The following is a 144,179-nucleotide window of genomic DNA, read 5'->3' as shown; positions in this document are numbered from 1 at the left end:
GCCGCCCCTTCTTACCAGACGCCACTGTTCTATCTTGCCGGTACATCGTATAACCAGTCAGCTGTATATTGATATTGCCATCGTTCGGCCACGATTCCGTGAAGCATTAGATGTTACAGTTTTTAATGTCACGTTGGTAGCTTAATCTTCCCAGTAACTCGTCCATTTTATTGTCCAAAGATTGCATGTTTGCTAGCAGAATTGAGGGAAGTAGGGGTTTATTCGATAGCCTCTGACTTCTCAGAAGGCAGCCTGCTCTCCAGCCTCTCTTTCTCCTCCTCCTCTTTACCCGGATCACTGGGGTCATGGCCTGTTCCCGAGGGAGCCATATATCCTTCGCCTCGGGTTCGTCAGAGTCGTGAAAGAAGAAAAAGGGTTCTGCTACTCCGTGGTGAGTAATCACAGTCCTGATGTCTAGAAGTTATTTTCGGTCTGTTTGGGATAGGCGTGCCCCTTACGGGAGACTGGAGGGCATGCAATTCAAATAAATAATCATAAAATTATGGATATTCAACATTTAGGTACATATAAGTGTCTTATATCGGTTGAAAGCTTAAATTCTTGTTAATCTGACTGCACTGTACAATTTACAGTAGCTATTACAGCGAAAACATGCCATGCAATTGTTTGAGGGCGGCGCCCCAGATCAAAATATCTTTCCACCAGCACAGGTTTAATACAATCACAAATAACAATGAATTATTTATTTACTTTTTGAAAATCTTCCTCTGATTTGTCATCCAAAGGTCCCAACTATAACACGTAGTGTCATTTTGTTAGATAAAATCCTTCCTTATATCCCAAAAAGTCAGTTTAGTTGGCGCCATTGATTTGAGTAATCCACTTGTTCAACATGCAGAGAAAATAATCCAAACATCTACCCCTAAACTTTGTTTCAACAAGTCAAAATATTTTTCTATTTACTTCTCAGATGCCCTAAAATGTAATCAAACTATAACATTTCTTACTGAAAGAAGTTTGTTCAATAAGAAACCGATTTCAGCAGGTGTGTCCTGTCATCATGGCGCGCGCAAACACTAATTTCCAAGACTGTGTCCCTGTACTAAAAGTGATATTTCTTTTTAGTTTTTGAAGTTACAATCCTGAAACTTTTAACATAGACTGCTGAAACCCCGTGGAAGCCATAGGAATTGAATCCGGGGAGATAATTTCCAATTTGGCCTTTTACTTGCCATTCTAAGAGGATGGTCTCTCGAAAACAAAATTCTGGCTGGATTTTCTTTGGATTTTCTCCTACCATATCTATTGTGTTATATTCTCCTACATTATTTTAACATTTATACAACCTTCAGTGTTTTCTTACCAATTATATGCATATCCTGGCTTCAGGGCCTGAGCAACAGGCAGTTTACTTTGGGCACGTCATTCAGGCGTAAATTGAGAAAAAAAAGGGTTAAAGCGTTTCATCAGACCAGAGAATCTTGTTTCTCATGGTCTGAGAGTCTTTATGTGCCTTTTGGAAAACTCCAAGTGGGCTGTCATGTACCTTTTACTTGAGGAGTGACTTCTGTCTGGACACTACCATAAAGTAGACCTATGAGACGGTAGCGGCAAAATTATGTCCAAAAAAAGTTGTTTTTTAAAAGTTACAAACCACGCAGATAAACTAACAAAAAAAATAATCGGTTGGGGGCAAGTAAAATGTCTGCCTTCTGCTCCCGCGCCATCTTACAATTTGGACACATTACGAATCTCCCCACTCTACAGAATTATTAATGCAGCATGCTCCTACTTACTAAGATTCTCTATCAAATGCATTATTAATCGAGATCCCAAACATGTATGCACAGATAGTATTTAGTATTTTATTAGGATCCCCATTGGTGACTGCCAAAGCTGCAGCTACTCTTCCTGGGGTCCACACAAAACATAAAACATGACATATTACATACAGTGCCTTCAAAAAGTATTCATACCCCTTGACTTATTGAAATATTGAATAAAAAATGTATTAAATATATATTTTTCTACAACTTGATTGGAGACCACCTGTGGTAAATTCAATTGATTGGACATGATTTGGAAAGGCACACAATTGTCTATATAAGGTCCCACAGTTGATAGTGCATGTCAGAGCAAAAACCAAGCCATGGAGTTGAAGGAATTGTCCATAGAGCTCAGTGACAGGATTGTGTCGAGGCACAGATCGGGGGAAAGGGTACCAAACAAATGCTGCAGCATTGAAGATCCCCAAGAACACATTGGCCTCCATCATTCTAAAATGGATGAAGTTTGGAACCACCAAGACCCTAAAGCTAGCCACCCGGCCAAACATTTGGGGGAGAAGGGCCAATATCCCGATGGTCACTGACAGAGCTCTAGAGTTCCTCTGTGAAGATGGGAGAACCTTCCAGAAGGATAACCATCTCTGCAGCACTCCACCAATCAGGACTTTATGGTAGAGTGTCCAGACAGAAGCCACTCCTCAGTAAAAGGTACATGACAGCCCACTTGGAGTTTTCCAAAAGGCACATAAAGACTCTCAGACCATGAGAAACAAGATTTTCTGGTCTGATGAAACTCTTTAACCTGAATTCCAAGCGTCATGTTTGGAGGAATCCTGGCACCATCCCAACGGTGAAGCATGGTGGTGGCAGCATCATGCCGTGGGGATGTTTTTCAGCGATATCATTGGTGAAAACCTGCTCCAAAGTGCTCAGGACCTCAGACTGGGGCAAAGGTTCACCTTCCAACAGGACACCAACCCTAAGGACACAGCCAAGACAACACAGGAGTGGCTTCGGAACAAGTCTTGAAATATCCTTGAGTGGCCCAACCACAGCTCGGACTTGAACCAGATCGAACATCTCTGGAGAGACCTGAAAATAGCTGTTGCAGCAACGCTCCTCATCCAACCTGACAGAGCTTGAGAGGATCTGTAGAGAAGAATGGGAGAAATTCCCAAACACAGGTGTGCCAAGCTTGTAGCGTCATACCCAAGAAGACTCACGGCTGTGATCGCTCCCAAAGGTGCTTCAACAAAGTACTGAATAAAGGGTCTGAATACTTATGTAAATGCACTGCTGTACAGTCCTTAAGTAAAAAATACTTAAAAGTACTACTTAAGTCGATTTTTGAGTATCTGTACATTACTTCACTATGTATATTTTTTTGACAACTTTTGCTTCACTACATTCCTAATGTACATTCCATACATTTTCCCTGACTCCCAAAATTACTTTTATTGCTTAGCAGGACTGAAAAATGGTCAAATTCACACACTTATCAAGAGAACATCCCTGGTTACCTCTACTACCTCTGATCTGGCAGACTCACTAAACACAAACACTTTATTTGTAAATTATGTCTGAGTGTTGGAGTTTGCCACTGGCTATCCATAAATAAATTAAAACACAAGAATTGAGCCATCGGGTTGGCTTAATATAAGGATTAAGAAATGATTTGTACTTGTAATTTTGATACTTAAGTATATTTTAGCAATTACATTTACTGTGATACTTGAGTATATTTAAAACCAAATAATTTTAGACTTTTACTCAAGTAGTATTTTTCACTTTTACTTGAGTCATTTTCTATTAACACCATTCATATTGGATTTCTATTTGCCATATATTTTTTAAATGTGCTGTGATGTTTCACAACATTTCTGAACCTTTCTATTCTCATAGTTTGTACAGATTGTAAATGGTAGATAACATTTTTTGCACAAAAAATACAGTGCCTTCGGAAGTTATTCAGACCCTTTAACTTTTTCCACATTTTGTTACGTTATTCTAACATTTATTAAATTGTTTTTTTCCCCTTTCATTAATCTACACACAATACACCGTAATGACAAAGTTAAAACAGGTTATTTTGGGTAATTTATTTTAAAAAATACAAAATTGAAATATCACATTTACAGAGTGGTGGAAAAAGTACTCAATTGTCATACTTGAGTAAAAGTAAAGATACCTTGAGTGGAGCTGACGCGTGGGACTAATATCAACAAGATAACTATTGTAAAATATACTGTGTCCGTAAAATGTATATAGGTTCAGAACTTTTATGAAACAGCACAGTTAAAATATATGGCAAATAGAAATCAACCTGGATTGTCTTCAGAAATAGATGGGAGGGGTTGAGGCTACATACAGTACCAGTCCAAAGTTTGGACACACCTACTCATTCAAGGGTTTTTCTTTTTTTTAAACTATTTTCTACATTGTAGAATAGTTGTGAAGACATCAAAACTATGAAATAACACATATGGAATCATGTACAGTGGTTCCTCAATTAAATTATGCCGCGAGACTTAGAGGTGATTTGTGGTTTAGTACATTACCCTGCATAACTGCATAATTGCTCCAGATCACCACAAGGGGGAGTTAGACCACTGATTTATGCATTTGGGTTCCAAGGCCTAATGTGTCTCTACCTGACAATGAATGGGTGATATAAACCAATATGGTAATTGTGCACGACTTTAAAATTGAATTTCAATTAACTGAATGATGAGGATGAAGAAGGTGATTCAATTGAGAACGATAGTGTAAGAATAACTATTCCTTTGTCCTGAACTATTCCTCTGTCCTGCATGCACTCCCGAAAAAATACACTTCTTTTTTTTGTTTCTACTTGGTCAGTAGAATCTCTAACTAGACTGTAGCATATTGCTAACTATAACTGTAGTTGCGCTAAGGTTTTTATTCTAAGAGAAACGAAAATGTTAAATTATATTCCATGATATTCTTAAGATATATGAATTAAGATATACTGAATATAAGCAGCACGTGATGTCTGCTAAATAATCAAGTTGATGGCGCAGTCATATAGCCTCGGCACCTACATAAAGCTGAATGACTCATTCATTCATGGCTTTAGATCAAAATAATTAAGTACCAACATTCTTTCTGATAGTCTTTCATAAAGAAATGTTTTGGTTATCCTGACCTGGACGCCATGTATTATAGTCTCTAAAAGGAACAATATTACCAATGTCTCTTGCGCATGTCATTTTCCAGATTTGCCCTAACGAAAAATGCCCCTTAGATATTAATTTAGAATCCTCCCATCCTCTAAATGTAATTATGGGCGGAGATCCATATACATAGATTGCTAAATAATTGAGAAGAGATTTTCGATGAAAGCATTAAGAGTCAAATGCATTCTCTCCGTCACCCACACGCACTGGACCTCAGGAAGATTAGCTACCGTTACGGCGTTAGCTAATGGGGGTCCTAATAAAATTACTAAATTACTTTAAATATTTGGATAATAAAGCATTTAAAGATTGACATTGGTTGATTTTATGCATTCATGAATTAAATCACTTTAGCTGACGTGATGAAGGTGCACATGGGCCTATTTATATCATGAATATGAATTCGGAGGGCAGAAATGATTAAATATTCAAGCATTAGACCTCTCACTAAAGGCGTCAGTCATACAAAAGTTATTCTAAAATCCGAACTGGTTTTGCAGCAGGCAGATTCCAGATGGCCTTTCCCGATCGCTCATCTTCACCATCAGTGAACCATACTCTCGCTGGAAATGGAATACCAAGGTAGATGCTGTTTTTTTAGTTGGTTGCCAGGTGGCATTGGTAGAGAGTCAGGCGGAGAGCGAACTGTCTAAATTATATGAGAAAAAAATATTCAATTTAATTTGGAATGGCAAGCCAGACAAAATTAAAAGGGCCTATTGTCTCACCCAATGTTCAAAGACATATGGAATCATGTAGTAACCAAAAGTGTTTAATATATTTTATATTTAAGAATCTTCAAATAGCTACCCTTTGCCATGATGACAGCTTTGCACACTCTTGGCATTCTCTCAACCAGCTTCACCTGGAATGCTTTTCCAACAGTCTTGAAGGAGTTCCCACATATGCTGAGCACTAATTAGCTGCTTTCCTTAACTCTGCCGTCCGACCAATACCAAACCATCTCAATTTGGTTGAGGTCGGGGGATTGTGGAGGTCAGGTCATCTGATGCAGCCCTCCATCACTCTCCTTCTTGGTAAAATAGCCCTTGCACAGCCTGGAGGTGTGTTGGGTCATTGTCCTGTTGAAAAACAAATGATAGTCCCACTAAGCAAAAACCAGATGGGATGGTGTATCACTGAAGAATGCTGTGGTAGCCATGCTGGTTAAGTGTGCCTTGAATTCTAAACAAATCACAGACAGTGTTACCAGCAAAGCACCCCCACACCAACACACCTCCTCCTCCCTTCTTCACGGTGGGAACCACACATGCAGAGATCATCCATTCACCTACTCTGTAACTCACAAAGACACGGCGGTTGGAACCAGAAATCTCAAATTTGGTCTCATCAGACCAAAGGACAGATTTCCACCAGTCTAATGTCCATTGTTTCTTGGCCCAAGCAAGTCTCTTCTTATTATTGGTGTCCTTCAGTAGTGTTTTTTTGCAGCAATTTGACCAAGAAGGCCTTATTCACACAGTCTCCTCCGTTGACGTTGAGATGTGTTTGTTACTTGATGTCACGCCCCCTGACCTTAGAGAGCCTTTTATGTCTCTATTTGGTTTGGTCAGGGTTTGATTTGGGGTGGGCATTCTATGTTTTGTTATCTATGATTTTGTATTTCTATGTTTTGGCCGAGTATGGTTCTCAATCAGGGACAGCTGTCTATCGTTGTCTCTGATTGGGAACCATACTTAGGTAGCCCTTTTCCCTCCTTTCTTTGTGGGAAGTTGACTTTGTTTAGGGCACAAAGCCTTTAGCTTCACGGTTTGTTTTGTAGTGTTTATTGTTTTGTTCGGCGTCTTTTCAAATAAAGAGAAAATGTACGCTGACCACGCTGCACCTTGTTCCTCTTCTTTCAACAGCCGTGACACTTGAAGCACTTATTTGGGCTGCAATCTGAGGTGCAGTTAACTCTAATGAACTTATCATCAGAGGTAACTCTGGGTCTTCCTTTCCTGTGGAAGTCCTCACGAGAGCCAGTTTCATCATAGCGCTTGAAGTTTTTTGCGACTGCACTTGTAGAAACTTTAAAAGTTCTTGAATATTTTCTGCATTGACTGACCTTCATGTTTTAAAGTAATGAGGCACTGTCATTTGTCTTTGCTTATTTGAGCTGTTCTTGCCATAATATGGACTTGGACTTTTACCAAATAGGGCTATCTTCTGTATACCATTCCTACCTTGTCACAACACAACTGATTGTTTCAAATGCATTAAGAAGGAAAGAAATTGAACAAACTTTCAACAAGGCACACCTCATAAAGCTGGTTGAGAGAATGCCAAGTGTGTGTTTAACACTTCTTTTGTTACTAAATGATTCCATATGTGTTATTTCATAGTTTTGATGTCTTCGCTATTATTCTACAATGCAGAAAATAGTAAAAAATAAAGATAAACCCTTGAATAAGTAGGTGTGTCCAAACTTTTGACTGGTATCTTACATATAACCAATAGCCAAAAGCCAAAAGCAGTCTGAGACAGGTTTTCCTCTAGGATTTAGCCCATGCCTAGCTCCATTCCATTTATTTTTTATCCTGTAAAACCTCCCAATCCTTAATGATTACAAGCATACCCATAACATGATGCAACCACCACTGTGCTTGAAAATATAGAGGGTATTACTCAGTAATGTACTGTATTGGACTTGCCCCACACATACCACTTCATATTCAGGACAAAAAGTTAATTGGTTTGCCACATTTTTTGCATTACTTTAGTTCCTCGTTGCAATCAGGATGCATGTTTTGGAATATTTTTTATTCAGTACAGGCTTCCTTCTTTTCACTCTGTCAATTAGGTTAGTATTGTGGAGTAACTACAATGTTGTTGATCCATCCTCAGTTTTCTTCTATCACAGCCATTAAACTGTAGCTGTTTTAAAGTCACCATTGGCCTCATGGGGAAATCCCTGAGCGGTTTCCTTCCTCTCCTGTATCTTTGTAGTGACTGGGTGTATTGATACATAATCCAAAGTGTAATGAATAACTTCACCATAAGTGTGAAGATATAAATATCAAAGGGATATTCAGTGTCTGCTTTTTAAAATGTTAAATAGGTGCCCTTCTTTACAAGGCATTGGAAAACCTCCCTGGACTTTGTGGTTGAATCTGTGTTTGAAATGTACTACTCCACTGAGGGAACTTACAGATAATTGTATGTGTGGGGTACAGAAGTGATGTAGTCATTAAAAAATAATATTAACCACTATTATTGCACACAGAGTGAGTCCATCGAACTTATTATGTGACTTGTGAAGCAAATTTGTACTCTTGAACTTGTTTAGGCTTGCCATGACAAAGGGGTTGAATACTTACTGACTCAAGACATTTGAGCTTTACATCTTTAATGAATTTGTATAAGAACATTATGACATGACATTATGGGGTATTGTGTGTAGGCCAGTGACACAAAATCCAAGCTGTGACAGAAAAATTGTGGAAAAAGTCAAGGGGTGTGAACACTTTCTGAAGGTAACGTAGCATTAATAGACAATTACAGGTGAATGGTGACGATTGGCAGGGTCAACAAACCCAGCACATTGATCACAGTCAGTTTGGCATAGAGCTAGCTCCATTCCCCCAGCATAGAAGTGGATGGAATCCAATATGAATATATGCAAACTATTTCCATGTTCTGCTAATGTAAAACTACACTGCTGCGGCTCCTATAATGTCTTGCCTCGTGTTTCCCATAGGACGCTGTGGAGATACATTTGCAGAATCTAATTTCACGATGAAAAAAAGTCTATATATATTGTGCTGCACTACAAACATACGCAGTCGCTTACACACACACACACACACATACACTGTAAAAAAAAAAGTTTTTAAATTGTGTCAACTGGTTAGATGTAAATGAGTTAGGTTTTCAAGCAGTTAGATACATTTCCTGTTCATCAATATGTTAAGCTGGTTCCATAACATGACCTAATGACTCCAAACACTTTCTTTACATGATATTTTCACATTAACTGGTTACAATTTTGGGTCCCACTTTAAATGACTTGCAGCTTATAAAGGCTTCATAAAGCCTCCATTAAGACTTCAAAAACACTACATACATTGTTACAAATAATCTATAACCGTATGGCATGCTGTATAAAGGGTTCATAAAGGTGGCATAACTGTGTGACAACCACTAATGTCAAATGTGACATAACCCACTATGTCAAATATGACATAAACCTGTGCTTTATAAAGGGTGGCATAAGCATATGCCACCCTTAATAAATCATATTAAATTTAAATATTAAAATGAGGCTTCAGAAAGCATTTATAACGCTGCCATGCATCTTAGTAGAGCATTGCAAGGATGTTGGGTTAGTTTCCCGGGACCACCCATACGTAAAAATGTATTCACTTATAAGTCACTTTGGAAAAAAACATCTGCTAAATGTTATATATTATATTATGTTTGATTAAAACATTTCTAGGATGGCCCAAACTTTTTCGCTTTTGGGTGCATAGTCAATATTGAACCTGACCTCAACTTCCCCCAGAATGCTGTGCTACAGGATGACACACACTAAACCTTGGTATGGCCTTTTAAAATCCATTTACATTTCTTTGCCTACTTACTTTTTCCTAAATTTTGTACTTCCAAGTTTCGGATTTCCCCCATTTTTTCTGCTTTACCCCAGTTTTTTCACACATTCTAATAGAAAAACAAAAAAGATTTTCTCTGTCCACAACAACGCGTTAACAACATCAGGGCATGACTTTTGAGGTCTGGAAAAAAAAAATCGAAGAAACTTAGATTTTTGAGTGTAGTTTTTCTTTAATTCAGTGAGCATGCCCTGCACTGTTGTTCGGTTATTGTGGTTTCTGTAGTGCAGTAAGTGCACATGTGATGTGATTCAGCCGCCAATGGAAGGGTGTCAACCATTCAACCATGTGATGTCAACTCATCTTTTCCCATTGCATTCAATGCATTGACAAAAAAGTCAACCATGTGAAGCTTATATTTTCCCATAGGTTGCAATGTATTGTCAAAAACGTTAACCATCTGACACTCATCTTTCCCTATTGAATGCAATGCATTGACAAAAATATCAACACACAATTGTTTCCCCATTGAATGCAATGTATTGACATTATCCTTTTTGCAAAAATGTGACAGAATTAAGTTTTCATATGATATCAAGTTGGCATTCGCATTGCATAGCGGTGGGTGCAATGTAGCGGCAGCAGTCTATCAGAAGAGTTGGAGGTGTGGCATATTGGGGTTGTGGTTTTCAGTTGGTTCTTTTTGGCCACCTGTGAGAGTGAATGGCACTCCAGGTATTGTGTTCTATTTTTGGGGGGATTATTATATGTTCACTGCCAGCACTGAATATTAAAGGATATCTGTGTAAGGGACAGGATGAGACTTTGAGGCTCTTACTGGGCTGTGAATGCCCATGAGGTGTTGGAAGCAATTTAGAAACTAGCATTACATTTAAAAATCACATTTATCTTTCAAGTTCGTTATTTGATTTCAGACAAATTTTATAGAATTGGTTGAACGATCTAAAGCGTAGTTTTAATCATACCAATCAGAAAAAGCACTTCAGATGAACAGCAGTGCCGTCCCACTTTTTACAAGGTACACTTGCAGGCAACACACACACACACACACACACACGCACACACACACGCACACACACACACACACACACACACACACACGCACGCACGCACGCACGCACGCACGCACACACGCATGTGTGGAATCAATCAAGGAAATGCAACCATTCTGACAGGAGAAAAACTTTGAGGTAAGAGTTTCTCTTCATCCCTTCAGGGCACAAGTCACATTGACTTCTATTAAACATTAGCTGTTTAATTTCAGCCAGGTCCCAGTCAACTGGAAGAGAATTGCTGTTTATTTCTGCTGGTACTCTATGCTGTGACAGAGTAGAGAGAGAAGCATCAGGTCAGCACTACACTACAGTACACTGCTGTCGAACAGATAGACATAGATAGATGAAGGGCTGAATAATGCACTCTCACAGCACAGCACATCCCTATGTGCAATCTAAGCTGCCTGCCACGAGAAAATGGACTCAAAAGATGATGGACAAATGATATCAGAGCAATCTTCCACAATATCCCCCTTGTCATATTTTCTCCATTATTTTTTGTTTGTGGGCTGAAAATGGGAAACAATGGAAATGCGTACAGGCTTTTTTGAATGTCAGACTGCCAGACAGACTGTCCTGGCTGGCACCTACCAAACTGTGAACGTGAGAATGGGCAGGCAACCATATGTTAAGTGACAGACTTTTCACACGGACATGCACACAGACATGTGCAGACGCAGACGCACACACACACACACACACACACACACACACACACACACACACACACACACACACACACACACACACACACACACACACACACACACACACACACACACACACACAAGCGCGTGCAGACACACCCACCGAAAAGTTGGCTTTTAATGTCATCTTGAATTGTCAACTTTAACTTGAATCCTTGAATCCTTGTTCCTTTGTGTTAAAGAGACATTCTACATAAATAATCTCTTAGCAATTCCATATTCTAACAAAGATTGAAAAGAGAGGACAGAGTCTTGAGAGAATGAAGGAGCCATTTCATGTAGAAAGGCGACGTGCCATTTTCCTCTACTAGGAAATGTTCCAGTATATGGAGCCAAGTGTAACAATTCTTATATTCACTATTCTCATGTCATTCACCGCAGAAATCGGTGAACAGTTCAAGGTCCATAAATCACTTTAACCACAATATCAAGCATGGTCCAGCTCAATGCACAGTTTCAAGCCGTAAGTGATTGTACAGATGTAAAGCAGCTATAACCTACACTTCATAGTGTTCAGATGTGTTGGTTACGTGTACAGAGGTTCTGTGCTGTATGATAGATTGCTTGACACCCGCTGTCAATAAGTGCATTCCTTTGAAGTGTATTATCTGCTCTCAGATCAGTTCTACTCCAACAGTAATGAGAAGAGGAATCTGTGATAGACAAGCCTCATCATGCTCAAGCACACAGCTAATTTGGGAGATTTACCTGATAGGACGAAACAGGATGTTTTGGTGTGAGGGTTGCCATTGTATCAGCATATTAAAATGTGAAGCACCGGAGTCGATTTATGGAGCTAATGTACTTTGAAGGACCTTGTTCTCTATTATAATTTCCTCTTGACTAGAGAGGCTTGAGATTAGCTGGGGATGGAATGTGACCCCTGTCAATCATTCTTCCCCCAACTGATGTCCCTAACTGATGTTCCTAACCTTAGTTTTAGCTCCTGTCCTGATAGCGTGAGTCTCAACTTTGAGTCCCAGATGACCGTGAGCTGGCGGTATGGAAGGTCAGAGAGCGTTCCTGGCAGCGGCGGCACCGGCTGCAGAGCTATATGAGGACAAACGGAAATTAACGCGTTAGGAAGATATTTATTTGATGCGGTGCCATCGACTGAAAATGTAGAGGATTCTTCCGAGGAACAAATTGCCACCGCTACTTAAATTGCCCAATCTCCCTTAACAATAAAAACTGTAAACAAAAATAATGTTTTTATTATGAAAACATATTTATACTTTATGGATGTATAATTATTCAGGATTTTTTTAAATTTGGTTGCATGTAAACCTCCGTTCAATTGAAGATGAATCCATTCATTTGGAATCACTTCCAAATGGTCAGAATCTGTGGCCTCAGTCATCATCACAGAGCCAGTGTTGTTCATTATCAGAAGTATGAAGGTAAAACAAAAAACATCACGTGGTTGTACGAGTCTATGTCCTGAAGCAAGTAGTGGATTCAGAACAGGGATTATTGGAGCCATTGTCAGCTTCCCGGCAGAAGCGGGATGCGTGCCAGCCAGTCTCTGCACAGTGGCATCAGAGTTCATTAGGATACTGTGGGATGGCTGGAGAGATGGGCATGATTAAAAAAAAACTGAACATGATGATCAACGGTGCAGAGTGAATAGGACACTGTGCGTGTTGGAGGGGAGGGGACAGACAGACAGGAAAAGTTTTGAAACAAAATGTTCATTTGGTATTGTTGGTGGTGTTGAAGTATACTAGCTATCCAATTAATTTAGGTAATTTAGGTACTTTATTTATTTCGCTAATGATGTTTGTCAAGACTTGTGTGGAGGTCCAGAATGACATGCCATGGTCTGATACTGTTGTGGTATGTCTACTTGCACAGGAATGGTCATATTGACTGATGACCACACGTGGCTTTGATAAATGCATGTCCTCTACTTAACAAATCCAAGATTGGCAATTTGTATAGTTGTGCCTATAATCTGGTATATGTCAAACTTTTTTTAGACGCTTTAAGCATCATCTACAGTGTCAAAAAAAAGAACAGCTATGGTAGACTGCTTGCATGCAATTATCTCATCTGAAAAACACACCAACAAACATGTTGCATCCTTTCACAGAGGTCAAGTACAGTAGTGAAATGAATCCATCTGTCAGAACATTAGGGGATAGCCCTCGTTGCACCACTGTAATCTCCGTGACAAGTTAACAACTATCCCTTCTGTGTCATATTCGTGGGGCAATCTGTCTACTTACGTAATTACAACATTACATGTCTTATTCCCCGCCCCGCCAGCGGGAGCTAGAAACCCATCTATGTGGAGAGAGAGAGAGAGAGAGAGAGAGAGAGAGAGAGAGAGAGAGAGAGAGAGAGAGAGATGGGGGGGGGGATCTCTGACACCCACACTAGCCAAGTACTGTCATTAGATTCTGAGTGAAGGCAAAGTTCAGGAAATCAGCTCTGTTTTTAGGCATAATGGTTTTTAATAGGGATGAGAGGGAGAATGAGGGAGAGAGAGAGAGAGAGAGAGAGAGGGACAGATATAGATATAGAGAGATGTGGAGGAGAGGGGCAGTAATGAAATGGAGGCTGTTAACAAAGCCGCAAGGGTTTCCAACGTGCTTGAGAATGTCAAAGCTGTAAAAAAAAAAAATACAAATCACATCAGCTGACACGTCACCCTTTTCATCTCTAATTGATTTGATTCTATGATTCTGAGCTCAAACTCATTATGTAACCACTCTGAATCCCCTCTAGTGGTGCACCGAGCCACAACACTACTGTCATTACAGGCTACTCAGTTCAACAACGCTACTGCCATTGTGGTTATTAATCTACAGTAGGCTACAGTAGTCCATTTAATCTATTGTCTTTGTTGAAATGCGACAATCTCTATGACAATGTGTGTGTGTGTGTGTGTGTACTTGCATATATACTGTGCATGAAGGGGTGGGTGCAGCTGATATGCTCTGAACACGTCTGGGTCAGTTCCGCGCTCGGATTAAAAGCAACTCACTTCCCTTCAATCTTTTCATGTTAAATTAAAGGGCCGCTCAGGAATGCGTGGCAACTGTACCCGGCTCCAATTATTAACCCCAATTTTCCGGGAGCAATGTCCTGGCATAGCTTCCCTCTACCCCTCCCACACCCCTCCAGTTCCTGAGCTGGAGGATCAGGCCAGGCCTCTGAACTATTCGGTTTGTCTTTACAGAAGTGCTTTTCCGCAATGCCCCAGATACATCATCGCATGGCCATTGAGCAGCATTGTGCTCGTCCATTAAGTGTAAATATGGTGCAAGCTCACAAAGGGGCAGCTTGAAGAGGGTCAGTCAGTAGTGCGTGGGCCCCCACCACCATAAATCTAGTTCAGGCCAACACTGAACCTCCCTTGTGCTCAGCTAATGGCGCTGTAATCGCTCGTACCACTTCGTGGGTGGGACAGGAGGGTGTGGAAAGCATTACTCAATTGTTTCCAAGCCCAGAGTCCAATGGGCCTGAACTAATCACCTCCAATTTTTGTCTTTTCCTATCTGAAAGTGTTTCAGTCAGATAGAACAGGAGCAGAAATTGGCCAACCATTTTAACTAAAGACATTTCGCTTGTCAAGATATTGACATTAATCTATGTCCATATTCCACCCACTGCAGCCCAGTGATAATATCCATATGAATAATATATACATACCCACACAGGTCTGTGAGGGATGGTCATCCCTGCCTCTGCCTGCTCCGGGGGTGCATACGAAATGGAACATCGGGCTCTGGTCAAAAGTAGTGCACTATATAGAGGATAGGGTGCCATTTTGGACACAGTCCCTGGCTGGATTGGAATGGATCTCATTGTTTCTTATTGTCTAACAGCTGGAGCTTTAGCAGCAGCCCAGAGACCTGCAATACTAATACCTCTATAAAGCAGAGATGATCTCCCTGGCAGTAAATTCATATTCATATTTTGTTACCGGGGATGTGCTGGACCTGGGAAGTCCTCCTAGTCATTATAGGCTAGTAAGTGGTTCCTGTATGATTATTGGAAACCTGGTGTTTTACAGCATGTATTAAACCTACAGAAACATGTTGAAGACATGGACCTAACGTCTCTAGGGAGTGCACGGCACATGCACTAATTGTTTTCTACATGCAATACCCCTTAAAAACGTTATTATTTTACTATCTTGTGATTGTATAAAATAAAAAAAACTGAAATATCACATTTACATAAGTATTCAGACGCTTTACTCAGTACTTTGTTGAAGCACCTTTGGCAGCGATCACAGCCTCGAGGTATCTTGGGTATGACACTACAAGCTTGGTACACCTGTATTTGGGGAGTTTCTCCCATTCTTCTCTGCAGATCCTCTCAAGCTCTGTCAGGTTGGATGCAGAGCATCTCTGCACAGCTTTTTTCAGGTCTCTCCAGAGATGTTTCAATTCTTGGTTCTAGCTGGGCCACTCAAGGACATTCAGAGACTTGTCTCAAAGACACTCATGCGTTGTCTTGGCTGTGTGCTTAGGGTCGGAACAGGTTTGCATCAAGGATCTCGCTGTACTTTACTCCGTTCATCTTTCCCTCGATCCTGACTAATCTCCCAGTCGATGCCAGCATAATGCTGCCACCACCTTGCTTCACCATAAGGATGGTGCCAGGATTCCTCCAGACGTGACTCTTGGCATTCAGGCCAAAGAGTTCAATCTTGGTATCATTAGACAAGAGACTCTTGTTTCCCATGGTCTGAGAGTCTTTAGGTGCCTTTTGTCAAACTCCAAGCAGGCTGACGTTCCTTTTACTGAGGAGTGGCTTCCGTCTGGCCCCTCTACAATAACGCCTGATTGGTGGAGTGCTGCAGAGATGGTTGTCCTTCTGGAAGGTTCTCCCATCTCCACAGAGGAACTCTAGAGCTCTGTCAGAGTGACCATCGGGTTCTTGGTCACCTCCCTGACCAAGGCCCTTCTACCCCGATTGCTCAGTTTGGCCAGGCAGCAAGCTCTAGGAAGAGTCTTGGTGGTTCTAAACTTCTTCCATTTAAGAATGATGGAGGCCACTGTGTTCTTGGGGACCTTCAATGTTGCAGAACTTGTTTGGTACCCTTCCCCAGATTTGGGGAATCCTGTGTCAATCCTGGGACCTTTTATAGACAGGTGTGTGCCTTTCCTAATCATATCCAATTAGTTGAATTTATCACAGGTGGACTCCAATCAAGTTGTAGAAACATCTCATGGATGATCAATGGAAACAGGATTTCTATTATTTTTATTTTTATTATTTTGCCAAAAAATCTAAACCTGTTTTAGCCATTATTGGGTATTGTGTGTAGATTGATGAGGATTTATTTTTTAAATGTATTTTTAGAATGAGGCTGTAACAAAATGTGGAAAAAGTCAAGGGGTCTGAATACTTTCTGAATGCACTGTATGTACTCCAATGTAGCAGATGCCATACATTTTACACTTATAGGCCTATATATCATAACCACATTTGGCAAGTGTAGTGTCATTCTGCCATAGTAATAAAGGGGTACCACGCAGGATGGTAATTATTGTGATTTAACTGCACATGTCTGGCAATGTGAGAAGACACAGGGTCATCAATCATTATTAATGCACATGTCCAAAGGATCAATCCCCATCACAATGAAGTAGACAAAACACCAAACATTAGAGATAAACCCCTGCTTTGAGCTCCCTGCTTGGGTAATTACATGTTTCCCATTGAATATCCAGCGAGGCTGCCTTTTGACATATTGTTTACAGTTGAAATGTTTGATGTCTCTAAACCAGTGGGACCTTTGTATGTGGAGACATTTCCCTTGCAGCATTGCCATGCAGGTACGTGTGTCCCACTAATATGCCTGCCGGGGCCATCGGGATGGCCAATTGCCCAGTGCTTTGCGATATGGCCTGAATTACTGCAAGGGGCTATGCATAGAATGCCTAATCCGAGCCAATTAAATCACATAGCATCTCTCCCCTGCCTGCAGATTTCTCCCTCACACACAACCCTGTTAAGCTGAATGGTGGGCAACTCCAGTTCACTCAGACCCTCTCCCAACGGAGTTACCAACAGAGTCTCCAAACAGAATTACTGCTCCCTACAACCATCGGCTGACCCACTGAATCATATAAGCTGTCACTCCCACTGGTTGGTGGTTGGTTCCCAATACACAGCCAAAACAACAGGTCTAAAGAAAATAATGATTTATGCCATGTAGCCCTGACATGTGTACCTATGAAACGTTTAGAAAAAATCCTTCAAGAACAAATGATCTCTGATCTCTCATCCCTATTAGACTTAAACCAATTGACCTACCATGCCTCCAAGGTGTTTATGATGCGCTACTGGTCATGCTGAACAATATCTACCAACATTTAGAAAATGCAAATAGCCTAGAGAAAATTGTATTCATTGACTTCAGTAGCGTGTTTAACACCATCCAACCCCACCTACTGGTGGATAAGCTGGTGACTTTGGGTGTCAACTCTCTACTGACCAAGTGAATTAATAGTGTCCTTGTGAATCGTACTCCACAAGTGAAGTTCAACTCCACCACCTCTACATCTAGAACGGTGAATACGGGAGCCCCTCTAGGTTGCATAACGGATACTGTACACACTGTACATAAACGATTGTCAGGCCTCCGACTCAGCTCACAGATTTTTTTTAAATATGCAGATGACACCACTGTTGTGGGTTTCCTCCACCCTGACCAAGCCTCTCCAAGGTTTTGACCACAAAATTCATCCATTGGTGTGCAGATAACTTTCTTGCAATAAACGTTAAGAAAACCAAAGAGATAGAAATTGATTTCAGAAGAAACAAAACTCCACTACGCCATACGAAGATCAATGGGAAATCAGTCGATAGAGTGACCACATATAATTACCCGGGAATCGAAATAGACAATCAACTGAAATTCAATGACTGTGCTTTTGCAAAGATAAAGAAATTGCAACGGAGAATGTTTTTTTTTTACGCAAACTGAACCATTTGAATGTCGACCTCCATAAATCTGTCCTGCAGAGTGTGCTGTCCTTTGGTCTGATATGCGTGTTTGGAAACATGCGAGTGCAAGACCTAGTCAAGCTTCAGCGCTTGAATAAGACAACGGGAAGGATAATTGGTATAGATCAAGAATCAGTCACACAACCTGTACACAAACTCATCCTCCGAAAACTTGAAAGTATTTTACAGGACAGTACTCATCCCCTTCACTCAACATTTTGTCACAACAGCAGCTGGACAAGAGGAAAGAGACTTCTTCAAAATGACATTTAAACAGATAGATATGGGGACTCTTTAATTCCAACAGCCATTAGGCTGTATAATAGATAGTCTGTTGGTCCCTCGAGTATACAGCATATTACACGTTCATTTTAAATGTGTAGATTTAGCACTTTGAATAAATTATATTGTGTAGTTCCTGTGTTTTCATGTTTTATGTACTGTCTTTTTAAGAACATGTCCAAGTTCATTTCCCCCTTGAGGGATAATGAATCTGCATCTCTCTGGAGCCCCATGATTCCTGGCCAGTGACAATGCCAACTAGACCACAACGAGGAGTGTTTACTGTAGTATATCTCGCTGCGTTGGTATGGTTGATACCATACCAACTGAGACTCCACTGAGACCGGACCAAGTCAAGTGTTTATGAGCCATCTACTCATCCTGCCAAATAATGAAACACACAGTTTTAGATTGTAATGGATAGAGAGACGCCAAGTTAAATCAAAACACTATCCTTTATGCAACTGTTTTATGACTATATAATGATTCCCCATTGATATAATTTAAGAAGGCAGTATAAGTACCTGACAGATACTTATACATTCAGTATCTATAATAATAATAATTCACATAATGTGTAAACATGGACACCAATGATGATAAATGTCTTAGGATCCACCCTGATATTCAACACTCATCTTGTATCCAACTTACTGCTCTTTATTCAGTGCTATATTCATTCTGCTCACACAGTCTCTCTCTCTACCCAGTCTGCTGGCAACATTAGGACTAACAGTCAATATAGTTACACCACAACACATACACCTTTATTGACGTTGTATTTGTTTGGTAGGATCTAATTATCATCTGAAAAAGACAGATGGATTGATAATGGTGTATACAAGTATTTATTTTGTATCTCGATTTGCCTACAAAATTATCTTTGATTATTACTGTGTTGATTCCTCTCTCATCATACCAACAACACTAAACATATGTTCCTTCCACCTGCCTCCGGGTACAGTAAACCAAGTTATTATTGCATAAACGACAGAGCCTTTTCCAAGAAAAAGAGAAATTTCATTAATTTCAACCGTCTTCATTTTAATTAGACTTTATTAACAACAAGAGGCCTTTGTGTTTGTCACGACTTCCACAGAAGTTGGTCCCTCTCCTTGTTCGGGCGGCGTTCGGCGGTCGAAGTCACCGACTTTCTAGCCATCGCTGATCCTCTTTTCATTTTCCTTTGGTTTTGTCTTGTCTTGATTCACACCTGGTTTCAATCCCATCAATTACATGTTGTGTATTTAACCCTCTGTTCCCCCTCATGTGTTTGTCTGTGATTGTTATTTGTAAGTGTTTGTGCACGTTTGTCCTGGAGTGCGTAGGGTATTGTAACAATTTGTTATGTTTGTGAGTTTTTCCCCCAGTTTTCTCTCCTGCGTCTGACTTCTCTGCCGCCAGTACGCACCCCCTTACAGTGTTGGACCTTATTTCTTCCTATTTAAGGAATAAGAGGTAGCCCTCCCTGTTTGACAGATGAAATTAGGCTACAAACTGCAATATCCATAGATTTGTCAGTCAATTCCTCCACCCACTATGCACTCTTTAAATAGCCTACCTCCATGTCAGTGAAGGGCCGTTAAGTTAAAACCAACACTCAAATTGAGGGGTTGTAAGAGAGTATGCCATAGGCCTAACTTTTATTAAAGAAAGTGGCAAAAAGCACAGGCCTACCCCTTGTTAGCTTAACCTGTTTAGGATAGGGGGCAGCATTTTCACGTTTGGATGAAAAGCGTATCCAGAGTAAACTACTACTACTCAGGCCCAGTTCCTAATATATGCATATTATTAGTAGATTCGGATAGAAAATACTCTGAAGTTTCTAAAACTGTGAGTATAACAGAACTCATATGGCAGGAGAAAACCTGTGAAAAATCCAACCAGGAAGTGGGAAATCTGAGGTTTATAGTTTTTCAACTCATTTCCTATCAAATTTACAGTGTCTATGGGGTCAAATTGCACTTCCTAAGGCTTCCACTAGATGTCAACAGTGTTTAGAACCTTGTTTGATGGTTCTACTGTGAAGGAGGGGGGAATGGGAGCTGAATGAGTGGTCTGTCAGAGTGGCATGAGCTGGTCACGCGTGTTCACGTGAGAGTTAGCTTGCATTCCATTCCATTGCATTTCTGAAGACAAAGGAATTCTCCGGTTGGAACATTATTAAAGATTTATGATAAAAACATCCTAAAGATTGATTCTATACACCGTTTGACATGTTTCTACGAACTGTAATATGGCTTTTCTTCTGAATTTTATCCTAGACCTGCCCGTGCATTGTGAATTTGGATTTGTGAACTGAACGCGCTAACAAAAGGAGGTATTTGGACATAAATGATGGACTTTATCGAACAAATCAAACATTTATTGTGGAACTGGGATTCCTGGGAGTGCATTCTGATGAAGATTATCAAAGGTAAGTGAATATTTATAACGCTATTTCTGACTTCTGTTGACTCCAACATGTCGGATATCTGTATGGCTTGATTTATTGTCTGAGCACCGTACTCAGATTATTGCATGGTTTGCTTTTTCCGTAAGTTTTTTAAAATCTGACAAAGCGGTTGCATTAAGGAGAAGTATATCTCTAATTCTGTGCATAACACTTGTATCTTATATTAAAGTTTATGATGACTATTTCTGTCAATTGAAATTGCTCTCTGTAAAATCACCGGATGTTTTGGATGCAAAACACTACTGAACGTAATGCGCCAATGTAAATTTTTGGATATAAATATGCACTTTATCGAACAATACATATATGTATTGTGTAACATGAAGTCCTATGAGTGTCATCTGATGAAGATCATCAAAGGTTAGTGATTCATTTTATCTCTATTTCTGCTTTTTATGACTCCTCTCTTTGGCTGGAAAATGGATGTATGTGTTTTTGTGACTAGGCTCTGACCTAACATAATCATATGTTGTGCATTCGCTGTAAAGCCTTTTTGAAATCGGACACGATGGGTAGGTTAACAAGAAGTTTATCTTTCTTTTGCTGAAGAAGTTAAGCTTTAATTTGGTGTATTGCACTTGTGAATGTATGAAAGTTACATATTACAAAAAAATATTTTTGAATTTCGCTGTTGCCTTTTCAGCAGAATGTTGTCGAGGGGTTCCGATAGAAGTTTTAAGAGTTTGTAGAAAATAAAACGGATCCAATCATCTAAAGTGATCTATATCAGCGCTTTGGTCCCCAATACAATGACAGATTCATGCAATCTTTTACTCTAAAGATCTTTCCAACCACACTGTTGTTCACGGTGGTCTTCGAACCCATATCATTCTGGCCTGCAGCCCTGTGTGCTATCAAAATTCCTGTGTTGGCATGTAATGCGAACAGGATGAAGAACCGTTTCTAAAACTGCATATCTAAGGCTCTGGTCTGTCCAATAAGTTATGGTCAATGGTAGACACTTTGTTATCCACTTTGTTTTAATTATTATTTGGGGTATAGGTTGGGGTATATGTATTGTTTTTTTATGTAAAATATTTTTGGAAGGCCATCCAATTTCATTTCGGAGAGGTCCAGGAACCCTTCTTACATACAGTTGAAGTCAGAAGTTTACATACACCTTAGCCAAATACATTTAAACTCAGTTTTTCACAATTCCTGACATTTAATCCTAGTAACAAATCCATGTCTTAGGTCGGTTAGGATCACCACTTTATTTTAAGAATGTGAAATGTCAGAATAATAGTAGAGAGAATGATTTATTTCAGCTTTTATTTCTTTCGTCACATTCCCAGTGGGTCAGAAGTTTACATACACTCAATTAGTATTTGGTAGCATTGCCTTTAAATTGTTTAACTTGGCTTAAACATTTCAGGTAGCCTTCCACAAGCTTCCCACAACAAGTTGGGTGAATTTTAGCCCATTGCTCCTGACAGAGCTGATGTAACTGAGTCAGGTTTGTAGGCCTCCTTACTCACACACGCTTTTTCAGTTCTTCCCACAAAGTTTCTATAGGATTGAGGTCAGGGCTTTGTGATGGCCACTCCATTACCTTGACTTTGTTGTCCTTAGGCCATTTTGCCACATCTTTGGAAGTATGCTTGGGGTCATTGTCCATTTAGAATACCCATTTGCAACCAAGCTTTAACTTCCTGGCTGATGTCTTGAAGTGTTGTTTCAATATATCCACATAATTGTCCTTCATCGTGATACCATCTATTTTGTGAAGTGCGCCAATCCCTCCTGCAGTAAATCACACCCAAAACATGATGCTGCCACCACCGTGCTTCACGGTTGGGATGGTGTTCTTCGGCTTGCAAGCCTCCCCCTTTTTCCTCCAAACATAACAATGGTCATTATGGCTTATTTTGTTTCATCAGAAGAGTGAACATTTCCCCAAAAAGTAAGATATTTGTCCCCATGTGCAGTTGCAAACTGTAGTCAGGCTTTTTTATGGCGGTTTTGGAGCAGTGGCTTCTCCTTGCTGAGTGGCCTTTCAGGTTATGTCGATATAGGACTCGTTTTACTGTGGATATAGATACTTTTGTACCTGTTTCCTCCAGCATCTTCACAAGGTCCTTTGCTGTTGTTCTGGGATTGATTTGCAATTTTCGCACCAAAGTACGTGCATCTCTAGGAGAAAGAATGTGTCTCCTTCCTGAGCGGTATGATGGCTGCGTGGTGCCATGGTGTTTATACTTGCATACTATTGTTTGTCCAGATGAACATGGTACCTTCAAGCATTTGGAAATTGCTCCCAATGATGAACCAGACTTGTGGATGTCTACAATTGTTTGCCTGAGGTCTTGGCTGATTTCTTTTGATTTTCCCATGATGTCAAGCAAAGAGGCACTAAGCTTTAAAAACTTCTTATGGCTGCAGGGACAGTATTAAGTAGCTTGGATGAATAAGAAACCCAGAAGTGCCCAGAGTAAACGGCCTGCTCCTCAGTCCCAGTTGCTAATATATGCATATTATTAGTACATTTGGATAGAAAACACTCTGAAGTTTCTAACACTGTGAATGATGACTGTGAGTATAACAGAACTCATATGGCAGGCAAAAACCTGAGAAAAATTCCAAACGGGAGGAGGGAAATCTGAGGTTTGTAGTTTTTGAACTCAGCCCCATCGAATACACAGTGGGATATTGGTTATGTTGCACTTCCTAGGGCTTCCACTATATGTCACCCGTCTTTAGAAACTTGAATGAGGCTTCTACTGTGATGTGGGGCTGGATGAGGGCTCTTTGAGAGCTCAGAGAGCCAGATCAGGGTCACATACATTTCACATGAGAGCGAACTGCGTTCCATGGCTTTTCTACAGACAATGGAATTCTCCGTTTGGAACGTTATTGAAGATTTATGATAAAAACATCCTCAAGATTGATTCTATACTTAGTTTGAAATGTTTCTACGACCTGTAATATAACTTTTGGAAGTTTTCGTCCGACGTTCGGCTGGACCTGCACGAGTGTTTGGATTTGTATACTAAACGCCCTAACAAAAGTAGCTACTTGGACATAAATAATGGACATTAACGAACAAATCAAACATTTATTGTGGAACTAGGTTTCCTGGGAGTGCATTCTGATGAAGATCGTCAAAGGTAAGGGAAGATTTATACTGTTATTTCTGATTTCTGTTGACTCCAATATGGCGGATACATTTTTCTTTCTGAGCGCCGATCTCAGATTATTGCATGGTTTGATTTTTCCGTAAAGTTTTTTTGAAATCGGACACAGCGGTTGCATTAAGGAGAGGTATATCTATAATTCCATGTGTAACACTTGTATTTTCATCAACATTGTAAAATTGATGTGGCTCTGCAAAATCACTGGATGTTTTTGGAACTAGTGAACGTAACGCGCCAAATTAAACTCAGATTTTTTTTAATATGAACTTTATCAAACAAAACATACATGTCTTGTGTAACATGACGTCCTATGAGTGTCACCTGATGAAGATCATCAAAGGTTAGTGATACATTCTTATCTCTATTTGTGCTTTTTGTGACTCCTATCTTTGGCTGGAAAAATGGCTGTGTTTTTCTGTGGCTTGGTGGTGACCTAACATAATCGTTTGTGGTGCTTTTGCTGTAAAGCCTATTTGAAAGCGGACACTGTGGTTGGATTAACAACAAGTTTACCTTTAAAATGGTATAAGATACATGTATGTTTGAGGAATTTTAATGATGAGATATCTGTTGTTTTGAATTTTCCGCCCTGCACTTTCACTGGCTGTTGTCATATCGATCCCGTTAATGGGATTGCAGCCCTAAGAAGTTTTAGGGTAGGCCTTTAAATACATTCACAGGTACACCTCCAATTGACTAAAATTATGTCAATTAGCCTAAGCTTCTAAAGCCATGACATCATTTTCTGGAAGTTTCCAAGCTGTTTAAAGGCACAGTCAACTTATTGTATGGAAACTTGTGATACAGTGAATTATACATGAAATAAAGAAGAAACTATAGTTTGTTAACAAGAAATTTGTGGAGTGGTTGAAAAATGAGTTTTACAACAGCCAGGTCAGCACTAGCCTCTAGCTATCTGTCGGATAGCGATATGAGGTGACTATTATTACTATCTAACAGCTGTTGTTTCAATGGGCATATTTTGTAGCCTTTGTTTAGTCCCATTTCAACAGAAGTAAATGAACTTGGTGTGCTTTTTTGATGTACACTTAGAGAGAGAGAGAGCTGGCCAAAAGTGGCAAATTTTAGCTATTATTTTTGCCTCAGTCACCCTTGACCTGAATTAAACGATGAAACCATCGGCCAAATGATTGAAGATCAATATTGTGATGTTTTTTCAGTGCAGTGCAGTGCAAAGCATTTATAGCGGCTAAGAAATGCATTGCCATTAATTGGAAGGTTGGTTATCCTCCCACAATGTCAAGTCATGTATCACTAGCTTTGATTTATTACCAAATTAAGGGTATGCTGGGTAACTTTAATAAGGTCTGGATGCCTTATACTGTATGGACTACAGTACTTCTAAAGGAGTCTGTATTGAAAACATGTCCACATCAGGGGAGATACCTATTTAGGCAAGCCCTAGCTACTGGGATGCTGAGTCCTGGCCCTGGGGGTCTACTCTCGGAGAGAGTTGCAACGTCTGCTTCCAACTCACACTCTCAAACACCTAGATCCCCTGAACGCAGCTCACTCTCCAGATCACAATCACCTTTATTCTAATCACATGTTCACACACCTGTATGTCATTATCACACACTATTTACTTCAGGTCTTTGCACCCCATCACTGGGAGGTATTGTTTGTTTTGTGACACATGTCTTTCAGAGCGCTGGGTTCATGTGAGTTACTCCTCCCGTGTATGGTAGTTTTTGCCTATTTCCTGCCTGTACTCTAGCCTATAGGATTTCCTGTTATCTACATATTGCCTGATCTCCTGGACTGCGTTACTAGCCTTTTCCCTGCCTGTATTGTTGCCCTTTTGTACCCCCTGTGTATGATCTTCTGCCTGGACCCAGCTACCTATCTCCTCCTGTGGTCTTTTGCAATAAACACATTCTGCGCCCTGCGCTTGAAACCAGCTCTCTGTCTCCCCTCGTGTTCATTACAAAAGTTGAGTTATTGACTAGACTGGTGGGGTTCGGGCGTGCAGGCGCCTCTGAAATTTGATATAGGGCATATCTTAATAAAGACAAAAGTCTTTGTATTTTTTCAAGAGTTGTTCATTGGTTAAGGTTGCAAAACAATGTGTATTATTGAATACCTTTGATATACACTCTACTCTCTTTAACATGTGTAATAATGATATCTTACCTAGCTTGATGACTGTGGACATTTTTGCCTACTTTTTGTTCTAAATAGAGATGGCATATCCTGGGGTAGAACCCCAGACCCCCTGCCAGGTTATGCCCCCCCCACACACACACACACTTCTAAAACCAAAGTGGCGCCCCTGGCTACAGGAATGACTATGTCTCATTTGACACCAGTGGCCAATGTATTGAATTTGATTTGACATGGGCCTCACCGCTGACACAAAACGTCTGACGTGGTGTGACATGTAGCTGCTCTGTGACTGAGTAGTCCAATGACTGGCTGGTAACTGTCTGAAAATGACACCAGCATCACCATAATGAGCCAGTGTGGAATGAGAAGCTGAAGAAACAGGAACACGGTCCATCATTTGCACCCAAACCCACAACTATATAACAAAACGAATCAAGTGTCAAGAAGTAGATAACAGAAACCGAATGGGAGAGATGAAGGGAGAGTGAGACATATATAAAGATAGGAGAGACAGGGGTTCGTGTCTCTCATTGTAAGGTGAGATTAGTTAGGCTACAATTAGGCAATCGTGCCAATTGTGGCGTTGAATTAGTATCAAGGAACATCATGGTTAACAAGCCTGAGCCATCATCGTCACCACCACCACCATGGCTGTTATGTGGCTCTACACCTCGTGGGCTCCAGTGTGGGCTTCAGTCCTGCTCTATCCTCGAACAAATTTCTACTTACACAGAAATTGATAGTTGTAGGCTATGCATCCACCTGAAAGCCATCACCACCCATTAAATGGGGAATTCTATAATGTGAATGGATGTTGTCTATTTAGGATTTGCTTGTAATTAATTACAAGTCATTAAAACTTCATAACATATGTCAGTTTACATCATATCACATGTTTAGATATATCTACTATTGATCTTGAGGTAAATGTGTATTTTTAAAGCTGTGTATTTTGTTGGTTCCATCATCAACAGCACTGTGTATTAATGATAGCGCTATATGTCCTGATTATGTCGCCAATGGTCAGTAATAGATCTCAAGCTGTGTCGTGTAATATCAAATATATTATTGATCCCTTGGCATCGCGTGCGGTTGATGTCTCAGTCACAGGGTTGCCTCGTTATTGACGTGTTTTTATTGAGGCCTTTAAAACACCTCGGTAGCCAAAATACAATATGGGAAACATCATGCAATTATAAACATACACATCATACAGCACCGGTCAAATTTTTGGACACACCTACTCATTCAAAGATTTTCCATTATTTTTTATTAGTTTCTACATTGTAGAATAATAGTGAAGACATCAAAACTATGAAATAAAACATATGGAATCATGTAGTAACAAAAAAGTGTTAAACAAATCAAAAGATAGCCACCCTTTGCCTTGATGAAACCTTTGCACACTCTTGACATTCTCTCAACCGACTTCACCTGGAATGATTTTCCAACAGTCTTGAAGGAGTTCCCACATATGCTGAGCACTTGTTGGCTGCTTTTCCTTCACTCTGCGGTCCAACTCATCCCAAACCATCTCAATTGGATTGAGGTCGGGTGATTGTGGAGGCCAGGTCATCTGATGCAGCACTCCATCACTCTCCTTCTTGGTATGTTGGGTCGTTGTCCTGTTGAAAAACAAATGATTGTCCCACTAAGCACAAACCAGATGGGATGGCGCATCGCTGCAGAATGCTGTTATGTGTGCCTTGGATTCCAAATAAATCACTGACAGTGTCACCAGCAAAGCACCCCCACACCATCACACCTCCTCCATGCTTCACGGTGGGAACCACACATGCAGAGAAAATCCGTTCACCTACTCTGCATATTACAAAGACACGGTTGGAACCAAAAATTTCAAATTTGGACTCATCAGACCAAAGGACAGATTTCTACCGGTCTAACGTCCATTGCTCATGTTTCTTGGCCCAAGCAAAACTCGTCTTATTATTGTTGTCCGTTAGTAGGGGTTTCTTTGCAGCAATTCGACCATGAAGGCCTGATTCACTCTGTCTCCTCTGAACAGTTCATGTTGAGATGTGTCTGTTACTTGAACTCTGTGAAGCATTTATTTGAACTCTAATGAGCATTTACTTGAACTCTAATGAACTTATCCTCTGCAGCAGAGGAAACTCTGGGCCTTCCTTTCCTGTTGCGTTCCTCATGAGAGCCAGTTTCGTCATAGTGCTTGATGGTTTTTGTGACTGCACTTGAAGAACCTTTCAAAGTTCTCAAAACTTTCGGATTGACCTTCATCAAATCAAATCAAATCAAATCAAATGTATTTATATAGCCCTTCGTACATCAGCTGATATCTCAAAGTGCTGTACAGAAACCCAGCCTAAAACCCCAAACAGCAAGCAATGCAGGTGTAAAAGCACGGTGGCTAGGAAAAACTCCCTAGAAAGGCCAAAACCTAGGAAGAAACCTAGAGAGGAACCAGGCTATGTGGGGTGGCCAGTCCTCTTCTGGCTGTGCCGGGTAGAGATTATAACAGAACATGGCCAAGATGTTCAAATGTTCATAAATGACCAGCATGGTCGAATAATAATAAGGCAGAACAGTTGAAACTGGAGCAGCAGCACAGTCAGGTGGACTGGGGACAGCAAGGAGTCATCATGTCAGGTAGTCCTGGGGCACGGTCCTAGGGCTCAGGTCCTCCGAGAGAGAGAAAGAAAGAGAGAATTAGAGAGAGCATATGTGGGGTGGCCAGTCCTCTTCTGGCTGTGCCGGGTAGAGATTATAACAGAACATGGCCAAGATGTTCAAATGTTCATAAATGACCAGCATGGTCGAATAATAGTAAGCCCCCGTCCCCGTCCCCGTCCCAGCCCCCGTCCCAGCCCCCGTCCCTGTCCCAGCCCCGTCCCAGCCCCGTCCCTGTCCCAGCCCCCGTCCCAGCCCCAGCCCCCGTCCCAGCCCCCATCCCGTCCCAGCCCCAGCCCCCGTCCCCCGTCCCGTCCCCGCCTGAGGCCTTTTGCCTTTTGGTTGGCCGTCATTGAAAATAAGAATTTGTTGTTAATTGACTTGCCTAGTTAAATAAAGGTTAAATAAATAAAAATAAATAAAAAATTGAGCTGTTCTTGCCATAATATGGATCTTGGTCTTTTACCAAATAGGGCTGTCTTCTGTATACCGCCCCTACCTTGTCGCAACACAACTGATTGGCTCAAACGCATGAAGAAGGAAAGACAATTCACAAGTTATCTTTTAACAAGGCACATCTGTTAATTGAAATGCATTCCAAGTGACTACCTCATGAAACTTGTTGAGAGAATGTCAAGAGTGTGCAAAGCTGTCATCAATGCAAAAGATGGCTACTTTGAATATCTAAGATCTAAAATATATTTCGATTTGTTTGACTGACCCAGCAGACAAAGACTAGCTCCACAATGCCATCTCCTCCCAAGTAGCCACCATTGGAAGGCACGAGGAGTTGCTTCAAGGGTTCCAGACCTTGGCTGAACGCCATGACCAAGCGTTGAACACGTTGCTGGAGCAATTCCACGGGTTGTCTGTTAGGCAGCCTACCACGACGATAACCTCCCGGCCCCTCAGTAACACGGCTTTTAGCAGCACCACTTCCCCGGGCACCCCAGTATCCCGGGAACCCCGCTTACCTCCCCCAGAACGCTTCAATGGAGAGGCGGGCATCTGTTGGGCATTTCTCGCTCAATATTTCCTCCTCATCATGCTGCAGCCCTCCTCCTTCCCCCTCTAACCGCTCTAAGATAGCATACCTCATCACGCTGATGTCCGGTAGGGCTCTCGCCTGGGTTACCGCAGTATGGGAACAACAGGCAGCCATATGCTTCAGCCTGGAGGAGTTTATGAGGTAAAGAAAGTTTTCTATGCTCCATTGTTGGGCGAGAGGCTGCCCGGAAGTTACTCCAGCTTCGGCAAGACTCCCGCAGTGTGGCACACTATGTGGTGGATTTCCTCACGTTGGCAGCTGAGAGTGCCGCGAACATGGAAGCGCTGTTCAACATGTTCCTGCATGACTATCAGAGGAAGTAAAGGACGAGTTTGTAGCCCGGGAACTACCAATGTATCTCGACTCGCTCATCACCTTGACCATTCAGATCGATGGGCGACTACGGGAACAAAGAATAGATTTGATTTCACTTGCCCGTCCAAGGATTCCACCTCACCTCTGAGGCATCAGAGTACCCAACGGCTCCGTTGCCGAGAGAACCGGAGGCTTCTCAACTTCCCCTGAAAGTCTCCAAAGACTGCAGATTCACCTCTTCCCGGGCCTATGCAACTAGGCAGAGCTAGGATATCTCCAGCTGAACGGCTATACAAGCTTAATACTTAGAGTTGCCTGTATTGTGGGACTACTGGTCTTTTCGTCTCCATCTGTCCACTAAAAGACAAGGCTCACCGGTAGGAGCGAATGGAATACCACAAACTCTCTCCCCGGTTATCGTCTCTTTCCGCATCTCCAAGGTCATTAGCCCTTCTGCTGTTCATCTTCTGTTGCCCTGTACACTCCGTATACATCTGTATACATATTTAGAGAATTAAACCCATGTCTCACAGACCTTTGTCTCCAGTTTATTTTTTTAAACTTTTGCACCCTATTTGGATTACTGACCTCTGCCTACCCTTGACCTGTCGTTTTGCCTGCCCCTGTAATAGTAATATACTTTTGTTACTTTGACACTGTCTGCATCTGGGTCTTACCTGAAACGTGATAAGTACATAACTTTAAAACATTAAGCTTAACTTTATTGTAGATTTAATTCAAAATATAAGTATTTTTTTCAAGCACAAATTGAGTCATTTAGCAGACATTCTTATCCAGAGCGACTAGGGTTAAGTGTCTTGGTCAAGGACAAGTCAACATATTTCTCACCTTGTCGGCTCAGGGAGTCGGTTATTGGCCAAACGCTCTAACCACTAGGCTACAAATGAATCAGTAAGTAGTTCATTTAAATAAATTATATTGCTGGAGTAGTTAAGGCTTCTACACTATAAACAAAAGTATGTGGACACCATTTCAAATAAGTGGATTCAACTATTTAAGCCACACCCATTGCTGACAGGTATATAAAATCGAGCACACAGCCAAGCAAACTCGATTGACAAATATTGGCAGTAGAATGGCCTTACTGAGAGCTCAGTTACTTTCAACATTGCACCGTCATAGAATGCCACTTTTCCAACAAGTCAGTACATCAAATTTCTGCCCTGCTAGAGCTGTCCTGGTCAACTGTAAGTGCTATTATTGTGAAGTGGAAATATCTAGAAGAAACAACAGCTCAGTCGCGAAGTGTTATGCAACACAAGCTCACAGAACGGGACCTCCGAGCGCTGATGCGTGTAAAAATCGCCTGTCCTTGGTTGCAACACTCACTACCGAGTTTCAAACGGCCTCTGGAAGCAACGTTAGCAAGCGTCATAAAATGGGTTTCCATGACCGAGCAGCCGTACACAAGTCTAAGATCACTATGCGCAATGCCAAGCATCGGCTGGAGTGGTGTAAAGCTCGCTGGCATTGGACTCTGGAGCAGTGGAATCATGTTCTCTGGAGTGATGAGTCACTTCACCATCTGGCAGTCTGAGGAATAATGGTCTGGGCTGTTTTTCATCGTTCGGGTTAGTGCAGGGAAATCTTAATGTTACAGCATACATTGATATTCTAGATGATTCTGTGCTTCCAACTTTGTGGCAACAGTTTGGGGAAGGCCCTTTCCTGGTTCTGCATGACAATGTCCCCGTGCACAATGCGACGTCCATACAGAAATGGTTTGTCGAGATCAGTGTTAAAGACCTTAACTGGCCTGCACAGAGCCCTGACCTGAACCCCATCGAACACCTTTGGGACGAATTTAAACGCCGACTGCGAGTCAGGCCTAATTGGCCAACGTCAGTGCCTGACCTTGCTAATGCTCTTGTGGCTGAATGGAAGCAAGTCCCCACAGCAATGTTCCAATATCTAGTGGAAAGCCTTCCCAGAAGACTGGAGGCTGTTATAGCAGCACAGTGGGTACCAACTCCATATTAATGCCCATGATTTTGGAATGATATGTTCGACAAGCAGGTGTCCACATACTAATGGTCATGTAGTGTATCTTCTTTGTATGGAGGTCCAGAGAGGACACATTCATTTTTTTAAATTCCCTCATTATGTCGAGGTCATAACTTAATTATCTCATGATCGCTCCATAACAAAAGTTATTTTGTCTAGATTGTGAGATAAACTCTATAAATAGGAGTGGACAGATTGACAGTACGGCTGAAACGCCAGAGCCCGCAGTGGATCAGCACATATGTTTTTATTGATTGCTACACTAAAGGATGGTAACTTTCATACTAACATCATGCTTTCATTCGTGTTTGGAGCTCATCAGTTTAGAAATTAGTATTGTTAGCAAGCTAAATGTCCCTTACCTTGAGCTAACAGCTCTTGGGGCATTTATGCCCTTCGTGGGGGGCATTTAAGCCCTGAACGATGCCACCCCGAAGACCACAGCCAATCACATGCAAGCAACAACGTAGCTAAATTGGCTAGTCTTGTGAACAAGAGAGTAAGCTGGATAGCTAGGTAGTCTTGTTAGCTAGCTAGCTAGCTAGCTAGCCTGTTATCTGTGCGGGTTGTTAGCTTGCGTAACTGATATGTGTATAATTGTAAAATCATGTTTTACGGATAATATTTACATTTACAGTATGAGATTCAGGCCGATCAGATTCAATTTCAGCCTCAGAGGCTGATAAATCAGGATTGTGCCTTGTAGGCTGTTTTATAGGTTTAGCTCCTTTCAGGCAGATTAGCAGTCAGTGCATTATGATTATGATTATTATTATAATTATTATAAGAGTGGGTGCGCTCTATTCCTGGCAGGCTGATCCATTTCAATTGCAGCCTCAGAGGCAAATAAGTCAGGATGTTGCCTGTAGGCTGTCTGCAAGAAGCTTTATATATGAAACAGCCTACAAGGCATCATCCTGACTTATCAGCCTCTGAGGCTGAAATTGAATCTGATCAGCCTGTCAGGAATGGATACTGTAAATTTAAATATTATCCATAAAACATGAAGTGTCCCTTATAATTATACACATATCAGTTATGGAAGCTAACAACCAGCACAGATAACAAGCTAGCTAGCTAGCTAACAAGACTACCTAGCTAACTAGTTAGCTCACAAGACTGGCCAAGTTGCATTGTTCCTTGCATGCGATTGGCTGTGGTCTTGGGGGCGATACGCAGCCTGAGAGACAAGCCGCTTGTCAGGTAGCGTTCAAGGCTTAAATGCCCCATGAAAGCATTGCAATCAATGCAGCAGCAGCCACAGGGCTCTTTGAGGTGGTTCATCTGAACAAATGAATGGATGATGCGTGGTACTTTTGATTATCTCGTGATCACGGCAATATTATCTTGTGATCTCGACAAAACAACTTTAAATATGTAGCGATCACGACATAATAAGGGAGATTTATTTATTTATTAAGAAATAATGCAAATGAACCAAGCTCCAGTGCACCCCCCTACTGAAATGCCCCCTTAAACAAGTCACATTTTTTATTCATTTAACTTTCAACTTCAAAAGAACATGGCTTGTAAAGTTCCAGCTGCAGAGAGTGTTGTCGACACTTGCAAAGAGCTACGCATTTGAAGCTGATCTGCACTTAGAATTGAGGAATTAAAAACTATGGCCTAGAGAAAGATTAGTCCGCCGAGAGTGAAAACTAATTTAACATCATCCAGCCACAGTGGAAATCTGTTTTTACACCTCATGATCACCGGGGCAACATCAGATCAGCATGAAATGCACGTTTTAGTGGTTTATTGAGTCAGGCCACTGTCTGTCCATCTTGGCACAGCCTCACTAATTGCCTGTTCCATTATATACAGCGGTTGATGTCAATTCAGTTTATACTTTGGAGCTGAGTTTGACCACTCAACTAAAGCATTTATCCTACAACTATAACATTATATGTATTGAAAGAAAAGTATGAAACACAACTTGTAATGAACACCCACAAATCAATGTAGTCATCTGGTATTACACCCATAATCTGGTTTGTTATGCTGCTTCAATATGCACCACAATGTCTATTCTCTATGATACTACACATTCAAAGCATGACCATGGTTGAATGGTATTGGAATGTGGTGTTGAATTATGCTCCTGTGTGGCTGTCAGCGTGTCACTCTACCACACAGCGATCCATACGAATGGCTGGCTACAATAGATCCAACAGACAGGAAGCCTACCCAGTGGCCTCTTTTCTCTCCATAGCTAGAGACAATAATACAAGAGTCCCATTGTATAATCAGCAGCACATTGATCCATGGCCGTCTAGCCTGTAGCAAATGTATTAGCCTCCCAACAACGTCACACACTTGACAGGACAAGATTATAATGAACACTTTGAAAAATACTTTTCTCATCGAGACAGAGAGAGATTTTTCTTCAGCCATTGTATGGATGTAGCCAGAAGGAAATAAAACCTTAATGATGCAATGTTGATGGAATGTCAAGTGTTTATTAACTGTTTCATTGCACATATAAATCCACACTGCGTAACCATGTAGTGCAGAACATACTGTAGACACAACACTTCCATGATTGCATAGGAAAACAAACAGTTGGGTCATAATGGTCATATTTCACATGATTGTTCATTCAATACTGTTACTGTTACTTGGCCATCTTGTCCTTTTTAGGCCACAAACAGGACGAAAGCCTGTTTTTTTAACTTTATATTTTCCTGAAAAAATAAGAACTTTAAGCAAGAGGGTCATAAAAAAGACCTGATCCACTGTCTGCGTGTTATCCTCCATGCATGCATGTATGTGTGTATGTCTGTGTCCTATGATTACATGTCCTATTTGAAACATGTCGACCGTTCATGCGAAAATACCCACAGCAGGGATGAGAAATACTCCTCGCCGGTCTTGGCAGAAAGTGACATTGAATGAATGTTCAAATAGCTACACACAAGCCCCAAAATCACATGCTCAGGCTGATATGCATCTTATGAAAGAAATATCGTTCATCATTTTCATCTCAGTGCACCCCCTTCCGCGACCACGGTGACACTGTGCGCTGAATAATAATATTACTGGGGATGGGACCTGATAAATGAGAGCTGATAAATCAACAACATAGCAGGCACAGGGAGAGAGGCGGAACAGCTCTGTTGGAACAGAAGAGAGGGCAGGCCATTCTGTTGCTGTTCTGTACTTATCTGTGTGGAGACAATCGAGGTTGTAGATTGTAGATCAAGGATGGCTGTTGTTTGTTTGATCATTGTTCTATCGTCTTTGACTTTAATGGAACAGGTCTCTTTCTCTCTCTGGGGATAATTATTATACTCCGTGGGGTTAGCACTCACAGCTATTGGTCCTGCAGCATGACTCGGCGGTAGCAAACCAATAGGTACACACAAATGAACGCATTTGTCTATCTTCTTATTTGTATTCTCTCTCTCTCTATTATTCCATTGGGCCTAGCATCCTCGGCTGTTTTCACACAGCTACCAGTCTTCTGACGACTCATACAGAATTAACAATTAAACATCTATGGCTATGGGATTGACACCTCATAAACGAATGGGTCGATACAGAGACAAATTAAAGAATGTACATGTATCTCACCCTCCATGTTAGCTCTGAACAGTGAACTATAACACACTTGCTTATTCATTTTATGGCGTCCGCAGGGCGTGGGATGTGTAAGAAATTTGCTCTCTGCTTGTGGGGCCTGGATTTTATGTCAATAGTTCTGGAAGCATCCATCTTCCCGGGTCCACCAAAGGTCACAGGCTGCATAGTTTAGCAGCTGGTTTGCATCTGATTCCCCATGCTAAGGCTGGGACCCACAACACTGTGACTATGGCTGCAACACTTGTTCAGCCATCCAGACAGACAGGGAGCCAAAGCTAGAGCCAGGGTAGCTCTCTCTCTCTGTCTCTCCCTATCTCTATGATGGTCTTTGGAGAGTACGGAGAATGAGTGCATGCAGTATTTCCCTGTGTATTTGGAGCTAGTGCTTGTCCCAAATAACAGAACTTATACATAAATCCCTTGGCATGTAACAATGTAGATATTGTATCTAATATGCAAAGACAACACAGTGAATAGTGCTGGCAGATCTTCTCTGTCACATTCATAAATGAAAAATAGCTATTATTTACATGAAGCCAGGTTTAGTCAGGATTTAACTACAGCTCGAAATAGCAGCGAATAAACAACTATATATTTATAGTGTTGTGCATCTTTAATTTGTCCTTTTCATGTCTGCACAACATGTCAGATGTTCAAGACATCAGTGGCATCCCACTTAACGTTAATTGTTCTTGCAAATAATGATCTACAGAGGTATGTGCATTTAACGATATTGCTATTTTCATCCATTTAATGTCAGCTACGATGTGCAAATGAAATATTCCTTCATATACAATTAATTTGCATGTCAGAAAATAAACAAATGCCGAACTTACATTACCCATTGCTGCTTCTTAAACTGCATTGCCAAAACATTACCCATAACTATTCCCCATTTCTGAAAATTAGATTTCCCCTCAAACAAATCCCTACTACCGAACTCTTACATTAGGTGTCACTAACCCCGTTTACAACTGGTGCTGACACACATCCCTTGTCCTGATCTTGTCCACAATTTGATTGTGCCCACATTTTTAAGACAGGTACATACACGATTTAAAAAAAACGCATCGTTGTCTGATCGTAATCAGATCATCCTGACCACCTCCGGAGGTAGTCAGCGACCCATTGCATCTGGATTTAATTCAAGTGTAAACAGATCTGGATGGTCAAGCCATTTAAGTAATCATTACACTGGTCTCTAAAATCATTGACAGGTAGCACCATTGACTTAAATGGCAACAATAATTGTCTTAAAATAAATAAATAAATATTATTTTGAAAGAATATCTGTAAAAACATCTGCATACAGGGAGGCACCGGGAAATCTGGTCACAATGTGGGCACAATGGATGGATAAGAGACACATTTTAGCACCATGTGTAGACGTGACAAGCCTCAATTAGATAGTGATTGGATCATATTGATCAAATCACAAAACCCACATGTTAGCACAAGGTGTAACCAGGCTACTCCCTCAATATCATCACATACAAAATAACCCGAGTAATATCCTATTTGTTGCGTGGTCAATTGGATTTAGCTTGACTGCAAGGCGTGGCCCAGTTGTAATGCTCCCATGGCTGTACCAGTATAGTATGATGGAGGGAGTGCCTGTGGAAGCAGTGAAGGAGCAGCCTTCACATGTCTCAGGCTTCTCTGGTTGAGATTGCCCTGCATTCCTCTGGGGATAATCCATGTTATGAAATTGAAGTGCAGCATCAGAACATAAATGATCCCCCCCCCCTCCCGTGGGGGTTAAACAGTGAACACAATTTGTACATCAAGACGATGGGCGGAAGAGGAGGTGTGCCTGTAAATGAGAGGAGCGATGGAGAAGACGTCCTCAACGGTTTCCTGTACTGGTACATTTACAGCACAGCGGTTAAAAGGTGAGAGGGGTGGGGGGTTGTACCATGTACCTATACTGGAACATATGGAACAGAACACTATGTACCTTCACTAATGGCATGAGAGGAGGATGTGAACTATCAACTCAGATCAAGCTGATTTTAAGCAGAAAGCTTATATCATATCAACAGCGACTAGCTAGCCGAAGTGTGTCAGTCTGCTTTTGGCATCAGCCTCCATTGTTTGATAAAGCCCTGGGCATTAGAAAACTCTTTCCATTAGCCCAGTGAGTCACCATCAACCACATCCACTCCTGCAGGGGCCAGACCATTCTTAGCACAGCGGTGGGGAAAGGAGCTCTGAGCTGGCATAAATTAGAGGTTAAATCTGAATGTTAACACAAAAAAAGGAACCACATGAAAACCCCAACCTGTCTGAAAACCTCAATGTTAAAGGAAGTGACCTACTGTATGGTGAACCAAATCTGACTCAGCTCTAGCTAAGAACTTTACTCCTACTTCCTAGGGAATAGAAAATAACCCCCTGGTCAAACCACATCATTTCAATGTGGATCATTGGGTAGTATTCGGTTGAGACTTTGATCAACCTATATTCACCCACTCAAAAGGACAGCCAAAAGCTAGTTGAATTCCCAATGTGTTATCAAAATGCTTTCAACCATCTAAAAGCCTAACCAAATTCCCATGACAAAACATTGTCTGATTTTTGGTTGAGTTGTCGCCCTAATGTGTATCTCTGTGATATCAACCATTTAAAAGTACAGTAAAGGACAAATGGGAATACAATGTCAGATATTTTATTTATTTCTACAACAGATTAATGTGTTACTTATCGCTGTCTTTCATCTCATTGAGATGACATTAAAAGTACATGGAGTACATGAAAGTGATCAATGCCAATTGAGATTCTGCGCAGATCTCTACAGACCTGCGATGACTTATGTATGCTATCTAGAACATGCACACGTTATAATGATTACATAATATCAATGTATAGTAACAGTAACCTCAAAATGTAGCCATGTTACTGTTTTTAAGGTTGAATCTGAGCAAACCCATTTGTTAGAAAAATAATGACGTGAATCCAACATATTATTTGTTATCTTGTCGACAACTTCATAGGTTATTTATTGTATTTCAAAAGTGATACTCAATTGTGTTTAGTTGTCAACGTAACCAAATATCAACATTTGAAGGGGCTTTATCTTCTGATTGGATAGTTCCTTCCATCTGTTCCACTGTCTGACACTAATTCCAGTTTGTCTACAAATTAATAATTAATATGTTGGATTCAAGTCTCCATCTCAACCAAAAATCTAAGTAGGACGAAATCAAATCAAATCAAACTTTAAATCCACTTCAAGTAAAGTTTAATTTGATTTAGTCCTATAATTTTTAGTTAGATTTTTGGTTGAACTGGAGACTTGATCCAAAATATAAATTATTAATTTGAAAACAAACTGGAATTAAAGCCAGACTAAGTCAGTGGCACAGATGGAACAGTCTAAGCAGGAGATACATCTCCTTCAAATCTTGATATTTGGTTGGGTTGACAACCAAACACAATTCAATATCAGTAAATATCATGACATTTTGAAATCAACCAGAGCTTGAAGCTCTAGGCCTATTGTTTTGTCTATTTCTTGTTGAATCCTGGGTTGAATTTAAGATAGTTGTTGATGATTATATAGTCCTAACTAGTATCATTGATGATATATGAAAGATAAATTATGGTCACATTTAATTTGCTCTGTTAAACCTACCCTTTGGAATGACTTCGATAGCAACATTGAATCTAATAAAGCAATACTTTGAGATTTTGGCAATGAGGCTCTTTATCTACTTCCCCAGAGTCAGATGAACTCGTGGATACCATTTTATATCTCTGCTTGGAGTTTGAAGGAAGTTACTAACTAGTGTTTAGCGCAATTGCTAACTGACTGGAAGTCTATGCTTACGCTACTGGACACAGAGGCATACAAATGGGTCCATGAGTTCATCTGACTCTGGGGAAGTAAATATAGGCCTCATTGCCAAAATCCCTTTTAGTGGAGATTCCCAAACAATCATTTTCACCATAGAACATTGGTTACAGTCAGTGACAAATATCAAAGCTGGGCTTGTTTAAAACCCTGGATGGGAGAACAAAAGGTAGCTGTAGATAAATCAATTCTCCACTAGGAGGTGCTGCCCAGACAATTGTTTTCTTCATTCTGATTGTGGATACAATGTTGAAGATCTAACACGGTTTTAAATGTACAAAGTCAACATATTTTATACAAGGTTTGTCTAGAAAAACATTGATTTAACGAGTTGGCACCCATTGGGAACTTACTCCAATGAAATGTGGGAGTACAAGAGTCCATTACTGAACATGTGATATGTGCACCATGCAGTTTAGAAATAACAATAAACTGAGTCGGTTCATGTGGAGTTAGCTAGTGACATTAGAAAACCTGTGTCATAGAGGAACAATACAGTTGTAGCAAGTAATACAGTATATCTGATATAAGACATGCAATAAGCAAACACAGAGCAGTTGATTACCAGTTAAAAGCCAGGGAATAATTACCTCTGCTGAATAACAAAAGCCAACTAAGGTTCAAAAGACCACCAATTATGATATTATTTCATTGTATTCCATAGCAAGTCTTCCAAACCAACTACAGTCTTATTACGCTGAAGTAATGAGGCATGTCCAGTCCACCTCTGATTGGCTGAGCAAATAATCCACTCCCTGAACTACAAGTCCCAGTGGAGCAAAGCAGATGGGAGAGAGCAAGGGTAGTATTGAGAGGAAGGCTAGATGATTGACTGACATTTCAGAACAGTAGTTAATATGACAACCTTCCGTCTCTCCTTCTCTCTATCTCTTTTTTCTCTCACCCCATTTCCCACAGTCCCAGGAGACCAGCATAGATGCACATCCCCTGAGGGGAGAGAGAGCCCTGCTCGGCTGAGTGTCCTTCCTAACACTAAGTCAGAGAGCTTGATCCTCTCTGGACTGTTGTGAATTCCAGAACCAGGCAGAAAACAGCTGGGAGTAGCTGATCGATATGGCCTTGATGACCTCGAAAAAGCTCCAAAGACATAGGAGGAAATAGACTGAATATCTGTTTTATGCCCTCTGACTATTGCACCTACAGTATATACTGTATACGTATTTAAATATACACTCAGGGGCAAGTTAATTAGGTACACCAGTCCGTTCACGAAAATGGAATGCTCCAACAGACAGTGAGTCACGTGGCTCACTATATAAAGCTGGCAGACAGTCATCGAGGCATTCAGTTACTGTTCGATTGAACATTAGAATGGGGAAAACAATTGACCTAAGCAACATTGAGCATAGTATGATCGTCGGTACAAAGCGAGCCGGATCCAGTATCTCAGTATTTCCGTCCTGGGCTTTTCAGACATAACCTTGTCTAGGGTTTATTGAGAATTATGTGACAAACAAAAAGCATCCAGCCAGTGGCAGCCCTGTGGGTGAAAACAGCTCGATGATGAGAGAGGTCGAAGGAGAATGGCAACAATCGTGCAAGCTAACAGGCGGGCCACGAACAGACAAATAACGACTCACTACAACAGTAGTGTGCAGAACGACATCTCGGAACGCACAACTCGTCGATCCTTGTCATAGATGGGCTATTGCAGCAGACGACCACACCGGGTTCCACTCCTATCAGCTAAAAACAAGAAGTGGTTCCAGTGTGCACGCGATCACCAACATCGGATATTTGAGGAATGGAAAATCATTGCCTGGTCCGACGAATCCCAGTTCCTGTTGCGTCGTTCTGATGGCAGAGCCAAGACTTGGCGAAAGCCGCATGAGACCAATCCTGCCTGATGTCAACCGTACAGGTTGGGAAATGTTTTCCTGGCACACATTAGGTCTCTGGATACTAAATGAGCAACGATTGAACGCCACAGCATATCTGAACATTGTTGCTGACCAAACCTAATTGAGCATCTTTGGAATGAGATGAAATGGGATGTGGTCGCAGCATGAATGTTTTGCCAGTCAATCTGCAGCATCGGTCAATAATCGCATCAGCATGGACCAACATCCCTGTGCAACGTTTCCGACACCTTGGAAAATCCCTGCCCCAGAGAATTCGGGCTGTTTTGGAGGCAAAGGGGGGTCCGTCCCGGTACTAGATGGGAGTAACTAATAATCTGGCCAGTGAGTGCATATTGGCTATTCTAGACATTGCATCTCTATATTTCAAACGGAAAACTCAAGTTCACTCAAGTACACTCATGCATGGCTACTCGTATTTACTGTAAACAAACATTTATGAATGAATAAAGAGACAGTCGTTAGCTCAAAAATTGGCATTTTATTCGGATGGTTGGTGGGTCAGAGATGTATAATTTGTTTTCCAGTACATACGATTATCCACAAAGCTTCAGACAAAAACCTTTTCTAGTCTTAAAGCTGATTCAGTAATTAGTGCCAATGGTGCCACAACATCCCACCCACCCCCTTTTTGGTACAAATTCAAACAGTTGTGCTGACAAGATTGCAATTTTTTTATTATTATTTTTTGCTGTTTTCTTTTATACAAAAGACTTCACTTCTACACATTTAATGTCACACGGTTTTAATTGTTTTGCTTTGTAAATACATTTTGGAAATAACTTTTTTCATAATTTTTGTCGTGAAAAGATAAAAACATGCAAAAACATTAATTTGTAGTCCAAATGATACATTTACAAGTTCAGAACTTTTTGCACTTCTTCATAGACTACAGAAGAAGAAAAAAATATATGTACACACATTTTCTTTACCGTGAAGTAAAAGTTGAACGTACCAGATGATGACTAAGGCAAATGAAGTGTACACGGATTAGAACAAAATAAACAGTTGTTGTTTTTATAAAATACTACACCACTTCAGAAATAAAGGAAAACAAACATAGTCTGCTACAAAAGTATTACTTACGACTCCCTTTATTTGCAACCAGCTGAATAAGTTTAATTTTTTTGTGAAAACATTCTACATTTCTAGAGTACTGTACAGTGCTGTTCTCAGTTGATTCTCCCCATCCAAGCTAATAAGGATCCTTCATCATCTAAGTTATTCATCTTTGTAATTCACTTAAATAATCCTTGTTCAACAAACAGCCGTATTGTGTAACCAAAAAAAGCATGTAGAAGCATACCATAGTTTAACATACTTTCTTATGTTTTGAAATCACTCCAAAAGTCAGTACCATTAAAGCCTTGAACATAAAACTAATCATTCAGATCCCCAAAAATGTACAAAAAGGCACATTATATCCCAGTGCTTCTGTACTGTGAAATTCAAGTGTAACTGAGCGCGCTCAATATCAACGATCCAAACAGTGACAGTTCACCAATGTTCCCTCCCCTTCTCCAAAACTGGACTGCACTTCAGCGTATGCCTAAGCCTTCAACAAGCATATGTATGCGTAGACTACAACAATAAGCCTAGATTGGTTGTTTTTTGAAAATATTTCTGAATTAAGTTTACATTTTTTTGAACTTTTCTGTCATTGTTCCTGTCACCACTCTTTCAGGGGAATTTCGGTAATCGGAAGCTGTCCACATCCATTGAGAGGAAAACAAAATATATTTTCTCTTTTCCTGGGTTCACCATTCTTTGTCATCTTGTTTTTTTTACGTCTTGCACATCCTGTGTCCTAGTCGTCGCTCCCTCCGTACATGTCTGCGAGTTTTCTGAAGCGAGGGCCCCAATCGTTGAGGTAATCGTAGTCCTGGTCCCCTCCGCTGCTGGAGGAGTTGAGAGAGCTTAGGGAGCCGGCTGTGGAGCCACTGCCTTCATAGTCGAACACCAGCAGGGAGTCGTAGGGCGGGGCTGTGGGGTCGTTGTCTGCTGCCTTAAGTCCCTGGATGGATGGGAGGAAATAAAAAACAGTTAGATGAGTGAGGAGATTAAGGCCAGCCAGTCCAACATGACCAAACCCTGTCTGACAATAGCTACCAGACACCATTCACATTCACAGACATGTTATTATCCCATACTGCCACCTAAATAGGCTAATATTAAGAGGCTAGCATTTCCTAATGTTTTCCTCCCTTCTACATGTTTGGGAAATCAGGTCCTTTTCATGGATTAAGACCGGCTCTAATTTCCCACTGAGTGTCCATCTGCAGCGAAGCGTTTTGGCTTTGATTCTCCCTGATATTTTTGGCATGCAGGATTATCCAGGACTTTATCAAAAGCTGAGATTTAGCATGACCGCCTGACCAAATGCCTCAGCTCACTGATGACTTAGCCTGGCCCTCCCTCTCCTCAAACCTCCATCACTCCAATGTCCACGGGCGCTGCCTGAGGGGCTTGGAGGGCTGAGAGGAGGAGATTGCTGTAGTGGCACTGACAATATGCCAGCTTTCACCACCACACTCTGGTCCCTGGTACAGTACTACATGCCCACTCCATTTCGTGTGTTCAAGTATTGCTCCCCAAAACTAGGAATGAGCCCTGGGGTGTGTGTGTGTGTGTATATATGTTCCATTAGTGTGTGTGTTTCAGAGTGTAGGGTGCAATGGTGGGGGTTTCCATTTTGAAGATTGTGCTTAACATTCCCATAAGCTCTCGTAGCAGTGTGAGAGGTCCTTATGGATTGCTATTGATTTCCAAACCCATTCTTTAACGGTACTCTAGAGACTTGATGGATTGCTAATCTAGCACAGGAGATGTGCTTTGGCCATGAAGAGCATTGGGCCCAGTCCCGAATTCAACATCTTCTCATTGCGAGTGAGAACATCTAACAAATGAGAACTGAATGAAAAGAAACAGAGCACAACACGAAGAAACAAACGAGCCACTAGGCTCATTGGAAACATGTCAGAGATATATTTGAACTCCATTTTGTAGTTTCTCTCTCTCTCTCTCTCAAAAAAAGGATAGATTGAAACAAAGTGCCCAGATGCTTAGTGATTATTTTCCACTTCTTAGCCTTTGTTAAATGTTTGCTCAGGGCTGTGGCGCTGATAATTTGGTGGGAAATATGACAGATGGATTGTTCATTACAATTACAGCCATCACTGCTCTGATGGATAGAGCCCCATCCGGCACAACCACCACTCCACTGGGAGTGTGACAAGGTTAGCCAATCACAGAGCTTCGCCCTCCTAAAAACATTGTGCTGCCCTGTCCTCCCCTGACTTCACCCTCTGATCCACTGCTCACAAAACAGGTCTCGTAATTGAATTTAATAACATCCTATTCAGAGATTTGCGGGGTAAGTTTCTCTGTTTATTTCCCCTGATTAGAAACAAACTGTAGTATTGTCACTGTGAATATGGGGGTTCAGAGTGTAACAAAATGTGGAAATGTTGACTTGAAAAACTTTTTGCCCTAGTAACACTTTATTTGAATCTTTAATCTGTGTGAACTTTTTGTCCAGCATCTGTGGCCAACAAAAGTTTATGTAAGATTTCCCAAACATTACCTCCCGGAGTGGGGACAGACTAAAAGCTGGATAATAGGCTATTGTTTGGCCACTCTGGGAGGCTAAATTCTTGGGTAGATTTGCTTACCTGCCCATTTTTGTATTAACTGCCAAAGGCTCTGTGGGCATGGGGTTGTGTGTGCACTCCAGACTTTGAGCCCAGACACATCACCCCAGCCCCACCCCTTCTCCCTGAGCAACCAGGTCAGATTCCAACCCCAATGAAGACAAGGCATAAACCAGCTCCCGGCAGGGGGCAGTAGATAGAATCTACGGGGACCACCTGTGTGTGTTTGTGTGTGTGGATGAGTGTGAGTGTGCGTGTGCATGTGCATGTGATGGGAAACAGGCTGACATGTACTGCCTGCAATGTGGATGTCTGGGTCAGGATGCTCTGGCCCACAACATCCTGCTGTCCTTGTACAGAAATAATACGTAAAACAGCAGACCTGTCTCTGCTCCAATAAGTATTGCAGTTTTTTTACGCACTGGACAAAACACTCAAACTCACTCAATATAAACTGAGCGGACAAGAGCATTAAGTGTTTTCAGGAATTTTTCTGAGAGAGCGAGGGAGGGGGAGTGGGAGAGAAATAGCCCGAGTAGGGGAGTTCTAATCTAAAAACATGGGAATAGGCCAACAACTGGGGGAGAGAGAGAAAGAGAGAACTCCATTTTGGATACAGTGAAAGTCTTGTCTGTTGGAGCTGGTGAAAAATACATGACCGTTCTTTTCATTTTACATCCACCCTTCAACACTGGAGTCAATGGTGCCCTGAGGCAAGCGAGGCCATGAAGGAACAGAACAGGGCACCTCTATGGAAAAGGCAATGTCTCATCCCACTAGATCTCTACAGAGAGACGTCTAAAACTATTACCCCATCCGATTCTTCTGCACAGCTAAGAGAAACACAATTATCTCCAAGTGAATAATATTATAACTAAATTGGACACATTATAAATACTGTATTTTTGTCAGAAAACCAAAAAAGTGATTATCTCCTATTCGTGGACAATTTCCATAAGGGACAGATACAAATTTACTTGGGGGGAGGGGCTTGTCCAACTCAAGGTGTCATAAAATAAAACGCACCCCCCTCCCCAACGTAACAAATATGTTCACAAGACCCTCCCCTTGTATTGTAAAATAAATTGAACAACCCCCCCCCCCCATAGAACTAACTCAAAATTATCTTTTTTGGACCACAAATAACAATAACTGTAGCGACCCTGTGTTTATAAACGTGGATATAGACTTTGCCACTTAAGCATGTTTTTGTGGCACAGTCGATGCCACACAGAGCTATGGGCCAGAAGGTTGAGGGTTCGCCACGATCAGAGCCGGCTGCAGACATTGATCAGCTAGGGCAAAGTCAGACTTTGAACATTTTGATGCCATATTTATAATTATATAAAATATATGCAACCAATTTTCCACCAACAGGTTTCTGTGCCAATGCACCACACAACCAATAGACAAAGCATACCGACATCAGGCACTTCAATATAATGGTTGCATTGTCAACATCACAATTAATAGACTATGTCAATCTTGACGAACAGAAAAGTATCGAAGTCTTGACAATCTCCGAATGTCATGAAACTTTGTGTTTTGTAACAGATGTCTTTTTCCATTCATCACAGTTTGGTTGATTGATTTTATTTGTCAGTGAAAAACATACATACAGTTGAAGTGGGAAGTTTACATCCACTTAGGTTGGAGTCATTAAAACTAGTTTTTCAACCACTCCACACATTTCTTGTTAACAAACTATCGTTTTGGCAAGTCGGTTAGGACATCTACTTTGTGCATGACACAACCTGAAAGGCCGCTCAGCAAGGAAGAAGCCACTGCTCCAAAACCGCCATAAAAAAGCCAGACTACGGTTTGCAAATGCACACGGGGACAGAGATCGTACTTCTTGGAGAAATGTCCTCTGGTCTGATTGAAATAAAAATAGAACTGTTTCACCATAATGACCATTGTTATGTTTGGAGGAAAAAGGGGGAGGCTTGCAAGCCGAAGAACACCATCCCAACCGTGAAGCACAGGGGTGGCAGCATCATGTTGTGGGGATGCTTTGCTGCAGAAGGGAATGGTGCACTTCACAAAATAGATGGCATCATGATGTAGGAAAATTATGTGGATATATTGAAGCAACATCTCAAGACATGAATCAGGAAGTTAAAGCTTGGTCACAAATGTGTCTTCCAAATGGACAATGACCCCTTGCATACAAAATGGTTTACGGACATTAAAGTCAAGGTATTTAAGTGGTCATCACAACGCCCTGACCTCAATCCCATAGAAAATGTGTGGGCAGACCTGAAAAAACATGTGCGAGCAAGGAGTACTACAAACCTGACTCAGTTACACCAGCTCTGTCAGGAGGAATGGGCCAAAATTCACCCAACTTATTGTGGGAAGCTTGTGGAAGGCTACCTGAAACGTTTGACCCAAGTTAAACAATTTAAAGGCAATGCTACCAAATACTAATTGAGTGTATGTGAACTTCTGACCCACTGGGAATGTGATGAAAGAAATAGAAGCTGAAATAAATAATTCTCTCTATTATTCTGACATTTCACATTCTTAAAATAAAGTGGTGATCCTAACTGACCTAAGACAGGGATTTTTTTACTACGATTAAATGTCAGGAATTTGCGAAAAACTGAGTTGAAATGTTTTTGGCTAAGGTGTATGTAAACTTCCGACATCCGACTGTGTAGTCAAAGACTTTTAAAGTGACCAGGATTGCACCATAAAATTGGGGAATTATTTCCATTGTGGTCACTTTTTTTTTACATAAATACATTTACAATTACATTCACTGGACTAGTGCACTTGAGTCTTTAGGGTGTATATAGCTAAGTTCCATCCAATCGGTGACAGACTTTCATGCAAATATTCTAATATCCCCATAAAAACAATATGGCATTTCATAGTTTCCATTTGGAGAATTTGGTGCTGGACAACATACAGGGACATTTGAGAAGTTTTATGGACATCCATATGTATTCAGATCCAACCTAGTACAGCCAGCGACATAAATAAACACTGTCTGTGATTTATTTAGAATTCAAGGCACACTGAACCAGTATGGCTGCCACAGCGTTCTGCAGCGATACGCCATCCCATCTGGTTTGCACTTAGTGGGACTATCGTTTGTTTATCAACAATGACTCAACACACTTCCAGGCTGTGAAAGGGCTATTTGACCAACAAGGAGAGTGATGGAGTGCTGCATCAGATGACCTGGCCTCCAAAATCACCCAACCTCAAACCAATTGAGATGGTTTGGTTTGGGATGAGTTGGACCGCAGAGTGAAGAAAAAGCAGCCAACAAGTGCTCAGCATATGTGGGAACTCCTTCAAGACTGTTGGAAAAGCATTCCAGGTGAAGCTAGTTGAGATAATGCCAAGAGTGTGCAAAGCTGTCATCAAGGCAAAGGGTGGCTACATTGAAAAATCTAAAATATATTTAGATTTTTTTAAATACTTTTGTGGTTACTACATGATTCCATATGTGTTATTTCATAGTTTTGATGCCTTTAATATTATCCTACATTGCAGAAAATAGTAAAAATAAAGAAAAACTCTTGAATGAGTAGGTGTTCTAAAACTTATAATTTTTATATACGTTTTCAATTTTCTATCATAATATTTTGTATAAAGATACGCATTATATTGTTAGATTATAGGAGTAACTTTGGTAGGCAGTCTTCCTCACCTCATGTTCAACTGTGGGAGTCAGTTGGAGCGCCGGGGCACACTGCCTTCATATCATAGGCCTGCAGCAGCTAAAGCTTAATAATAGCCACACCATACCAAACCTTCACAAACGTTTCTAAACTTTATTAGGGTAATATCAAAAGTAAGTAAAGCCATTGTTCATAGGGAAAATACAAGCAGAACAGCGAATGTAAATCAGGGAAAAAAACGCACTACCCTCCCCTGTGTCCAATAAAAAACACACAAAAGCACAAAAAAAGAAAAGAAAAAAAGAAAAAAAAGAAGAACATTTCGATCTGTCCCTAAGGAAACACTATACAGGCAGTTGTAAATACAAAAGGGAAAATTAATTCATAAATGTAATTTCCCATTAACCTTTCATGTCTGTGTGCGTCTGTTCTGTTTCAATCAATACTTGCATGAGTACAGGGAGAGATTAGCTAAATAAACCTTCAAATGTGAAGCCTGCATCATCTCCTTCAGCTGCTTTCCTTTATTTTGAAGTATTCACTTCATTAAATTAAATATTTATACCTCTACCCCTAACCATGAGTGTTTATGAAATCATTCTCTAAATATTCCTGATTTAGAGAATGATGAAGCCATCTCCTGTGACATTATTCTAGATTCAGATGTTTAACCGTGAAAAGATTAGTGTGTTTGTTTATTGTTTATTCATTTACCTCGTTGATGAAGTCTCCGATGTCCCCGGGGTGCGGGGCTGCTGACCTTATGGGGTACTGGGGCTCAGGGTGCAGCGGCCTCTCGTCCATACGCCGGATCCCCACGGGCTTGATGGTGTCCGGCTCTATCGTGTCGGGCTGCTGAAGCTGGCTCAGGTCATAATCCTGGAGGGGAGAGGGACAGATGGGAGTCAGCAAGAAGCCAGAGACAAGTGGAGATCCACACAGAGCAGAGCCCCCACCAAGACCTAGACCCTGATCCATACACACATGGGCAGACCTCCCTACCTAGACTAATAAACACATGGGCAGAGCTCCCTATCTAGACCAATACACACATGGGCAGAGCTCCCTACCTAGACTAATACACACATGGGCAGAGCTCCCTATCTAGACCAATACACACACGGGCAGAACTCCCTACCTAGACAAATACACACATGGGCAGAACTCCCTACCTAGACCAATACACACACGGGCAGAACTCCCTATCTAGACCAATACACACACGGGCAGAACTCCCTACCTAGACCAATACACACACGGGCAGAACTCCCTACCTAGACAAATACACACACGGGCAGAACTTCCTACCTAGACCAATACACACACGGGCAGAACTTCCTACCTAGACCAATACACACACGGGCAGAACTTCCTACCTAGACCAATACACACACGGGCAGAACTCCCTACCTAGACCAATACACACACGGGCAGAACTTCCTACCTAGACCAATACACACACGGGCAGAACTCCCTACCTAGACCAATACACACACGGGCAGAACTCCCTACCTAGACCAATACACACACGGGCAGAACTCCCTACCTAGACAAATACACACACGGGCAGAACTTCCTACCTAGACCAATACACACACGGGCAGAACTTCCTACCTAGACCAATACACACATGGCCAGAACAGAATACGATCCAGCTAGACTAATCACACATGGACTGAATTCCCTACCTACGCTGATACACACATGGGCAGATCTCTCTACCTAAACCAATACACACACATAGGCCACATGATCTAGCCGAGACTGGGACACACTGAAATAAAAAGGGCCAAATCATGAAATTCTAGAAAAAGAATATGCAGAGCTAAAATATATATATATATATATGAGGGGGGTGGCAGTGTCTACATATTTGTATATTGTTGTTACTGTTACTACCCTGTATCATCAGAGCTACAAATCCTATCAATGGGTGGACTTTAGACTGTTGGTTGAAGTACTACCACTTGGACAGTTAGCTGCATTTAACAATATCCAGCTTCGGGGTCAAGGCTAAGGAACCGAGCATCAGTCTTCAACTCACTTGCAATAGAGCAGTGTTCTTCTGGAAGAGTGTGCAGGGAACTGTTCTGCTCTAATCAGGCCCCAGACACGGAATGGCGGATATGCATAAGCCATTACTAATCCTATTAACATTGCCAAGGCAACCTGACTGGCTCGCCGTTTGGTTTGTGTCACAGGAGGAGAGAGAAGGAGTGGACAGAGCTGCAGAGAGAAATTGAGAGAGAGAGAGAAATGGAGAGAGAGAGAAATGGAGAGAGAGAGAAACAGAGAGATGGAGAGAACAAGACCGAAAATGAGAGAGAAAGAGATTTGGAGAGCCGTGGTGCGTTGTGATGTGGATGAGAAGACAGCAGCGAGGAGGTGGACTGATATGCTATCAGAGAGGATATGATGGAGGGAATGCCATGGGAGAATAGTTGTGTGCTTAATAAGCGTGAATGATGGAGTGTCCCTCTTTAGCAGATTTTCAGTAATCCATCCATCTCTAATATCCCCCTTCAATATTGTCCCTGCTCGCTTGCACATATAACTATGCATGTAACTAAGCTCACACATACTCGCGGACACACAAATCCTGAGTGTGTATGCATGTCTAAAGATGGACAAATGAATACATACTGTAGATGACTAAAATACAAACATATGAATCGAAACACAAACACAGACACAACTACACATGTCGACACTCCAGTCCAGACACTCCAGTCCAGACACTCCAGTCCAGACACTCCAGTCCAGACACCCCAGTCCAGACACTACAGTCCAGACACTACAGTCCAGACACTACAGTCCAGACACTCCCTACTCCTAAAAAATGATGGTGTTCATATGAACACATGTATCTTACTTAGGCCTTTCTATTCCTTGTGGAACATAGGCCTACACATGTATCATGTTAATCTGGGAAATAAACAAATGGATCATCTAAACAGACAGATTGACAGTAAAAATAATATCCCCATGTCCCCTCCGGTTGACTGAAAGGGTCTGTCTGGAAGGTGACAATGGCCGTCATACATCCCAGAGCAGGATGCCATGTGTCCCCTCCAGCCTACCTCCCTCCTCCCAGCCCACCACCCAGTGACCCTCCTAGGACCTACCGCGGGGTCATCCCAGAGGTCAGAGCTCAGTGACAGGGAACTGCAGCATATCATTACAGTCACGTAGCCACAACTGGATAATGACGACACTCTAAGCACTCAAGGGCACCATTCTTCACACATTACAGCTCCAAGCACCAACACACTGACATATCATTTCCCCTGCCACGCCCGGACAACACATTGAATCACCCACATTGTGGATGGACATTCCAAAGCAAAAGCCTCCACTTGATCCTACAACGGGTAAAGCTGGACAGTAAACAATATCAGATACACAAACTCCTCACGTAAGGGGAGGAATTTGTTTGGCCATATTTCCACTTCAAATATCTATTTAATATTCTGCTTGAAGCAAAAGATTGACTGACGATGGCCCTGGTCTGCACCTATTGACTGACTCTGTGCCCTTCCTCCTGGAGTGAGACTTTAACAAGAGGTTGTTTTTCCACTCTTTCCACTCTTTTTTTATTTTCACAACTGAATGAGGAATTAGGACACCTGCTGCGGTTGCATACACAGGTTTGTTCTGTCAAGACAAAATAGTCTGTTGGTAATTTAATGAAAGGAAGTATCTTTAAGCTATTTTGTTTGTGTGGCCTTGAAAAATAAGCATTTCCATCTGTATTTGGAAAAACGATATCATACACAGCTTTCCTCTGTGGCCCTTTGAAAAACGTGGCAAAGACGTGCTTCAGTTTGCGACTGCATTGATGAACAGGCAGGGCTAGAAAACACTCAGTACAATGGAGATTCTCCATCAAGTTACAAAACTTTAACTTCCACAGAAGTTTCTGGAATTGGATATTCTTTCCACACCACATTATTCTTCACTTCCCACACAGCCAGTGAGAAGGGGGCTGATCAGCTGTCTCCTCTTGGTAGAATGAGTGCCCCACGGACTAATAAAAACCCAGGCAATGGCAGTCAGAAACTAAAATAAAATACTCTGAGAGCACAGAGTGGCCAATGGTCTGACACTTCAATTTCCTCCACAGCGGGAGAGATAGGGAGAACAGAGGTGAGGCATTATATAGTCCACATCACAGGGACAGTCAGGTTCATTTTTTACCCAACACACACCACCGACTGACTGACTTCCAGATTCCAAAGACAAGACCATTTCCTTCTGACGTCCAGCCCTCCTCCTCCACTCAGCTCAAAATGGAAGTATGTATTCCTTCGATAAATCTGAATTCAGTTACCCCCCCCGCTTCTACAGTCTTTGAGGAGCGTTATATCACAGTGTCTTCAGAAATCACTGTGCATGTGTGTGTGTGTGTGTCTCCCTCCTGCCCAATCTCTGGCAGATGTGTAATGGCTTCCCAGTCATATCGTTACCTTTAGATGGAGCTTAATTACTACACAGTAGCAGATGTATGTCTCCAAATTACATTATCCCTGCAATTACTAGCCTCAGAAGCCAATTTAGGACTGAAGACTGCTACTACCCCACACTCATCTCTAGTCTACACTACCTAGGCCAGTGTGTGGAGTACCTCACAGAATGGGCCCGTGGCTTGAACACACTCCATTTGTGGAAGATATTAACAGACATTTACAAAATGATTCCCTTGTATTAACTGAAGTTCATTATACAGTATTACAGTATTACAGTATTATTACAGTATATCTGAGGATGTCTCGTGTGTGTCTGTGTGTGTCTGTGTGTATGTGAGTGTGTGTTTCAACGTGTATGTGTGTGTGTCTGTCTGCGCATGTGTGTTACTCCACCTGGTCCTCCTCTCCACCTCCCTCCTCATCGTACTTCAGGATGTTGTCTCTGACGTCGTCCTCCGGGTCAATGAGAAGCTGCTTGGCCTGACGCTCCTTATCACGACGCTTCATCCACACCACAAACAACAACACCAGAACTACAGAAGGAGGGAGGGAGGAAGGGAAAGTGTGAGAGAGAGAGATCCCATATTACAAAACATAATAACTGACATATTTTGCATACACATGTAATCCAATCCAGAATTTAGAGCTTGCCTCGAGCCTGATCAGGGATATCTTTTGGGTAATCCTGAAATAATCTACTGGTGTCTCTTGGGCATGACGTTTAGCTCCCTCCATAATTCCTGTGGCAGTGTTTGGGGATGGCAAGGGATGGCATTGATCTTGTTTGGGTGTGGCGGGTGGGACACTGGTGTGTGTGTGTGTGACTGTGAGAGTGTGTGCACGCGTGAGCATGCGAGAGGGCAGGGCTGCACTCACTGAGGAGGATGATGATGCAGAGCAGGATGGCGATGATGGCGCCCGTGCCCAGCCCTGCGGCGATGATGTGCTGCTGGTCGGTGCAGTCCCCGTTGTGGTCACACTGGCACACCTTGACCCGCAGGTAGGATGTGTTGGACATGGGCAGGTTGCCAGAGTCAGTGATGATGATGGGGATCTCGTAGATGCCGCTTTCCAGGAAGCCAATCTTCAGGTTCAACTGGGCATAATCACCTGGGAGACGGGGGAGAAGGAAAGAGGGGGGAGAGGGAGGGAGGGAAAGAGATGTAAAGGAAGGGAAAGTGAAGGAAGAAAGATAAATAAGCAACTCAGTTACTAATCCCTAAATAAAACAAAACAACACTCTACTTAAAATGTTCCAGAGTGTAACTACTGGGAAAATAAATACACTACCTGGCCAATAGTATGTGGACACCTGCATGTCGAACATTTCGTTCCAAAATCATGGGCATTAATATGGAGCTAGTCCATATGCCTCCACTCTTCTGCGAAGGATTTCTAATAGATGTTGGAACATTTCTGTGGGGACTTGCTTCCATTCAGCCACAAGCGCAATAGTGATGTTGGGCACTAATGCTGGCCGATTAGGCCTGGCTTGCAGTCGGCATTCCAATTTGTCCCAAAGGTGTTCAATGGGGTTCAGGTCAGGGCTCTGCGCAGGCTAGTCAAGTTCTTCCACACCGATCTCTACATACCATTTCTGTATGGACCTCGCTTTGTGCACGGGCGCATTTTCATACTGAAACAGGATAGAGCCTTCCCCAAACTGTTGCCACAAAGTTGGAAGCACAGAATCATCTAGAATGTCATTGTATCCTGTAGCGTTAAGATTCCCTTCACTGGAACTAAGGGGCCACCAAACATTACAGTTGGCACTATGCATTCGGGCAGGTAGCGTTCTCTTGGAATCCTCCAAACCTAGATTTGTCTGTCGGACTGCCAGATGGTGAAGCAGGATTCATCACTACAGAGAACGCATTTCCACTGTTCCAGAGTCCAATGGTGGTGAGCATTATACCACTCCAGCCGACACTTGTCATTCTGCATGATTATCTTAGGTTTGTGTGTGGCTGCTCAGCCATGAAAACAGATTTCATGAAGCTCCCGAGGAACAGTTCTTGTGCTGACGTTGCTTCCAGTTGCAGTTTGGAACTTCTAAGTGAGTGTTGCAACCAAGGACAGACGATTTTTACGCGCTACACGCTTCATCACTTAGAGGTCCCTTTCTATGAGTTTGTGTGGCCTACCACTTTGCGGCTGAGCCGTTGTTGCTCCTAGACGTTTCCACTTCACAATAAAAGCACTTACAGTTGACAGGGGCAGCTGTAGCAGTGCAGACATTTGACAAACTGACTTGTTGGAAAAGTGGCATCCTATGACGGTGACACGTTGAAAGTCACTGAGCTCCTCAGTACGGGCCATTCTACTGCCAATGTTTGTCTATAGAGATTGCATGGCTGTGTGCTCGATTTTATACACCTGTCAGCAATAGGTGTGTCGCTGAAATAGCCGAATCCACGAATTTGAAGGAGTGTCCACATACTTTTGAACAGCATGAATTCCAATACCTGGAAATTGTGTCAGCTTATCTAATCTAAAATATGGTCAGGATTTAGATTTTGAGCTTATAAACCCACTGAAGACCTTTTTGATAATGCCGCTTAGGCTAAACCCCCCAGATTCTATAATCCATATGGCTGTTATCCTATTAAGAGAGTTATTCATTTACTGCGGTTTACACTCGCATCGATTCGCTATCAACGCACAACAAATGAGTCATTCCGCCAATACGTTGTTTGTACAATTAGCATAATCAATTAGTGAGCTGTTACTAATCTCTTTTATAATATAGTGTCTTAACATAGGCCTCGTGAGGCACGCACACTGAGAGCATCGTCTACTGTCATACGCTCGTAGAAAAAAAGGGTTCCAAAATGGTTCTTTGGCTGTCCCCATAGGATAACCCTTTTTGGTTCCAGGTAAAAACCCTCTGTGGAAAGAACCTTTTTAGGTTCTAGATAGGACCTTTTTTCTAAAGAGTGTCGGTCACTGCTCTTGGACCTATGGAGAGCCAGAAACCTCATGGACATGATGCCCATACTGTACTGCCCCGAAGCCAGTGCCAAACCTATAGTGTTATTTATCACCATCCAAATGACCAGGTGGTTTTCGTTCTCACTGGCGGTTGTAAAAACACTGGAAGTTGATTGATGAATGTCAGCTATTGGCCAGAATGGTCACCTGGTGACCCAGGTCTAAATCAGTCTCTGATTACATTGGAAGAATGAAAACCAGCAGTATTGCCGACCTAGAGGCCCCGATAGATATATTGAATAGCCCTGATCTACAGTGTTTTTGTTTGTTTGATTGTTTGCTATTGTTGTTGTTGTTGTGTCTTACCACTGAGCCGTGTGATGGTCCAGTTTCTTCTGACATCTGAGGGCCTGTTGGCCAGCTCGAACGCGAAGGGTCCGGCGTTGGGGTTGAGGTCTCCATCCAGCGCTGTGATGTTGATGCCGTTAGGCTCGGGCTTCTTGCACATCTCAGTCTCCTGGGGGTAGACGTGGGGCGCGTTGTCGTTGATGTCCAGCAGGAAGATCTGCAGGGTGCCTGTACCGCTCGCTGGTGGGACGCCTGGACGGGACAACACACACAGACCGGGACGGATGCACACACAATGTCACACGCACAAATGTCTTAGAATACAGATTTGACATAACACATAATAACGATAAGGGGAAGTATACCATTGAAGTGATCCTCATGCATGATGTCTCGCTGCATGTTTGCTAATACATAACGGTTGTTATCCTGAACCTGGTTCTTGGTGTAAAAGTAAGGCAGAGAGGAGCAGCAGCAGCCAGTCTGCAGGGACAGGACCCCTCCAGACTGCATACTGATCTGAGGAGCAGAGATCCTTTCTCTCCACGGGTGAGGGTGGGGGATATAGCGCAACGTTTGGGGAATGGAGGGAGGCGCAGAGAGGCTGTGCATGTGTGTGTGTTATCTAAAGAGAGTGTGTATTCCTGACGAAGGGGGGAGGCCACAGGGTGAGAATACTAAACCAGACAGACAGAGAAGAGCACACTGTCGCTGCCTTAGCCCGGGAGACCCAGAGCCTCAGCCCCTCTATGTATTCATGGGGCTAAGAGGCTTTTTTGCCATTCAGGCCACGCTCAAATGAGCCACTCATCTAATCCTGACCTATTAATGCTGAGAAACCTCTTTATTGAGAGAGTTTCTAAGCCTATTGGCCTACGCTGTGCTCTGTGGAACAGGCTAAACCTGAACAGAGGTAAATCCAGTCAGGGAAGGAGAGAGGAAAGAGGTGAATACGTCCACAGTGTGGCTGCTAGGTCTGTGCTCGCTCTGAAACGTTAACTTTCAACAGGGTGGCGGTTGCTACATTGGTGTCTGGCACAATTTTAACCTTGAAAAAGGCAGCTGTGTGTGAGATTTTTGCCTTCTAAAAACAATATTCCTCTAGTCTACTTGGCTATACAGATGGAAGCAGATATTAGCGCCCGGCGACTAGGCTAAGTACCATTGTCAGAGGCCAAGAAGGTGGCGCTGTACATGTTGTCCTTCACGTAGGGCGACTCGCGGTCCAGGACGGCGATGGTTGTGATGCGCCCGGTGTTAGCATCAATTCTCAGCCAGTTGGCTGGGTCTGAGAGCCTGGTGTATCTGAGAACAAAGAGGACGAAGATTGAAAGAAGATACATAAAGACGCTCATTCAAACCTTACAAGCTAGGTTTTTTTAATCATTATTTAATTTTATGCAGACTCATACATTCAAGGCTAAAGGTGGTGAATGTTCAACAAAATATACATATCTTACTGAGAATGGGAGTGTTTTTATTGACAATCAGTGATTGAAGAAACTGCATGAAAAGCTCTGTATGAATACAGCTATTTAGTATCATTTTTACCTAATGCTTTGCTGCATGAATCTATCAGGGTCTTGTGCTGTGAAGGTGGTCAGTGTGGATTCTGCTAACATCCCCTCCTCCAGTTTGATGAGTTTGGGGTTGGGGTCGAAGTAGGGGCTCTCGTTGACGTCAATGACCCTGATGGAGACCGTGGCGGTGGACTGGCGAGGGGAGTGGATGCCCCGAGCGAGAGACACCTCGTTCACCGCTACCACCGTCAACATGTACGTCCTGCTGATCTCATAATCGATTGGCTGGAGGGAGGAAACGCAAAAGTACGTAAGTATGCTCCATGGATGGTAAGGGATCGATAAAGTATATATTCTGGGTTTTTTTGTCAATAAAGTACTATTCTTCTTCTAATGCAATGAGGCAAAGATCCCAGAAAAAGTCAACTCGGGGCTACTTTAGTTAGTTGTACTACTACTGCTGAGCTGTCTTAGCCAGTCACAGTCTGTTAAAGGTCGCCAAAGCACACACACATCCCTGGGTCGCTCCTCTTTTCATTTCGCTGCAACTAGCGACCGGAACGAGCTGCAAAAAACACTCAAACAGGACCGTTTTCTCTCCATCTCTTCATACAAAGACTCAATCATGGACACTCTTACTGACAGTTGTGGCTGCTTTGCGTGATGTATTGTTGTCTCTAGCTTTTTGCTGTTGTCTGTGCCCAATAATGTTTGTACCAGATTTTGTGCTGCAACCATGTTGTGTTGCTACCATGCTGTGTGTTCATGTGTTGCTGCTATGCTGTGTTGTTGTCTTGGGTCTCTCTTTATGTAGTGTTGTGGTGCCTCTCTTGTCGTGATGTGTGTTTTGTCCTATATTTTTATTTTATTTTTAATCCCAGCCCCTGTCCCCGCAGGAGGCCTTTTAGTAGTCCTTCATTGTAAATAAGAATTTGTTCTTTAACTGGCTTGCCTAGTTAAATAAAAGTTAAATAAATAAAATAATAAAATAGAATTAGCTATTAAAATAAGTGGCTCCCCTGGGAGATACGGGAGTGGAGGGAAGGGGATTGGGGTAATGGATTAAGTCTGAGGGTGTTTGCAGTCTTCCTCACCTTGACGACGGTTACCAGGCCCTCGTTAGTGGTGGGGTCGGTTGGCACGGAGAACCTGCCAGTGGGGTCACCTCCAGTGATCTTGTAGACGGCCTTCCACGCTAGCGTGTTGGGCTGGTCTTTGTCCGTCACCGTCAGGTTGGCCACGATGACATTCACCCGGTTCTCAGGCACCTCTCCAAAGAACTAAATGAATAAAAGATGGAGGATGGGACAGAGAGCAGTTACACATACTGCTGCGCCAGCGGAAAAACACAGGCTCCGTGCTCCAGCTCTACACACCCAACACCCAATTTCAAGTAAATAAATGTCCACGGCAATTTATCATGTTATCATCGCCATCTCGGCCTGATAGCAAAACAATACCATTACATTACACAAGGGCCAATATATCGGAAACAAATACATCAAGCACCTGTCTATGCTCTGCTCTCTCTTGCCTGCCTGATGTACTCACAGTGTCAGTACTTAGATGTGGGTTGTTCTATTTTATATCAATCACTTTTTGGGATGCACCCCTTTTGATTTGAACAAACCTTTCTTTACATATTTGCCCATAGTAGAAGTGGTCAGAAAGTAACTTTTTGGAACTGAATGCCAAAACATTTAGGCAATAGATGTGCTGAAAATTGAACGGGTTTGCATATCCCACCCTATCATGAGACATCCAGTCCTTCGTCACTGGAAAAGATAAACGGTTGAGTTTGATATCATTTTAAAAAACGTATACACAGGGTTGTACAACTATTTTATAATTTCTCGGGACAAAGAATTGGGAATAAAAAGGATGTAAATTTAACGTAAATGATCTAAAACATTGTAAACTGCGATGTATTTATTTATTTTGCACATGCTGTAGCGAGACCCTGTTTTACATCATCTGAGTTGTACGTTGTTGTGCCCGTCATCGGTTGAGACACAACATGGCTCTGCTTGGGTCTTTACAGTGCTATGACTGGCAACTGAGTGAATCACACAGTGTGGTGTAATGCATAGATGTGAAGCTTGGTTCTTTCTTACCGTCTCGGCAGTGAACTCTGGTGGGTTGTCGTTGATGTCGGTCACCCTGATAACGGCCGTGGCAGTGTTGGACAGGCCGTACATGGGGTTGCCCTCCATGTCTGTGGCCTGGATGATCAACGTGTACTGAGGCACTTTCTGCATGAAAAAAAAAGAAGTTGAAAAAGAATCCACTCTCTATATCATGGACAACATGAGGCCCATTTCTAGTTTGCCTTGTCTATCAAAAGTGTTGGAAAAACTTGTCAATAATCAACTGACTGGCTTTCTTGATGTCTATAGTATTCTCTCTGGTATGCAATCTGATTTCAGCTCATGTTATGGATGTGTCACTGCAACCTTATAGGACTTAGCCAAACCTTTCGATATGGTAGAACATTCCATTATTGTGGGCCCGCTAAGGAGTATTGGTGTCTCTGAGGGTGTCTTTGGCCACGTTTACTAACTACCTCTCTCAAAGAGTGCAGTGTATAAAGTCAGAACATCTGCTGTCTCGGCCACTGCCTGTCGTCAAGGGAGTACCCCAAGGCTCGATCCTAGGCCCCACGCTCTTCTCAATTTACATCAACAACATGGCTCAGGCAGTAGGACACTCTCTCATCCATTTATATGCATATGACACAGTCTTATACTTTCTTAGTGTCCAACAAGCTTCCTCTGGCCTTAACCTTGTTCTGAACACCTCCAAAACAAATGGCATGTGGTTTGGTAAGAATAATGCTCCTCTCCCCACCAGTGTGATTACTACCTCTGAGGGTTTAGAGCTTGAGGTAGTCACCTTATACAATACTTTGGAGTATGGCTAGATGGTACACTGTCCTTCTCTCAGCACATATCAAAGCTGCAAGCTAAGGTTAAATCTAGATTTAGTTTCCTCGATTGGAATCACTCCTCTTTTACCCCAGCTGCCAAACTATCCATCCTACCCATACTAGATTACGGAGACGTAATTTCTAGATTGGCAGGTAAGGGTGCTCTCGAGTGGCTAGATGTTCTTTACCATTCGGCCATCAGATTTGCCACCAAATGCTCCTTATAGGACACATCGCTGTACTTTATACTTCTCTGTAAACAGGTCATCTCTGTATATCCGTCGCAAGACACACTAGCTGATGCTTATTTATAAAACCCTCTTAGGCCTCACCCCCCACCGCCCCCCTATCGGAGATACCTACTGCAGCCCTCCGCCTCCACATACAACACGTAGGAGGCCTTTTGCATTTCGGTTGGCCGTCATTGTAAATAAGAATTTGTTCTTAACTGACTTGCCTAGTTAAATAAAAGGTAAAGCCTTGAGCCGTGTGTTCAGTAGAAACGGGGGTCTTACATAAACCCCAACGAGGAATCTGAGTTATTCTCACAATGATCAAGTCTACATCAATTCCCTGTGGAGAGAGAAAGGAACTCTAGAAGTCGGCTTGCTGTGGGAGTGCAACGCTTCCACTCTGTGTAGCAGTATGGTGCACGATGGGTAATCCCACTGTAACAAATGACTCCCTTCACATTAAAAGCTACTCAGGCGACGGACCAGTTGCTAGGTAATGAGAATCGGGGAAATTACTTTCAGGGTGGCAAATGCCGTATATATAACAGCAGCCCTGGGGCAAACTTGATTGAGTGGGCCAACTATCCAGATTGCCCTGGCCAGAATTACAGCAATTGGCTTTGTTTTTCCTTTGACTTTTTATATTTATTCCGTTATTTTTTCCTCTCCTTCCTTCCAGTAAAAGCAAGTCCATGGCCATGCAATTAAATAGGAGTGTTAACAGCAACGAGGAGAAAAACATTTAGCTGCTCAATGATGCATATTGCCTCCATGTTAGAGTAAATAATTCCCGAAGAGTGTGATGAGTCAATTTCTGGTCTTCGTTGGGAAAATGGTAATGGGGCATACTTAGCTAACTTCATTAGTTTTGAGACACACTAAAGATTATCAGCAGCAAAAACAACTCAAAACTGTTCGTCTGCTATCTACAGCTCACTTAGGTAAACAAAGGAAAAGATACCTTGATGTAAATGAGTTAGAGGAATGCCGAGCAGCGAAGGAGGAGCACATATACGAATGAATGTGATGATGGGACTGTTACTGCTACTGCAACGGGGTTTAATAAGAGAGCGCGCACACAAACTGTTGTATTGCGTACCTCTCTGTCCAGGCCAGCCGCGACGGTAATGATGTCTCCTGTCTTGTTGTTAATGGTGAACATGTTGGATGTCGGGCTCTCGGGATTCTGGGATCCGATCTTGTAGCGCAGCATCCCATTGGCTGTTTTGGGGTCGTCTTTGTCAACAGACGTTACCGTCATAACGAAGGTCCCTGATGAATGACAAGAGAGACAGAAGATGCAAATAGGGGATTTAACTTTTAAAAAGGTAGAACCTTGTTTTATTTCAATACTGCTTTGAATCGACCTAAGACAGTCATTACACTGACGTTACTTCCATACTATGAGGATCCGTTGACTAACATGGAGCACAGTCGAAACATAGCCCAAATAAAAGCTTTGGCTTCGTCTGAAATGTTGACAAAGCACTTCCACAAGAGAATACTTGCTATTGGCAGAGATCTTATCCATATCGAACCACAGCCAAATGAACAAAATGACTACCCTGTGTGATTCATCAATGCCGTTTGATGTCCTAATAGTCTAGTGGCACAGTGGGCCAGAGGCTGGGAAGGTTAGTCTGGGCTCCTACCTGGTTTGGAGCCCTCAGGGACGGAGCCGTTCCAGATCTGATGAATGAACTCTGGCCGGTTGTCGTTCATGTCAATCACATTGATCACAATGTCGATGGGGCTCTCTACCTGGTTACCGTTCAGATCCACAGCATGAGCTCTCAGCTGTAGGTGAGACACCAGGGAGAGCACTCAGCTGGTTGTGGTGTACACACATATATACGTATGCACACATGCACGCACACACTTATTCATCCAGGCATACACATAACCAGAAAACAGAAAATATACAAAAGTCAAAGCAATGTAGGACCCACACGATAAACATACAGCTGACACACTCCACTTTGCCTAAGCAGAACCTTGGCATTGTGATGACTCTCTCCCTTACCTATTTCCATTTCTCTCAGACAAAAATAATGAGCCCGGGAATGTGCCTTTCAATACTGTTAATGTTTGTTTCTTCACCGTGCAGCGCTTCCAGCGATGCCCTCCCCATTGTACCTTTCATTACAAACATGTCATTTACTGATTTTACTGTCTGCCCCCAGTCTAATACATGTCTCACCCTGAATCAAATCAATAGCATTGGTTGCTAGACATATCACAACTCCCAAACAATGACCACTGCCATTTAATTCATAGATATGAGTGGGTCATGTATCGCTAGAAGTTAGAGTTTTTCTTTTCTTTTTTTTACAAATTCATTGACTCTTTCAAATTCTCAGACGGATAAGTCAGTTCCGGAATGCCTCCCAAACCCCCCCACCCATCTCCAGTGTACACTATTGAGGAGTGTTTGACTACCAAGGGACCTTGAGCACATGCCAGCCAGCCTCCTGGAATGTACAGACTGCATGTATAAGCCAAAGAGGACATACTGTACATCTCGATAAAGATTAATACTTGGTACTTTCACTGTAAACGTTTGGAATATCTGCTTCGTTGCTCTTATTCACTGTACCGGTTGCAAGGCCAAGGTGCTTTCTCCATCATGGAGAAAAGTCAATACAGTCAAACTCGCATCACTTCAGGTCAAGCTGGGCCAAGGAAGGCTTGAGATAAATAGGACCTGCACACACTATTACTCCACCATACCTTTATTTGGCTAGAAAAGAACAATGTTTCGAACCAAAGTGGATCTTGACATTGCCAGTGCGCGTGGTCCTAGTCATCTGCTCTCTATCACGTAGGCCTGTGTGTGTGTGTGTGTGTGTGTGTGTGTGTGTGTGTGTGTGTGTGTGTGTGTGTGTGTGTGTGTGTGTGTGTGTGTGTGTGTGTGTGAGAGAGAGAGACTTACGTGGAAGTTGGATATGTGTTCCCTGTCCAGGGGTTTCATGACAGACAGCTCTCCAGAGATGGGGTGAATTATGAAGATGCCGGTGGGTGGCTGGTCAGCTCCGGGTCCGGTCACACTGTACCTCAGGGATCGGTTCTTGTCATTGTCCGACCGGATCTGTTTCAGAACACAAAGGTAGGTTGGTTAAATGATGATCAATACTCAATTGTAGGTATATATATACGGTTGAAGTCGGAAGTTTACATACACTTAGGTTGGAGTCATTAAAACTCGTTTTCAATCACTTATAATTCGCTGTATCACAAATCCAGTGGGTCAGAAGTTTACATACACTAAGTTGACTGTGCTTTAAAAAGCTTGGAAAATTCCAGAAAATGATGTCATGGCTTTAGAAGCTTCTGATAGGCTAATTAACATAATTTGAGTCAATTGGACGTGTACCTGTGGATGTATTTCAAGGCCAACCTTCAAATTCTGTGCCTCTTTGCTTGACATCATGGGAAAATCAAAAGAAATCAGCCAAGACCTCAGGAAAAAAAAGTTGTAGAGCTCGACAAGTCTGGTTCATCCTTGGGAGCAATTTCCAAATGCCTGAAGGTACCACGTTCATCTGTACAAACAATAGTACGCAAGTATAAACACCATGAGACCAAAAAGCCGTCATACCGCTCAGGAAGGAGATGCATTCTGTCTCCTAGAGATGAATGTACTTTAGTGCGAAAAGTGCAAATCAATCCCAGAACAACAGCAAAGGACCTTGTGAAGATGCTGGAGGAAACAGGTACAAAAGTATATCTACAGTAAAATGAGTCCTATACTGACTCAGCAAGAAAGAAGCCATAAAACCACCATAAAAAAACGCCATAAAAAAGCCAGACTACGGTTTGCAACAGCACATGGGGACAAAGATCATACTTTTTGGAGAAATGGTCTGGTCTGATGAAACAAAAATAGAACTGTTTGGCCATAATGACCATTGTTATGTTTGGAGGAAAAAGGGGGATGCTTGCAAGCCGAGGAACACCATTCCAACCGTGAAGCACGGGGGTGGCAGCATCATGTTGTGGGGGTGCTTTGCTGCAGGAGGGACTGGTGCACTCACAAACTAGATGGCATCATGAGGAAGAAAAAATGATGTGGATATATTGAAGCAACATCTCAAGACATCAGTCAGGAAGTTAAAGCTTGATCGCAAATGGGTCTTCCAAATGGAAAATGACCCCTGGCATACTTCCAAAATTGTGGCAAAATGGCTTAAGGACAACAAGGTCAAGGTATTGGAGTCATCACAAAGCCCTGACCTCAATCCTATCAAAAATTTGTGGGCAGAACTGAAAAAGCTTGCACGAGCAAGGTAGCCTACAAACCTGACTCAGTTACACCATCTCAGGAGGAATGGGCCAAAATTCACCCAACTTATTGTGGGAAGCTTGTGGAAGGCGACCGAAACAATTTAAAGGCAATGCTACCAAATACTAATTGAGTGTCTGTAAACTTCTGACCCACTGGGAATGTGATGAAAGAAATAAAAGCTGAAAGAAATCATTCTCTCTACTCTTATTCTGACATTTCACATTCTTAAAATAAAGTGGTGATCCTAACTGACCTAAGACAGGGAATTTTTACTTTGTTTAAATGTCAGGAATTGTGAAAAACTGAGTTTAAATGTAGTTGGCTAAGGTGTATGTAATGTTCAGAATTGTACTTAAAAATAATAATGTGGTGGTGGGGGTATGTATAGGTGCGTGTGTTGCCCCGCCCTGGAGTCCCATTGGTGAGTGGTACAAACAGATCTTCCTCCCTTGTGTGTGTGTGCGCGTGTGTGTGTGCCTGTGTGTGCAGGTGTGTGTGCGCGTGTGTGTGTGCGGGTGTGTGTGCGTGTGTGCATGCGTGTGTGCGCGCGTGTGTGCGTGCGCGTGCGTTTGTGCGTGCGTGTGTACTGGTGATGGGGGGAAAATGTATATAGTTACATATATGAATATTATATATCGTATCGTATAATTCTGACAATATCACAATATTGTTTTTTGACGACTAAGTATACCTCTGTCCCCATACAGACAACTCAGTTAAGTATTGAATTTCAAGCACAGATTCAACAACAAAGACCAGGGAGCTTTTCAAAAACCTCTTAAAGAAAGACAGTGATTAGGAGATGGGTAACAATATAAAATCAGACATTGTATATCTCTTTAAGCGTGATCAAGTTAATAATTATGCTGTGGATTATATATTAAACCACCCAGACACATTAAAGACACAGTCATCTTTCTGAACTGAGCTGCAAGACAGAAATTAAACTGCTAAGGGATGTAACCTTGAGGCCATTGGTGATATTGAAACAGTTCAATGTCTGTGATGGTAGAACACTGAGGATGGATTAACAACTTCACAATAATGACCTAAATGACATAATTAAAAATATATACAAATATACCGCAAAAACACAGCAAAGGAATATACTTTTTGTCCTAAATGTAAAGCCTTATGTTTGAGGCAAATCCAACACAACATATCACTGAGTAACTGCCTCCTTATTTTCATGCATGGTGGTGGCTGCATCATGTTATAGGTGTGCTTGACATCGGCAAATGCTGGGGAGTTTTTCAGGATAAAAAGAAATGGGATAGAGCTAAGCAAAGGCGAAGGGAGGGAATCTGAGGGAGGAATTCACCTTTCAGCAGGTCAATAACCAGGCCAATTGTAAGCTGGAGTTGCTTGCCAAGAAGGAAGTGCATGTTCCTGAGTGGCCAAGTTACAGTTTTGACTTAAATCTGCTTTTTTTAAATCGATGGGAATACTTCAAAACTGCTGTCTAGCCATGATCCTCAACATCTTGACAGAGCTTGAAGACTTTTAAAATAATAAAGGGCAAATATTGCACAATCCAGGTGTGCAAAGCTCTTATAGACTTACCCAAGAAGACTCACATCTGTAATTGATGCCAAATGTGTTTCTAACATGTATTGACTCAAGGAGATGAAAACTATGCAACAACTATGCTTTAGTTATTCAATATCTATTCACCTTTAAAAAAAAATGGAATTTTTCGACATTACAGAATATGTTGTGTACATTGAATATGTTGTGTACATTGAATATGTTGTGTACATTGTTGACAAAAAATGACAAGTAAATACATTTCAATCCCACTTTGTAACACAATAAAAGGTGAAGAAATACTTTTGCAAGGCTATGCGAGTGTGATATCTTTGAGTCTCCGTGTCTTCACTGGTCTATCTATCTCTACCCATAATCCTGGGTATCCATAGTGTGTCTGCATGGTGCCTGGTGCCACACCCTTATGTCATTGATTCAACTCAGTAAAATCCCCACCCCTAATGCCCTTGGATTAAATATAATACATACAGATGACGTATATTGGACTTAGCACTCAGTCAGGAACCAGAAAGCTTACATTGAGAAAGGATCTACTTCTTAACTGACATGAGAAAGATTGCCAGTCCTTCATTCACATCCACACATCCACTGCTATGGAGTGTGTGTGTGTGTGTGTGTGTGTGTGTGTGTGTGTGTGTGTGTGTGTGTGTGTGTGTGTGTGTGTGTGTGTGTGTGTAGGCGTGTGTGTAGGTGTGTGTGTGTGTGTGTGTGTGTGTGTGTGTGTGTGTGTGTGTGTGTGTGTGTGTGTGTGTGTGTAAGGTAAATGGATGGGCTGGGAGTGTCCTTGAGCCCATGATAAAGCGAAGATAGTATATCAACAGGGAAACAGGCCAATGGAGGGCTCTTTTGTAAAATTCACTGTGTTCTCTAACGCTACATCATACCAGGTTACATTCATATCGATGACCTGCCTGACTGGGAGAGGGAAATCAGATATAATAGCACAGGCACCTGACCTTTCGGGACATGTAGTAAATATGGCGGTGGATTGAGTGTTGTGGTAATGGTGGTAGAATGGGAATGGCCGGTCCAAAATCTGCTGCTGCTTCATAGAACCATGAAGCTCACATCAGAGCAATACCGTTTCCTTTGAGATTGTGGATATCTGTGTGTGTGTGTGTGTGTATGTGTGTGTGTGCGCGCAACATCTTACCCGGACCAGGTCCTGGGGGAACTCTCCTCTGGAGTTCTCGGGAACGTTGATTGGGGGGATGACCCAGTCTCTCTTCATGCGTTTGAGCTGGCCGATGGAGCTGCTGTCTGTCTGCCGTGATGGGAACCATATCTCCTGGAGACCCTGGGACCGAGCTGGGGGAGCTTGGATGTCCTGGGCCTGAAGGAGAGAAATAACATCAGGTTACTAACTTGACACATCTAAAAAAAACAATGGAAACTTCAGATAGACATTGAAAACAACTAAAGCGGACACATCTAGAAACTAATGATTTGAGGTAGACTGTTTATACAGTAGCCACAAGACCAATTGTCTTTAACTACCAATGATGTGATGGAAGGAATTCAAGAGAATGTACATTCCTGCCTGACCTAAAACTGTTTTCCCAATATCATTCAATTATACCCACTAGATGACCAAATGTGGGAGCTTGTAGGAGGCTTTTTGATGTGGCCACGTTATATTTTAGGATCCATTTTGACTTTGAGAATTCAGTGAAGGATAACATAGCCTCCATATATGCGATGTGTTTGAACAGCCTCTCTTTCCAGGCTTTCAGTGAGAAACAAGGCTGGGAATGAGAGTAGTGTTTGAGGTGCTTTGTCGGGGATAGTACTGCAGCCCCCAGTTAGCTTTAAATCACAGACCTCCTCTCATGTCCTGATAAAAGCACGCACACGCACACACACACACACACACACACACACACACACACACACACACACACACACACACACACACACACACACACACACACACACACACACACACACACAAAGGCTTTTAAAAATGATGTGCCATCCTCCCATGGCTGTAATGAATGTGATTTGAAACAAAGGAGGATGGTACCTGCAAGCCAGACTCTAAATACCCAGATGGCTCCAATTGCCTATGCTGTTCCACAGAGAGAGACTGTTGGGAGAGATGCTGAAGCAGCGCCAGAAAAGTCACAATAACCTTGAACGCGCCATGGTAAAAATGAAAACAAGGCGCCGGCAAACTTACGTAGTCAAAGTCAGTGAATGACAGATGCAATTTCCCTGCTGCAGAACAGTCATGCCTCAGAAAGTGCTTTATTTACTCTCTCCTCCGTCTGTAATTACTGATCGCCAATTCGTTGCACAGTATCCCAAGTACTGAAACTAGCAGAAAGTTCTCTGTGCAAACAACAAAATTAATGACTGTTTTGCCTTACAAAACGAGCCCCATCTTATGCCGCCTCGGCACGCATGCCACCCCTCCTGACGATCTACGGAGCTGTTGGAGCGCCTCCACTAATCATGTTTGAAATCCGATTATGCTGCTTTCACACATTTGAAATGCAGAGAGGCAAGCGGACAGATAGCGGGGAACATGCTTCAGAAATATCTATTACCCTATTAAACTGGAGGAGAAAGTGAGAGCGGTAATTATTTGTGACCTGGCGTCTGGAATGATGAATGGTGTGGAGGGTTTGCTTAGAAGCCTTAGCCCCAACACACATCTATCTATCTCTGGAGTGTACGGCATGTCTCTCTGCACCTTGTTGTGGAGTCTACCTCCATCCTCTGACTGTGTGTGTGTGTGTATGTGTGTTTGTGTTGTTATAGACAAGTACAAAATCACCCTCTCTAAGGCCTAGACTCTTTTGTTGATGTGGATGGCCTTAGCAGGGGAGGTCACTTTGATGTTGACGAGCCAATTGATTAACACTAGGACCAGCAAAGCAGTCATTTTGACAGCTCATGACTTTATTCATTTTATTACTCTGATGGGGGCATGATTTTTAAAGTCATGCCCCCATCCGTCCTCGACCCTTCCTAAAATAAGTCTATTTAACCCACTGCCGCTGTTAGAATCGAAATAACACAAACAGAACTGGAGTCATAGACGTTTTTAGCAGGGCATGTCCTAATTGGAATGTTTTTCCCATTTCCCCTCCTTCTCTCACCAGTAGGACCTGCGCTGCTCATTCATCCGACATGGAAGTTGCAGAGGCCAGTTGATAATCACCCCGATAATTGCTTCTAAAACGGAACCTAAACTAAACCAAAATGACATTAAATAAAGTATGATGGGGTCGGAAGGGGGAGCATGGGTGAGTTGCAGAGTGAGGGGAAGCGGATCATGCATAATAACGTATTCTGAATGAATAACAGGGTGGGCCATTCTATTCCATTGGTATATTATAATTATAATCTCAAAATCTTGGGGAAGAAATCAAATCATGACATCTCTATTATTCTTCTGATTCGGAACCTCAGCTAAACAATGAACCATAATCCCAACCTTGTGTGAATCTGCAGGTAGCTAACCAAAGGTCCAATGTTAGCTGTTATCTTTATTTTAACTAGGCAAGTCAGTTAAGAACAAATTCTTATTTACAATGGAGGCCTACATGTAGCTAGCTAGACTCCCTTACCCGTATATATGGATAGACGCTTCTCCCTCTCTGTCACAAATGCCATGGTTGCCCTTAGTTTGAAGATGTAATATACAACAGCCTTGTGTGTTCCCTTTTCGACTCTGTCTGCATATTTGCAATCAAACAGCAGAATTTTTTAAAATTATTATACTCTAATTCCACTGATTTTATAAACTCGGTCCTCCAGAAAGTGGGGAGCAACACTTCTGCAGTTCTACGATCTGATATATATTATTATTATATCTACGATCTGATATATATATATATTTAAAAAAAGGCAGCATTAGAATGGATTACCTACACATAATGACCAGCTCATATTATAGACGGAAGGTGCTACATGGCAGACCAATCTGAACTCATCTCTCGGCATGTCCAGCCCACTCATTATCTCAGCCAATCATGGCTAGCGGGAAGGTTACTGTCATTTTTCTTGGCTAAACAAACAAGGCTCGTAATTTAACAGGTGTATTTCTATTTACAGATGGCATATAAGTTTGTTATTAAGGCACATGTTCCAGAATTTATTTAAAGAAAAATAAGTATGTTTACATTCAAATGGCGCTCCTGTGAAGTAGTGATGTGCGATATACGCCTAGTTTCCTGAAACGAGGACAAATGTTTTCTGTTTCATAATTGTAACAAAGGCACTCCAGCCTAGAGTAATATAAACTAATGAAAATGCTATTTTGTTATTTGAAATGGGAGAAATGGGAGAGAAAAATATATATTTTAATGTTACCTAACACCTACCTTCATGAACACAACCAAATAAATATTTTAGTGATAGCATATATGAAGTGTATTAATTACACTGTTAGAATGTTTCAGTCAGAATTACAGCTAGTTAGCTTGAAGGGGATTCGTCAAGCGGTTCTAGTGCTAAAACATTCCCCAGGGCCGATGCGCTCGCAGCGCTCGCTAATATAGCATCTAATTGCTGATGTGATTAAGGATCGCATGATGATGATTCATGACAGCCATTGCTGACACCCAGATAACCACACACGGACCAATAAACTGGTGAGATATATAGTGGAGGGCTCTGAAGTCAATCAAAGATTTGGTTACTACCATGTCATCAAGTCCAAAGCCACCACTGTCAATACAGTTAAGTCAATCACATTGACACACAGCACAGCACTGACATTGACAGTTCTGTTTGTGTTATTTCGATCAATTGTCAATCAGTCTAGACTAGGCCCACCCTCCTAAAAAAAGCACGTGCTTACCCATTTGGGTCCGCTTATTTCTATTTAAAAACAACTGTGGCCAAGCCCCTTGTTTATCTGCCCTGAACATGTGTGCATTTCTCTTTAAATGACCGACACGGGTGACTAATGATGTCATTAGAATCACATACCTGCAGGAGTCACAATGGTAAATGAGCGTCAGCAGCTAACGATGCTGTTTTCAAAACTATCACTAAATCATCCCCTGTAGAATTTTAAACCTCCACTGCTGCACTCATACTAACTAGACATAACTCTCAACGGTTTTAATCTGGAGGCTTATAAAAGGCAAGTGCCTTTTATGCAGTGGTTTCGGAGAGGTGCTTTTGAAATGTACTGCTTGGGTAACTAATTTGTCCTGTATATGACTGGAGGAAGAGACCATGTATTTTCAGGCTGTGTCTTTGTTGAACAAAGAGGCTCATTGTACTGTACTTAGAGGCATTTCATTAACAATGAAAGTCCACAACGTAAGATCAGACAACGCTGACTTCAATAATTCAACCTAAAACAGCTCACTCACACCGGTGCAAATTGGGTTGAAAGAGAGAGAAAGGGCTGAGAACGAGCTACAGAGAAAAGGCTGGAAGAGAGAGAGAGAGCAAGAGTGAGAGAGAGAAAGCCTCCCAAAGAGCTTAAATGAGAGTCTGTGCTGTGTCTTGCCAATTAACACCATTCCACAGAGTGAGAAAGAAAAACTGTCACAGATTATGGCCGTTCAATTGAACAGGAACACATAATCGAATACTGAGTATGAGGAGAGAAATACAAACCCAGCCGTTTGAGTCTCTCTCTCTCTCTCTCTCTCTCTGACACACTTCATTACATCACCACATCACATGGCCATTCTCATCTACAGCCAATCACAATGTTGACTGATGAGCACATGGTCAAGATTTAGCAATATCTGTCAAGCCCAGCGGGAACACTGACTGAGCGGCGGCTCTTTAAAGCCTAGAGACAGATGTTGTCTGTTGTTTGAATCGCCACTAGTGATCCCCTCTGGTTGGATGATGAACATACCTCCATAACCCGCCACAAAAAGGCTGATTGAAATCAGTCTTTATGAGGAGGTGTTCTGCATCAGTTGTGTGCAGCGCTGCTACCCACTGATTAGGCTGAGTATATGTTTGTGCTCCCCATTAAGTGGACACTTAAAGGTACCCGTAAAACACCAGTCTCAACATCAACAGTGAAGAGGCGACTCCGTGATGCTGGCCTTCTAGGCAGAGTTCCTCTGTCCAGTGTCTGTGTTCTTTTGCCCATCGTAATCTTTTATTTTTATTGGCCAGTCTGAGATATGTTTTTTTTTTTGCAACTCTACCCAGAGCACCAGCATCCCGGAGTCACTTCCACTGTTGATGTTGAGACTGGTGTTTTGCAGGTACAATTTAATGAAGCTGCCAGTTGAGGACCTGTGAGGCGTCTGTTTCACAAACTAGACACTCTAATGTACTTGTCCTCTTGCTCAGTTGTGCACTGGGGCCTCCCACTCCTCTTTCTATTCTGGTTAGAGCCAGTTTACGCTGTTCTGTGATGGGAGTAGTACACAGTTTTGTACCATCTTCAGTTTCTTGACAATGTCTCGCATGGAATAGCCTTCAAATCTCAGAACAAGAATAGAGTGATGAGCCTGTAATCCAACCCACAAATGCGGATGCTCCAGATTTTTAAAAATGTTTTATTTCACCTTTATTTAACCAGGTAGGCAAGTTGAGAACAAGTTCTCATTTACAATTGCGACCTGGCCAAGAAAAAGCAAAGCAGTTCGACACATACAACAACACAGAGATAAAGTAAAACAAACATACAGTAGAAAAATAAGTCTATATACGATGTGAGCAAATGAGGTGAGATAAGGGAGGTAAAGGCAAAAAAAAAAAGGCCATGGTGGCGAAGTAAATACAATATAGCAAATAAAACACTGGAATGGTAGATTTACAGTGGAAGAATGTGCGAAGTAGAAATAGAAACAATGGGGTGCAAAGGAGCAAAATAAATAAATAAATAAATAAATACAGTAGGGAAAGAGGTAGTTGTTTGGGCTAACTTATAGATAGGCTATGTACAGGTGCAGTAATCTGTTAGCTGCTCTGACAGCTGGTGCTTAAAGCTAGTGAGGGAGATAAGTGTTTCCAGTTTCAGAGATTTTTGTAGTTCGTTCCAGTCAATGGCAGCAGAGAACTGCAAGGAAAGACACCCAAAGTAAGAATTGGTTTTGGGGGTGACCAGAGAGATATACCTGCTGGAGCGCGTGCTACAGATACTCAACTAGTCTAAAGAAGGCCAGTTTTATTGCTTTTTTAATCAGTACAACGTTTTCAGCTGTGCTAACATAGTTGCAAAAGGGTTTTCTGATGATCAATTAGCCTTTTAAAATAATAAACTTGGATTAGCTAATGCAATGTGCCATTGGAACACAGGAGTGATGGTTGCTGATAATGGGCCTCTGTACACCTATGTAGATATTCCATTAAAAATCTGCCCCGTTTACGGAGGGGCAGCTACAATTTGTAATTTATATCATTATCAATGTCTACACTGTATTTCTGATCAATTTTATGTTATTTTAATGGACATTTTTAAAAATTTCTTTCAAAAACAAGGACATTTCTAAGTGACCCAAAACTTTTGAACAGAAGTATAAAGTATTCATACCCATTCACTTTTTCCACATTTTGTTACGTTAGCGTCGCTGCACAGCTATTTTCAGGTCTCTCCATAGATGTTCGATCGGGTTCCAGTCCGGGCTCTGGCTGGGCTACTCAAGGACATTCAGAGACTTGTACTGAAGCAACTCCTACGGTGTCTTGGCTGTGTGCTTTGGGTGTTTGTCCAGTTGGAAGGTGAACCTTCACCCAGTCTGAAGTCCAGAGCGCTCTGGAGCAGGTTTTCATCAAGGATCTGTCTGTACTTTGCTCCATTCATCTTTCCCTCGATCCTGACTAGACTGCCAGTCCCTGCCGTTGAGAAACATCCCCAAAGCATGATGCTGCCACCACCACCATAGGGATGTTTCCAGGTTTCCTCCAGACATGATGCTTGACAATCAGGCAAAGAGTTCAATCTAGGTTTCATCAGACCAGAGATTCTTGTTTCTCATGTTCTAAGTCTTCTTTAGGTGCCTTTGGCAAACTCCAAGCGGGCTGTCATGTGCCTTTTACTGAGGAGGGGCATCTGGCTGGCCACTCTACCATAAAGGCCTAATTGGTGGAGTCCTGCAGAGATAGTAGTCCTCCTGGAAGGTTCTCCCATCTCCACATAGAAACTCTGGAGCTCTGTCAGTGACTATTGGGTTCTTGGTCACCTGCCTGACCAAGGCCCTTCTCCCCCGATTGCTCAGTTTGCCTGGGTGGCCAGCTCTTGGAAGAATTTTGGTGGTTCCAAACTTCTTCCATTTAATAATGATGGAGGCAGTGTGCTCTTGTTGACCTTCAATGCTGCAGAGTACCCTTCCCCAGATCTATGATTTGACACAATCCTGTCTCGGGGCTCAAGAATGAGAAATAAGACAACTATGCATAACTATTCACCCCCCCCCCCCCCAAGTCAATACTTTGTAGAGCCACCTTTTACAGCAATTACAGCTGCAAGTCTCTTGGGTATGTCTCTATAAGCTTGGCACATCTAGCCACTGGGATTTTTGCCCATTCTTCAAGGAAAAACTGCTCCAGCTCCTTCAAGTTGGATTGGTTCTGCTTGTGTACAGCAATCTTTAAGTCATACCACAGATTCTCAATTGGATTGAGGTCTGGGCTTTGACTATGCCATTCCTAGACATTTCAATCTTTCCCCTTAAACCACTAGAGTGTTGCTTTAGCAGTCATGCTTAGGGTCATTGTCCTGCTGGAAGGAAAAAATAAATATCTAGTTAACAGAAGAAAGGAAGACAAAATAAGGACAGAAGAAAAAGGAAAAGAAAAAGGACAACAAAGTGAAACCTCTAAAGAAACAAGAGACCATAATACAAGAAACAGCACTATAGAGAGATAGAACAACAACAACGCAGCCACTGCCAGCTAGCCTACTTCAGCAGTACTGTATCATTTGAATTATTTTAGTCAATAAGATTCCTGCTACGTAAGCTTAACTTTCTGAACATTCGAGACGTGTAGTCCATTTGTCATTCCAATCTCCTTTGCATTAGCGTAGCCTCTTCTGTAGCCTGTCAACTATGTGTCTGTCTATCCCTGTTCTCTCCTCTCTGCACAGACCATACAAACGCTCCACACCGCGTGGCCGCGGCCACTCTAATCTGGTGGTCCCAGCGCGCACGACCCACGTGGAGTTCCAGGTCTCCGGTAGCCTCTGGAACTGCCGATCTGCGGCCAACAAGGCAGAGTTCATCTCAGCCTATGCCTCCCTCCAGTCCCTCGACTTCTTGGCACTGACGGAAACATGGATCACCACAGATAACACTGCTACTCCTACTGCTCTCTCTTCGTCCGCCCACGTGTTCTCGCACACCCCGAGAGCTTCTGGTCAGCGGGGTGGTGGCACCGGGATCCTCATCTCTCCCAAGTGGTCATTCTCTCTTTCTCCCCTTACCCATCTGTCTATCGCCTCCTTTGAATTCCATGCTGTCACAGTTACCAGCCCTTTCAAGCTTAACATCCTTATCATTTATCGCCCTCCAGGTTCCCTCGGAGAGTTCATCAATGAGCTTGATGCCTTGATAAGCTCCTTTCCTGAGGATGGCTCACCTCTCACAGTTCTGGGCGACTTTAACCTCCCCACGTCTACCTTTGACTCATTCCTCTCTGCCTCCTTCTTTCCACTCCTCTCCTCTTTTGACCTCACCCTCTCACCTTCCCCCTCTACTCACAAGGCAGGCAATACGCTCGACCTCATCTTTACTAGATGCTGTTCTTCCACTAACCTCACTGCAACTCCCCTCCAAGTCTCCGACCACTACCTTGTATCCTTTTCCCTCTTGCTCTCATCCAACACTTCCCACACTGCCCCTACTCGGATGGTATCGCGCCGTCCCAATCTTCGCTCTCTCTCCCCCGCTACTCTCTCCTCTTCCATCCTATCATCTCTTCCCTCTGCTCAAACCTTCTCCAACCTATCTCCTGATTCTGCCTCCTCAACCCTCCTCTCCTCCCTTTCTGCATCCCTTGATTCTCTATGTCCCCTATCCTCCAGGCCGGCTCGGTCCTCCCCTTCTGCTCCGTGGCTCGACGACTCATTGCGAGCTCACAGAACAGGGCTCCGGGCAGCCGAGCGGAAATGGAGGAAAACTCGCCTCCCTGCGGACCTGGCATCCTTTCACTCCCTCCTCTCTTCATTTTCCTCTTCTGTCTCTGCTGCTAAAGCCACTTTCTACCACTCTAAAGTCCAAGCATCTGCCTCTAACCCTAGGAAGCTCTTTGCCACCTTCTCCTCCCTCCTGAATCCTCCTCCCCCTCCCCCTCCTCCCTCTCTGCAGATGACTTTGTCAACCATTTTGAAAAGAAGGTCGACGACATCCGATCCTCGTTTGCTAAGTCAAACGACACCGCTGGTTCTGCTCACACTGCCCTACCCTGTGCTCTGACCTCTTTCTCCCCTCTCTCTCCAGATGAAATCTTGCGTCTTGTGATGGCCGGCCGCCCAACAACCTGCCCGCTTGACCCTATTCCCTCCTCTCTTCTCCAGACCATTTCCGGAGACCTTCTCCCTTACCTCACCTCGCTCATCAACTCATCCCTGACCGCTGGCTACGTCCCTTCTGTCTTCAAGAGAGCGAGAGTTGCACCCCTTCTGAAAAAACCTACACTCGATCCCTCCGATGTCAACAACTACAGACCAGTATCCCTTCTTTCTTTTCTCTCCAAAACTCTTGAACGTGCCGTCCTTGGCCAGCTCTCCCGCTATCTCTCTCAGAATGACCTTCTTGATCCAAATCAGTCAGGTTTCAAGACTAGTCATTCAACTGAGACTGCTCTTCTCTGTATCACGGAGGCCCTCCGCACTGCTAAAGCTAACTCTCTCTCCTCTGCTCTCATCCTTCTAGACCTATCGGCTGCCTTCGATACTGTGAACCATCAGATCCTCCTCTCCACCCTCTCCGAGTTGGGCATCTCCGGCGCGGCCCACGCTTGGATTGCGTCCTACCTGACAGGTCGCTCCTACCAGGTGGCGTGGCGAGAATCTGTCTCCTCACCACGCGCTCTCACCACTGGCGTCCCCCAGGGCTCTGTTCTAGGCCCTCTCCTATTCTCGCTATACAACAAGTCACTTGGCTCTGTCATAACCTCACATGGTCTCTCCTATCATTGCTATGCAGACGACACACAATTAATCTTCTCCTTTCCCCCTTCTGATGACCAGGTGGCGAATCGCATCTCTGTATGTCTGGCAGACATATCAGTGTGGATGACGGATCACCACCTCAAGCTGAACCTCGGCAAGACGGAGCTGCTCTTCCTCCCGGGGAAGGACTGCCCGTTCCATGATCTCGCCATCACGGTTGACAACTCCATTGTGTCCTCCTCCCAGAGCGCTAAGAACCTTGGCGTGATCCTGGACAACACCCTGTCGTTCTCAACTAACATCAAGGCGGTGGCCCGTTCTTGTAGGTTCATGCTCTACAACATCCGCAGAGTACGACCCTGCCTCACACAGGAAGCAGCGCAGGTCCTAATCCAGGCACTTGTCATCTCCCGTCTGGATTACTGCAACTCGCTGTTGGCTGGGCTCCCTGCCTGTGCCATTAAACCCCTACAACTCATCCAGAACGCCGCAGCCCGTCTGGTGTTCAACCTTCCCAAGTTCTCTCACGTCACCCCGCTCCTCCGCTCTCTCCACTGGCTTCCAGTTGAAGCTCGCATCCGCTACAAGACCATGGTGCTTGCCTATGGAGCTGTGAGGGGAACGGCACCTCAGTACCTCCAGGCTCTGATCAGGCCCTACACCCAAACAAGGGCACTGCGTTCATCCACCTCTGGCCTGCTCGCCTCCCTACCACTGAGGAAGTACAGTTCCCGCGCAGCCCAGTCAAAACTGTTCGCTGCTCTGGCCCCCCAATGGTGGAACAAACTCCCTCACGACGCCAGGACAGCGGAGTCAATCACCACCTTCCGGAGACACCTGAAACCCCACCTCTTTCAGGAATACCTAGGATAGGATAAAGTAATCCTTCTCACCCCCTCCCCCTTAAAAGATTTAGATGCACTATTGTAAGGTGGCTGTTCCACTGGATGTCTTAAGGTGAACGCACCAATTTGTAAGTCGCTCTGGATAAGAGCGTCTGCTAAATGACTTAAATGTAAAATGTAAATGTAACCTACATCCCAGTCTCAAATCTCTGAAAGACTGAAATAGGTTTCCCTCAAGAATTTCCCTGTATTTAGCAGCATACATCACTCCTTCAATTCTGACCAGGTTCCCAGTCCCTGACAATGAAAAACATCCCCACAGCATGCTGCTGCCACCACCATGCTTCACTGTGGAGATGGTGTTCTCGGGGTGATGAGAGGTGTTGGGTTCGCGCCAGACATAGCGTTTTCCTTGATAGCCAAAAAGCTACATTTTAGTCCCATCTGACCAGAGTACTGTCTTCCATATGTTTGGGGAGTCTCCCACATGCCGTGGGAGACTCCCGTTTATTTTTTTCTTTAATGGCTTTTTTCTGGCCAGTCTTCTGTAAAGCCCAGCTCTGTGGATTGTATGGCTTAAAGTGGTAGCAATGGACAGCTACTCCGATCTCCACAGTGGAGATTTGCAGCTCATTCAGGGTTATGTTTGGTCTCTTTGTTGCCTTTGTGATGAATGCCCTCCATGCCTGGTCCATGAGTTTTGGTGGGCGGCCCTCTCTTAGCAGGTTTGTTGTGGTGCCATATTCTTTCCATTTTTTAATAATGGATTTAATGGTGCTCCGTGGGATGTTCAAAGTTTCTGATTTTTTTTTTATAACCCAACCCTGATCTGTACATCTCCACAACTTTGTCCCTGACCTGTTTGGAGAGCTGATTGGTCTTCATGGTGCTGATTGCTTGGTGGTGCCCCTTGCTTAGTGGTGTTTCATTCTCTGGGACCTTTCAGACAGGTGTATTTTTACTGAGATCATGTGGCACTTAGGTTGCACACAGGTGGACTTTATTTAACTAATTATGTGACTTCTGGAGGTAATTGGTTGCACCAGATCTTATTTAGGGGCTTCATAACAAGGAGGGTGAATACATATGCACCACTTTACCGTTTTTTATTTTGTCAATTTTTTTACAACAAGATATTTTTTTTAAATTTCACTTCACCAATTTGGACTATTTTGTGTATGTCCATTACGTGAAATCCAAATAAAAATCTATTTAAGTTACAGGTTGTAATGCAACAAAATAGGAAAAACAACAAGAGGGATGAACACTTTTGCAAGGCAATGTAAATAAGGTATTTCAGTTTTTGTCATTTAATCAATTGTAGAATAAGGCTGTAACGTAACAAAGTGTGGAAAAGGGGAAGGGGTCTGAATACTTTTCGAATGCACTGCCAAGACTGTCCAGTTTTGATTTCTATTTGCCATATATATTACAACTGTGCTGTGATGTTTCACAGAAGTTCTGAACCTTTCTATTCTCATGGTTTCTATGGATTGTAAATTAAAGATAAACCGTTCAGCCGTTCCTGAACCTGCGACCAAAAACAAGCTACGTATGGACTGTACCAAAACATTAAGTTTTAAATAACGAGCCTCCATTCAGTATCGCGGAACATCTGCTACAATTTAGGGAACAAATCATCTGTTTATGCTCCTACGAGGTTAATAAGCGGAATTGGATGCAACGGCGGAATCCGAATTGGAACATTCCACGTTCCACAATGCTACTCAAAGTCACAAATAAACAACAACTATTAGAGAGAGAGGGGGTAGGAGAGAGGATGCATGTGGAGGTGTTGGACGTACCTGCTGGTCCTGGCCTACAGGGGGCGTCAGTCTCACTTGGGTCTGCCATTGCTGCTGATTGGTCTCGTCCCTGGCTACGATAACTAGGGGCACTGTAGGGAGGGTGGACAAGGTCAAAGGCCTGAGGGCGTAGACGACCCCGTCAGCCTCTATCCGGAAGTTGAACGGGTTACTGCACTCGAACCGCACCAGTCCACCTCGGCCGCAGTTCACAAACTTCACTGTAAGAGAAGGAGAGGGGAAACAGAACATGAGATTGAAGCTGAGGCAACCTGGGAGCGAGAGACAGAAAGACAGCGAATAGACACTCAAACAGACAGACGGACATTCAGACTACTCCCACACCACTCACAGACTGTGTGGTATAGTCCACAAAGGTTCTCCAATTCCTCCTAAAACTCATAAATAATTTATGTCAAGCTGCACCACAAAGGTATTGTTCTAAACAGGTGTGGTAGAGAGAGAGAGAGAGAAGGAAAAAGAGAGAGAAAAAAGAGAAAGGGATAGAAAGCTAAAGGGCACTTGCTGAATACAACTTTGAAAGCTAAAATGGGAGTCTGTTCGATGACTGAATGTAAAGATTGTTTGTTTTAATATTAACAGGAAAAAAAGGAGAAAAGAAAGAAAGAAAGCTAAAATACCAAAACATTGCACTTTAAAACTGATGTGCTAATTAGACTGTGGCTAAATGAACTGTTGGGTCTGGGTAAATAGAAGCATCAGCTTCAATGAATAAAATAATAATAATTGATTTCATTATTATTTATTTCAGCTCAAGTCGTTGCACAGTAGCTTTCTCCCCAATGACAAACGCGGATGCTTCGCCGTGGTCGGCTAGCGATCCCAACTCTCAGGGAGTGAGAAGTGTGTGATGTTTATTTCATAAGTGAGTACACATGCACACGTACACACACAGCTGCAGTGACACACACACACACATGGCTCCTGGGAGCTCTAGTACACAGTCCCAGAGCGCTTCAGTGGCAGTGGTCTGACATCGGTTCATGTTACAAGTGAGTGACAGTGCATCTCAAACACCCCACCTGCACACACACACACACACACAGACTCAGGTACACAAAAACCTATGCACACGCACATGCACACATACATAAACACTTCAATATTCCAGTGCTTGTTCAGTGCCTCCTGTGTGTAAAGATTTCCCTGACAGCTCTGTTTTCTGTAGCGGTGATAGAGAACAGAACCCAGTATACAGATAATACTGAAACTCCTTCAAGCTAAAGATATTGTGGAGGCTGCACTGATGCCATTTTGAATTATTAAACCAGATGTGGAATGACTTTTTTTAAGTATTGAAGAAGTATTGAAGCTGTGACTTCAGAGGGTCTTTACATTGGAGGCACAGCAGTGTGAGGTAGTGCATTATATGTGGAGGGAGGGAGGCTGAGCCCTGGCTCTGAACAGGAGCTAAGGTTTAACCCCAGGCCCTATTGCCTGGGTACTGAGCAAGGATGTTGGTGAAAAAAAGCTAAAATAGGAGCTACTATTTTTATTTTGCAGACTCGCACAAACACACACACACACACACACACACACACACACACACACACACACACACACACACACACACACACACACACACACACACACAGTACACACACACATACACACACACACACCGAAATACAATTCACTACCTACTAATAACCTTTCTGTGACATAGAGAATTAACACTGTCGTGCTAGTTGAACTAAAGAGAAAGCCTTTTGTGTTCGCTTGCTTCCGGCACTCAACATAATACACAAAGTGTACCAGTTCCTTTCTATTCCGGAACATAAAGCAAAATGGCTAAACCACCACAGCAGGAGCAATTTGACCAATGACAAAGAATTGTGAAATTCTGAAAATTGGGCAAAGCATAAAGAGAGGGGAAAAAACATTTGCTTAGTCAGACTGTTGATTTTCACAGTGGACACAAAGGTGTCCAGTGGAGTGTACCTTACCAAATTAACCTCCATGTCCTCACCAAAAGCACACAGAAATACAGGCCTTTTTTTTTTTTAAAGGACATAATGTTCACGTAATTTTCAAAAACCTGAAAACAGAGGAGAGGAGAGAGACCTACAGATAAGTCAAGAGAAGAGAGAAAATAAAGAAGGTTATAATTAATAAATACTATACAAGGACTGAGCCCTGTTGGGAGAAACAGTTGAAAGGGCCCTGGATGCAACCCATTACATTGTGCTAAACAGATAAAGCATCACATCTGCCAACAAAGCCACAGCATGGTACACTGGTCTGCTGCTCCTGAGGAATTGCCATTCATCTAAATATTGATGAAAAGCACACAAAGGTGTCTCAGAGAGTGGCTCGGCATTGTGGGGGAAAAAGCAAAGAGTAAACACTCTATGTAATGAAGATATACAAGATACAACGGGAGGAGAATCTATACTGGAACCAAACACACAACAGGCCTGTATATTGACCATCTGCACACTGCACAGAGATGTTTTTCAAGCAACCTCATCCAATTAGTCATTTTTTTGTCTTTGAACCTGGAAAAGCAGACTTCAGAGCGCTAAATGACCTTGGTTAGCTGAAGGTGTTTCCTTCCAGCCACCCGTCTGTAAATTCAAAGCCTTCAGGCAATCAACTCAACAGCAGTAGTCCGGCTGATGCTCAGACACATAAGGCAGAATACAGAGAGAAGTGTCAGAACGGCTCAGCTCACAATGACAGCTTCGCAAAGGTCTACTGGGTGGATGAGACTGTATCATTAAAAGGGAGAGGTGATACAATCTAATTCACACGCTCTATTGCTAATGAGGTATATTGATTGGCTGGCCGAAACACTCTGTTTGTTGTGGCCTATAGTATCAAAGAGATGATAAGAACCTGATTAGTGTTAATATTGCTTCATCTTAATGGTCATTTATGGGTCTAGTCCTGGCTAGCTGCTGAGCTGAGCCTGGTTGGTCGCTCCCAATTTAATTACAAACAGGGCTACAATGTTGCTCCCTGTGTGTTTGAGGATGTACAGTGTGTGTCTGGGTGTGTGCAATACCATGGGTTAGCCCGGTGTTTCCCAAACTCGGTCCTGGGGTCCCCAAGGGGTGCACATTTATTTTTTCTCCCTAAAGCTTGATGATTAGTTGATTATTTGAGTAAGCTGTGTATTACTAAGTCAAAAACTAAAACGTTGGGCCCCGAGGACCGAGTTTAGGAAACTCTGGGTTAGCCTGTATTTGATTGTAGTGGTTTCCCTGTGAGCCTTTGTGGCACTGAGGCCTGTTGTTGGAATGCTGAGCTCTAGTTCTCTAGCTCAGTCTGAGATTTGGCCATGTGAACACCTCTGGGAGGCCCTTCAGCAGCCAGGCGCCATGGCAATCGCTGTGCAAATTCTCAGCAGGCAGCACAAATTCCAATAATAATGAATGGGGATGTCCACCGTGTGTCTATTCATTTATCAGCCCGAAACTCCCATAGCCTATAGAAGACAGGAGCAGCATTTACTAACCCTGGATGTTCCAGTTTATCTATATCTAGATTTATCGTCTCCCCAAGGTATAACGAAACTTAAAGAGATCCTTGCTGACACCACCACCACACCCTATTAGACATGTCGTCATGGCCACGGGGCCAGGGAAATAAAGGTCTTTGGTTTGGACAGAAACGCCGATGCAGCAGAGAGAGGGGTATATACTGCTGCTGTTAGGGGGGGAAGAACACAGGCCAGTCAGCAGAAAGGCCAGTCCAACTAATGCCCCTTGCCGGGGCACAGAATTACCTCCGACTCAACAAGCCCATTCACAGGCTTATAGAAACCCCCGCAGCTGACTAGCAACACAAAAAAATAAAACAGCTAACCTTCCCAAAGTGCCACTCTTTTGTCTGTCTCCATCCTTTGGTGTCACTAACAGACAAGCACAACTACAGAGAGCAGATAGAGGGGGGGGGGGGAGAGAGAGCGAGAGAGAGACAGAGACAGAGAGAGATTCTACATTTTCTTAATTTGCAGCGTTCTAGAGAACTGTCACACGGGACAGCAGTTTTTTTAAAGACCTAAGACCTAAAATACAGTATCTCATTCTCATGCAGCCTACCTCACAATGGGAGCACATAAAGAGGTCGCCTGTCGTAGCCTAACGCCGAGACAGTACATAAAATGTTTCATAGTCTTTACCTTTTTATGCCTGTCTGCCAATCCAATATAGTGGCACTAAGTTAGTAAAAAGCTGGTCCCTGTAATGTGCTGTAAATGTGGCAAGACTGATTACCTCGCGGCCTCCCGGGTGGCGCAGTGGTTAAGGGCGCTGTACTGCAGTGCCAGCTGTGCCACCAGAGACTCTGGGTTCGCGCCCAGGCTCTGTCGTAACCGGCCGCGACCGGGAGGTCCGTGGGGCGACGCACAATTGGCCTAGCGTCGCCCGGGTTAGGGAGGGGTTGACCAGTAGGGATATCCTTGTCTCATCGCACACCAATGACTTCTGTGGCGGGCCGGGCGAAGTGCGCGCTAACCAAGTGTTTCCTCCGACACATTGGTGCAGCTGGCTTCCGGATTGGATGACTTTCAACCTTCGTCTCTCCCAAGCCCGTACGGGAGTTGTAGCGATGAGACAAGATAGTAGCTATTAAACAATTGGACACCACGAAATTGGGGGGAAAAATTCAACAACAACAAATTACACACACAAAACAAAAATAGACTGAGCACCTCGTCATGTAGTTCGTCCTGATATTACCATCATTCATCCCCAGCTGGTGATGTCACTGACAGGCGTAAAATACTCAGCATAGGTGTTTCATCAGTCGCACTGGCAGAAATGCAGAGCCCGGCGATTGCTCCAGAGATGATCCCAGCGGGCAAATGCCAGGACGCCACTGATACAAATGCATTTTCATGAACACAGATCACCAAATCGAGTTCATGCTCATAACGCTGGGCCTAGATGGCTGCACTGGAGATGAGACAATGCCATATATCACATAGGCTCTAAATGAACTGTGCTCAGCGGAATGTCCATTGTTTACAAGATGGTGGCTAAGCTTAGACTTGGCTAGGTCACATGCCGGTGCCTCAATTAAAATCAAAGTGCTAAGAAAGACACTCTACAGGAAAATGAAATTGTGGCTAAATTATTAAACGGCAATTTGGCATCAAGTTTGAGGCCACAAAACATTTGTTTTCTGAAACATTTACCATGAAATTAGGACTTTCTGCTATTGCGCCCTTCACAATATTCTGTCCTATAATTGTCCAATTATTATATAAAAAGTGAAAGTAACACCATACTGATGCTTTTGAAGTATCATAGCTTGATACTACCCATACGTATGCATGCCTGTGTACTTCGTTCCCATTTGGTGTTTAAGCTTTTCCTCTGAATACATGTTCTATACCCTCAAGGCTAATATGCCATTTTAGCTGGTTAGCCTTTAGCTTTTTATATCAAAGCTTTTTTTCCATCTTAAGAATCTTAAACCCATTCAGTCTGTGGACATGAGGCTCAAACAGCAATGTCCTTGCGATGAGTAGCAGGGAACTGGAGGGAAAGTAAACCGTTTACAGTTGATGTCTGGATGTCGGAATGACAAGGCTGGTCTCTGCCAGACAGGGGCCCTGCTTGAAGCGGTATTGCTAATGCAGAGAACTTCAAACGTCACAGAGAACCATGTGTTAAAGGCTCTGCCTAAAATATGTACAGGATTCGCAAACAGAGAAAGATGGAGAAATGTCGACTTGCCCCACAATGTCTTTCTGCAAAATAAACGTGTGGAAAAGGGAAAAGGCTATCAAAGTCATACGGGCTACGCCATAGGCAGCAGCCGTACTTTCTTATGGTGACCAACTCCCACGACAATGATGTGTTATTGCAGAAGCACCGTCCTGAAACCGAGGCTTCAGTTAAAGGCTGAAAACACACTACCAAATTGCATTGATACCCCCTTTCTTTACCATGCACGCCCACACTGGCACAAACACACTCGGAGACACAACCAGCACAAGCAGCATTATCATAGCAGCTAGCAGCGATATCCCATGCAGGTCCTTTTCAATCTCAGATAAACTGACCTATGGGCTCTCTGGATATGCTAAACGGACCCCTTGCCCTGAGGGAATAAAACAGCCCTGTTCCATAAATGAGGTTCTCTCCTGTTCTCCTTTCTCTTAACACTTAGCATTTCTCTCACGCCAGCACATGACCACTGGCTCTCCCGGGAGCCAGCGGACATGTCTGACAGTGAATGTATTGGGAGGACAATAACAAGGTAAGACGATCGACTCCACGCCAGTGCCCAACAGTCACCTCCATTTCCTTCACAGAGCGGGAGATGCAGATCGCTTCTCTGGATCGGGCCCATTAAAGTACAAAGTCCCTGTGTTGTTTGGTCGAACCTGGAAAATTAGCCTTAGCTATCTCCATTGGGATACCATCGTCAAATAAGGGCCTTTAATTCTCATGTCATTCTCATTGACTGGGGTGTTTTTCTGTACGGAATCAGGACGTTCGCTGTTGTGTTCTAATTGCTATGTTCTACAGCTAGAATGTAGAAATTAGCCATAGTCATCTCCTTGTTAGGTTCATCATCATATGAGGACCTCTTATTTATGAAGGCTGAAGAGCTTTTGAAGATATTTTAGTCACTGAATGAAATGCTGTCTGTTAGCTGCTGCTAGAGGGAAAATTATTTGAAAGTAAACGGGTTAGTGTGAAAAGAGATATCACGTATTCAGATGTTCAACAGTCTTTGTTTGGTAAATGAGATGATTCTAGTGTGTTTTTTGGTGTCACGGGAGCCTAGCCTAGCGTCTAGCTGGATTACTGTGTCATCGGAGCCAAGAGCTGATAATGGCTAAGCTACATCCTTCTTTACTTATCAGCAACATAGCTACTGGGATTTGGGTTCTGCGAGCAGAGCGATCAGGACTGCCGCTTGATACAGCGTTTCAGGCTTAAAGGAGGGTATTAAACTGACCACATTATTAAAAGGGTGTCAAATAGCTCTCAACAGCTCTTTATGAAGACTTTAACATGGCTAGCTAGTAGCTAACTCCATGGTAATACATACAGGTGAATGGAGTCTCAGATCAACATGAAAATATGATATTTGACCTGCTTAGGAAGCTAACACTTCTTAACACTGTCTTCCACTCTGCTTAGTAGTGTCCTGAGTTTCTTCTGACCGTGTGAAACGGTCAGATCATGTGTTGAAGGAAAAATACCCACTCCTTTGAAGGAGATCACCAGCAGCATCACATAACCTCGAGCATATTTTACACCTCCTTCACTTCACATTCTCTGGGATCAAAGGGAGATAATGAAAACCTATTTCTTTGAAGAATTAAAATGGTCGTTTTAACTGTAAAACCGTGACGAGGATAACGGAAGGGTCAGTGTGTGTGTCCATATAAAACCTGTCACGTCCTGACCTGAGTTCCTTTTTTACGTCTCTGTGTTAGTTTGGTCAGGGCGTTAGTTGGGGTGGGCATTCTATTATTTTGTATTCTATGTTTGTGTTTCTGTGTTTGGCCTAGTATGGTTCCCAATCAGAGGCAGATGTTTATCGTTGTCTCTGATTGAGAACCATACTTAGGCAGGCTGTTTTTCCACTATGATTTGTGGGTAGTTGTTTTCTGTCTTTGTATTAGTTACCAGACGGAAATGTTTCGGTTGTTCTTCTTGTTTACTTTATTTTGTAGTGTTCAGTTTAGTTGAATAGAATGACGAACACTTACCACGCTGCATATTGGTCCGATCCTTCCTACTCCTCCTCAGAAGAGGAGGAAAACCGTTACAGAACTACCCAGCAAAAAAGGTCCAAGCAGCGTGGTAACCAGGAGCAGAGGGTTCTGGACTCCTGGACTTGGAAGGACATTCTAGACGGCAAGGGATCCTACACATGGGAGGAGATCATGGCTGGTAGGGATCGCCTCCCATGGGAACAGGTGGAGGCAGCCAGGAGAGCGGAGGCAGCAGGAAAAGGGAACCGCCGATACGAGGGAACACGGCTGGCAAGGAAGCCTGAGAGGCAACCCCCCCAACAATTTGGGAGGGGGCACACAGGGAGTGTGGCAGAGTCAGGTAGGAGACCTGAGCCAACCGCCTGTGCTTACCGTGGCGGGCGTCGTACTGGTCAGGCACCGTTATGCGGTGGAGCGCACAGTGTCCCCAGTACGCGTTCTTAGCCCGGTGCGCTACATCCCAGCTCCCCGCATCTGCCGGGCTAGGGTGAGGATCCAGCCAGGGCGGATGTTGCTAGCCCTGCTCTCCAGACAGCCCGTGCGTCTCCTCGGGCCAGGATATCCTGCGTCAGCTCTGCGCACTGTCTCCCGTGTATCTGCACAGCCCAGTGCATCCTGTGCCTGCGCCCCGCACGTGCCGGAGTCGCCCTTCACTCCGGCGCTGCCAGAATCTCCCGGGGTCCCCAGTTCGAGGTCGGCGGCGAGGGTCGACTGTGGTGGAGTGGGGTCTACGTTCCGCGCCAGAGCCGCCACCGCAGACAGATGCCCACCCAGACCCTCCCCTATGGGTTTAGGTTTTGTGAGTCCGCACCTTTGGGGGTGGGGGGGGGGGGGTTGGTACTGTCACATCCTGACCTTAGTTCCTTTTTTATTTCTCTGTGTTAGTTTGGTCAGAGCGTTAGTTGGGGTGGGCATTATATGTTTTGTATTTTATGCTTGTATTTCTGTGTTTGGCCTGGTACGGTTCCCAATCAGAGGCAGCTGTTTATCGTTGTCTCTGATTGAGAACTATACTGAGGCAGCCTGTTTTCTCACTATGATTTGTGGGTAGTTGTTTTCTGTATATGTATTAGTTACCAGACGGAACTGTTTCGGTTGTTCTTTTTGTTTACTTTATATTGTAGTGTTCAGTTGAATAAAATTACGAACACTTACCACGCTGCAAATTGGTCCGATCCTTCCTACTCCTCCTCAGAAGAGGAGGAAAGCCGTTACAAAACCGTTGTAACCTCTCCTCCTCCCATTGGCATCTGACTGTAGCTGGCTGGGCCGACAATGCCCAGACACCTCTAGACAACGTTAAATCAAAGTTATTAGAAATAAAACCATTGAACTTTGTGTCTATAATTGATTCCTTTAACCTTGCATCCCCCCTCTCATAAAGGTCATTCAATTTTAATTGTGCTTCCCTTGTTCAATTTTAACTGCTGAACATTGCTCACTCTGCCCAATCGCCACCGTCCGCCTTCCAAGGGAGGGAGGGAGCGAGGGCAGTGAAAAGATATCTACGTGAGGTTAGATGCCAGAGGGGCAGCTCCTAAGATGCCTTTTCAAAATCTGATTGTGAATAATAAGCCACTTTCCATGACGACATGCATTGCACCGTACTGCACCATTGTGTATAACAGAGGCCATTTCCCACTGACCTTACAGTGGGGGAAAACCCATTTGCCCAATGTTACACTGCTTTCTGCATCTATTTCAAATGGGCTGTGCCATTACAGAACTTCTGATCATTTGACACATGCCAGCTCTGGAATAGAAGGGTGGGAACAATGCAAGAAATACTGTGCCATCATATACAATATAAATACAATTTTGCCCAAAGTAATGCATGTGATATGAACTTGTTTAGATTCACTGTCAACATAATATGATGATATTATATCACAAAACATTTCAAAACAAACATACAGACTCAAACAGCAGAAAGAGCCAACTGTATCTCTCATAGTCACAGACACACTGCACCAGTGACATCCAATTTTCAAAAACATGTAAGTGAAATGCTTTCACTCTTAACACTGTACTGGAATACCTGAAAACACCTCTTGAAAACCACTCTGGCACAGTAGAAGGGCAATTACTGAGTCCACTCAGTTTGAGCAACATGGTAAAAGCAGGCCAAACATGTCATATACCTGTATAAGACCTTACTTTAATGTACCAGTACTACAACTGCATCATCCACTCAGAACATGGGGCTCTCACATTTCCATTTGGACGAGATTCGGAGAATAAAGAAAACCTTGAAAGGAGAAGGGCAGCCATCAACCTTGTCATCATCAGCCAATCATTTTGAACCCCGGTGAGGAAGGCTGGGTCAAGGGCTGGAGCCAGTCAGAGAGAGGGAACATATTTCTGTTGGCTACATGGCTGGATCACGAGGGGGCTGACCATTAAAGTGCCTGAGTGCAACCTGTAATGGGGCATTAGCCGGGGCTTTTGATCTGAAACGGAGGGCTTCAAAGCCATTCATTTTACCCCCTTGATCATTTCTGTCAGAATGCCTTTGTTATATAAAAATATAAAAAAAACTGTGTCAGAGAGAAAAACCCAATGATAGAGTGAGTTGGTAGGTCTCCACTGTGGGCATGTTCATGGAGACTCATAAGATGTTTTAATTATCCCTCCAGTGCAACGGAAAGGTGGCTGTTGTCGGGTTGTTCCTCCCAGCAGGACCAGGCTGGCTGGCTGGCTAGCCTCAGCTAAAATGACACACACAAAAATCAACCGCTCAATTCAATTGTTTTGATTCACTATCGACAGAGTGGCATGTGGCTGAAACGAACACTGATCAATAGGTTGAACCCACTCAAAGGTTCAGATCTTCTGATTGAGGGGTAACGTTGTCATAAATAACACCCTGAGAGACATGTAGAAAGACAATGGTATAACTGCTGTCAGAAAGTATAGCTAACACTGCCGTGGCAGAAGTAGAACATAGCATTAGGGTTCAGCGGAGGCATCTGCACGCTCAAACAGACATGATTTGCATCGCCACCCAATTCAAATGACCTCTCAGCACAGCAGCTTGTTGGGAGAAATTCTGTTGGGGTGTGGAAACGGACAGACTGGCGTTGAGCAGCATTTCAGAAAGTCCATTCAGTGAGTGTGTAAATTGTCAAACAATGTGCCTTTTCACTCATTCCAGCCAAAAACCCATCCCCAAGTATTGCCGCGTCTCTGCCAAGTTTTCAGGCACTACGCCTCTCAGCTGCTTGACATGGGTGAGCTACTGAGCTTCACTTGACAATGAAATCGTTAAGGATGGGAAGGGGGCAATTAACTGTTTGTCAAGTCATTTATGTTTGAAAGCCTTTAGAGTGTTGAATTAAATCAAACTGGACTTGCCATCATTTCTGTGGTGGTTTGGAGTGGGATCTACACCACTTATAAAACAGAGTGGTGAATATAAAACATACCCAACTCCTTCAGAGGTTTAGCAAAGCTAACAAGAGAAAAAAGCTCTTGACTAGAAAAATGCGACATCATTTGAATAGTCATCATAAAGTGATTGAGAGCTTGTGATGATCAAATAATGAATACATCTATGTATTTAGATGACTACGTATTAAATCAACGGGAGAAAAAGCAGCACCGTGACAATGCAGGATAAAGATCCCAAATCATAGAGAGCAATACAACTCTGATTAGTGAGGGACAAAGGCCTTCCGATTCGAAAGTAAAGAGTAAGAAGACAAAGGAGATTTCCCAGGAGCTCCGTGAGAGAGCCAGAGAGAGAGAGAGAGAAAGATAGAGAGAAAGAGAGAGAGAAAGAGAAAGAGAAAGAGAGAGAGAAAGAGAGAGAGAGAGAGAAAGAGAAAGAAAGAGAAAGAAAGAGAAAGAAAGAAAGAGAAAGAAAGAAAGAGAGAGAAAGAAAGAGAAAGAGAAAGAGAGAGAGCCATTTGTACGTTATCAATTCGGATAAAATTAAGACTCCTGTACATTTGGGCGTGATTAAATCCGACAAATTGTCCAACCTCCTGCGCTTGTGCTCGACATACAGTTCATTAAACAACGCAGTCTCGGAGCCAGCCAGTCAGCCAGCTCCATCCACCACAAATAATAAGCGTTACGCATGACAGAGGGACCACACGTTTGGTGGCCCCGTAATCACACACATGACACGCCCGCGCATATCTACACACCACAGGCCTAACACAGCCAGATGAATCCGTGGGCCTGTGAATTGCACTGTCTACAAGTGTTAATTCTTATTATAAGTGTCTTATAATCCTGTAATAGTATCTCATTACATAGAAAAACACATTTCAGTCCCCCAGTCCGACCTCTGTGTTGAGTAACGACACAGACAGACTGCCTCTCCCTGTTAGCCTATACAGTAGCATGAGGATCAAGGCTCTCGGACAGAACACAATGAATATTCCCAATTACATGCACTAGTACCCACTATCTGTTCAACTTGTCATTTGCAGACATGTCTTCAGATGTCAAGGCAGTCTGTCCCTTGGATATAACCCCCAAAAACACTTGGATTTAACAAACAGACTACAGATGTAGGATCTTCATTTGAGAGTTTGCTACAGAAGGAAAATGATCCTGCAGCAACAGGAAATGTGAATTATCATGTGGATTATAATTAATTAACATTTTTGTAGGGGTTGGGGGGAGATCCAATCTGAAATGGTTAAGTGGAAACGTCAGAAGCGTTTTTAAACCTCAAATACACTACAAGAGTACATTTCCTCCACTGCAGACAAGTTCTCATGCAACAGAGTGATCAAATTAAGATCTTGTAGGCAATATTACAAATCCAATCAATACTATGTTGGGTGCTGTTCTATGTCATAAATGAGATTCCACCTAAACCTAACTTGTCCAATAAAAATAACATGCTTCATGTCTTTAGATTGGTGAACTGAATTGAATTTTGACTGCTCTACTTATCGCTACATACATTCCGTCTGGGACTGCCATCGTAGAAGTCGTTTCTGCTGACGTCAAAGGTAGGGGGGGGGGGTACAAAACATGTCATCCGCGAATGGATGGTCTCTAACCAAATATTAAACCAAATGACTATATCCAAAATGCTGCTTTACCCATCGGTTTCTGGCACCAATCAAAATGGTTTGAATGTGTTCACATAGGAGAAGTTGTTGGGGAGGAAATCAAATCCAGACTCATCTTGGAGAAGAAACGTAAGTAGGCGTGGCGTTTGGCCAGAGCGAAGTTGATTTGTAGCCAGGCAAGTGCATTTCGGCTACCTTTAACAATGTGCCCAAGAAAGAAAAGAAAACTGAGACTGAAATTGTGCCCAGTGAAATTACGTTGAACAAACAAGGAATAGACGTTGAATTGACGTCTGTGCCCAGTGGGTCTGGAGAAGACCAGAATAAGATAACTAATAGTCTTCATAGTATGCTCCTCTCTCTTGATTGATTTACTAAGGCTAAGGAAAACACACTCAGATAAACTGTCACGCCCTGATCTGTTTCACCTGTCCTTGTGCTTGTCTCCACCCCCCCCCAGGTGTCTCCCATTTTCCGCACTTATCCCCTGGGTATTTTTACCTGTGTTTTCTGTCTGTCTGTGCCAGTTCGTCTTGTTTGTTCAAGCCAACCAGTGTTTTGTTTCTCGCCCTCCTGACCCCTGCCTGTCCTGACCCTGAGCCTGCCTGCCATCCTGTACCTTTGCCCCTACTCTGGATTACCAACCTCTGCCTGACCTGACCCTGGGCCTGCCTGCCACCCTGTACCTTGGCCCCTACTCTGGATTACCAACCTCTGCCTGACCTGACCCTGGACCTGCCTGCCGCCATGTACCTTGGCCCCACTGCTCTGGATTATCGACCTCTGCCTGCCTTGACCTGTCGCTTGTCTGCCCCTGTTGGTACAATAAACATTGTTACTTCTACACAGTTTGCACTTGAGTCTTATCTGAAACCTGAAATAAATGCATACTTGATGGAACGTAAATTAAGTTGTCTAGCATTGCTGTTAACAGCAAATGTATAGGTCTAATCAGTATAACACAGATGGACAAGCTGTTCTCCAACATAAAACCATACGAGGGACAGGAGATGAACATTGAATCCCATCCAAAAGAATATCCAGCTGCTGCTTGGAATGTAATTCAAATACACGATCAATAAAAATGCGATATTGACACAGCCTACTTGTATTTGACATTTCCATGTGTTCCCAAAGAGACAGTTTTGCACCACTTTATGACGGCCAGAACATTTCTCATTATCAAAAAAATTAAACAGGCAGTATCTCCCTCACTCCACCTAGCTTCCCACCCCCTATTAACACCACCGACCCGTTGACCCCTGTACCATAAACAACGAGGCACTGCACAGGACAAAAAAACAACAACGTTTGTTTGTTTTTAAAACAGTGAAAAAAATAAACCCTAGTCTTCTGAGGGGCTTGGCCGAAAAATGAAAACCTGCTTAGTTAAAGAGGAGGAGGGGGAAAAAAACTTCCTCAAAACAATGGCACTGGAAAAAGACAGAAAGAGACCGAGGGGTTTTTCAAAGAAAAAGGCAGGAGGATTAGTGCAGCTGCCAATACAGAGGGTAGGCTGGGTGTGCATTCGCCAGCCACCACACATTTGAATCAATACGTGTCAAATGCAGCTTGAAACACAATTAGTGTGCCGCTAAAGAAAAATAAGGAAAAATACACTCAGGGAAGATTAAAGGATGTGCACAATGTTCCTCTCAAAATCGTTCAAATTCAACACCTATACAGGCTTTTCAGACACATGACAGCTTGTTATGCGCCTGCTCAAGTTGAAGAAAGCAGAGGAGAGCAGAGCAGGGAGGAAAGCAAAGAATGCATCTGTATGAATATCCAAACACCTTCTCAATGTGTCTGTCAACTCCACTGAGCCCTTTGTGCTGCTGTGTGGGTTTCCTAAAGATATCAAGCGACAATAACTAGGATACATAACACACCATAACAGACATGGCATCTCATCTCACTACTAACCTACTTCGACCTGCTAGATACTAGATTCCACTCCCCCACCCCCCTTCATCCACCGCATAAACTTAGTGGCTCAAAAGAGATCAACCAACTGAGTGTAATGAAATTGAGAGGGGGGAGGCGGGGAAGTGGGGGAAGTGAGACTGGAGGGGATGGAGTATGGGGGTTAGCGGGATCATCCATCTGTGCAAGCAATAATGTCTGTATCTGCAGGCTGGTTGAATCACACTTTCAAATGGATGGCACAGACTTCTGTAATAGCAATGATGGTCGGTCTCCTCGCTGTTAAAGTAAATAAACAAATAAATCCTGCATATACAATATACAGGAAGCTATATGAGATATCCTGTACACGGTGTTGTGTGCAGACGGTGATGTACAGTATGAATGGTAATCTATAACAGTAGCCTCTGTTATCCTAGTGGTTAAGTGTGTTGGGCAAGTAACCGAAAGGTCGCTGGTTTGTAGGTGTAGGTTGACTAGGTGAAAAATCTGTTGATGTGCCCTTTAGCAAGGCACTTAACCCTAATTGCTGCTGTAAGTCACTCTGGATAAGAGCGTCTGCTAAATGACTCAAATGTAAATATACAAGAGGAAGGAAAACACACTGCAGGTCAGTGGAAATGAAACAAGACGCTATCTCATGTACAGACCGGATGAGGTGGTTATAGATCTTTGTTGGTGCCATCTCTCCCTCCCATAAAACCTCTGAAGGGCAGATGTAGCATTCATTTGTGAGAGACAAAGGCATCGCATCTTTCCATCAAGGCCTGTTTCTCACTTTTAAATGCATGACTTCCTTTTTTTACATGGCAGCAGAAGCATCTCCTACAAATTGGCGCACTGTATTGTTGCAGAGTGAGTCATAGCTTAACCTAACACAGAACCAGACACTGGTAATTTAGGATGCACAAAGACCTTTTCTAAAAGGCTCTTATCAAACAGACTGTGAAGTAGATCCTATTTTATCCCCTTTCAAAGATATTTGTTGGAAAATCAAAATGTGTCATACAAATAAGAATGTCACACATATTTGTCGATGCCACAGATATGTGAATGTATAAGACAGGTGGCGTGGCCTGATTGTATAGGAGTCCTAATCCAGGCAGTACATTATCCAGGCTCTTTACTACACCCAAAACAACGTTCATCCAGGCCTCCCTACCATAGATATGATAAAACCATGCTTTTGGAACATCACGACGCCAGGACAGCGGAGTCAATCACCACCTCCGGAGACACCTGACCTCTTTCAGGTGTAGGATAAAGTAATCCTTCTCACCCCCTTAAATGATTTAGATGCACATTGGTACATTAGGTGGCACCAATTTATAAATGTATGGCTAAATGCTTAAATGTAAATGTAAATGACTAGCCTGCAGGTTTTGGTTTCAGTATGTAAAGCGGTTTAAATCCCCCTACAACAGTCATGTTGTAGGGGGATTTGTATATCAGTATGTATGGCTGCAATAGACCAATATGGTAACACTGGTATGGGGAATATGTATACCTCCATATATTTGGGTATGACTGTATGGTTGGTTGGCTGTATGGTTCAGTCATAGACCTAATAGTGACACCGGCAGTACGTACAGAACCAGTCCAAGGTATCATGTAGTATCCAAAAAAAAGTGTTAAACAAATAAAAATATATTTTAGATTTGAGTAGCCACCCTTTGCCTCGATGACATCTTTGCACACTCTTGGCATTCTCTCAACCAGCTTCACCTGGAATGCATTTCAATTAAAAGGTGTGCCTTGTTAAGAGTAAATATATTTTGATTTAAATGTTCAAATATATTTTGATTTGTTAAACACTTTTTTGATGACTACATGATTCCATATGTGTCATTTCATAGATTTGATGTCTTCACTATTATTGTTCAATGTAGAAAATATTCACACAGAAAGAAGAACCCTTGGATGAGGTGGTGTGTCCAAATGTTTGACTGGTACTGTATATCAATCCATATGTATTGGTATGTCTGTAAAGCTGTATGTCTGTCTGGCTCTGTTCCATATGGAGAGCCCTCTTAGCCTGGTTTAATCAGCTGAACTGAGCGGGTTCAGCCCAGGATATGTAGGCCTACAGCTGTGCTTTATTAGACACAATGAAGACCAGATTAGGGGATCTGGGAAGGGGAGAACTGGGGAGAACGGGGGGGGGGGGGGGGGTGAAATGACTCCAAAAACATCTGTCCTTGGTTTGTCTCGGGCTCCAACACCAAACCGCAAGCATGACCATGTACAAATCTGTCTCCACTTGTAGAGACACGACAAGCAGGCAAGTCTGTGAGAACGTTCTCAGACCTTGGGTTGGTTTTTTACACTGACTGTGGCTCCTAGGAACAGTCTGTTGCCTGGATGTTGATAGCAAGTTAACAATGACTTCCGCACGCCGCGTGGAGCCGTGTGGAGCTACAAACAAGTCATCATGTTCTAACTAATCAAGACGATGATGTATGTATATGCACTGCTCTACACAAGCTCTAAATATTCACGATAAGCCCCAGAGAGGATATCACCGATGCCTCTGTCTCTCTGATTATGACCTTAATGGAAAACAGTTTGCTTCTAAAGATGAAAAACTGCTGTCTCAATGTTGTGTTTTCTGTACTGACCATGTCTTTTGTTGTGGGTAAAGTCGCAATGGCATTACTGTTCGATAACAAAATCTGAAGATATTCTGTATACATTCAGTAACATGATAAGACTATTCCTGGAAGATGTGGGTTCGGTGCAACATAAGACGACAACATTTTGAGTGAGAGGAAAAGTGTGCAGAGTTCTTTAGCAATTTCAATGCACTTTTATGACAAAAAAAAGAGAGTCAACTATAAGTTACTTTTTTGAGCTCTGCTAGGTGTGCCGTTGAGGATCTAGAGCAAGCACACTTGTAGTTGTTAAGTTCGGAACACAAGCCTGCACCCTCGCCATCACACAATTACAGTTTTTCTTTACGCAATCCAAAAATGATTCATTGTAAAACACAATCTGGGTCAGCTGGGCATGATTTGAAAGCGTGTTCTATTGCCAACATGACTAGCTAGGTTATAAAATATGATATTATAGTGTTTTTTACAAGGCAATTCAGGGAAACAGATGGTAATTTTGATGGGCATAGAAAGGCGTCATGAGTGCATTCAGGTGCGTGTGCCATGGGACATTTCATTTACAACAGACATTCTGTTCAGAACAACCCAGTGTATGATCCCATGTCATCCTGGAATTGTACATCAAACATAGTGATCCTAAACGTTGACACTGTATCTGACAAGAGTTTTAAAATTTCGAGATGTGAAGCGCACATTTTGAACTCACATGGGTTTGGCTTGCTTGCATGACATCAAAGCTGTATTTATTATAATCCTCAACATCTTATTTTTCAAAATACATCGAGTCATGTTAATTGACAGCATTTTACTCACTCAGACAACAAAAAATGTTAAAAAGTTGTCCAAATACCGGGTGGGATGGGGGCAACTTTTTGTCGCAGGCAGTGCTCAAGTTCAGAATGTCTGTCGGTCAAAAAACCCATACAGGGTCGGTCCACGGCATCGCAGTGCTAGAGGCATCACTACAGACCCGGGTTCTAATCCCAGGCTGTGCCGCAGCTGGCCGCGACTGGGAGACCCATGAGGTGGTGCACAATTGGCCCAGCGTCGCCAGGTTAGGGGAGGGTTTGGCCGGCGAGCTGAAATGTCCTTGTCCCATCGCGCTCTAGCAACTCCTTGTGGCTGACTTTGATCGCCAGTTGTACAATGTTTCCTCCGAGACATTGGCGCGGCTGGCTTCCGGGTTAAGCGAGCAGTGTGTAAAGAAGCAATGTGGCTTGGCAGGGTCATGTTTTGGAGGATGCATGGCTCTCGACCTTCGCCTGTATGGGAGTTGCAGCAATGGGACAAGACTGTAACTACCAATAGGGAAAAAAAAAAAGATAAAACACTGACAGCCAAAGCTCTGACGCCATGTATATAGTATGTTACGGTACTGCCACTACGTTCCAATTTAGACGCTTATTAGAGTAAATTGAACACGATAATTGTTTGGTAATTAGACAATGCTTTTAGAGCAGGCATGGCGATGCATTTTACCCAGACGTTAACTGGGTTATAGAGCTACAGGAGTGTAGGTAAGCACGATGCCTCCACCTGAGTCACTCTGAAGACTTAAGACCCTGAGAGAGTGAGCGAGACAGAGAGTGAGCGAGAGCGAGACCGGGGGGGAGACCAGAGACAGAAGGACATAGAGACAGAAGACAAGGCAAGAGAATGGAAAGAGAAAGAGATGTGCTATGTTTGGTCTGGCTAGCTTCGTCATCCTTCCATCCCGCCTCACCAGTCCCTACCTCTATGACAAACAGACAGACTGTGGTTCACAGCGTGTCATGGGCACCGTGGAAAGGAGCTTGATCAGGAAGACATTCCACTGCCATTATAGCTCCTCTTTCTGTGTTTACAGAGTGGCCCTTTCTTCTCCCTTTGAACAGCTCACACACGGTGAGTGAGATTAAACAACAAACCACATGGTCTGTCGTAGACTAATCCACTGGCCAGTTCCCTATGTGGTAGTACTTTGTCCTGATTATTTGCCACAGGAGGTGGACGCAGGCCCAGATAGAAAGACGCAAAGATGTTGTTGTCGTTGTTTTGTGGGAAGACACTTGAATGAAATACGCTTGCACCTTGCAAGTATCCCCTTGCCTTGGATGTGATACTTTAAATCCTGATTGATACTGAGTACGCTGTTCTCATTCATGGGGGTAAGACTAAAGGCGGGGAAATCTAAACTTGGCAACGGCTGGCCCTCTAGCTACAACATAGACTGACTGGGTACAAGGCTGTTGCCGCTTTGCCTCCGGGTTGGAAAAAGTCGGAGGATTAAACTGTGCCAGGTGGCGTCCCATTTTCTTCAACAGTCCCCTGTCAGGCCTCCAGGTACAAGAATAGCAATTCTGGAGACTGGGATTGAACCTATTCTTCTGAACATGTGAATAGCAGCCGACCAGGAGCCTAGACTGTGGCTAGTCCTGTTAGCCAGATTACTGATCAGGGCCTCTTCAGAGGCAGGCTCAGGGCTCCAGGGCAGGTCTGCCTGTCTTATAGTAGTCCACGGGCCTCTGACTCTGTTTAGAGTGAGCTTGTGCATTCAACTAGTCAAAGTTCATCATCGTCTTTATCGGATGATAAAACTCTTGCTGTTTCTGTTCTCATTTCTATTCCTCAAACATAACGCGTGATGTTACGAAAGGGAAATGATTCCCTCGGTCTTCTCTATTTTCTAGGAAGAGCTCGCTCGGACAGATATTGAAGAATGCGTAGCCCTCCATGGTTGTTAATAGGGTAGGAAAACTAACTTTAATATCACAGTGTGTTAGAATTTTCAGTGGTGTGCCTGGAAGGCCTGAGAGGCAGTAATTCACTATCCATAATACACAGCAAGCCACGGCCACACCACACTGTATTTCTCACATTATACAGTTCAACACTATAGGGGTGTATAGCTGCAATAAACAACCCATAAAGCAGACACTTTTACAGTCTTACCAATTCTATGATGTCAGCATTGTGCCTCCTGAAAACCCTCTAAATGTCTTAACACTGTGTGCGTCGCCATCTCTAATCGTTCCGCGGTAAAATATGACTTTGATCATTTGTGAAGGTTGGCGCTGGCTGCTCACGTGATGGCTCGGCCTGGCATCGGCAGGCAATGGCATCGAGTCATCATCACTACCCAACACTGTGGCTTCAGCATTAGAACAGAGCATTTGCATGGCACATACACTGTGATGGCAGGTCAAACAAGACAATCCAAGCCTGGTCTGTTGATGTTACGCTGCTCACCCTCTAAACCCTTCGAAACAGATGGTTGGAATCATGTTGTTTCCAAAGCCATGCAGTTTTTTTGGGAGATGAGAAAAGGGCCTCAACATATGAGAAGAAAAAAAAACTGAACCAGTGATGGGCTCTGAAAATCTTGAATTATTGACCTAGTTATTGACTTATGTGGCCTCTGTTGAAAAAACAGATGGAGACAGAGGTTGAATTTAACATGTACAGCGATTGCAGCAGCAAGCAGCTGATTAATCCATCAGCTGTTTTATTTTATATTTATTTCCCCAACAGTTGCCTTCCAGCAGATGTCAGAGTGATTTTTGGAAACGAGGCCCGTGACAACTGCAACAGCACTGTGATTTTCAAAATCACACTACAGTACGAATCCATGCTGAGCGATTGATACAATAGGAACGCTATGATTTTTCACCTGACTTCAAAGGATTGTTGTGTGGAAAGTAAGTGGTCAAGAAATAACATTTGACAATTGCTGTCTTCTGTCAGAAATATTATGAAATTGTACTGCCAAACAATTGTGTGCAATGTGATAAGTTCCAGGAACTAAAAACTGGAATACACAGACACCAATCGTCAACAACAACAAAAAAAACACATTTCACTTTTTTGAAGTCACATTGATTATGAAAGGCTTTTCTCTCTGTATACATCCATTTAAAATCCCCTTATTGGCCTGTTCAGAGCCAACCACATGAAAGCAAAAGGGAAGAGAGAAAAACACAAAAGAAAACAGTGAATACAGAAATTCAAATAAGTCTACCTGTGGTTCTCTCCATGAGTGACGTGTCCAAAAGCACCAGCTGGACTTACAGTGGAGGCTGGTGGAAGGAGCTATAGGAGGACGGGCTCATTGTAATAGCTGGAATGGAATCAATGGAACGGACTCAATATTGTTGTTTCCATATGTTTAATATCGCTCCGTTTATTCCATGAAAGTCCGTGTGACCATTGCACTCAGAACAGATATGTTGACCAAATGACGAGGCCGAAACATCTACCTACCCCTAAATTTAAAAAAAGACTAAAAATACATCTTGAATCTTCTTTTTTCTGGACCAGCTATGCAATTTTTTTTATATATATTCCATTCCAGCCATTGCAATTAGCCCGTCCTCCTATATCTCCTCACACCCGACTCCTCTGCAGGACTAGAACCCCACTATTTAATACGTACCAAGGGAGTGGGAAAACATGTTTTTTTAGGCTCTGGTTAGAGACAGCAAGGGAAAATCTAATAAATGAATGTAAACGTGGTTTCACGGGGGCGGGCGGCAGTTCAGTAGTATTAGGTTTCTCAGAAGAGACTACTAAAACCACTACAACCAGTGATGGTCACTGCGAGCAAGAAAGAGAGACTCTGGGAAAGGCCGTTGTCCGTGAACCTCGAAAGCAAGTTGGCCCAAATTCTGTTACATATCCCCCTCCCTTTATGTATTGGGGACAATGAAAGAGTTTAGGAGGGGAGCCTGGAGGTCTGGTGAGGGATCTCTAGTTACCCTCTCTACTCTACCAAAACCAGGCAGCACGGTGGGGTTGGTGGGCGAGTTCAGTTACATGACAACCAGTTTAGCCGGGTGGTGTCTTTCTCCAGGAAACAACATGCTGTTTAGGTTCCTCGGGCACGGAAATGTTAATGCATAACACACACAAACACAAGCACACACAGATGGAGCCGATCTCAAACACAAACACACACATACATGCGTAACCAAAAAGACGTGTGTGTGTGTGTGTGTAGAAAAATGTTTGAATCATCCCTCTCCTTTGTGCTCTCATTTACATAATGTGGGAGTGAGAGGGCAAATGTCATCCCCATCACCAACCAATCCCTTTGAAACGACTCACAATGGGCAGTAGCTGAATGCCTTCAGCATAGCTGGCAGAGGAGTAGCTCCTACCGGGCTGTGTTCCCTCCCACCCTCCCTCCCCACCCACCACTGCGAAATCACTGTTCCCCTTTCAAAAAGTATCTGTGAGCCAGCACTGTAACCTGAAGCAGTCTTTTGGATATCGGTTCTCAAGTAAAAGAGAGCAGTGTTTCCGCTAGGATCATTTTCAGCAGCGGTGGCAAAGTTAGCATGTGGGGGGGTAGAGTAGTGGGTGTGGCCAAGGGCACTGTCTTCGACCAAAATTATAGAGGCCCTCCTCTTGGGCCAGAGACTAAATTTAGCTGTTTTAATGCAAATTTCCTACAATTCTATAGTTTGTGCCATGGAACAGAGAGAACTGCAATTCTACAAATTTGTCATGGGGCTAAGAGAAAAAAAAATCCGTTTTAATGTAAATATTATTAAATTCTACACATTTTGCAATGGGGATAAGATCATTTGCAGTTTTAAAGCTAATTTCCTGCAATTCTACACATTTTGCCATGGCTTATGTCGTGTTCTTATGTTATCTTAGTAACTCAATCATTATAACATGACATTTTGGAAACTTTACATTATCCTTGACTGTCTAGTTTTTATTGTGGTGATTGTTAGTTCTCAAAAAAAAAATATATATATAGCTCCATTATCTTTTCTACATACGTTTTATCTAGTTTAGTCACTATGAAATAGCCAATATGAAATCATGTAATAACCCAAAAAGTGTTAAACAAATCAAAATATATTTTATATTTGAGATTCTTTTAAGTAGCCACCCATTGCCTTGATGAACATTTTGCACACTCTTAGCATTCTCTCAACCAGATTCAGCTGGAATGCTTTTTCAACAGTCTTGAAGGAGCTCCCACATACCCCAAGCGACTTACAGCTGTAATCGCAGCAAAAGGTGGCGCTACAAAGTATTAACTTAAGGGGGCTGAATAATTTTGCACGCCCAATTTTTCGGTTTTTGATTTGTTAAAAAAGTTTGAAATATCCAATAAATGTCGTTCCACTTCATGATTGTGTCCCACTTGTTGTTGATTCTTCACAAAAAAATACAGTTTTATATCTTTATGTTTGAAGCCTGAAATGTGGCAAACGGTCGCAAAGTTCAAGGGGGGGCGAATACTTTCGCAAGGCACTGTATGCGGAGCACTTGTTAGCTTCTTTTCGTTCACTCTGCGGTCCAACTCATCCCAATTGGGTTGAGGTCGGGTGATTGTGGAGGCCAAGTCATCTGATGCAGCTCTCCATCACTCTCCTTCTTGGTCAAATAACCCTTACACAGCCTGGAGGTGTGTTTTGGGTCATTGTCCTGTTGAAAAACAAATGATAGTTCCACGAAGTGCAAACCAGATGATGGGATGGTGTATCGTTGTAGAATGCGGTTGTAGCCATGCTGGTTAAGAGCACCTTGAATTCTAAATAAATCACTAACAGTGTCACAAGCAAAGCACCCCCACACCATCACACCTCCTCCTCCATGCTTCACAGTGGGAAACACACATGCAGAGATTATCCGTTCACTCACTCTGCGTCTCACAAAGACATGGCGGTTGGAACCAAAAATCTCAAATTTGGACTCATCAGGCCAAAGGAAATATTTCCACTGGTCTAATGTCCATTCTTGGCCCAAGCAAGTCTTTTATTCTTATTGTTGTCCTTTAGCAGTTTCTTTGCAACAATTCGACCATGAAGGCCTGATTCACTGAGTCTCCTCTGAACAGTTGAAGGTGAGATGTGTCTGTTACTCTGTGAAGCATTTATTTGGGCTGCGATTTCTGAGGCTGGTAACTCTAATGAACTCTAATGAACTCCTCTGCAGCAGAGGTAACTCTGGGTATTCCTTTCCTGTGGTGCTTCTCATGAGAGCCAGTTTCATCATAGCACTTGATGGTTTTTGCGACAGTACTTTAAGAAACGTTCAAATTTTCCCGGATTGACTGACCTTCGTGTCTGAAAGTAATGATGGACTGTCATTTCTCTTTGCTTATTTTAGCTGTTCTTGCCATAATATGGATTTGGTATTTTACCAAATGGGGCTATCTTCCGTATACCACCCCTACCTTGTAACAAGACAACTGATTGCCTCAAACTCATTAATATGGAGAGAAATTTGACAAATTAACTTTTAACAAGGCACACCTGTTAACTGAAATGCATGAAAGAATGCCAAAAGTGTGCAAAACTGTCATCAAGGCAAAGGGTGGCAACATTGAAGAATCTGAAATACATAATATATTTGGATTTGTTTAAGACTTTCTTGGTTACTACATGATGTGTTATTTTATAGTTGTCACACCCTGACCATGGAGAGCTTTTTAGTCTCTATGTTGGTTAGGTCGGGGTGTGACTAGGGTGGGTCATCTAGGTGATTATGTTTCTGTTGGCCAGGTATGGTTCCCAATCAGAGGCAGCTGTTTGTCGTTGTCTCTGATTGGGGATCATATTTAGGCAGCCATTTCCCCTTTGTGCTTTGTGGGATCTTGACTCTGTATAGTTGCCTGCTAGCACTATTGTTAGCTTCACGGTTCGTTTTGAGATGTATTGTTTTGCTGTGAGTTTCACCTAGTAATAAAGGGATGTGGAACCCAGATCACGCTGCGCTTTGGTCCACTCATTATAACGATCGTGACAATAGTTTTGATGTCTTCACTATTATTCTACAATGTAGAAAATAGTAAAAATAAAGAAAAGCCCTTGAATGAGTAGCTGTGTCCAAAAGTTTGAAAGGTACTGTATATATATATATATTTGTGGGAAATGGCAGCAAGGATTAAGCAGTGGCATCCCACCGCTGCTAAATGAATAAAGGGGAAACGCTGGAGAGAGATGGAAAGAAAGGGAGGCATAGATGGAACGAAAGTGCTGAGACACACAAACGGCCTCTTAAAAAACAAAAGACAGGAAGAAGGGGGTAAAAAGAGCAAAAGCTTTGCACTGTTCATAGCCTTCCTGTAAAGTAACATCCCAGTGCAATGCAATGGGAAAACCATGGGTCTGTATTCATATGTCTCTTTAAAAGTGACTCATCTGTCAGATACAGAGCCCTCCATTGTAATCTATACTGCCTGGCCAAGGAGCAGTTCCACCGCAAAGAGCCAAAAACTCTCCAAAACAGACCCTCTAAAACAGCCACAGCCAAAGAAGAGCCATAACATTCTACTAAAGTACTGGAAACAAATGGTGTTTAAAGAGAGAGAGAGAGTAAGGGGAGATGTGTGTGTGTGTGTGTGTGTGTGTGTGTGTGTGTGTGTGTGTGTGTGTGTGTGTGTGTGTGTGTGTGTGTGTGTGTGTGTGTGTGTGTGTGTGTGTGTGTGTGTGTGTGTGTGTGTGCCATAACCAAAGGCAACAGAGTGGAGAGGACACCTTATCCAAACACCATTTTAATTAGAAATGTATCTGGATGCTCGGTTTATGCAAAGTTCACTTAACACCAGTAGGAGGACAATACAACATTAAACCAAGCATTAAATCAGATCTGTTCTCCAAATCTTCAAATCAGTTCTTGTTTTTGCCAGTGGAGGACTTTGGTCTCAAAGAAGAGGACCATTGTGCTGAAAGCCCTAATGATTAAGTATGCAGGCTTCTGCCGCTGAACAGAATGGAATATTAGCAACAGAGGATATCTTAAAGCGTCTGCAGCTGGGATGCTGGCGGATATTGTGTTGCATTCTGGGTGGGCGCCAAGGCGGGGTGTGGGTGTACAGTGTGTGGATGTGCATGTCTGTGCACGTGTGTGTGTGTCTGTGTGGGGGCGGGGGGGGACGGGGGGGCAGCTGCAGCGATGCCGGGATACCAGGAGGAACCTGGACAACTAACATTTGCCTTTCTGCCTCACTGGAATCCACATTAGGAGCTCATCACCATTCCACAGACCCCCAGCCCACAGCCCAACACAACAGCTGTGTGTGGAGTTAAGGACTAGATAAACAAGAGATAGAGTGAGAGGTGCTTGTGGCTGCTGCCACGCCTTGGATCTGTGACACCTCAACCCCTTCAGGCCATCAAGTGTAAATCAAATCTCTATTTTTAAAAAGGAAATATTTTCTTGGACTAGTTTAGTTGAATATAAAAAGCAAGGCCGTATTTGGTTTCATTGAATGGGGAGTGAAAGAATGAGGGCAAAGCATACAAAGTGGTAATGTGAGAAACCCAAATGGCATCATAAATCAATCGCGATGATATGACCAACAGGGTCATATGATATTACACCAAATACTGGAATCCTTAATGTTTGTCCTTGCATATGTTCCATTCAATCATCCAGGGGGAGACGTGGAGAAACAGTTTGAAGCAGACCAGTGGGAGCTGTCCAGTTCAGTTTCAGATCAATGTTGCTGTACATATGGCATACACCGTAACTGGAGGGGGCCGGCGCCCACGTGTTAGATTTAAACAGGCTAGGACAGCTGGTGCCGAGAGCTATGACCAAATCACAGCGGAGTATCTTGGGGATATCGGCCCGTTTTTACGACTGTGGGCCAAACTGTTGGAGCTCCTCCTGGTCAGATCATTAAAGGGGTCTTTATGGGGCCCACCAGTCCAGCCCCCCCTTAATGAGGGACAGTGTCCAGCCCACGTCCCCCTCTTTACTGCCACAGCCTCCCCCCTCACTAACGGCCCACTGTTGAACCCAGCCACATCGACGACCAACGACATCTGGCCCCTCCATCTCCAGCCTCCTCCACCGTATATATACCAGGCCTAATGGCCAATTACAAACTCAAGGGCCAGGGAACAGGAACATGGTCCCGATTTATAGTTCCACTGTATCCACTGCCTCCCGTCCCAGAATCCCCTGCTCCGTCGATCACTCCCACATTAGGTTATAGGAGACAGGAGGCACATCAGACCTAATCAGGCTTATCCTTTCCAGAGGATGGCCATTAAAATGGCCTCCCTCCTACCATGCCATGCCAGACATCAACTCCCAGTCCAGTGAATTAAACAAATGAATGCTTCCTCACTATTACAATTAAACTAGCAACAGCAAAAAATTAGTCGGGGGGAAAAACAATGAAACCTCATTATAGGAGCAAAGACCTTAGTCCATGCATCAAAGGCAACTGAATTCAAAAACATTTATGAAGTTAGCATGGCATGGAAAGCATGTACGTCTTGTGTATTTTGCTTCAGTCTTTGCAATCCTGGTTCATATTCTGCCAGGAACTCCCCCTGCAGTCTAGAACTCTACTCGGTGGGGATGTGGGGAGAAAATGGGAGAGTAAAACAGGTGTCAGAAAGCAATGGAAAACTCAAAGCTTTTGCACATTTTGAATCCCTCTGCATCTGAGTTTCTCTCTTCTTTTCCTTTGACGTAATCTTTTCTCCGGCTGGGGTTCGCCTCCTTTATTAGCTCCCCTCCCCCTTTCATTACAAACACAGTGTTACCTGTGTCAAATCCATCGGAGACGGCCTGGGGAAGTCAACATGGAGCCAATAGATTGTCTCCCTCCACTGAGTCACTTGCTCTACACCTCTAGGCTAGACAGACAAGAGGGAGGAGGGTGAGCAACAACCGGCTTCAAAACAGAAACCTCAAATCTGTATCTTATAAACTACATTTAGTCAAATATGTGACCTATTCTGTGTACGGCCTAAACTTTTCAGGATTGCTTTGCAAATCAGTACGGCAAAGGTTATTCAAGATACATAAGACATGGCTCTTTGCCACATGAACGTCTATAATACATTGCTTGCACCAGTAAAGATATTGCGCGCATCCCATATGTAACATGTGAATGTGGTTTCACACATACTCCGTTTTCCATATGTCAGACAGAGGTGACATGTTTATATCCTAGAACACTGTTATTGCCTTCTTTCTCTCCTCCAAACCAAATAAACTGTGGTTGAGGATGCTAAAAGGCCTATAGCCTCCATGTCTAAAAGAAAAGCCAGACATGTGGAGATAGAATGAAACTCTTTTGGAGTAGTCCTGGTAAGCTCAGAGCCACTGAAAAGAGGATTTTGTATAGACACGTTAATCTGTGTACTGTATTGAAGTGCTTAACAGACTGAGCGCAGACCAAATTCCTGTGCAATGCAGGCAGGGAAGAACAAAACAATAGCATCTGACACATTTTAATCCTTCGCTTAAAGTACCACCCCAAAAAACAGGGAAATATATTCAGCCTTGCAGACACTGTAAAACAATTATGCTCACGACGACCATGGGTGCTTAGATAGAGGGAGTAAAAGAAAATATGCTTTTTATGAATCTTATTGTTGTTTTAGGCTGAGTCGTTCAAACAGACTAACACCTCGATTGACACCGCGGATCAACCTTTCACCTTCTCTTCCCGACTGGACCACAGGTGTGATATGTGACAAGGTGTGACTAGATGAAAGACACACCAGTGAAGTGCCAAATTCTCATTTCCACCCATACTGATAGATAGGCCACCGTTTATCTGGCCTTGCCCGGCAAGGAATGTTTAACATCTCTTAACGTCTAGCCTCTCCGACGACTGAGGCTCTGCACAAAAAAAAAAAAACAGATGTAGGACCTGTTGCAGGAGAACGTTCCTGCAATGCAGGACATTTAAAACTTGTAGTGTATTTGAGGTTTAAAAAGACTTATGAAGTTTGTCATTTCCACTTGGAAATTTCAGGCTTGATTTTCCTTGGAGAAAAAACACCAACCCCTACAAAAATGTTAATTCATTATTATCCACATTATTCACATTTCCTGTTGCGGCAGGATTATTTCCCTGCTTTAGCAAACTGTCTTAAATGAAGATCCTACATCTGTACAACACTGTCCAACCAGTCGGGAAGAAACAATTATTTACTGGCTGGCAGTGTTAAAAAACTAGCCGTTCACTTAACTGGCCCACAAGTTGTTGAGCTGCAGAAAAATAGATCCGAGCAGGCAGATAATACTAAACATGGAATCACAGGCAAGGCCATGAATCAGGGTCTGCGTGCCACTATTTGGCTGTCTCCGCTTCGACAACGGCCTTAACCATAGAAGTGACAGTGAATACTAACAGTGTGAGCCTTAGTGTCTCCGAAGCCGCTCCAAACTACCCCAGCACACACAGTGCACTGCAGCAGAATCATAAATGAGTGACTTTGACAGAAAACACAGGCTTAAAGTGTGTGTGTGTGTGTGTGTGGGGGGGGAATCAGGTTGAAGGATGAGAGTCAGTCAAGGCAATTAATTTAGAGGTTGTGGGGGATTTGGGATATGACAGGGGTGGTTATTTGCTTGCAGCGACCGTCGAGTCCCCTCCACTAACAAAGAGCCGTTCCTATTTCCTATGAACAGCGACAAAGAGTTCCATTAATCCCCAAGGGGAGGGCTCATCTTGGCCTTCTCTTCTCCTCCACACATAAAACCCTTCCTCGTATTACCGCTCAGTGTTTTCACCACAAGAACGTAGGAGGAGACCAAAGGAGCCGGCCACAGCCCATCTTTCAATTGTTAAGCCGCTCTTAAAACAGTTTTGTCGGTGCTAATTCTTAACACATGCTCTCATTTTGCAGAGCTTTGCTTTCAACCAGAACAAGAAGAAAGCAAAGAGACTGTGGAAAGGCAAAGAGACTGTCGAAGTCTCTCTCTCGATGGCCCTCTCTGATCAGGAAGAGTAGAGGAGTGCAGTAGAAGAGACTTTAGCGCTGTCCAAAGCTCAGTCCAGCTGTCACGTTTCGCAAGCAGATGAAAAACTCTTGACGGGTAGAGCAGAGCGCATGCCTATCCCCACTTATCCCCCACGGAACGGCACTTACCAGTGGGGCACAGCTGCCCAAACAGACACACATGCTCAGACGCCTCAGTAGTCAGGCGGACAAGGCACAACAAGAGACTAAGGAGCCACAGCCACTCACACAGCACAGCAGGCTCAGGAAGTAGTCACAATCACAGAGGTGAAAGGGAGAGAGAGAGACAGAGAGAGAGAAACGGGGAGGACTTACTCCCACATAAGTGTGTGTATTTCTGTCTGGCCCACCTCATTTCAAACAGGCACAAATCAATGGTGGTGCAATCACATTTTCTAGGTGTCCTGCACTGTGCCGGCGATAGGCAGAATAATATATAAAGGCCAGGGATAATCACAGGGCCCAGACTGGAGGGGATTGGGCGAGGAGAGGAGGGCTAGACACTGCCTCAGCTGTGTCCAAGTGGCATGGAATTCTGTTCCAGCTGTCAACAGCAGCCAGGCAGCACCTAATACTCCACACACCACACAGCCTTAACGGCTGTACTAGCCCAGCTCTGAAGGGACCGCGGATGGTGCTGGTGTGAGGAAGAGGGGGGAGCTGCCGCCGCAACAGAATAACGACAGACTCTTGTTTTTGTCTTGGCTATGAAAGCAGAAGGCAACATTGTTTGGCTGTGACATTATGGTGATACCTGTGGTGTGGCAGGTGAGCTTGTGGAGAACATGGCTGGTCACAGTGGTGAGGTGTTCTTGTAGAGTTATCACGCCACACAGGTTATTCTCCCAGGCAGCTGTACTTTAGTACCAGCCTGTGCTGCTGCTGTATTTGGTCAGTATGATTCAAGTTCATGAATCATAGGTAGTGTGCACACACAGCTGCAGGCATGACAAAGTGCCTGCTCGCATGCCTGTATGCATTCAAATCCATGGTACATTGTTTTATAATATATCAAACACATTCTACACATTCTGCTGTTTGGTGTCTTCACCCTTCATTTGAAATCACACAATCAATCCACAGTTTAAAATCCCAACTCTACTCTACATACTTTTAGTATGTGCATGAATATAAAAAAGTAATAAACGTCAATATCGGTACTATTCAACACACACGTAAGGCAAATCGCTTATCCAGTAACTCCCTAATATGGTGTCTCATACACAACAGTTGTCAATGCCAACATCATTTCAATCAAATATCTATTCACAAAAGAATCCTTCAGCGACCATATAAAAGAGCCCTAACAATGGCCATTAGTGGTCGGGGGAGATCAACAGCAGAATAGAACAGAGCTGGTAAATGCACTGCTGATTCACCCAACACAATGGCCTTGTTTGTGTGACTGTGACCTTAGCACTCCTAGACAACGCATTCTCTGTGGGACGCAGTAGGGCGAAAACAAGCCCTTCACATTCAAATGGCCTCCCAATCAACAGTTGTCTTGTTTTTTCTGCTCATCCAACAAGGTCCACTTTATTGGGGACTACACAGGGGTGCACCCTTTCCCCTAACTATTCCTCATTCCGGCTCTAAAAACAAACAATTAAATGAATCATATCAGTCGTTTGGTTTATGCTCCTGGCACCTCATCCACAACATACATGAACTTGAAGAGCCAGAAGCGGGGACTTTATCTTTGTTTATCTTATCCCATCAACTGACACCCACTTCCCCACACCTCCTGCCAGGAGAGGACTGCATGATATAGAGGCCCTGAATGCCCAAAATAAACTGAGCCCCCCTGCATACCCCCACTGGAAACTAACATATTCTCTAGATTGGCTGTGTTTCGTCTATAAATACCACATATGAAACTAATCCACTCTACAAACACGTGTAGAAGTGAGCACACACACAAACACTGAAACCATCCTTATGCATCCATCCTTCTACCACATACTTTGGCTATCTTTCTATAAACTTGACGAATTCAACAGGCTAATCCAAATGAAGGACACCAGACTATAGTTAGGGTCCTGGGTTCATTTGTACATTTACGAATCACTAAACAAAAGACAGCGTTATTAAAAATGTGCTTTCAGATGGACCCCACTACACTTGGCAATAACAAACACACAGACATGGTGCTGCCTACACCCATTTTATAAAAAAAATATTTTATTTATAATGGGGAGAGACAGCGGTCCTGTGTTAATATGTATATGTAATAATGTACATCCCGGATTCACTAAACAAAGCTTGGTGGGTCCTCACAGATAACCCACTCAGCAAAAACGGGTTGAATCATCATTTCAACAAAATAATTCAATGTGATGACGTTGTATCAACGTGGATAACTGATTGGATTTGCAAAACGCCATCAACGTAAGGGAAATCCAATAACATGACAATGACATTTTTTTGTTGACTTCACATTGAATTCACGTTAGTTGACAGCTCAACCAAATATAAAATCAAAACTAGACATTGAAATGATTCCAAAGTTTAGTTGGACCCAATGAGAGACGGGTGGCGTGTGACTACAAACACAGAAGTGGTTCGATACAGACAGCTGGAAGAAAAAAAAGAATCATAGAGAAGAGAATGGAATAAGAACCCAACAACAGGGCTGCATGCCTCCCTCACCTCCCTCACCTCCCACTAAGACATTCATACTTAATAACATGTGGTCAGTCTCCTCAACCCACGTCTCCCTCGCCGGCATCTCCCTGACCCTCCCGTCCTTCCAGCCGACATTCCTTACATAGTTCATTAAACTCTGCCTCTCTTGCCCTCCACTCAGTTGTATTGTTTCCCAGATATAAACATACCAAATCAATCACACACAGTACAAAGACCCAGCAGGGAGAAAGAGAACAGATTGGGATTGAAAATAAAACATTGCAGCAACTCTAGCATTAAATCCCTTATGCATAAAATCCTTGAAACACCAGCTTTTCAAATCCCCCCCGCAAATCCTTCATCACATACCGTAATAATGACCTCGGTTCAAGATTAAGATCTGGTAAGTAAATCAGGACCGCAAGTGTTAATCCTACTATCAGCCCCTGCATTGAACCCTTGTCTTGCACTATGCATTATGATTGAGTCGAGGCATTATGATTCTGTTTGACTTTCACACCAGGCCTAAACACTGCTGGCACCATCACTTTCTATTCTAGCAGAAGGGCATTGTTCAAATAGTGTACAACAAAGACGTTTAAATGTCCACTGAGAGGGAAAATTGGAGGATAAAGTTGCCCCCTAGGTCTTTGATTCCAATCTCTGGTCCTTAATAAGGCAAATATATTCACCTCCCAGGCCCAAGTCCCTCTATCACTAGTGACAGGCATGAAAGGTCAATAACCTTGGCTCATAGCTCTCATATGGTTAACAATGTCATAGACTCATGGCTGATGCTATTATTTCAAACTCTTAAAGTCAGCCGACGGAAGCTTATCTTTGGCAAAAGGTCACAGTGCTTAGAACACTTTTTGGGGAGAGTGAAGGAGTGACACAGGGTCTATAGAAGATGGAGTGTGTTGCCTTCCAGTGGGATACAGTGGGAGGCTGGATGTGGAATGTTTACCTGGAAAGCAATGCACCTGGAATGTAATGCTGGTAAGTTAGTGAGTGAGTTAACACAGACAATGTCTGGCGCCCTGTAAAACACATTTACTAGGCCTATCTAACTTGATATATCTACTTATAGCTTGAATATCAAATAATACATGTGTTCGTTGAAATAACATGTTGGTTCATGTTGATTGATCAGTTTGCGAGAAGCAAACACAGCACATGTTGCTAAGGTGGCTGGTTGAGTGGTCAGCACAAAAACTGCTCAGGCGTTGTGTGCATAGTTGAAAAAGAATCACATCTCAAATCTATTTATTGAGCCTTTCTCAAATACACCTCAATGGGTCATTTAACCTGTTCAACCTATGGGGGCGCTATATCATTATTGGATAAAAAGACGTGCCCATTTTAAGCGCAATATTTTGTCATGAAAAGATGCTCGACTATGCATGGAATTGACAGCCTTGGAAAGACAAAACTCTGACGTCTCCAAAACTGCAAAGATATGATCTGTGAGTGCCCCAGAACTAATGCTACAGGCGAAACCAAGATGAAGTTTCATACAGGAAATGCCCCAGATTCTGAAGGCGCTGTGTTCCAATGTCTCCTTATATGGCTGTGAATGCGCCAGGAATGAGCCTGCGCTTTCTGTCTATTCCCCGAGGTGTCTGCAGCATTGTGACATGTTTGTAGGCATATCATTGGAAGATTGACCATAAGAGACTACATTTACCTGGTGTCCCACCCGGTGTCCTGTGTGCGTAATCTGTAGGTCCATGCGCGTTCCATTTCTTCAGAAGAGAAAGTAAACTGCCACGATGGATTTTATCGTCGATAGATATGTGAAAAACACCTTGAGGATTGATTCTAAACATCGGTTTGTCATGTTTCTGTCGATATTATGGAGTTAATTTGGAAAAAGTTTGCGTTTTAATGACTTAATATATATATTTTTTTTTTTCCTCCCCAAATGTGATGAACAAAACGGAGCGATTAGTCGACACAAATAATGTTTTTTGTAAAAACGGAACATTTGCTATCTAACAGAGTCTCCTCATTGAAAACATCTGAAGTTCTTCAAAGGTAAATTATTTTATTTGAATTCTTTTCTGGTTTTTGTGGAAAATGTTGCATGGTGAAAGAGAGGCATAATACGATGCTAGGCTATCAATACTGTTACACAAATGCTTGTTTAGCTATGGTTCAAAAGCATATTTTGAAAATCTGAGATGACAGTGTTGTTAACAAAAGGCTAAGCTTGAGAGCAAATACATTAATTTAATTTCATTTGCGATTTTCATGAATAGTTAACGTTGTGTTATGCTAATGAGCTTGCGGATAGATTTACACAATCCTGGATTCAGGTTTTTTTTCGTAGCTAAATGTGACGCAGAAAACGGAGCGATTTGTCCTAAACAAATAATCTTTCAGGAAAAACTGAACATTTGCTATCTGAGAGTCTCCTCATTGAAAACATCTGAAGTTCTTCAAAGGTAAATGATTTTATTTGAATGCTTTTCTGGTTTTTGTGAAAATGTTGCCTGCTGAATGCTAACGCGAAATGCTACGTTAGCCATCAATACTGTTACACAAATGCTTGTTTTGCAATGGTTGAGAAGCATATTTTGAAAATTTGAGATGACAGTGTTGTTAACAAAAGGCTAAGCTTGAGAGCAAATAGATTAATTTCATTTCTTTTGCGATTTTCATGAATAGTTAACGTTGCGTTATGGTAATGAGCTTGAGGCTGTATTCACGATCCCGGATCCGGGATGGCTCGACGCAAGAAGTTAATGTACAGGGCTCAAATCATATACTGCACTGCAGCCCAGGACCAACACACAGTATACAGGCTACATGGTGCAAGGAGCAACCATCCCAGGCCTATGAGCTCCCAGTAGTGTACATCCACCCCCTTCCAGCCCATATCTTGCTGAGCCCACACTATTACAGCAAAAAATGTGGTGGCACACTGCATGCTTTTTAACGCCTCGGTAAATATCGACACAGGGTGAAATAACACAGGCTAACGGGGGAGGGGAGAAGGGCGTGTTCCTCTCTAGGTTTCTTCCTAGGTTCCTGGGAGTTTTTCCTAGCCACCGTGCTTCGACACCCTGGCTGAAAGTGGAGGAGAGATTTGACTTCATCACTACTTTTACTTATGAGAGGTATTGATGTGTCAAATGCACCGAGCTGTCTGTCTAAACTACTGGCACACAGCTCGGACACCCAAGCACACCCCACAAGAGGTCTCTTCACAGTCCCCAAGTCCAGAACAGACTATTGGAGGCTCACAGTACTACATAAAGCCATGACTACATGGTACTCTATTCCACATCAAGTAACTGACGCAAGCATCAAATTAGATTTAAAAAAAAAAACAGATTAAAAAACACCTTATGGAACAGCAGGGACTGTGAAGCAACACAAACATTGGCACAGACAACACAGGATAATATGCATACACATGGATGTAGTACTGTAGATAGGTGGTAGTGGTGTAGTAGGGGCCTGAGGGCACACAGTGTGTTGTGAAATCTGTGAGTGTAATGTATGTTTTTTTAAATTGTATAAACTGCCTTAATTTTGCTGGACCCCTTTATTTTGCTGGACCCCATGACCATAATAAATACAAATACATCTGCATTGCTTGCTGTTTGGGGTTTTAGGCTGAGTTTCTGTGTAGCACTTTGTGACATCTGCTGATGTAAAAAGGGTTTTATAAATACATTTGATTGATTGATTGACTGAATGGTGTAGCTCTGTGATGCAGCATCCCCTACACGCCCGCCTCAGACGGTAACTAGAATTTACCGCAGGTCAATCATAACTTCCGCAGCTCAACGGCGGGCGGCGTCAACGCGGCCCGGTAACGGTATATCACTTTGAGCGGGACAGTAATACAGGCAGACACATCCGCTCATCTGATGAGGTAAACAGTTTTGGTGGGAGACGGCAGGCGAAGAGAAGCGAAGAGGAACTGTTGCCTCAGTGTTCCCAATCACCAGATGCCCAAGATTAAACTGATATAAATCAACGTAATTCGTTGCCACATATCAATACCCGTCCCTTCGGAGGTGACCTGGCTTGATATGATAAGTGAGTAGTGGATATCGTTACTCATTTCCTGCCTCATCCTCTGCTTCTCTCTCCCTCTCTCCTTCTCCCTCTCTCTCCCTCCAGCGCACTTCAGACAGACACAGAGGCCTCTTCAGCTGAAACAGAGAGACCTCTGGGAAATATAAAAAAACACCAACCTCTACAAAACAACACCGGGCCAGGCCATTCGTCAAAAACATTACCAGCACAACTTTAACAGTGCTTTATGTGCCCAGCTAAAGACTAACACCCATGAGGTTGTCAAGGTCGCCATAAGGAACAAAAACCTGGGGTTGGTTTTGACGCTGTATAATGCTAAACAGAACGCTTCAGTAGAATCAGTGCATTACTCAATTAAAGCACATCAATCATCCTATGGAGGATATGGGGGCTCATCCATCACACTGCTGCTTAGTGCTTAGAAGGGGATGGGGAGGGATGATAGATGGCGGGGAAAGGGATGAGTGGGAGAAGAGAAGAGAATGCGTCAGGGAGCGATGTCACAGGACAGGACCTGGCAAATTATCAAAGTGTAGCGTCCAAAGAAGCGCTGGTACGTTGAAACAGAAGCCCTGTCTGGAACACAATAGTTGGTGACGCATGCGACAGGCGGTGGGGGAGGGAGAGGGGAGGGAGGGAGGCTGCCTGCCTGCAGTCTCGATCTCATCCCAGGCAGGATATTGGCCTTTGTGGAACATGGTTATAGTATCTGAGTCAATTTATGTCTCCCTGCCTCAAATGTCCCCTTTTGTTGTCAGTGAAATAATGGTGTGTCAATTCCTCTTGCCTCTCTAGCTCAGCATGGGGCTTAAAACCCTGAGCTGAGCTTAACATTTGACAAGAAAAAAATAAAAATGCTTTAAATACACACACTGTTTCAATAGAAAAAGAGCTGCATGCTCACAGTTCAGTCAAGTTGTCTCATAAATGTATATATCATTTATAATATAATTTAACTCTATGACCCTAAAGACGAGATGGTTCTGGGCATTTCTCACTGCTATTTTTATTGCCTTTCGAACGCTTCTTGTTCGAAGGATAAGTGATTGTAAGCATTTCACTGTCAGTCTACACCTGTTGTTAACAAAGCATGTGACAAATACATTTGATTTGATATAGGTAGTGTCAGAGGTTCAGATACTTGTGCTGTCAAGGCCACACCCCAGTGCCAACAAAACGGTAGTTAAGGATTTACATGTATCTAAAGCAAACAAAAGTTCACTGGGGGGGCAGTTTGCTCCTGTGGTACGAGGGATAGTTATTTTCCTCCTTTATGCTTAAGTGATGCCTGAATGGTGGGATGTGGTGGAAAACGTGAGGGCTAGCCTCCACCCACTCAGCTATTTAGCCGCATAATGAGAGAAACAAGCACAGAACACCGAGAGAGGGAATGGACGAATGGGAGGAGGGTACAATAAAAAGGTTTCTTTGAATACTGCTCAATCGACTGCTGGGCCAACACTGTGAACAGGGCTCTCTTTGTGAAGCTGGAATCTAGCAGGAGAGATATGGAGTTGTTCGCTGTGCTGCTGCCCAAACTAAAGAGGCCTGCCTCCTGAAGAAAAAAAAAACGAGTGCAAACCACAAGCCGGTCGGTCCTTTAGTAAAGTAAACAGTTCACTCCACTGTGTTGACCTGTTGTCTGCCAAGCGAAAGACTGGGTCTGGAGTTTTACTAGTTAAAAATAACACTAGCCTACATATAGGGAAGCATATTATGTGGAAAGCGAGGCCAATACAGCTAATTATACCCAACCTCGTTACATGGAATGGTCATGTTCTGCACTTTCCAGATGTCTTTCATGTAAAATAAAACTCACACATCCGAATTAGTGGTCGCCCAGATTCAGAAAGGAACCATTCCCAGTCTCACCTCACCTCATGACAGAGTGCTTACAGGAAAGGATTGTTTTAGAAAAATAAATTCATCTTTGCCTTCTGACAGTCGTTTAGATTGAAGAACACACATCAATTTCAGAAACCCAAGCCAGAGTGGTTCAAGGCTGGAGGGGCCCTGGTGTGATTCAGAAGCAAATAACAAATAAAAGGACTTAACCTTCATATGACTGAGGACGGATCCGTGCACCAATTGTTTGAAACCTTTGGTTCCATATCCAATCCCCATGGTAACCCAGTCAACACAATTATTATTTGAAAAATGTGGTTAGAAACAACACTTAAAAGAACCCCATCTAGGTGGATGGACGTTAACCCTTACAGAAAGCATATTGGATGCTCCTGAATGTAAGTTGAGATATTTGAATGATAGGTGGGTCATGTGACTGACGACAATTCAAGGCCCTTAGCAACAGCTGTGGTTTCCGGGAACTCTCCTGACTGGTGGAGAGGGAGAGGAGCCCCACCGGCTCTCAGGGCCTTCTGGGTTGAAAAGGCTAATTATATGCCAAGGACAAACACCCACACACACACACACACACTCACTGTGACACACACACATGCACACACCGGCGCAATGGAGAGGCACCTTAACTGCTGCCCTGTGTCAGTGTTACACACTCTAACAAGAGGCAGAGTGTTACACACTCTAACAAGAGGGCAGGGCTAGCCGCTGATATGAGCGATATGAACAGGAGCGCTGAGACGTGAGCCAGACTAAAGAGTTAACCCCAATGTCAACCCTCCACCAACCACTCTCCACACAAAAAAATCCCTTTATCTGCATTCAGGCATTTCACAAGTCCCTGTCTGCCCCCAAAACGTGCGGAGATGCTGAGCAGACTAGCTGTTCGATAAGGAGCCACTGGAGAGAAAAAAAGGTCAGCCATAAATAAAAGATGCCCTCTCCAGTCATAGCACCAAGCATCATAGCCCTAAATGGCACAGCCAGCCTCCCCTACCTCTGAGCAAATTAGCCGCAGATGGGTGCACTTGCTTTAATACATTAACAACATTACCGTTTCATGGTTAAGATACGGCCTTTGGAGGGCCATGGACCCGGGATCACGTGAAAGGATCCGTATATCGTGTCCTCAGCCCCCGCCTCTCACTGCTGAACTAACACAACACGAACACAACTTCCATGTTATATCGTGTCCTCAGCCCCCGCCTCTCACTGCTGGACTAACACAACATGAACACAACTTCCATGTTATATCGTGTCCTCAGCCCCCGCCTCTCACTGCTGGACTAACACAACACGAACACAACTTCCATGTTATATCGTGTCCTCAGCCCCCGCCTCTCACTGCTGGACTAACACAACACGAACACAACTTCCATGTTATATCGTGTCCTCAGCCCCCGCCTCTCACTGCTGGACTAACACAACACGAACACAACTTCCATGTTATATCGTGGGCAAAATTGCATCAGAGGTCAGAGGTATTGAAGCCATATACCACTGAGATCCAATCAGCCGACATGATATGTGGCAGTTATCTAGGCCATGGGGGCGTGGCACGGGGAAAAACCAACACCGACAGGCGGACAATGAAAATGCATGGGGTCTCATAACAATAAAGAGAAAAGCAGATTCCTCCAAAAAAAACAGCAGGCAGGCAGGCAGCAATGCTTTAGCTGGGAATTGGAGCACAGCCTTCATTACAACATATTGATCAAGCCAAACAAAGACCCTGGATCTATTGATCCGCTTGGTGGGGGGAAAAGAGAAAAGGGGGGGAATGAGAAAGAGAGCAATGGACTGGTGCTGCAAACAGGATCACCCTGAAAGAAGGAAGAAGTGCTGTTTCGACTTAAAACAAGGGAAGCGGGGGATTGGGATTTAGAGCCCCCATCAAATGAGATGGGGAGAGAGGTCCGGTCGTGGGGTTGCACTTGATGTCGTACTATAAAAAAATGTAAAAAACAAGAGTTAAGAGGAACTTGTGTAACACTCAGCGATCATCGTAATGAGAAAACAAAAGTAAGGGCTTGGCTGAGCTGTTGGATGCCTCCTGCTGATTCCCTCTTCCTCTCCTCTTCTCATCTGACTAGTGAATGGAAGGATGATGGCTCTTCTGTAGTTATGGATCTCATCTCACCAGGGGATTAGAATATTAAAGAAGCCTTGTTTGACTATTGAATAATTCAGGATTGGCACAGACATCAGTGCTTCAGACAGTGGTCTACTACACCACCTCAACTGCAGCAAGGCGGCCGGGGGGAGATTTCATTGCACTACGCTATTACACACATTCTCTTATCTACGGCCATGATGTGCTGTGCGATGACACTGACTCCGGCTAACCCTCAGACACACATTATTCACGAAAGGAATGTGTATCTATGCTATAATGTTTCATAAGAGAATCATGTTCCGTCAGTGTTTCCACAGCAGCCCCTCATAACTAATACAGATGCCTTTGATTAGGCTGCGAATGTCACGCTAATTCATTACCATTTATCATGTACGGTGGAAACATCCGTAAAGATCCACCCAACCGAATGGTGCTCCGTCTGAACGCTCCTCCTCCCCGCTCTCCTTTTCCCGGTGATAGATGTTCATTTAGACAGGTCAGGACAACATGCACTGAGAGGTGACGTGTACATGGGGCCGCCACTGTGAGGGTCATGACCTCCATTCACCGGTCTCTCCTTTCAGTGTGAGATCACTAGAATACCATGCCACCACCCCCCTCCACACACACACACGCATCCCCACCCCCTCCCTCCTGGGGTCTTAAGAGGTTGAGTTGGTTGCTGAGCACCGGCCCCAATTTACAGGACGGGATCGACCAGGGTCACGTCTGACCAAACACACGGCCTCTCAAACACTTCTGAGAGCTGCCCCAAATGTACCCTATACCAGGGGCCATCACCTTGAAAGAGTGCAGAGAACCAGAACAACAACACCACGCAAACGCAATCTCCACCCTTAAAAAACGCCAAAAGCCACAAAAGAAGGTTTATCATTTATTTTTCTGAATGTTTTCTTTCCGTCAAACGGGACTGGTTCTTTGTTGGTTTAAGATGTTTGTCTTAATCAAACAGACCAGGGAAAGGTAATTATACTAAAAGACAAAGTAATGAAAAGTGATGTTATTTCTTATGCCCATGAGGTCTTTCCATCCAGTTTACATTTCATTAGACAGAAAGGGAGTTGAGGTTGTAAATCCAAAGTGAGTCTCTCTCTCTCTCTCTCCCCTAGTGTTGGTACTGCTTGTGCAAACCACATCATGAAATCGGTCAACTGTGTCTCCCCAGGCCGGCTTGGGGTTTGAACCCCCAGTCAGTGGAGCGATGTACAGACGGCTCAGTGGACGCGGTCGACGAACTGCCGTTAAAAGCACTTGAACAGAAGTTGAAGTAGTAGACTATAAGCATTTTCATCGGCCCAGCACACTTAATTGGGGAAAAAAATCTGAATGTACTAATTTGAAAATAGGGTAACATAGGTGATGGGGTTGGGGAGGCAGGGTGGCTGCAAGCGAGAGGAGAGTGTTTCAAGTTCAATTAGGCTTTTGGGCTTTTTCATTAACCCAGTTTTGGAGAGGAAAGCCTCTGCTGAATAATGCTGCTGTGAGTGACTCACTTTACATTCCTGCTTAAAAAGCCTCCCATGACATAGACTGACCAGCTGAATCCAGGTGAAAGCTATGATCCCTTATTGATGTCACTTGCTTGATCCACTTCAATCAGTGTAGATGAAGGGGAGGAGACAGGTCAAAGCCTTAAGACAATTGAAATATGTGTGCCATTCAGAGGGTGAATGGGCAAGACAAAAGATTTAAGTGGCTTTGAACGGGTTGTGGTAGTAGGTGCCAGACACACTGGTTTGAGTGTGTCGAGAACTGCAACACTGCTGGGTTTTTCACCTGGGCCAGCAACCCTGTGGAACGCTTTCGACACCTTGTAGAGTCCATTCCCCCCAACGTATTGAGGCTGTTCTGAGGGCAAAATGGGTTGCAATGCAATATTTGGAAGGTGTTCCTAATGTTTTGTACACTCAGTGTACAAGTCAGCTCTCTATAGCCAGTATTCCATTATCCAGCAGCTCCCAGACCATACTACCGTCGCCAGCCATAATGGCCATTTTACCTGCTGATTTAAGTTTAAGTTTAAGTTTATTTTTACAGGGACAGTGCACATTAATCAACGTTTCAGTAAAAGTGCCGGTTTTAGCCAGCCGGCTAATTTTCAACCGCAGTCCCTGGGCAGGTTATTAAAAACAATTACAATATAGACAATAGCAACATAGAACAAGCAAGACATAGCAACATAGGACAAGCAAGACATAGCATACAGACAGAGCAACATAGGACAAGCAAGACGTAGCATACAGACAGAACAAAAAGCAGCAATACAGCAATTTCAAAAGTTAAGTAATTTCCATCGAACAGGAAATGAACCTGACATGAATGTTAAAACACTCCTTTCTATGGGAACACTCCCTGCTGGTGACACCGTGTTAGCTTAGCTGTGGTGGTGACTAGTGACTAGTAGTGAGTACAGTGAGGGGAATTGATGTATAGGCCATGTTTGTTGCTTTTCTCTCCACTGAGTGACTAAGTATCAGTCATAAACAAATAGTTCCCTGCTTTAGGCAAGGTCATGAGAGGCCCCTTGGGTCCGACAGTGGGAAACTTCCTAAGCCTGACGCAGCTTTACGTTCACAAACAAAAAGCTCAAATCCTTGCTTTCCACATCATCAGATAGAGAGGAGAGAGGAGACCTCAGATAAATAATTGTCCACCCTCGCTTTCCCCTCTGCTGCTCTGCTAACCAATGTTGTCCAGATACACCTGAACGATTCTATTGAAAACTGATGGAGCGTTCGCTTGGTGCCAACCAATAGTTCATCTCTGATCTGCATCACCTAACAAATCATTACGTCTTCACAATTCAACAATCACCTGTGTATTGTGGAGGAATTGCCATTGTAGAGAATACCCAAGCAGAACTGAATGTGTTTTGGGCCGGGAAACTTTTTACTTTGTTATTTATTCCATTACATTTGCATGTGAATGCTGCTGTGCGCTATGATCTTCTCAGGGTGTGTATTCTGGTAATCAATTACTTGAATGGAATCACCTTCAGAGACAGCGAGTTGGAATGAAACGTCTTCACAACCTATCCCTTCTCCTACGGTCTCCACTCTCCACGGGGTCAACTGCAGCAAGAACAACGTGATCGTATTACTGTTACCTAATACTGTATACTGATAGGTTTACAGTCATATTCACAACTATTCCTCTTGGCAAACTTGGAGGAAATAAACTATCCCGCTTCGAGAAAGAGCTTAGTATATCTACGCTCCCTAATAGCTTTTCTAAATGAGGACAGGTCCATGCATATTACAATGAGGCTGCTAGATTATTTCTGACATAACAAGGAAGGATTTTCTATTACAATGAGCATTAACACTGAGGTATGGTTGAGGAGAATGACTGCTACACGATTCACTGTCTCCATTCATTCATTATTTAGGGCCTAAGGGTGCAATTAAGAAACGTAATGAAATGCACAGGAGGCAGGCATTCTCACAGAAAGACCAAAATAGAAAGGTGTCATGGCATTAGGCTCCACACCACACTCATGTGGCTAGGAGCTTCTTGAAAATCCTCTGTTTCCCAGCTTCCTGGTAAAAACAATATTCACAAGCAGCATGGTGAAAGTGGAGTTAGAAAACATGAGGGGGGCTTAACACTCCCTCCACACCATGGAAGCTTTGTCTTTCAAAACATGCCACAGGAGACTTTCATTAGCGACTGGCGCATTCATTAGCATCATCCCACACCACTGAGCCCCATGCAGCCCCAGCTCCAGGCCAGTACATTACAATGACACAGAAGTGCTGTGTCTCTCTCCCTGTCAGGGAATCTCTCTCTCTCTCCATAGAGGTTGGAGGGCTGGGGAGAGGGCTAAGATAGAGGAGAGAGGAGGAGGTGAGGGAGGGTAAATAGAGAGGAGAGGAGAGAAGAAGGTGAGGGAAGGGATGAAGGGTGGCTGACAAATGGGAACCCGATTACCTCTGGTCACGGCCCATCCACAAACCAACTGAGAGGCAAAACTATCACTTGGAGGATCAAACTGGAGGTTGGGCTGTGTAAAAGTTATTTCTTTCTTTTCCATCCACCCCTCTTTTACTCGCTCTCTCTTTCTCTGTCTCTTTCTCCCTTCCCCTTCTCCCTCCTTTTCCCTCTCTCTTTTTTTAATTTTATTTCTCTCTTCTCCCTCATTCCTACTCGCCCCCCTCCATCTTTCTGACTCACAACCTCGGCTGACTGTGACTTCTAGGCACACACTGTGAAATCCAACGCCACTGGAGCTGTTTTCTGGTTCAGATGACCTCAAGGCCCCAAGCCCTTGGATAGCACGTTGGTGGTATATTCCTGTTTTATGTCTGTCTCAGCACTGTTCAGAGGTGCTATTGGTGGCTGTCACTATAGCAATTGTGTTTGTTTGTTTGGCAGCATTTTCACTTTGGGACTGATTCCTCGCAAATAATACATTAATTGGTCATATTTTCTATTATACATTGTAATTACAGTTTCCATTGCATTATAATGATTGGAAAAAAATTAACATGACAAACCATTTCCTTGTTTTCCTTGTTTTTCTGAATGATATGTTTTAGAAGTTATATGAAACAGACACAAATGAAACCGATAAAAGGCTGGTCGGATCGAGCAAGTCATGCCAGTCCAATGTTGGATTTCCAGCAGAACAGTTGACGTACAAAACACAACACTGACCACTTAAAGCTGTGTCACAAGGAAATGACAGCCATGGAGTGGCGTTGGGACTATAAAACAGCATGGCCACTGACCACTTAAAGCTGTGTCACAAGGAAATGACAGCCATGGAGTGGGGTTGGGACTATAAAACAGCATGGCCACTGACCACTTAAAGCTGTGTCACAAGGAAATGACAGCCATGGAGTGGGGTTGGGACTATAAAACAGCATGGCCACTGACCACTTAAAGCTGTGTCACTTAAAGCTGGAAATGACAGCCATGGAGTGGGGTTGGGACTATAAAACAGCATGGCCACTGACCACTTAAAGCTGTGTCACAAGGAAATGACAGCCATGGAGTGGGGTTGGGACTATAAAACAGCATGGCCACTGAAACACGTATTTCCTTGAATGTATGTTTCTACCAAGTCCTTGCAAGGTTTATGCATTTTCTTGAAGCTCTGTTTACAGGGTAACATGACAGAAATAATAACCACATACTTATTTACTCGCATAATAATTATTGCCTAAAGCAGCAAATAGCACACATGATATAAAAGTTTGGACCATTTGATCCGCATGCCACTTGGGTAAGCATATGTGTAAAAAGGAAATTGGAGAAAATACAGAAACATAGAAACAAGACATAGAAGGTGTGCTGAGGCACAAGGAACATGTCTATTACATAACTGTGCTATGCAAAGTGCATCCAATGTTTTCACTTTTAGAATTACAATTACCACGGTTCCATTTCAAAACGAAGAAAGAAGTTTGATTTTTCATTTCCTATTCAGAATGAGACTTTCTGCGACTTATGCAAGCATATAGTGGTCAGAGCGTTGGACTAGTAACCGAAAGGTTGCAAGATCGAATCCCCGAGACGACAAGGTAAAAATCTGTCGCTCAGCCCCTGAACAAGGCAGTTAACCCACTGTTCCTAGGCCGTCATTGTAAATAAGAATTTGTTCTTAGCTGGCTTGCCTAGTTAAATAAAGGTAAAATTAAAATAAATAAATATGCATTTTTCATAAAGGCGACTGTATAAAGTAATCTAATTTCCAAACGGTTTAACATTTTTCTAATTCTTTCAATTGCCTTTAAAAACTATTTCTAAAGGCAAATAAAGTCGAGTCACATCACAGGAACAGATTACCCCAGTGATAATGCATTGGAATTTCAGCAACACTGCGGTAATATTATTTTTTGTTGTTGAATTGTGCTCTGTTCTTCAAAAAAGGCCTGTGTAAGCAAATGACTAGAAGCAGGGCTAAATTGATTCAGACTGAGATTTCATTGGCTTTACAAGCCAAACAACATGGGGTCCTGGGCCCACATAACAGCAACGCTAATTGTTGAAATACGTTTAATGCTTGTTGTCACCCTCCCACCGCACTCAGCATCATACACGTGTTGAGCGAAACAACAGTAAATCAAATCAAATTGTATTTGTCACGTACACATGGTTAGCATATGTTATTCCGAGTGTAGCAAAAGGCTTGTGCTTCTAGTTCCGACAGTGCAGCAGTATCTATATATAGACATGGGCAGGCGCAGACACACGCACATAAAAACACTGAAGCACATGTGAACAAACATACTGCAAACAGCCAGCGAAGAGCGACATAGAAAGAATCTACCCGATTCAGCGCTTACCATTAAAAAGGGGCTGTCCCTTCTCTGCACTCTCTGGCACCACGGCGACATACACATCTTCAGAGAACCCCGGCCGGCACAGAGGAAGGGTGCCTCTGCCCTCAGTTGTGATCTGCAGGGATAGGACCGGGGGGTGGGAGGGGAGAGAATGAGTCAGAGTAACAATCTCCCCCCCCCTCCTCCAAAATGCACTTCTCTGACTACCCCCCGAAAAGTCTTGGTCACGTTCTGAACCCTCCACCACAAGTTCTACAAAGCATCTGTTGTTTTTATAGCGGGGACTGCAATTAGGATAATGAGGCCAAAAGGGTTAAGCATTAGCCAAGGAGCATGGCTAGGTAAGAACAGGCCCCATTTGTCTCTGTGAGGAGAGAGAGGGAGGCCCAAGCCCAGGCAATGGTTGAACGCTGGTTGGCCCCCTTATAATACTCTGCTCTGGTTTAACAAGATGCTTTAAAATTCAGGAACGGTGAAACTAGGCTACAACTCCTAACACTCCTACTAAACAGTAGGGGCGAACGTCTCTGTGTGTGAATTCCTGTGTCTACTTAAACACTACATCATCATCATCTGTTCCTTTTTCTCCTCCCCCTGCCTCGCTCTATCTCAGATTTAAAAACAGTCATGTTGTTTCGGATACATTATATTTCTGCCATTGTTAGAATAATAAAGGATCACCTGCCAAATGATTTATCTCCACCTTCTTTCCAAAAAGAAACAAACATTCATTGACACAAATTCAATTGAACACAAATTGGGTTTTTAGATAGATATAGAGTTTGACACTTATCTCATCAAGTGTGAGTGGGTCTAGTCTATAACAAAATAACACAATGTATTAATACCACATCACGGAAATCACATTTATAAAACATTTCAAATAAACATCGCCAAAAAAGAATAAGTAGGCCTTAGCCATTCAGAGTTGAGTTTAAATAGATTCCCTGATTGTGTACAAGCATGTTCAAATCCGATCATACATATTGGGTGGGCACCAGTCGACCCAATCTTCCCAAATACACTTAATAATATTTCTTTAGAAATACCGGACCTGAAAATAATGTGAAAGGAGAAGAGTTCAGCAGAAAAAAAAGCATTGTGTGTATCAGTGCCACTTGCCATTAATCAGCGGAATTTGACTGGAATATGCTGGGGCAGGAGGGGGAGGTGTAGGGCTGCCTTTCTCTCACTACATTATCAGGCAGAGCACACCACGATGCATATAACAGCATTGTTCACACACTAGTTCTTCTAAAATGATATCTCGTTTTGGGGAAAACATAAATAGGCCTATATATATATTATTAGACTGTTTCTCATATTAGAGCTGAATCATTTTACTATTTTGACCATTAAAAGAAAAAGTTCCTTAATTATAATGTTATAACGCAAATAAGTAATTTAGGACTAAATTAGTAATTAAAACAAATAATTGCGAAGAAACCAGAATATGCAGAATTAGCTATAAAATATGATAAATAGCATAGAAAACTGGATTAGGCTACGTTGATACTTTAAATTCTGCCTAGGCACAATAAGCAGCTGACTTGAAGACGATTTGTGGGTCGGAAATCAAACATTAACTAGCATTGTTCCAGGCAGAGTTTGTGGATTCCACTAACCTAGTGAAACTCTAGATACGATAAGTGCACCGGTGTGTGTAGCTGTTGTTTGCACTGATAGCCTATTTACAAGACGGAATGGGCCATTGCCTCGAGCCTCATTCCGTGTCCGTTAGGAATAAATAATGGTAGGTTTTTGTAACCCCGCGGTCCGGGGAAATTATTCAAGTAGCTGGCCTGCATCAATAGACGTTAACATTATATGGTTACAAAGTTCTCGTGAAAAGGTTACAAATGTATCCAACAAACATGAACGTATAGGCTATCATCATCTAAGCAAGTTTTTTTTTATATACTTAAGAAGAAACAATGTATTGATTGATCACCATATGGACGGAATACCCTAATAGATAATACTATGTTTAATATATTATGTCGGTTAAATTTATTTGAATACATTTACTCTTGATACATTGTAGCCAACATAAAATCATATTTTGAAGAAGGGTAGCTTTTTTAAATGGCAAATCATCCCATCCTTCAAATAGACCCTAGCGGTGTCGGCTACAATAACCCAGGGTTGATCTTCATGCAATATCAATCTACTACATATTGTCATTATTTGTTGACGCGTCACATATGCAAGTTCCCAATACTGCATTATATCTAGCAACCATGCAAAACATGCCTGTGTAGCCTTTTTTCATAGTGGAGAGGCGAGCCATAATGGACAAGCGGGCACGTTACCCGATAGATCACAGCAGAAGCATCGTCACTGAAAACAAGCACTAGTCCTAGAACTGTCCTGTTCCAACTCAACAAAACCGTTCCGCAGACACATTACCTGCAAAGCGGCCAAGAGCGTGAGGAGAAGCAGTCCTCTGCCCTCGTAAAAGTACATGGGTATGCCGGTTGTAATGTATTTCCCCTTGCAATCCGTGATAAATATCCGTAGGCTATGTCTGCTGCAGTATGGATGTAGTGGTGAAATCAAACGTTCCCTGCTTACAACAAAGGTGGCAGCGGCAGCAGCATGTAGCCTAGCAGCCTCCCCTATCCACTCCGTGCTCCGATCTGAGATCACCGCCTGGTACTGAGGCTGCTACTCCCTCCCATGCATGCAGTCCCTCCAACAGAACAGGAAAGACGCTGTCGCTGTGCCAGGACAGGGTCTCTCATTGTCTCTCCCTACTGGTCAATTCGCCAATTTCACTAAACACATTTTGGCTCCTTGAGACTCGCTCCTTCCACTCGATACTCCTCCTTTCTAAAAAATAAAAAAAGAATATCTGCGATTGCTTTTCTTTTAATACTTCTAATGAATGATATGTACCCATTGATTCATGAAGAATATAACTTTTAAATACCTCACGAGCTTGGTTTAACTGTTGTGCCCCATTATAACCCCCCAAAAAAAAGCTTGGTTTACTGCATTGTATGTAAACAATGTTATTGTAAACAAACACTTTATCGACTCAAAAGATGGTTAAAAATATAATTTTGATATCATTGGTCAGCGCTTGTATCCATGTCGATTAGTTTGATTATGGTTAAATTTCTCAAGCCCCATTCCTGAGCTTTTTACCTGTTGTTTCAACTGCTGATTGGCCCTTTAAAGGTCGGGCACCATCATTCTATCCCAAGCAAAACATTTTAAGATGGCACTGACAGACACAGTCACCCTGGTTTCTAGCTCTTAGCCAATGTGCAACTTTCTAGTATTATTACCAACAGCCAAAAATAACTATAGGACATTAGAATGGCAGTCACTTACCAGACATTCAAGCAGAAATTCTACTTCCCTTATCTGGATCCTTTGTTTGAACTTCCCTAAGGGAGCTCTATTCATCCCAGTGGCTGCACCAACACGCCAATGCTGGAGAAGAGGAAGAATAAGTGGGGCCCTAGTCAGACTCAGGCGTGCATACCATCCACCACTTCTGAGTATATTGCTCACTAACGTTCAGTCCCTGGACAATAAAGTAGACAAGCTCAGGGTGAGGATCTCCTTCCAGAGAGACATCAGGGATACTCTGTTTTACAGAATCGTGGATCTCTCCGGATATCTTGTCCCCGTCAATTGAGCCCGTGGGGTTCTCCATCCATCGAGGAGACAAGAAGAACTTTCTGGGGTAAAAAAAAGCAGAGGGGTTTGTTTCATGACTAACAACTCATGGTGTGATTGTGGTAACGTACAGGAACTCAAGTCCTTTGTTCTCCCAATCTGGAGTACCTCACTGACCACAGTTATCTTCACTGCCGTGTATATTCCCCTGCAAGACGAACCCCAGATGGCTCTCAAGGAACTACAATGAACTATGTGCAAATTGGAAACCACATATCCTGGGGCCGCATTTATTGTAGATGGTGTGAGCGGACCAAGTAATTGGGCGTCACTCTAAAGCGGAAAGGTGGAATAAACGAGTCAGGAGTAGGTTTTCTTGACTGAACACAGTTCTCTATTGAGGGCATTTGGTCAACACAAACACTCCAACATAATCAATGAAAATCTTCCAAGGACAACACATACATCTTCTTCTACAGATCAAACAGGAACACAATACGATTATCTTTAAACTAAAACAAATGTCTCGGGATTGTCACCATCTTAGTGGTTCTTCATGGATAGCTCCTCTGTCTCGGTGGCCATCTTCCAGAGATAGTTTTTCCCCCTTTGTCTGCTGGTTCCCTACTCTCTCTTATAGGGGAAGAAGAATATGTCATTAGTACCGTCAGCTGTGCTTAATTGCCTCTGGCTACCTTGTCTCCCATGCCTTGTTGGGCTACTATCCGTGAGCCCAGCCTGCCCTCTGGTGGTCCTTCCACATACCTTCCCCCTCAGGACCGAACCAGAGGGTCGGGCGCCAGACGCACCGTCTTGGTCGTGTCGGGGTAGCGCGTCTGCCATCCCGTTCCTCGATCTGGCCCTGTGGATGACATGGAAAGAGAACGGTTGAAAAGACAAAAACCATCTGGCTATTCTGTTGTTATTGTTTCTCTTACAAGCCATCCACGTGAGGGGCGCATGGTCAGTAACTAATGCAAACCTCCAACCCAGTAGGTAGTACCGGAGATAATCAAGGGCCCACTTAATGGCTAAGGCCTCTTTCTCTACGGTAGCATATCTCTGTTCCTGATCGCTGAGCTTCCTACTAATGAACAAAATCGGCTTCTCTGCTTCGTCTTCACCCTGAGCTAGTACGGCCCCGAGCCCCGTATCCGAGGCGTTGACCTGCACAATGAACTCTTGTGAGAAGTCCGGAGCCTGTAGGACGGGATCAGAACACAGGCAACCTTTTAGCAATTGAAAGGCCTCTTCCATCTCGTCTTTCCACTCTACCTGGTTTGGCAAGTTTTTCTTGATGAGGTTTGTGAGGGGGTTGGCAATGGTTGCATATCCCGGGATAAAACGGCGATAATATCCCGTTATCCCTAAGAAGGACCGAACATCCCGCTTGGTCCGGGGTCGAGGCCAGTCCCGAATTGCCCTGGTCTTCTCTTTCTGTGGGCGTATTTTCCCATTCCCCACGGTGTACCCCAGGGATTCCGCATCGGACAGGCCCAGGCAGCATTTATTTGGATTGGCCGTCAACCCTGTGGCTTCCAAACTCACGAGCACCACCCGTAATCGCAGGAGGTGACTATCCCAGTCCTCGCTGTGGATGACCACATCGTCTATGTACGCCACTGCATACTCTTGATGGGGCCGGAGAATGGCATCCATGAGGCGTTGGAAAGTTGCAGCGGCACCATGCAGTCCGAAGGGCATCCTCACGTACTGGAAAAGCCCCTCTGGGGTGCCGAAGGTAGTCTTTGGGCGATCCTCTGGAGCCACCGACACTTGCCAATATCCCTTCGTCAAATCCAGGGTGGTGCTGAACTTGGCTTTTCCTAAGCGCTCCAAGAGTTCATCCATGCGGGGCATGGGATACGCATCGAATGTAGAGATGGCATTCACGCCTCTAAAGTCGTTGCAGAGTCTCATACTACCATCGGATTTGGGGACCAGGACTATGGGACTGGACCACGCTCTCGTCGATGGCTCGATCACACCCATCCTCAACATCTCCCTTACCACGTTCTTAGCGATGACTCCGCGAGCCTCAGGAATCCTGTAGGGGCGGATATGCACCTTCTTGCCGGGTTCAGTGTGGATATGGTGGAACAGGACATCTGTTTGTCCTGGGAATGGAGAGAATATTCGACCAAAGTTCATAATCAGCTTGTCAAGCTGTCTTGACTGCTCCGGCAGGAGATTTTGGCCACGGGGGCACCTGTGATAGAGCCTCCTCTTTTCCTTTGCCCTCCAGGGCCATCAAAGCCACTTCCTCCTCTCTTCCGTGGTACATCTTCAACGGGTTTATGTGATAGAGTTGGACCTTCTTCCTCCTGTCAGGTTGCTTGATGAGGTAATTGACCGGTGAGACCCTTTTCATTACCTCGTAGGGCCCCCTCCACTGTGCCAGCAAGCAGTGTTCAGCCGTGGGAACGAGCACCATCCCTTTCTCTCCCATGGTGAACTCACAGGGGGTCGCGGACTTATCATAGGCCCGGCCTTGGGTCCTTTGTGCCTTCTCCATATGCTCCTTTACTATGGGCCACACTGCAGACAGGCGGTCTCTCATCAGGGTAATAGGTTCTATTGTGGATCGAAAGGGGCATGGTTGGGTCTCCCAGGTCTCCTTGGCTAAGTCGAGGATTACGCCGTCTAATTACGCCGCTGCATACTCTTGATGGGGCCGTAGAATGGCATCCATGAGGCATTGGAAAGTTGCAGCGGCACCATGCAGTCCGAAGGGCATCCTCACATACTGGAAAAGCCCCTCTGGTGTGGCGAAGGCAGTCTTTGGGCGATCCTCCGGAGCCACAATGAATATATTACTCGTGAAATGTTCAGTCCCTGGACAATAAAGTAGACAAGCTCAGGGTGAGGATCTCCTTCCAGAGAGACATCAGGAACAGTAACATACTCCGTTCCATACAGCCAGCTGGGTTCTCAGTACATCGCGCAGACAGGAATAAAGAACTCTCCGGGAAGAAGAAAGCTGCAGGTATATGATTAACTACTAATGGTGTGATTATGATAATGTACAGGAACTCAAGTTATTTTGTTCAACCGACCTAGAATAGGTCCCTCTTCGACCTCAGGGGGCTGAAGAAGTTCAGCTTGGCCCCTAAAACCTTCACACACCTCTACAGATGCACCATTAAGCGCATCCTGTCAGGCTGTATCACCGCCGGGTACGGAAATTGCACAGTTCGCAACTGCAGGGCTCTCCAGAGGGTGGAGGGGTTATCTACATAATCGGGGGCACATTGCCTGCCCTTCAGTACAGCTACACAGGAAGGCCAATAAGATCATCAAGTACCTCAGTCACCCGAGCCATGGCCTGCTCACCTTACTACCATCTAGAAGGAGGAGACAGTACAGGTGCATCAGAGCTGGGACCAAGAAACTGATAAACAGCTTCTATCTTCAGGCCATCAGACTGTTAAACAGTCACCACTAGCCAGTCTCTGCTCAGTACCCTGCCCTGAACCCTAGTCAATATTACTATCCGGCTACCTTCCAGTACTCTACCCTGCAACTTATCCAACTTTGAACTGGTTTCATCCAAATATCATACAATTAGATGAAAAACATGATCTTCGCTGTTCGGGACCTTTAAAAGTATTTTATCTCCACTCTCCTGCCCTACTCTCTCTGCCTGAAAATCTTATGAGTAGCTAAGGTGGGAGATTTAAAGACATGCCCTTAATCTTGCATAATTTTTGAAATATTATGCAGAAATGATGATATTGATCTTTATCCAAATGAATGACACACCCACATGTATTAATACTACAGTTTACCATGGAGTACTACAGTACTTACTATATAATTTATTTACAAATATTTATTTGTTTTTGTAATTTCTTAAGAAACATTTTTGTACGTATGTTTTTTATTTATAACTTTTTTATGTTCTAGTTTTTTGGGGGTGGGGGGGGTAGATCAGCTTTAATATTACAGATAGATTGTGGTTTCCATGAATTTAATTGTCTGCATCATTTCCAGTCCCCCATATCTATTAAAAATATGTATTTTCCTTTATTAATTATCCCCTAACCCTACCACACCTCCCCTAATTGGAGTAAACGGATGGACAACAGCCCCTTAGGCTTCTAATTCAAGCTTATACATATCAGTTGAAGTTGGAAGTTTACATACACCTTAGCCAAATACATTTAAACTCAGTTTCTCACAATTCCTGAACTTTAATCCTAGTAAAAATTCGCTGTTTTAAGTCAGTTAAAATCACCACTTTATTATAAGAATGCAAAATGTCAGAATAAGAGTAGAGAGAATGATTTCTTTCAGCTTTTATTTCTTTCATCACATTCCCAGTGGGTCAGAAGTTTACATACACTCAATTAGTATTTGGTAGTGTTGCCTTTAAATGGTTTAACTTGGATCAAACTTTTCTGGAAGCCTTCCACAAGCTTCCCACAAGTTCAGTGAATTTTGGCCCATTCCTCTTGACAGAACTGGTGTAACTGAGTCAGGTTTGTAGGCCTCCTTGCTCGCACACACTTTTTCAGTTCTGCCCACAAATTTTCTATAGAATTGAGGTCAGGGCTTTGTGATGGCCACTCCAATAATGTGATTTTGTTGTCCTTAAGCCATTTTGGAAGTATGCTTGGGGTCCTTGTCCATTTGGAAGACCCATTTGCGACCAAGTATTAACTTCCTGATTGATGTCTTGAGATGTTGCTTCAATATATCCACATAATTGTCCTGCCTCATGCCATCTATTTTGTGTAGTGCACCAGTCCCTCCTGCAGCAAAGCACCCCCACAACATGATGCTGCCATCCCCGTGCTTCACGGTTGGGATGGTGTTCTTCGGCTTGCAAGCCTCCCCCTTTTCCTCCAAACTTAACAATGGTCATTATTGCCAAACAGTTCTATTTTTGTTTAATCAGACCAGAGGACATTTCTACAAAAAGTAAAATCTTTATCCCCATATGCAGTTGCAAACCGTAGTCTGACTTTTTTTATGGCGGTTTTGGAGCAGTGGCTTCTCCCTTGCTGAGCGGCCTTTCAGGTTATGTCGATATAGGACTCGTTTTACTGTGGATATAGATACTTTTGTACCTGTTTCCTCCAGCATCTTCACACGGTCCTTTGCTGTTGTTCTGGGATTGATTTGCACTTTTCTCACCAAAGTACGTTCATCTCTAGGAGACAGAAGGCGTCTCCTTCCTGGTATGACGGCTGCGTGGTCCCATGGTGTTTATACTTGAATACTATTGTTTGTACAGATGAATGTGGTACCTTCAGGCGTTTGGAAATTGCTCCCAAGGATGAACCAGACATTGTGGAGGTCTACCATTTTTTTCTGAGGTCTTGGCTGATTTCTTTTGATTTCCCAATGATGTCAAGCAAAGAGGCACTGAGTTTGAAGATAGGCCTTGAAATACATCCACAGGTACACCTCCAATTGACTCAAATTATGTCAATTAGGCTATCAGAAGATATCAGAATTGTCAAAACTGTTTAAAGGCACAGTCAACTTAGTGTTATGTAAACTTCTGTCCCACTGGAATTGTGATACAGTGAATTATAAGTGAAATAATCTGTCTGTAGACAAATGTTAGAAAAATGACTTGTGTCATGCACAAAGTAACCGACTTGCCAAAACTATAGTTTGTTAACAAGAAATTTGTGGAGTAGTTGAAAAACGAGTTTTAATGACTCCAATCTAAGTGTATGTAAACGTCTGACTTCAACTGTATATACAATTTACGGACACAGTACATTTTTACAATAGTTATCTCTTGTTTGTTTTTAGTCCCATCCTTCAGCTATACTCAATCCCTCCCATCTATCTCTGAAGACCTTTCTGTTTTGATTTATACTTGCCCTGTCGTTTTCAACTGCGCTGTTTCACAAAAGTTCTGAACCTATATACATTTTGCAGACACAGTATATTTGACATTAGTTATCTTACTCTTTTTACTTACATGGAATTAAACAATTACAACAAACATATTTTAAATCAATTCAATGTACTCCACAGTATTAATCAATGTAAAATTGATTAGAAATTTCAACTAAAGGATTTTCCTAAGGAAGCAAATGGATCCGTGGAATGCCTTACATTGTTTACTGTGTAACTGCCTAAACTGGGTTAGAGATCAAGTTGAATGACCTGTTGATCATTCGCCTTGCATTTTGTACAAATTGCTTCAGTTTATGTAATCTAATCTAATCGAGAGTGGGATCAAAATGTTCCATCTCTTTGATTAAGGCTGTCGCAGTTATTCTGTCAGGGGGATATGAGGAGGAGAGGGGTGAGGGGAGGTGAGGGGGGAGGAAAGGAGGGATCCAATTATGACTCAGAGCATTCAATCAAGCTATATCACGTTTCAGATTTCATAAAGCCACTTTGTACCTATGAGAACTGTGTATGCAGCATATTTCTACTGTGGGCTGCCTTTTATGAAAATACATTTAATACTAATACATAATATAAAACTGCATGCAGTCTAAAGTGGAATATTATTATCAATATGCTGTTCTGATTCAGAATTGGAATCTGCTCCAATTCTGAGAATTGGATGTGTAGAGTAGGTAGGGCCAGAAGAGGAGGTGAGTTGTATCCTACAGATGGAGACTAGAGAAGGTTGTTCTTAGACCTGTGTTATGTAGAGGTGTCTGGGCAAAGAGAAATAGCACTGCTTTCAGGCCAGCTGTAAGGTTGCTGTATAAGGCATGTGGCCCATGCTGCTGACACTGCTGTTGACTCCTATAAGTGCAGGTGTCTGGTGACTTGGGGCCGGGGGAGGCTGGTGGCCTGGGGGGAAGCCCTTGACTCCAGGCCCATTTCTCCACGGTGGCCTTGATCGCTCCGAGGGAGAAAAAATGGCAGAGGTCAGCAGCACCTTTATAACACTTCCACACCTCTGCATTTTTTTCATGCTGACTATATGTTTGTTGATACAGAGACTAGGAACTGTACGTAGTAGTATGTAGTTTCCCCATGTGTGCTTGTTCTATGATGTTTCTGTCGGTGTAGGTTGACATTTTATTGAATACAAATTATAATGAGTCATGAATGAGTGCCTCCTTAGGTAATTAACGAACCTCTTCCCCAGGCTAATTGCCACGGTAAAGTGGCCGAGACTAGTAAAAACAGACAACCGCTTTGAATGGATAGCTATCATAACACCCCTTTCCTGCAGTCAAATGACCAAATCGCTCTCTAGTGGCCTCATGGGTGGAATTTTATTAATATTTTTCATAATTTAATAATTAATAAACATTATTTCTAAAAACTTGTAGAAAATCTGTTGTTTCTATGTCAAATGGTTTTGTTCTATTTCAGCCTTTTGGGATATATAAAGTGTAATATTGAGATGCAAACTCAAAATTGAACACATTTCAACTCTATATCTCACATGGTACAGGTGTCTTCTTTTTTTAAGCTCATAACAGAATACTTTTGTTTCAAAGTAGATTTGTTTAAGACTACTAAGATACACTGTGTGACCCTGATTTAGCTCACTGGAGTGAAAACGCTTTTGATTTATGGTGTTCCGATAGCCCACCTCTTCAACAGAATGCCAGTCCTTTTGATAGAAAGCACACATTTTTTTGACCCCTCTCTAACTTTGGCTAAATAGCTCATTAGCCAATGGCATTCCCTGACATGTCAAAAGTCGCCCTATAACAAATGAGTCAGCTGAGAGGAACATCGAAGCATTCAAAGCAGCTATCAATTCCAATCAAGCTTCATTGTTATGCATTCAATAGAGCCCTCTTAGGACCACAGTAACACTGTGATTATTTGTTTCTGCTGCCAAATCGGCTCTTTCAATCTTTTATGCTATTTGAACAATAGGGCCAAATAGAGTTGTGCTGTATAGTCTGTCTGTTCTGTCTTAGTGGTGGGATTTGTGGTTTTCAAATGTTTTCACCACTATCACTGTACCCAATCTCTGTCCTAAAGCATACAGTGGCGGTCGGTGGCATTTAAGATTAGGGAGGACAAATTGTGAGGTTGCTACAACCTAGACTACAAATTAAAATGTATAACATAGGTGCACAGGTCGAGATACAAATTGGAGTAATCAAGGTGACAGTGACACATTCAATACTGTATTGCATACTCTTGCCTGCATCTAGCTGATCCGGGGATTAATCATTAGTCCAAACAGTTGCAAAACATTCAGTTTTGCAACTAAACCAAGAGTTTCTATTGGACTTATTCAGGTAGGTCCCTTCGTTCCATTTGCTTCAGTTTCAGAAACGTTTTGCAACAGAATCGGAGTCATGAAAACACCCCTGATCACCCACACACACAGGTCAATTTCATGGCAGCCACATACAGCCTCATCACTTTGCTTGTGGTATAACTCTTTCTCGCCTCCACGGGCTCTCATTCCTAAAACTAAAATCTTACCATGACTTGGAAGAGTCACAGTGTTGGATAGCCTAAGCCAGCTAGCTAACATAAATAGCACTCCTCTCAGTTTGAGTCAGGTTGCTGAGTAGACAAAATTGGATACATTAGCTAGCTAAATAAGTGAAAGGTAAAGAATATATAACAAAATATAGCTAGCTCTCTCTCACTCTCTGCTGCTTCTCCTTAATTGTTTGTTCCAAACTGTTTAACTATATTGTCTTTCTTTTTGAGTCAACTTGTAAAGGTTTTCCTCCTCTTCGTCTGAAGAGGAGGTGTAGCAAGGATCGGACCAAGATGCGGCGTGGTAAGTGTCCATGGTTGTTTATTTAAAAACATGAACTGAACACTCAATGAATACAAAACAATAAACGTGAACAAAACCGAAACAGTACCGTGTGGCGAACAAACACAGACACGGAAACAATCACCCACAAACACACAGTGAAACCCAGGCTACCTAAGTATGATTCTCAATCAGAGACAACTAATGACACCTGCCTCTGATTGAGAACCATACTAGGCCGAAACATAGAAATTCCCAAAACCTAGAAAAACAAACATAGACAACCCACCCAACTCACGCCCTGACCATACTAAATAAATACAAAACAAAGGAAATTAAGGTCAGAACGTGACACAACTACTCACCACATTTGATGTACTGCAGTGCTAGCTGGCTGTAGCTTATGCTTTCAGTACTAGATTCGTTCTCTGGTCCTTTGATTGGATCCTTTGATTGAACATGTTGGTTCATACTGTAAAAGCTCTGATAGGTTGGAGGACGTTTTCCGGAAGTCGTCATAATTACTGTGTACGTCTATGGAAGGTGGTCAGAACCATGAGCCTCAAGGGTTTTGTGTTGAAGGCAATGTACCCAGAGGAGGATGTAAAAGTGGCTACACCATGGCACTACCCTAGAGGGTGCGGTTGATGCTACTGGAGACCTTTGCAAAACAGTGTGTTTTACAGTTTTTTTCAATTGTTTAAGCACAATTCTGAAAACAGGGCCCGGTTTGTCAAAACACTACACACAATTAGCACAACCCTACACCAAAGTAGCACAACACTTCAGATCATTTGCAAAATGGAACACTTGTCAAAACTATACACGACTTCATAAAAAAAATATTTTTTTACCCTACGAAACACACATTTCATATGACTTCAATCTTTTTGGACCAGTTACACACTGCTGTTGCTAACCTAAAGCACTTTTAGCAAGTCTAATTGTCAGTGATTAGAGTACTGTAAATTAAGTACACAGAGAAAGTGCAACTATACAAACACTACACAAGACCAATGCTGTAGACTGAGGAAGATATCATTTATTTCTCTCCATATACCCAAATCAGTCAACATGTCAACATGGAGAATCACAACAAAACATGTCCCAGTTTTCATGCTATTACAGTAGTGTGCATAACACTGTTAGCTCAGCAAACAGACAAACGTAAAATACTGTATCCAGTACAGGTTACAATTACAGTAAATAACAAACAAACATAAAATAATCTGAAAAAAACGGACAATATTGTACAGAAAATACAACAGTAAACATACTATACATTATCTCTTCTCCTAGCTGGATCTGTCCAGAGAATTTCATCAACATCACAAGCAATATCGTCATTAGCAAGACAACGTGGGAAGAACCGTCTTGAATGTCGAATCCATCCCTGCACAGCTGCGGCGTCGACTTGGTCACATGCGTCCTCCAATGGCCTGAATGAGGGGTACCTGAGCCTGGGGCTGGAGATCGTAAACCTCCATGGCCTGAATGAGGGGTACCTGAGCCTGGGGCTGGAGTTCGTAAACCTTCCTGGCCTGAATGAGGGGTACCTGAGCCTGGGGCTGGAGATCGTAAACCTTCCTGGCCTGAATGAGGGGTTCCTGAGCCTGGGGCTAGAGATCGTAAACCTTCCTGGCCTGAATGAGGGGTACCTGAGCCTGGGGCTGGAGATCGTAAACCTTCCACCGCCATGCAGAGAACAACTCTTCGATAGGGTTTAGAAACGGAGAGTATGGTGGAAGGTATAGTACTGTTAACTGTGGAGGGTGTTGAAACCAGTTCTGGACCAAAGCAGAGCGGTGGAATGACATTGTCCCAGATGACCGTGTATTGCATCTGGTGCATTTCATTACCTGCTGTGACGATGTGGTGCAATTGGTCCAAAAATGCGAGAATGTGAGGTGTGTTGTAAGGGCCCATTTTGGCATGACGGAGGACAACCCCATGCTGTGAAAGCCAGTGCAAAGGGTGATGTTACCCCCGCAGCGCAAAGGGTGATGTTACCCCCACGTTGCCCTGGGACAGCCCTGTGGCCAATGATATTTCTGCCTCTCCTTGCTTTTGTGGGTTGAACCCTGCCTCATCAATATATATGAATTCATGCAGGATTTACTCAGCATCCATCTGCAAAACTCCCTGAAATACAGTGAAAGACAAGATTGTGCAGTTCAGGATAGGTCTAGTATACAGTCAATGTAAAGAAGTCACATCACAGTGCTAAAGTGAACAATACAAACCTCCACATACTCATGCCGCAGCCGTTTGACCCTCTCTGAATTCCGCTCAAAAGGCACTCGATAAAGTTGTTTCATTTGAACCTGATGTCTTTTCAGGATGCGTGCCAGTGTTGACTGAGAGACCTGATGGACATGATTGAAAATGGCATGGTCACCGATAATGTTGGCTTGTAGTTCTCTGGGCCTGATAGCATTATTGGCCAAAACCATGTTTATTATCTCGCTCTCTTGTTCTTGCGTGAATATGGGCCCCCTTCCTCCTTGTTTGTCCCGACCCACAATCCTATGTAGAGAATAATACATGTAACTTACTGTACAATGTCACAAGTGCTGATATGGTGCATACAATAAGCGGTTGATTACTGTAACTGTCGACAGATCTTTTTTTGACCTGTTACCTGTTTTCCTGTCTAAAAGTCCTTATGACAGACGCCACTGTATATCTGCTAAGATTTGGCTGAACTCTCAGTCCAGCCTCCCTCAGCGTCAATCCGTGGTTCACAACATGGTCCACTAGTGTTGCACGAATGTCATTTGATAGGTTTGGTCCTCTTCTTTGTGCACGTTCTCCTCCTGCTTCAGGTCTTCCTCGACCTCTGGCTCGGCCTCTGCCTCTTCCTCTACCTCCTTCTCCGCCTCTTCCTCTACCTCCTTCTCCTCCTCTACCTCCTTCTCCTCCTCCTCCTCTGTGTACTCCTCCTCTCACCGTCACTCTTCTTCTGACTCCTTCCAGTTTGGTTGAAGGCAGGTGAACCTACCTGCTGCATTTGTATAGTGCTTAAACCTGATTGGTGTGTCTACAATTTAGCAATCATGTGTTTGTGCACCTGATGGCTGTGTTTAACAGATTGGCTCATAGGTGTGGTCATTTGACAGTCAGTGCTTTGGAATTGCAAGGAAGTGACATCATGATATACTTCTGTGTCTGATGTATACAAGTGTGTTTAGTGTTTTGCAAATCACTGTGTGTAATGTTTTGCAAATAGTGTGAAGCTGACAATGTGCTTACAGTTGTACAAATCTAGCCTTGTGTTTTGCTCCTTGAGAGTAAGGTTTTGCTAATTGTGGGAAAAGTTGACGTGAATATATTTAGTATAGTTCTTTCTAAAAAAAGAAAACTTTTCAATGTTTGACTATTTTTGTATTTCTGATATTCACTGAGTAGGATGGTCCTCTCCTTCCTCATCTGAGGAGCCTCCAGTGGTCACCCCATGTTTCAGTCGCCAAAATATTTGAATGATTACACCCGGTTATGATGGATTTGTGGCTCGTTTTTATGGTCTACAGTGTGTCCTGAGATAAACCAATAATTGCATTTAAAATCACAAGTTATTTTAGGGCCATATTTTTCCCGGCTGTACGACATACAGTGCCTTGCGAAAGTATTCGGCCCCCTTGAACTTTGCGACCCTTTGCCACATTTCAGGCTTCAAACATAAAGATATAAAACTGTATTTTTTTGTGAAGAATCAACAACAAGTGGGACACAATCATGAAGTGGAACGACATTTATTGGATATTTCAAACTTTTTTAACAAATCAAAAACTGAAAAATTGGGCGTGCAAAATGATTCAGCCCCTTTACTTTCAGTGCAGCAAACTCTCTCCAGAAGTTCAGTGAGGATCTCTGAATGATCCAATGTTGACCTAAATGACTAATGATGATAATTACAATCCACCTGTGTGTAATCAAGTCTCCATATAAATGCACCTGCACTGTGATAGTCTCAGAGGTCCGTTAAAAGCGCAGAGAGCATCATGAAGAACAAGGAACACACCAGGCAGGTCCGAGATACTGTTGTGAAGAAGTTTAAAGCCGGATTTGGATACAAAAAGATTTCCCAAGCT

At 43.1% G+C, this 144,179-nt stretch overlaps 1 protein-coding gene across 1 annotated transcript; it reads right to left on the bottom strand.

Moving 5' to 3' along the window:
- Positions 1–42,055: 42,055 nt before the first annotated feature.
- Positions 42,056–130,471, bottom strand: LOC115103000 (cadherin-2-like). Its single transcript, XM_029623524.2, has 16 exons — positions 130,200–130,471; positions 127,794–127,905; positions 80,834–81,054; positions 68,290–68,469; positions 64,236–64,391; positions 62,956–63,100; positions 62,403–62,575; positions 60,259–60,396; positions 59,239–59,424; positions 58,176–58,429; positions 57,787–57,929; positions 56,643–56,876; positions 54,222–54,455; positions 53,739–53,878; positions 49,594–49,758; positions 42,056–43,608 (listed from the first exon to the last, which is right to left on the bottom strand). Exons 1-16 carry the CDS (start codon positions 130,254–130,256, stop codon positions 43,402–43,404), a joined length of 2,745 nt encoding a protein of 914 aa, XP_029479384.2. The 5' UTR covers positions 130,257–130,471; the 3' UTR covers positions 42,056–43,401.
- Between the last annotated feature and the right edge of the window lie 13,708 nt (positions 130,472–144,179).

The sequence above is a fragment of the Oncorhynchus nerka genome, linkage group LG20 (genome assembly GCF_034236695.1).
Source record: "Oncorhynchus nerka isolate Pitt River linkage group LG20, Oner_Uvic_2.0, whole genome shotgun sequence".
Lineage (NCBI taxonomy): Eukaryota > Metazoa > Chordata > Actinopteri > Salmoniformes > Salmonidae > Oncorhynchus > Oncorhynchus nerka.
The sequence above is the reverse complement of the archived record's forward strand: the minus strand, read 5'-3'. Positions and strand labels throughout refer to the sequence as shown.

Bases quoted from the DNA above. Each gene is read 5' to 3' on its own strand.
- LOC115103000 (XM_029623524.2), bottom strand. From the start codon at position 130,256: ATGTACTTTTACGAGGGCAGAGGACTGCTTCTCCTCACGCTCTTGGCC. The intron at 56,877-57,786 runs GTACTTAGCCTA...TGTCCCGTCCAG, and splicing joins CTTCTTGGCCTCTGACAATG to GCGTCCCACCAGCGAGCGGT. The intron at 49,759-53,738 runs GTGGAGTAACAC...TCTCCCCTCCAG, and splicing joins GAGGTGGAGAGGAGGACCAG to GATTATGACCTGAGCCAGCT.